We start from the raw sequence: 142,520 nt of genomic DNA on the forward strand, positions 1-142,520 counted from the left end.
GTTGAAATCTTTGCCCACTTGTCCACAGTAGAGGGGTGGCCAGACTCAGAATTCCAGAATAGTCAGGGTTGGAAGGGGCCCTCTGGAATTCAACCCTGCTGCCAAGGCAGGGTCACTTGGAGCAGGGGACATGGAAACACTTCCAGGTGGGTTTGGAATGTCCCCAGAGTGTGACTTCAGGAGCAAGACTGGGGTGTCACGTTGGGGACAACATGCCTGGAGCTCCAACCCCTTCCTTTGGGTCTGTGTCAGCTCACCAGCAGCAGCCTGGTGCCAGGTTCAAGAGCAGTATCATGGCCAGAAAGTTTTATGGGCTGTGTCGGGCTCTGGCTGACACAAAGCAGCCAATAATTTATAGCAATCTCATGTACTACAAAGGCAAAACATGTCCCTCTTGGATGGAGCTCTGCGAGCCTGAGGGATAAATCAGCTCCAGCAGGGAGCAAGGATGAGAAAAGCAGAAAAAAAGATCCAAAATGTTCTACTTGGATCCTCTGGAAGGAGGGGAGAGAGGGCAAATGCCCTCCTGGTGTGGGTTGTGTGGGCTGTGCTGTGGTTTCTGGACCTCCAACGTCTCCTTCCATCACCTCTTGTCCTTCCATCACCTCTTGTCCTTCCATCACCTCTTGTCCATGCCCACATGAGCACCTCATCCTCCCGGAGCCCACCTGGGCTGCAGGACGAGGAGGATTTGTCCCCCAGAGCTGGGGAGGGGCCGGGGCTGTGCCCCCGGAGCCATCTGGGGGTGCCAGGGGTGCACTCAGCAGCCACTCCTTATTCCTTACTCCTTATTTCTTATTCCGGCCTGGAGAGGAGGCATGGCCACAGCACTGCCCTCAGGTCTGAGGGCAGTGTGCTTTTGGCCAACAAGTCCATCCTCTGGAATAATCCCAGGCACTCAGCTCTCCCTGAGATGCTGCCAGGAGGAGCAGCACCCCTGGGTATTTTCTCTGAGCAGCACCCCAACCCACAGAGAGCAGCACAACCCAACCTCCAGCAGCTACAGAGGGGTTTCACTGCACCAGCGACCAGAGCTGCTCACACCAGGACCAGTTCCCCTCTTGCCATGATGGTTCTGCCACAAGATGGGCTCCCTGGCCTGCTGATCCCTCATTTCCAGCACCATCTCAGGCTGAAAGGTGGAGCTGGGTGTGTGTCCTGTCCCCCTCTGTCAGAGCTGGGCAGTTCTCTGCTGGTCACTGGGCACTTTCTTTATCTCTCCCACAGCCAATCCTCCCTCCAGCAGATCTCTGCTGTCCATGGCCAGGGAGTGTCCCTGCAGGGCTGATCAAATTCCATCATCCCATGGGGAGATGCTCCACTCAGGGCAGGAGCCAAGCATTCCTGCCTGGATACAATCTGAGCCTGGAACAGCACAGCAGCCTTTGCCCACTGCATTCCCAGAGGAGCAGCTTTCTCCTGCCCTGCATTCCCAGAGGAAGAGCAGGCCCATCTCCAGCAGCCCTGGAGCTGCAGAGGAAAACTCCAGCCTTGTGCAGGATCCCTGCTCCAGCAGAAGCACAGCTGGCACTGCAGGAGGGCTGAGCCCCCATGGGATGGGACTGTGCCACCACCCTGACCCACAGGGCTCAGGGCATGTTCTGACTCTGGCAGTGGTTTTTTGATTTATACTACTACATTTGTAATTTTTTAAATTTTCCTAGTAAAGAACTGTTATTCCTGCTCCCATATCCTTGCCTGAGAGCCCCTTAATTTCAAAATTATAATAATTCAGAGGGAGAGGGTTTGCATTTTCCATTTCAAGGGAGGCTCCTGCCTTCCTCAGCAGACACCTGTCTGTTCAAACCAAGACAACCACATTTGCTCACCACAGTCTCACAGCCTGGATTGCTCCCAAATTATATGTGTGCCCTTCAATTTCTCAGTTAAATTAAGAGAGTTGTTTTTCTTGCAGCCAACCAGATAAAAACATGGGAGGACATCAGGAAACTCAGCCTGTAACAAGTCACACTTTTCCTCTCCCTTCTCCTCCATGTGGAGAAATTTCCAAGGAGAAACCATGGCAGAGTTGTTTGTCTTTGTTTTTGGGAAGAAAAGCAAGCTGATTAAAAGCAAACAAAAAGCAAGAGCTGTGGAGTTCCCGAGGCTCCCTTGCAGGAGTTCCAAGGGAAAAAAAGGAATAAAAAACTGGAAACGTTAGAGCAAGACATTTAAGCTTTGAAGACCATATCAGTTACGGATGAATTAAACCAGACAGTAATTAGCACTGAAAGCTGCAATACCTGAGGAGATGAGGAAAATTGGTTTTTTTCATGCTCACCAAGCCCCTCCAGGGATGCTCCTGGCAGGATGGGTTTAGGGGCCAGGCTCTGTGCTGTCTCTGGCAGTGTCTGAAGGGGGCTGAGCTGGGACAAGAGTTCTCCTCGGGAGAAACGCTGCTGCCTCCTGGTTTGGGATTGCAGCCCACCCTGGGAGCCCTGCCCCAGCAGGGATGGGACAGCAGCTCTCTGCTCCCCCAGGAGCTGTGCTAATCCCCAGGAAGATGCCACTTGCAGGTGGAGATAAGGAGGGAGCACAAAACTCCTCCAGGAGCCTTGGGAGGCACCTGAAGTTTATCTGCTTGGTGTCTGCTGGCTGGAGATTACAGGCTTTTATTTCTTCTTTCCAGTGGCAAGAGAAAAAAAACCAAAAAAACAGTAAACAGGAAAAAAGCCCATGCTGCATGCAAAGCATGATCCTCAAATAAATGCCACAGCTATGTTATCCCATTAAAAAAGCATTTAGCTTTGAGCTTTGCACACCTCGAGCCACAGGAGCCAGGCTGTGGAGAGGAAGGGGATCGGTGCCTGCCAGCTGCTCCTGCCTCCTTGGCAAACCATTTCCTCCCAGGCAGGAATAACTACACAGAGCCACTGTCTACAGACCTGCCCAGGAGTTAATTTACTTGAAAACCAACAAATTAGGTTAGGAACCTCTGTAGATCAAGAGTCCTGGGCGGGGATGGGAGTCCAGCTCTCCGAGAGTTCCGCCTTTCCTTTATAATCCTGTCAGGCTCCCCTTGCTCTGCCCGTCCTGCCGTGGAGCTCTTGAGCTGGAAATTCCCCTCCTGGTTCTGCAGAAAAGGAATGGCTGGAAGTGGAGTTGTAGAGAGTTCTCAGGACCTGACAGAAGGCCCGCACAGTATTCATCCACATGCCAACTTTGAGATAAATGCTGACTTAGAAATGCCATGGAATAGGATAAACATTGTTGAGAGAGAATGGAGCTAGAAACAAATTTCAAAGGGTGGCTGTGGCAGTCATATTTTCTGGGAAAATCCCTTCACCCAGGATTCTTCTCCTCGGAAGCTGAGAGAGAAAAAGGAAAACAATGTTATCTCATTTTCTTCTCCTGTGTTTTGCTGCTTTGGAATGTGTTTGGAGATTGTTTACCCACAGGTGATTGTTTCACTGGGTTCTGCTGTGAGTTGTTTTCATTCTTTGGCCAATCAGGGCCAAGCTGTGTCGGGAGAGTCACAAGTTTTCATTATTATCTTTTTAGCCTTCTGTAAGTATCCTTTCTGTATTCTTTAGTATAGTTTAGTATTCTTATAATATAGTATCATCAAATAATAAATTGAGAGAGAATGGAGCTAGAAACAAATTTCAAAGGGTGGCTGTGGCAGTCATATTTTCTGGGAAAATCCCTTCACCCAGGATTCTTCTCCTCGGAAGCTGAGAGAGAAAAAGGAAAACAATGTTATCTCATTTTCTTCTCCTGTGTTTTGCTGCTTTGGAATGTGTTTGGAGATTGTTTACCCACAGGTGATTGTTTCACTGGGTTCTGCTGTGAGTTGTTTTCATTCTTTGGCCAATCAGGGCCAAGCTGTGTCGGGAGAGTCACAAGTTTTCATTATTATTTTTTTAGCCTTCTGTAAGTATCCTTTCTGTATTCTTTAGTATAGTGTAGTTTAGTATTCTTATAATATAATATAGTATCATAAAATAATAAATTAGCCTTCTGAGAACATGGAGGCAGGTTCATCATTCCTTCCTTTGTCTGGGAACCCCGCAAATACAATAGGTGGCCTTGCAAAAAAAGACTGGATAGTAGATCCCCAGCGAGGATGGGCAAGGAAAGGCTGAGAGAGCCCTGCCTGTGGCTGCAGCTCCGAGCGCCCGCAGTGCCACTAGATGTCACTGGAGACTGGGAAGGAAAAGGAAAAGACAGGAAAGGAAAAGAACTTCATGAAGAAGTGAAGAAGAATTCCATAAAACAATGTTAGTAAAGGAGAGGGGAGGCAGGGGACAGAAAGGAGAGGTGAATGTGGGAGACAAATCCTGCTTGGGGAGTTGTCTGCACCCAGGAAGGGTCCAGCACATGGACATCCATCCCTCTGTACCCCTTCCTGCACTGCTTGGGGACACCTTGTGTCACCTGCCACCGCCAGGCACTGGTTTGGAAGTCTCCCCCACGTGTCCAGAGAAGGTTCTGGAGTTCCAACTCCCCATCCCTGGCACTGAGCAGGGAGCATCCCCCATCCAAGCAGGCAGCTGCTCCTGGTGAGGTAATAAATGGGGTGTGGAAACAGCAGGGGAAGGAAATCAGGGCCTTTCTTTGAAAGGTGTGCTATACTCTCCTTGTTGGTGTGCAAGGGGAGCACCGTGTGGCATGGACTGAGCTGTGGGGTCAGCTGTGGGGTCAGCTGTGTCTTGTTGCCGAGCTCTGCACTGGCCCCAAAATCCTGTCACCAGCACAAATGCACTGGCCATTTAACCTGCCCCTAAAATCCCCCACCCCTTCCCACACCAACTGTGTGACATCCCCTAAAATCACCCAGCTCTTCCCACACCAACTGTGTGACATCCCCTAAAATCACCCACCCCTGTTTAAGACCCTCCTGAAATTCTCTGAGCCTGCGGATCCTTTGCTTCCCTTTCCAACAGGCTGTGCCCCACAGGTGAAGGATTATTTTGGTTTTTCCCAGAGGAAACATCACAGCACCAGCCAGGCTGGAATGCTCCAAGCAGAGGGCAGCCCCCATCCCAACTCTCCAAGCTCCTCTCCCTCTCCTCAGCTCTGCACCAGGAGCTTTGCTGCTGCCTCCCACTGCCACGTCCACCTGGGACCCTCTCCAGCAAGCTGGGCTCACTCACAGCTTTGACACATAACAAATAAATACCAAATGCCTTATTTTTGTGGAAAATAAGGAATGGGGATGTTACCAAGCAGAGAGATTTGATTTTGTGCTCATTGAATTATGACACATCAGTGGCAACCTCCCAATGAGATGCAGTTTCACATCACCAGTGGATGACTATTTAGAAAGAGTTTGAAGTAATTCCGCAGCTTTTCCCAGCAAAACACTTCAAGATCGCCTTTTCCCAGCAAATATACCCTGCAATTTCCATTTTCTAGTAAAAAAATAAGTGCTTTGCATCAAATTCTCAGCTATTTTCTTGTTGTGGCTGAAGGTTCACAGATATTAAATGGCACAGGAGGGTAAAACTCCCATTATCTTGCCAGTCTGGAGCTCCCTTTGTCCTCCCTGTTTCCAGACCTGGCATCCATCCCTCAAATACAAAAAGTTCCATTTCCAGTTCTGTTTCTGTTCTTCCAAATATGTTCCAAGACTCAGAAGCTACAGAAGAGCAGCAGGGCCCACACCCCAAAATCCTCCTGAAATTCCACACTGATGAAAATATTTCACTTTCTTTGAGCTTATTTTTTAAATTTTGGTTCAGTTTGATTTTTATTTTATAAATAAACCTTTTTTTTTTTTTTTTCATGCTTTATTGGATGAAGATGTTCTTACAGATAAAGGTTGCCTTGCACCCACAGGGGTGGATGGAGAGAGGTTTGCTGGGCTGGAATCACCTGGGCAAATGAGGGGCAGAGTCAGGGGGATGTTCTGCTGTATTTCCTGGGATTTTAGGCAGCACGTGCATGGATGGGGGTGTTGGTGGCTCTGAGCTCTGGGCTACCAGGGCAAAACCAGCCCTGGGCAGCTCTGCTAAAACCAGCCCTGGGCAGCTCTGCAGGGTAAAACCAGCTCTGCTAAAACCAGCCCTGAGCAGCTGTGCCAGGGTAAAACCAGTCCTGAGCAGCTCTGCTAAAACCAGCCCTGGGCAGTTCTTCCAGGGTAAAACCAGCCCTGGGCATCTCTGCAGGGTAAATCCAGCCCTGGGCATCTCTGTCAGGGTAAAATGAACCTTGAACAGCTCTGCTAGGGTAAAACCAGCCCTGGGCAGCTGTGCCAGGGTGAAACCAGCCCTGGGCATCTCTGCAGGGTAAAATGAACCTTGAACAGCTGTGCCAGGGTAAAACCAGCACACCCAGGCCTGGGGGTGCTCCCAGGGATGCTGCAAAGCCTGAGTGGGATTTGCAGTGTACTAAACCTCCCCAAAGAAGCTTTTGGAGCCACCGGGGCCTGGGGAGGCTTGAAGGGACATTTTGGCCAAGCTGTGGCTGCCACATTTCAGGGGGGCAGGGGGACAGAGCGAGGCCAGCCCTGAGCCCCCCTGGCAGAGCCACCAGGGCAGCCCTGCCCAGGCTGAATGATTCATAAACACCAGGAGGAAGAGCTCCATCCCAGCAGCTCCAGCCTTTCCTGGGAAGGGCTGACACAAATCCAGCCACCATCCCGGGATCCACGGAGCCTGGGCGGGCTGGGGGCTGCCTCAGAGCTCCCAGCAAGCAGGAAAACAGCTATTAGCTTTTTGAAGCCTTCTGAGGGGAATTAAAGGGGAATTAAGTTGCTAGCTTCAGCTTAGTCAGTACAAATAAACCTTCAGCTGTTGGATTAGCAATGCCAGAGCAGGAGCAGTGGCTGCTGGAACTTCTTTCTTTCAATTTTCCCCCCCTTTTTTATTTTTTTTTCTCCCTTTTTAATTTCATTCTTGTCATTCAGGGCAACAGAGTGTCAAAGCAGGCTGGATTTTCTCCAAGCAAGCTCAGCCTTTGCAGCCACGGTGCTACTGCTGTCATCCCTCATGGAAATAAAGGAAGAAGCAAAACCAACCAAACCAAAACCTTAATCCCAATTCCCAGTGCTGCCTTTCACCCCCACAAGAGCCCAATGCAGATCGCATTTTTCATGTATTGGAGAATACTTGGGAAATAAATGAGCAGTTTGCTCTGAAATCCAGAGCAGGGCTGGCACAGAGGCAGTCAGGGTGATCCATCCCTTCTCTGAAATACTGAATTAATGTGAGCCAGCTTGAGCCTCAGTTTCCCCTACTGCAAAATCCCACTGCTGATTCCTCCAGTGCATGGATGCACAGAATCATTTAGGCTGGAAAAGACCTTTAAAATCAAGTGTAACCTTTAAAATCAAGTGTAACCTTTAAAATCAAGTGTAACCATTAACCCAGCACTCTGCATGAGTGGATATCAACTTGTAACTGTGCTTATGTATATAAATACAGATCTATAGAGAGATACAGATATATATAGAGATATAGATAGAGATATATAGATATAGATACAGATATATAAAAATATATGGATATAGAGATATATATACATTATATATATATATAAATATCTATATAGATATATAGATATAGCCATAGATATATATATAGATATAAATTAGATATAGATAGATATATATAGATATATCAATATAGATATAGATCAATAGATATATAGATATATCAATATATATATAGATATAGATTAGATATAGATAGATAAGATTAGATAGAGATATAGAGATATAGAGATAAATATAGATATATAGATATAGATTTAATCATGGAAGCAGAGAATCATTTAGGTTGGGAAGGACCTTTAAGATCATTGAGTGCAACTGTTAACCCAGCACTGCAGGATTGGATACCAGCTTGCAAATCTATTTGATTCATATAGAAATGTATATAATTATGGAAGCACAGAAAAGTTAAGGTTGGGAAGGACCTTAAAGGTCATGGAGTCCAACTGCTAGCCCAGCACTGCAGGATTGGTACCAGCTTGCAAAGCTGTCTGTGTACCTATAAATGCACACACACACACAGAGAAATGCTATTTATAAAGGGGAAAATGGGAATCTGTGGCTGTGATGGAGGACACACCCAGAAGGGGTCACAGCATTGCAGGAGCTGCATTTGCTGAGCTGGACCAAGCAAGAGGCAGGACAGACAGCCAGGAAAGTGGTTTGAGGCCAGAGAGGGGGCTGGATCCGAGTGGGATCCTGTGAGCCCCAGGGCTTTCCATCATTCCACCTGGGCTGGGTGCTTCCTTTGGGCTCTCTCCACGGGCAGGACACCAGCTGGGCCCACTTGAGCTGGGTTTTTGTGGTTTCCCTGCGAGGGTTTTAAGCAGAGCTTTGAAGCCCAGCAGCACTGGTGCTGATCCTGTGGTGCTGGTCAGGTTTATCCACCTCCCATCCCCTCCCAGCTTCACCAGGGGCCAAACCCACGCCCAGAACAGCCCTGCTGACTCTCCCTGCTGCTGGGTGGGGTCTGGCACAGAAGACCCCCTAAGGGCACAGAAGACCCCCAGAAGAACACCAACAACTCACACCTACAGCCTACCAGGTCACGGCATTTCCAACACCACAGAGACTGAAAAGAGACTGAATAAACCAAGCTACAGCACAGAAAGGGCACTTTTCTGAGTTTGTCATCTCTTTTGAAACAACAACAGGTTTTATTGTTTAATATTATTAAATTTTTGTGCTAATAAATGCTTTGCCTGTTAAATAAACAGTTTTTTTCCACTTTTCTCCAAGGAAATATTTTTCCCAAACCAGTTGGGGAATGGGCCACTTGAATTTGCTTTTCTAGAGGAAAACCCTTTAGATGGTTTTCTCCCAAAATTACCCTAAACCCAGTGGGGTGAAGAGGTGTGTGCTTGGGACAGGGAGATGTCAGCATGCCCGAGCATCCTGGCTGAGCAATGCCCTGGAACCTCGTTCCCAGCAGGAGAGATCTTCCCAAGGGTGGGGAAAGAGCTCAGGGAGCTCCCAGCACCGACACCAGTGTCACCATGATATTTTCTGAAAAATCCTCTTTGCCCAGGATTCTTCTCCTGGGAAGATGAGAAGCCTCAGAGGAATAGAAAAGCAATATTATCTGATCACAGCCCATTCCAATGTTTGAGCACCTTTTCCACGAAAAACTCCTGATGATCAACCTGAACCATTGTCCCATTGTCCCCAAACCATTTGCTGTCAGCACTGAGCTGCTCGAGCTGAGGGCTGAGCTGTCAAACCTGCAGAGCTGGAGATGAGGAGGGGGATCAGGAATTTCAACCCCAGTGTGCCCAGGATGGGAGGGGGTGAGGGTGGCAGAGCAAAGGGGATAGACAGATCCCACTTGGAACACCTTTGCTGCACCAAAAAGTGCTGTGATTGCTGTGAGTAACACCCAGGAAAGTGTTAAAATGGGGTTAAAATTTTCCCCCACTGGCAGCCTGGGGCTGGCCTCACCCTAGATCAGGGCAGGGACTGACTGGCTGCAGAGGAGCATCACCCCAGGGCTTTGACAGGGGGATTCCCTCCAGGGAGAAGAGCATTCACCCAGTGCTGACCTCTTACCAAGTCTTTACGCATCTCTTATTTTCCAAACTTCTGCTTTCTTGAGTGTGAGCAGCACTCACCCCTCCATGGCTACCCCAGAGGGAGGAGGTGTCACACACCTGGGGACAAATCCCAGAGCTGCCACTCTCTGCAGCCCAGGAAGGAGCTGATCCAGCCAGGCTGCAGACATAAAACCCCAGCATAAAACACCCATCCAGCCCTCCCCAAAATCAGAGGGACTGACCTGCCAAAATGTGAGTGTGGGAGCAGCAGCTCCTTCAAAGCCAGACTTTGCTGCTGCCGCCGAGATGCCAAAGCCCGATGCCTCCCCTCTGATGCTATTCAGCTTGACAATGTCTCTTCCAATAAATCCTCTGGCTTCCCAGGCCCTGTGCTGACTGCCATGTAAAACTCAGGCTGTTAAGAGGATGTTGCATCCCCGTTTTCCTCTCCTGCTGCTCAGCTCAGGGCCGTGTTGAGGTGAGTTCCTTCCCCGTGTGGATGCTCCAGCCAGCCGGGGTCAGGGTGGGAGCAGCAGGGCCCTCCTGGGGGCTCACTGGGTTCCTTTCAGGGTGGCAAGAGACCAAAACGGCTTTGTTTGAGCCCTCTGGGATGGGTGGTGCAGGAAAAAAAAGGATAAAACACATCTGGGGAGGGTCCTGCCCCTGTGGGTTCACCAGCCCTGGTGACACCCCCCCAGTGGGTTTTGTCTTTGCCTTGGCTGTGTGTGCAGGGAAAGCCAAGCACGAGCTGGCTCCACCTTCAGACACACACTTCCATTTGTGCTGGGCCATGAGAGCATGCAGAGCCACCTGGGCACCAGCCTTGTCCCTGCAGGGCATGGACAGGATCCCTCCCAGGCTGGGGAAACCCAGCTCGTCACCTCTGTGACAGCTCCCACAGGCTCTGGCTCGGGGTGAGTCTGGACAAGATGTGCTGGGACACAAAGGGACGGTGGCAGGTGGGACAGGGGACACGTCAGGCACTGTGGGATCAGCTTGTTCCCCACAGGAACCTGCCTGGATTGGGAGCATCCCCTCCATGTGCACAGGCAGGCTGCAGAGCTGCCTGGCAGGTGATGAATTTGGCCCTGGCCTAAAAATGTCACTTGATGTTCTCCTTCCCCATGACAAACGTGCTGGGGTTTGATGATAATCAAAGTGGGGGCAGAACCCAGGCGAGCTCCAAACACAGACACAGCCACCAATAAAACTTAACCCTTGATCATCCTCTCTTCAGATAGATCAGTTATGTTTTTTCCAAAACATCAGAGGAAATAGAAAAAAAAAACAAAAAAACATAAGAGGAAATAGAAATTCTTCATTTCAAGCAGTCGCTGTGTGGCCCAGGGCAGTGGTGAGGCAGAGGCAGCTCAGAAGCCCTGGGGAGGGTGGACAGGGCTGGAAAACCTGGAGCAAACAGCATCCAACCCCTCTGGAGCACCAAGCTGCTGCCCCAGCCTGGAGCTGGTGCATGGAATCACCAGGGTGAGCCTCGTCCTGCTAATTAAATAATTGCCCATGATTGCCTGCCCTACTGGGATCATGGCCAATACCCATCACAGACGCATCATCCACCAGGAGATTTATTTGTTACTGAGGGAGGGAAAATAACAGCTCAGTTCTGCTGCCAGACATGGCCCTGGGGCTCGTGGGGGTTTGCACGGAGTGCACTGGGACCTGAGGGCACGGGACCAGTCCTGGGAGGCTCAGGCTCCTGCTGCACGGGGGGTGGTGGTTTGTTCCAGCACTGAGGGTTTAAAAGAGGCTGAATGTGCAATGTCCCTGTTCCCATCCTCTGATTAATGGGGTTTGCTCCCTGCACCTCATTACCTGATCAGGGGGGAGCAGCTCAGCCACTCCTCAGGAAAAACAAAGAGCAAGCAGAAAGAGAAAAATGCCTACCATAGAGCTTTGCTAATAAAATCCATGACAAGGATAATAAATGAACTTTTCCTCAGCTGTCCTTCCTGTCCCAGAAACCATCCCTTGCTCTAAAGCACCAGTGATTTTTTTTTCTCTCTTTTCCAGCACCCAGAAGCTTCAGCTGCCTGGCACAGCAGGATTTTTTTCTCAGCTTGGAGCAAAGCATCTGAATCTGATCTCAGGGACCAGAGCCTCATAAAGGGTGGAAGTCTGAGCAGCTGCCACTCCTCACTGGGATATCCAGGCTGAAAATAAACTATTTTGAGGGATTTAGATTTTGATATTGTGTATTAATTCTTCCTGGATGTTATCAAAGTGATAACAGTGAGCTGGGATCCAGGAGCACATCCCACATCCCTGGGCTGCAGGGGGAAAATCCCTGTGTTCTTACACAAGCCAAGTGAAAACCACCAGCTTTGTTTGTGTATGTGCATAATCTTATTTTTCACTCTCTGAGCATTGGGCAAAACCTGGATTTGCTGGAGGTGTGGGCCAGCACCCCAGGGATGTCACCCTTGGGTTCCTGGCATGGGCCAAAAACCCCAGAGACAGCAAACCCCCTGAGTCTGCCATGCATCAAGCAAGACAAACAGGATATTTCCATGGAAATGAATCAGCTCATCAACCATTTGCAGAGGGAGCAAGGGCCAAACACCCTCAACAACCACAGCAAACACCAGCCCTGGCTTTTCACACATCCCCTGTTCCACAGGCACCCTGGGCTTTGTCCCTGGTGGCACTGCAGGGTCACATCCCTCCTCCAGCCCCAGGTGCTCAAGGCCACAGCACAGGGCTCACTGGACAGCTCTGGAACACCAAAGCAGAGGTTCCCCCAACAGCTCTGAAACACCAAACCAGAGCTCCCCCTAACAGCTCTGGAACACCAAACCAGACCTTCCCATAACAGCTCTGAAACACCAAACCAGAGCTCCCCCTAACAGCTCTGGAACACCAAACCAGACCTTCCCATAACAGCTCTGGAACACCAAAGCAGAGCTCCCCCTGACAGCTCTGGAACACCAAACCAGACCTTCCCCTGACAGCTCTGGAACACCAAAGCAGACCTTCCCCTGACAGTTCTGGAACACCAAACCAGACCTTCCCATAACAGCTCTGAAACACCAAAGCAGAGCTTCCCCTGTCCCAGGGCACAGGTGAACCATCCAGATGCTGCAGCCCCCCGTCCCCAGCTCCCCTCATCCCCCATCACTGCTGACACCAAAGGCAAAACCTGCCCAGGACCATCTTCCCCTCTGATTTTCCACGTTCACATTTTTGCCCAGCCCTTCTCCCTGGCAAGGTGCTTCCACAGAAGTGAATTTGGAGGATCAGAGCATTTAAATCCATTTCTACAGGATAGATTTAAGTGGACAGGTTGTGCTTTAAACTCAAGTACCCTCCTGGGGATTCATTACCCAAATCCATCCACTTCCCATTTGTTGCTAATGGGAGGCAAGATGAGTTTTGAATAATTAAAACGTGGCTCCTCTCTGCCTGCTGCTGGACAGAGCACAGGATGTGCTGCTGCTCTGCCCCTGCTCCTCTGGTAACCCTGCAACCCTCCTGAGCTATTTACCAACCCTACAACCTCCTTAAATATTTACTGAGGCTCCTCTAAACTCTTTAGGAACCCTACAAAGCCCCAAACTAATTACAGAAACACAAAATGTGACAGTATTTCACCATCCTCATCATAAATAAATTTCTCCCTCATATCCAGTTTGAACCAACCCTCTTTTAGTTTAAAAAACATCTTTCCTGTCCCATCACAAGCTCTACTAAAAAGTCTGAATCCCACAAACACCCAGCCAGCTCCTGTTTGCAGGGCACAGCAGGATCCTGGCTGGGACGTGGATTCTGGGCTTTTTTGTGCATATCAGACTGAGCACCAGATGAAACCAGACCTAAAACAAAAAAATCACAGCTTAAAACTCTTCCACATTCAGGTGGAAGAGCTGCTGGAGCTCCAGAGGGCTGGGCTGCCCAGGCACTGTGGATGGCACTCGCTTCCCCTCGCAAGGGCAGCGGGGAAAGTGATGACAAATTCCTCCAGTTAATTAAAAAGCCCCACTTCAGCAACATATCAGAGCTTTTGAACTAATTTATGAGCGTTTATTCATTTTGTACCGGCACAATCTCTGTGGAAATGTAAAATTCAGCTCCTGCATGATTTTTTCTTTGCATTGACTGGAAGGAGAAAGAACGAATAGATTCTGCTAAATTAATTATCAGCATTGATTTCTTGCCTTTTTTATATTTTTATCCCAAGACAGAGCCCTCAGTAACTTTGAAGAATCTCCAGCACTCAGGCTTGGAAAATTGATCTGGCAGTTTCTGTGAAGCAGCATTTCCAAGCTCCCCTTCCTCAAAATACACTCTAAATGTTAATTTGCATGCTCGAAAGGAACCAGGTGATTTGTCATTATATTTGCCTCCTCTCCCAGATGTAGCTACTTGTTCCCTTCTTAATTGATTTTCATATTTAGACTCAGTTCTCAGGGAAAGTAATTTGGGGGCTGAATTGGGGAGAGAATTAATAGCTGACAACAAATGGGAACTTGGATGGGACTTCATTAGGGCCATCCGAGTGCCCAGGCTGGGCCTCTCTTCCTCCAGCACTTTCATTTTTGTCATCTATTATAAATCATTATGGTGAAAAATAGCTACAGAATGGAGAGTCCTCGCTGCTTCTGCAAAGCTGAGGTGAAAGCTGCCAGATAAGGAGGAAGAATTTGCAAACATTCATTGGAATAAAAGGCCTGGAGGGTCCTCCTGGCTTCATCCTTTGCTGCTGGGGGAGATCAGGTGTGCAGGACCAGGGAATCCCTGCAGCCAGACCCAAAGGCCATGGGGACCAGCAAGGTGTGATGTGTGTCCCCAGCCAGGTGTCACCTTGGGATGTGCCTGCAGGATCTGATGGGGAGGGAACAGCAGCCCAGGGAGGTGCCAGGGGTTTCTCAGCAGAGATCCCGTGTCCCAAAGGCACCCAGGGAAGTGCAGCTGCAAAAAGCAGCACGGAAATCTCCTGGGATAATGGCATGCCAGGCCTTTTACAGCTGGCACCCACGGCCTGCAGCTCCCTGTGCCCACACAGGACACACAGCAGCGCTCGTGTCCCCTCCCTGCCCGGGGACCTCAAAGCCAACGGGATGCTCCTGGTGGCCAAATTCCTGTGAACTTTGGCTGGGAGAAGCCTGAAGCCCAAGAGCTCCTGGTGCAGCTGAGCCCTCCTGCCCTGGGGCTGCTCTGAGCATCCCAGGGCAGCTCCACGGGGATGCCACAGCCCAGGAAAGGCTCTGGCAGCCTCAGCCATGCCAGAGCTCTCCTCAGCATCACTTAGCTGACAGCCAGGAGGGGACCAGGCAGGGCAGCAGTGTCCCCAGCTGCCCTCACCCCCATCACTGCTGGTGCTGAGACCAAAGGCCAAACCTGCCCAGGGCCATTTCCCCCATTTCCCAGCTGATGGGAATCAGCAAAGCAGCAGAGGTTCCCCAGCTCGATCAGCTCAGGGAGCTGCACTTCCACTTTCAGCACCTGAATTTTAAAAAACAAAAACCAAAAAACATGCCCAAACCAACCCATCTTTTAGGGAAGAACTGGTTTTTTTCCTATCAGTACATTTCCCAGCCCTGGCTGACTGGAGAAAGTTTCATCCCCTCTTCTAAACACAGTTAATTCTCTTATAAATTAACTTACACAGTGTCACAGTACATTACCTCACCTTGGAATATTTTTATCTTGAACTTGCTGTGGCTGATGAATGGAACAATGCATGGATTTTCTCTGGGGGTGTTTTACCCACAATGGAACTTATTAAAATACAGCTGACTGCAGAAGAAATAGCACTTCCTCAACAGGGCCAGGGTCGTCTGGTGAAACCCAGATAATGGCAAAACCATCAAGTCAGCAGCTCTGGTGTGGACCAGCTCTGGGATTTCCTGGAACCACTGGAAGTTGCCAGGCAAGGTGCCACGGACCAGCTGGCTGGAAAGCAGGGGGTCCCAGGAGAATGGCAGGAAGCCACCTCAAGGGGTGACAACTGGGCTGAGCCCTGACGGTGACGATGTCCCTGCCACCTGCTGTGGCCTGGGAGCTGTACCCGCTCTGGTGGCTGCTGTGATTTATTCCAGCACTTATCCCTGGCTGGGAAAATCTGTTTGTTTACAGAAGGGGGCATCAGGCAGAGCAAGGCGGGTTCACTTGTGTGTGAGTTTGCTTTCCCCATGTGCCTGGGGTGCCTCCATCTTTCCAGAGACAGGTTTCCACATTCCCAGGGCAGACGTGTGCCGTGGCTCCAGCTGAAGGCACCAGGGTGTCCCCAGCAGCACCAAAGCTCCCCGGGAATGTGGGGCTGGGGAAAGCCCTGGGCAGGGGAATAAAACCATGGCAGAGCCCAAACCCTGCCCTGCTCACCAGCAGCACCTCCTCCCTCCCCCAAAACAGAAAGGAGATGCAAACCCCATTTCCCTGCCTTTTACAGGGGCCATTAACCCTTCCCCACCCAGACACCCTCCCCTGCAGCCCAGTTGCCTCCCCCAGCTGGTGTTTCCATGTGGGTCCCACCCCATTTATTCCCTTTCCAGCCCCCCATCGCTTCCCAGGGTGTTGTTTGGCTGCTGCAGGCAGTGCTGAGGAAAATCAGCAGGTGGTAAATGGAGTCATTTTCCGGAGCAAGTTTAGCAATGAACATCAGAGGAGCAAACGGAGCTGCTTAAAGGACCGAGGAGTTGTGGGAGATGTGGTGGTGCCCTGGTTTGAACAGACAGGTGTCTGCTGAAGAAGGCAGGAGCCTCCCTTGAAATGGAAAATGTAAACCCCCTCCCTCTGAATTATTATAATTTTGAAATTAAGGGGCTCTCAGGCAAAAATGGCTGTAGAAATAACAGTTCTTTACTAGGAAAATTAAAAAATTACAAATGTAGTAGGCAGAGGGCAGGGAGGGAAGGAACAACATCCCTCTGGTGGAAGAGGAGCAGTCCAGCCAGCAGGATGCCACCCAGCAGCCAAACTCCCCTGTGTCCAGGGCTTGGACTGGCCCTGGTGACACTCAGGGCTGCTTTTGGCACAGCCACCAGCTCTGCTGGGTCACACCAAGGTGCCACTTCAGAGCCGTGCCTCAGTTTCCCAGCTCAGCCCCACGGCTGCTCTGCGCTGTCACAGCCTCGGCGGTGACCTGTCAAACGTGTCCAAAGTACAGCAAGAATCTCTGCTGAGGGATGTAATTGTGAGTCAGACTCTTGCTGTCCGTGTCTCCTGGGAGAGCAGTCGGGGATGAGCTCTGGCAGCAGAGCCCCAGCTGGAGGAGGGCAGAGCTGCTCCCGGAGTGTCCCTGTGTCCCCACGGCCTGTGTCCGTGTGTCCCCAGGGCTGTGCTCGCTGCTCAGCCACGCTCAGCAGCTCCTCCTCACTGCCCTGCCCTGCCCACGGCCACGGGGGAGCTCAGAGGTGCCAGGCTGCCGGAGGAGACAGGGAGCCAGCCCAAGGATTTTATGGGAATTCCCTCTGCTGTAGGTGCAGTTTGTGGGGACTGGGATGGGGCTGTGTGTGGCACAGTCTGGGTCACTGGGATGGGGCTGTGTGTGGCACAGTTTGGGTCACTGGGATGGGGCTGTGTGTGGCACAGTTTGGGGTCACTGGGGCTGTGTGTGGCACAGTTTGGGTCACTGGCATGGGGCTGTAGCCCAGCCTCATCCCCAGTGGGTGCAGCTGTGAGCAGCAGGTGAGCAGCACTGGCAGCAATGAGCCATGGAGTGCCCAGGTGTGCTGAGCAACCACCAAAGGGAGCAGAGGGCACCCAGGGCAATGCAGGAACATCAGGGGTGTAAAAGGTTGGGTAAAGAAAAAAGGCAGATGCTTGCAGCCTTCTGAAGAGGTCTGGTGTTATTCTGTTTGGGTTGAAGCCTTCTGAAACTGTGTGGTGACCCTCTGTGCATCGTGGCCAGCTCAGCTGTGACATGTGCTGTGACACCCTGTGTTCACCCTGCTCGTGCCAGAGCCAGCACAGCCCCTTCCCTTCACCCCCTGCCCTGGCAAGGCTCAGCTTGCACCACCCCAGGCCCCATCCAAACCTTTCCCTTGTGCTGATTATCTCTGCCCACAGCTCCCTGCGACCATCCCTCCCATCTTTTCCTTTTCCTCCAGTGGCAAATCTGCCCAGAGCCCCCAAGGCCCGATGGCAGGAGCTCCTGGGACAGGGCAGTGCCAGCAGCCCCTGCTTCCCAAATCCCTTCTTAATTATGAGCGATGAACACTTGAAAATCTGACCCGAGGTGGCTGTTGTTGAGTCATCCTCTCTTTAATTGCTTGCAAATATTGCTCTGTCTCACAGTGTGGGCTGTAAATTACCTTCAAATAAAGTATGGAAGCTGTTTTACAGCTAATATATTGTTTCTTGGCAAAGTTTGGGATTAAATGGATCTTCCTGCTGAGCTAACAGCCCCTTTCCCTGGGAATTAGGCTGTGTGAGTGCTGGGATGGGGCTGGCTGACCTCTTGCTGGACCTTGCCTGCCCCTTGCAGGTAGGAAGAGCCATAGAGGGTGGGAAAACAAAAACTGGAGGCATACTCTCCATCTGCTGTGGTGATATTGGTGCTGAAAACCCCAGGAGTGCCAAACACTATTTATCAATATTTCCCAATACCCCCTAAGGTGAGTCTTTCTGAAGATTTCAACACAAGGGTTCATTAAGTGACTTCAAGTGAAAAAAAAGAAAAAAAAAAAAAAAAGCTGCTGTTCAGCAGTACAGATTTCCCCAGAGGCTTCTGTTATTATCATCTTCCCAGTTATGAGTGATTTATTCTTAATGTTCCTGGCTTGGAACTGCAAATCATTGCTCCTGTTGGGGATCCACTGCAGCTCTGCTGGGATGAGGGGACACAGCCACCACGGGTGCCAGCATCCCTGTGCCTTCCCCAGCAGTGCCCAGGGCCTGGGCTGTCCCTCTGCTCCCCACGAGCCCGGGGCATCACCCCTTGCTGGTGTCTCTTAAGCCCCAGACGTGGGGGACTAAAAGTTAAGCAGGAGTTTTTGAGATGGGGTTGGAATGTGAAGGACTTTGCTGTGGGGTGGGGAAGCCTTTGGGGCAGCTTGGCTGTGCCACGTGGAGCCAGGCAGGATTCCTGCCAGCAGCCAGCCCTGCCAGGAAAATCTCCAAGAAAATCTCTGTTAGAATTTAGAATTTAAATCTGCCCCCAGATTTAACCTCATTTATTAATTCCCAGCTTCACACTCTGACGGAATTTGTCCATCACCAAAATATATCTTAAATGAATTCCCATCTCTGGACTCCAAGGACATCTGTCCTTCACTGAAGTGCACCTGTCCCAGGGGAAGGTGGTGGGAATTGCTTGGGAATCTGAGGAGAGGGGCTGAAAAGCAGAAAACAGCAGCTACCTCTCTGGAGAGGAGCAGAGCACCTTGCAGAACAGATGGTGGCCAAGCAAAGGAAGGAAAAGGTGCCTCCCTTCCATGCCTTGAGCTGTTGGTTTCTTTTCCTGGCACAGGATCAGATGAATGACAGAGCTACAGAGGGGCTCAAGGCTGAGCCACTGCAGCAAAAGTCCCAGCAAGGATTTGGCCCTGGCACCAGCAGGTGACAGCTCAGACCTGCAACAGGATCTCCAGTCACATTAAAATGACAAATTTCCAAGCATGAAGCGATGACTTGGATGTGCTTTGTGTATGACTAACAGAAAATTAGATTTCACATTGTTTCTAGATCATTCTCATAGTCACCTGGGAGGAAATGGAAGGGATTCTTTGAAGCAAAGCATCCCCTCCCAAGAAATCAAGGTTATTTCAGGGGTTTATAACTTCCTGTTGGCCCTCAAAAAGCAGGAGGCAAAGTGCACAGCAACCTCAATCAAACATTCCCCAAGTCACTGTGTCCCTCTGATTCTCTAGAAAAGGCAAATTAAGAGTTAAGAAAGGCAAATTAAGAGTTAAGAATTGCTACAGCTTTTTCCCAACCTTCCTCCATAACTCCACAATGAAGGATAATTAATTGATGAAGGCACTTGCTCTGCAAACTAAAATTAGCTTTTTTCTTTTCCCTTTCAGTGTGTGCAACCCACAAATTCTCAGCAATCCCAGGGGCTGCTGCTGGGGGATGGATCCTGGGCAGGCGTGGGGCAGGGGTCAGTCCTTCAGGCCTTTCCACAGCAGCTCGTGGAACAAAGGAGGATTTTTCATGATCAGCCAGTGAGTTTTGCTACATTTCAACTCCAAGTGCTCTACAGCTCCCTGAAAGGAGGTCGTGGACAAGTGGGGTCAGTCTCTTCTCCCACGTAACAAGCGCTGGGACAAAAGGAAAAGGCTCCAAGTTTGCACCAGGGAAGGTTTATTTCAATACTAGGAAAAAATTTCTCCATGGGAAGGTCAGGCATTGGAAAGGGCTGTGGTGGAATCACCATCCCTGCAAGGGCTCCAAAATTGTGCAGCTGTGATGCTAACCCGGGTGAGCTGGCACTGCTGGGTTAAGGCTTGGGCTCCATGGGTTTAGAGACCTTTGCCAGCCTCAACAATTGTGTGGTTCCACCCTGAGCAGAGGCAGAAGGAACTGATTCCAACCTGAGGCAGAGGGAAGGAGAAGTGTCCGTGGTCTGTCAGTCCTGCACTGCTGACAGCTTTGAAAAACCCTGCACGCTCCCCCTCCTCCCCAGCTGCTTCAGACACCTCCACTCGGGCCTGCAAAGGGAAACCACGGCTCCTAAAACACACAGGGATGAATTAGATGCACGCTCACATCAAGGACGATGGATGGAGAGGCTGTGGCTGCTTTCTGGGGGTGCCTGGTTGGGCTGTTCCTCACCCAGCATCTCCTGCACAGCAAGGCTTGGAAAACATCACCCGCCCCTCAGGAAAAGCCTGGTGCAGTCAGCAAACCATTTCCTCCACCAGAAATACCTGGAAGAGAGTAGAAGGAGTGGAGAGGAAGGAAGCTGTAAAGCAGAGGAAGCTGGAAGGCATTCCCAACCCCAGCACAGGGACACTCAGGAGCTGGAAAGGCATGAAAGAGTATCTGGTCTTTGTTCACCCCTGGAGCCACAGCACTGGCAAAGATGAACAAGAACAATAAAAATTCCACCAGTCTGAGGTTTTCCTGGATGGATGTTAGGGCTTTTCTCAGTAAGAACTCTGAAATAGCGTGAAAACAACGACAGAAAACATTTTTGTTGTCTCCAGGAAGGAAGATGAATATAAAAGGGGGTTTTCCTGGCTGGGTTGTGCTGGGTACAAAGAGCTGCCAGCCTAATTCCAAAAGCCACCTTGAAGGAACACTGGAAGGAAATGTGTCCTTCCCTCCTTCCCTCTCCCCTTCAGCTAATTTTGTATTTCTCTTTCTGGCTGTGCTGCAGAGTAATGAACGTGGGTGATTTGCCATCAGATAAATTGCACACCATTAGCTGCCTGTTTAGAGACCATATTTCCTCTTTGTGATGAGAGCTCAATATCTTTCCAATGAGTTATGACTTGGAGATCTTCTAGACCTGGACTGTAAGTACCAAGCAATTACTGCGCCGTAATTCCAGGGCGTAATTCCAGGGCTGCTCTCCTCCCTGCTGCACAGAGTCTCTTAAGGCTCCTCAGGTGGAGGAAGCTCCTCCAGGTTTAAAAGAATGGCTTAATGGCAGCTGTTTCCAGCAGCTCCCTTTTCCCTTCTCTATTGCCCTGTTCTTCTAAGTTCTTCTAAACCTTCTGATGGTTACATTTTTGTAATGGGTTTCTCACGCACTTTTATGTAGATAATTATCGTTTTGCATTCCTTTCTGGAGGAGGAGATCTCCTTTTCCATCCCCTGCCCAGCAATGCTCAGTGGGCTCCAGGGCTGCACTTTGCAACAGGAGTGGGTTGGAAATCACAGGAAAGTGGCCAAAATCTGGTGCCTACACACAAATTAAACCCTGGTGCTGCTGGCCCATGGTGCCCAAGCTCCCCTGGAGGGCTGACACAAACATCCCAGCCCAGCATCTCCAGGGATGCATTCCTTCACTGCCCTGCTCCCACCTGTGCTGGTGCCGGCTCCAACACCTTGGGCAAACCCCTCCCTGCTCAGGGCCACCTTCCTGTCTGCATGGTGCCTTGGAGTGGCTGCCCAGGGCAGAGGCTGGACAAGATTCAGAGAATAAAGTTGGTATTTATTAAAGGCCTTCAGCAGATACACCCTGGGCAGTCAAAAGCCTCCCAGAGTCTGCACTCAAGTTGTACCATCAGTTTTTCAGACAATTTTAAGTTTGGCCCATTTACATATCAGGGGTTAATCCTCCAATTACAGCTTCAGGGAATGAAGTCCTATTCCCCCAGTTTGCTTCTCTCCAATTCACTTTTGTTTAGACTTATCAGGCCTGAGGCTGTAGGGTATCCTTGGATCTCAGGCCTAGAGGGATTGTTTCATCTGACCAAAATGTGAAGACAGCTAACCAACGCCTCATATGGAGTTTAGAGTTATGCACTAATGCAGTGCAGGATCTGAAAAATATAAAAGCTAAAATCCTAAGGCATTAGCACAACAGAAAGAAAACCCTTCCTTCCCTTTAGGAAAATCTCTGTGCCCTGGGACGTGACCCCAGAGCCACGTTAGCATCTTTCCTAGATGTGATTATTGAGCTCTGGGTGGTGGAGCCTCCCAAACCCTGCTGGGAGCAGAGTCAGGAGCAGGGCCCAGCTCTGGCAGCAGCCCCCAGCTCCCAGCAAACAGCCTCATTAACAGATGATGGATAATATTAATTAAGAAGAAGAACATTCCTGATGAGCAATGAAACACCAGAGTAACCTCAGATGGATGAATGGATGGACGGATGGTGAGCCCCACAAACCCCTGATTTTCCAGGGTTTCCATTTCAGTAAAAATTATAAAAATGAGATAAGCAGGAAACTTCCTGATTTTCTCTCTTTTTTATTTTTAACAGCTCTTCTCTCTCCTGACATCACTGCACCATCAGGCCTTGGAAACTCTCCTAGTGCACTCCCAAAAGGATTGAGTCCCTGGCAGGCTTGGTGGGGTGACCCCGGCTCTTCTTGGCTTGTTTGAATCAAAATTGTTCTGTTCTTCTTAATACTTTAATCCCAGGTAAAGAACCCCATTCTGAGACAAACCAGGTTCAGATTTGTCTCTCTGTTCCCCTTCTCCAGGGATAAAATAAAAGAGAGGATTATTCTTCGCAATGAATATTTTTTTGAATGATAAGTAACAGCACAAACCTACGGGAGATATTTCAGCCTCCCAAACTGCTGACGTTGAAATGTATCCAGGAGACCATACTGTGAGTATTTTAAATAGATCAAATAATCCTCGCTTTGCAAAGCCAGATTTTTGTGTCCCAGGCCTCAGGCAGGTGGAGTTCAAGTGAGTTTCGATGGAGCATTAATAGTGTGTTAATGAAGCCTCCACCCGCTCACAATCTTCAAAGGCACTCTTGTTTTTCAGCTGTAATTGTCCACTGAGAAATGACAAAACAAACAGCAATTACTCTGGAAAAGGGGTTTAAAAAAAAAATTATGCCGGTAGGACTGGAGCCCACGAAGCAGCATTAGTGATGTATACACATGAAACTGCTGCCAGTTGCTGGAGAGCTGGAAGCACAGAAGTGCCTTGTTTTCCTGTTTTCCTGCTTTTGCCTTTTCTCATTATTAAATTTCTGCAGCGGGAGCGATGCCCAGGGATGGAGGCAGATGGTGCCGCTGCAGCCAGACCCACCAGGAGCTCCCAAAACATCCCCAGGATGCGGTGGGGACCGGGGCTGGTCCTCTGGCATCCCTGAGCTCACTGGAATTGCATCCCTGGAAATGCCAAATAATTCCCCCTCACCCAGAGACCATTCCAGCATCAGCCACCACAGGATGGCTGAAACAGCCCTGAAACAGCTCCAGCCTCTCCAAAAAGATCTCACCCACCCTGGGGGCGTTTTTATTGGCATGATGCACATAATCCGTTATCTTTATTAGGATGGCCCTGTCCCTGTTTATGTGCAATCCGTGGAATTCTTTTCCTTGAGATAACAAAACCCCCCCGGATCTGCTGGGCAGAAAACTGCTGATAACAGCACACAGCCATTTATTTTGTGTGGGATTGTTACAGTGAGAACCCTGAGCAGGCAGTAGTGGGCAATTACTGTCGGCTCTGACCTGCAAATGGGAAAAATTCCCCTTCCCAGGAAGGAGAACGAGAAGTTATGGACTGGACTCGGTGCTGTGGCAAGGCAAATAATAATAATTCTCTGTGCCTGGAAAGATTGGAGGCTGAAGGGCTCCCTGCCTGCTCTGCCACAGCTCTCCACCTTTACTTTTGGAGTGTTTCCAGTTTCAGAGTGGCTTCTCTTTACCTGAAATACACTTTTTTTCCTTTTAATTAAAAATTGAGTTTGTTGTTGAGACGTACCCTCCTGTAATTTAAGTAGCTTGTATAAAAACATCAGGCAGCACGTGGGTGCTGTCAGCTCTATAAAGAAGCTCTAAAACCATGGAAGTTTTAGTGGCTGAAGGGGTGGATCCAGCACTTCCCAGCATCCCTACCTTCCAAAACTGCAGGCAAAAAAAATTTCTTCTGCATTAACTTTTCCCAGTAATTCAGTCATTGCAAACCCTAGGAATTTGGGATGAGGAAAAGTGGCAAAGCTCCTTTGCCTTTTCCTGCCTGTGAATAAATCCTAAGTATTATATTAATTTGAAACCCATAAAGAATATGAAAAGTGGGAACAAAGCACTCAGCTCCCTCCTGGTGGATAGTGCGTATCTTGTTTAGGAAATCAGCTTTAAATGAACGCTCAGATAAGCTAATTTTTTCATCTGTGGCTAGCACATTTTAAATGGTTTTATTTAACTAATAAAACCCATTTTTGCTACTGGTTTTTGGGCATCTTAAATTGAAAACCAATTTCCATCCAAATAGACCACGGCACACGCTGTGAGTCCAAACTTAATAATCATCTCATAAAGAAGAAATGCATCATTCCCTATATTATAACATAATAAAACCCAAACACAAAGAATTGCTGTAAATGTACATTAAGCTACATAATTGCTTAAGTAACCTCCCACATACAAAGTGTTTTCTTCTGTTTAGCAAAACAGAGGCGTTTTAGAAGAATCAAAGCTGCAGGTTGCTGGTTACCAATAAAGAATCAAATTATAGGAATAAATAAAACACACAAATGAGAAACAAGATTAAAAGCTGGCAATTTAAACCAAGCATTCTGCTTTGCTCATTCAAATCGTCATTAAAAGAGGTGGCTGAAATAAATAATCTCTGGAATTTTCAGCTTTCAACTCCTTCCACCTCTGAAAAAAAGCTTGGGAAGGGTGAGAAGCAGCCCTGGCACAGTGAGGGATGCAGCTGGAAGTGGTGGGACAGTGGCAGGGGACTTCAGCATGGAGCTTGTCTTGGTTTGAACAGACAGGTGTCCTGTGCGTCTGCTGGAGCAGGGATCCTGCACAAGGCTGCAGTTTTCCTCTGGAGCTCCAGGGCTGCTGGAGATGGGCCTGCTCTCCCTCTGGGAATGCAGGGCAGGAGAAAGCTGCTCCTCTGGGAATGCAGTGGGCAAAGGCTGCTGTGCTGTTCCAGGCTCAGATTGTATCCAGGTAGGAATGCTTGGCTCCTGCCCTGGGTGGAGCATCTCCCCATGGGATGATGGAATTTGATCAGCCCTGCAGGGACACTCCCTGGCCATGGACAGCAGAGATCTGCTGGAGGGAGGATTGGCTGTGGGAGAGATAAAGAAACTGCCCAGTGAACAGCAGAGAGCTGCCCCAGCTCTGACAGATGGCAATAAAATACATACCCCCAGCACATCTTGTAACCTTAGACAGCGCTGAACTCTCATGGATTAAAACCTCTAAATTACAAGTGCCTAGAATGGATTAAAAAATCCAAATGACAAGAGCCCAAAGCTGCCAAGATCACTCAATCCTCCCCAGTCCATCAAACACATCATGCTTGGAAAGACACTTGTCCCACAGCTGTTCCTGGATCCCAGGGTCAGGGAGGGAAAGCTGGGATTTGGGGAGAGCCAGGGGCACAGAAAAGCAGCAGACTCATGGTTAGTGCTCCATTTTGCTGCACATCTCATGATGTTCAGGCACTGATGGGTGGCCCAGAGCCCTGGGGTGGGGAGATGGGATCCTGGCCCCCTGCAGCCACCAAATCCACCCCTCCCTGAGTTTTTAATGGGCAGGATATGCAGTTTTTTAGGAAAATTTTAGTAAGGATCCTCCCAAGGAGACATCCCACCAGCAGGATGTGGTGAGAAGGGGCAGCAGTTGTGTCCCAGCTGGAAATCCATCCCTCCTGGATGGGAGATGGATCCACCTTCCCGCTGCCATCGCTGCCAGGATGCTGTGGGGAGCAGGGATGCGGGATCCCAATGTCCCAGAGAATGCCAAGACCCCCTGGCACCTGGATTTGCCACCACCTGGGGGTTTCCCACAGCTGTAAAGCAATGGAGGCTTGACACCCCTCCATGCCAGGCTCCCGAGCTCTTGAGGAGCAGGAGTCCCTTTGGAGTGGATGGAGAGAAGTCTGAAGGGAGAATTTTGCATTTCAGCAGGACCTGACAGATTTAGCTCATCAAATCCCATCCTTCTTGTTTTTCTCTCTCCAGCCCACGCTGTTTGTGCTCTTGGGCTGAGATTTGGATCATTTGTCCTTGGTCCCCAGCTAGAGCAGGAATTGTTTTGTCTCCCTGCTCTGTGCACAGAGCTCACCATGCCCTGATGTGAAGCCCAGACCCACACACTAAAGCAGCACAGAATCTGAAAAATAGAAAAGCTGAAACCTGAGGCATCAACACAAGGGCCTAGAGGTCTCTTCCAACCTTCATGATTCCATGGCTGGCCCAGGGCTGCTCCAGACCCTCCCTGCTTGGGAACAGCCAAGGGACAGGGCCACCCACACCCACAGCAGTCACCGTGTGCCCCAGGCTCTGTCCTCACCCCAGGCCCCCCAGGGGAGGCAGGGCAGACTCCAGCCCCATTTGAAGCCTGGTGCCTGCACTGGGATCACACAGAGCTGTGCCTGCCCTGTCCCCTCCATCTGTCCCCTGCCATGGCTCCAAAATGAGACCTGAGCATCCAAGCTTCATCCCTTCTCCTCATCATCCTCCTGCCCCCAGGGAAGCGAGGAGATGCCTCCAGCCAGCACAGCAAAGGTGCCTGGTAGCCTGGGCTGTGGATGGGATAATGGAAGCACGAGGAGAGTCTAATTCCCTCTGCTGGAGCTCCCAAGCAGAGATTTGGTGTCTGGGAGGGGTCAGAGGCCCCCCTGCACCTCCCCAGGAGGGAGCAGAGCCCACTGCCAGGTCTCTGCTCGAGGAGCTGCTGCAGCTTTTGGTGCCTGCCTGACTTGGGCTCTGGCCAACCCCAGCTCAGCCACTTCCAAGTCCTTCCCCTGGCCTTGTTAAACCAAACTGGGCTGCGGCTGAAAGCAGCAGCACCGGCACCAGCTGTCCCAGGTCCCACATGAGCCTTGTTTGCCATGCAAGCCACCAGCTCAAGGCTTTCTTTGTCTTGCCAAGAACAAGTGCTAAGGCAAAGCGCGGGCCTTGTGCTGCCAGGAGGTACAAATTGGCACCCTTTAGCCATCCCAAAATAACCCAAACTTGTTTGACACAACAAGGTGATTAAACCAGCGTGAGAAATTCTGCTGCTCCAAGCCAGCAGGGCGCGGTGACATAAAGCGAGTTTCAAGTCTCAGCTCAATTAGGGGAAGGATGCAGATGGTTTTGGGGAGGGGGACATCTGCATGGGCCTCCCAGAGCTCACTGTGCCATGCCAGCAGTGCCAGGCTGGGACAAACAGGGGATCTGCATTTACCCACAGCTCTGAGGGCTGGGAAAACACAGAGATTGCCTGGTTTGCCTGATTCCACCCATTTTCAGCCCCCCAACTCCTTAGGGCATGCAAGGACACTGCTGGCATGTGTCAGTGACCTGCCACCCCCTCCCACACCCCCTGCCCACACTCTGCAGTAGGAACTGGGTGTGTTAAAGCTGCTGCTAACGCAGGCAGGTTGGGCTCTGTCAGCAAGGAACATTTTGGCACAGAGTTTTTGCTTCTGCCTCACCAGGCAGGGGAAGAAAAGCCAGGAAGATGCTGCACAGCACATGGATCTGGCCTGAAAGGGAGGGAATTTGGCAGGATGATGGGAAGCACCCACACAGGGTGCCAGGCTGGAGCAGGAGAGCATCTCCACATCACAGAGCAAGAGAACATCAGCCACGTGGGTGAGAGCTCCAGAATCCAACCCGCTCCCAACATCAGCTGCCCCAGGAGCTCCCCAAGATCCCAGGGGACATCCCAGACCCCCCAGCCCTGCTGTGCTTGGGGAGACCTTCAGAGCTCACCCAGGCCATCTGCCCCATCCCCCTGTGCAGACACTTCCAGCAGATTCTTGATGACCTTCACAGGGCTGTCTCTGCTTGGCCAGCTCTTGTCCCTGATGATTTGGAGCCTCTCTGGTTGCTGTCATGCAAATGGAGGGATGGTAAATCTTTGGCCAGCAGTAATTCACAGCCAGACTGACGATAACCAAGGGGTTTGAAATCCAATAGTCCCTAAACTCTTTCAGGTGCTGCCTTTGCCTTTCTATCTTCAGGCTTCAGGGACAAATAATTCCTTACAATCTGTGTTGCCAGCTCCTCTCGCCTGAACTCCAGAGAAGGATTTCAGTCAGGTCTAGCACAGCGCGTGGCCATTCGTCATAAAATTATTTTCATTCATTTATCTCCATTCTGCCTTTTCAAGTCCTTTCCTTGCGTGCTACTTCGGCCAAATTCCCAATTCCCTGAATTTATTATCACTATAAAATGGTTGCCTGCTCCACAGCATGACCTAGACACGCACCCCACTGCGATGCTTTAAAGGCCTTCGTCTGTTCCTATGGCAACTGGAAGAGGAGGCAAGCACTGCAGCCAGCACGGGGATGGATCCTGCCTGGATGCTGCCATCCCTTCCTGCCTGCCAGGAGACCACGGCAGCGCTGGGGGGATGCACAGTGCTGGAGCAAGCAGGGCAGGAACACGTTTTCCTGGTGTTTTCTGTCCCCTGGTAGCAGCTCTGCTGTGTCCACACCTGGCCAGGAGGATGTGGCCATGCTGGAAGGAGATCAGCTTGCCCAGAGGGGCTGAGCTGGGATGGAGGTACAGGCACAGGGAGCTGGCAGCCCATGGTGATGTCCAGCTGTGGCCCTGTTGGTCACTCTGATGTCCACTCTGTGCTCCAAGTGAAGCACCTCACACAAACCCTCTCCCTCCAAAGCAGGCAGCTCTGCCCCAAAAAGCTGCTTCTGCAAATCCCACTGTCTTCAACCTGTTGATAGAAACTGAGGCCTTTCCTTTCATTTACTGCTGTTATTCTCTTTTAATTCTTTATTAATCAATTCCCACATCAGCCACTCCATCAGTTTGCCCGGGATCGAAGTGGAGCTGACAGCCCTGTAATTATCCAGGTCGTCTCATTTATCCTTTTTAAACATTGGCAGAGACCTCACCTGGGAAATCAGCGGAGCAGATTCAGTTCTTGCTTTTGACACACACACGATTTTGTTTTCCTTCCTGTGATGGGTCCCAGCCCTCAAGCTGTGGATCCTGGGGGAGCTGCCAAAGCAGCACTTTGCACAGTGCCATGGGCCCCATCTCTGCCTCCTGCAGCACCCCAGCTTTCATTTAAAACTGGGAACACAGCAGGGAAGGGCTCCCCATCCTCTCTGCAGCACAGGGGCTGGTCCCTCTGCTGCTCACAGAGTGAGCTCCAGGGAAGGCAGCTCTCAGCTCTCACCACATTGCACAGAGCATCTCCTGAGCACCCCCTTTCCCAGTGTGAAAAAAGCTGTTCAAAAATGAGCCAAATTTTAACAAGTGGGGCAAATTGGATTATTTCCTTCTGGAAATAAGCCAAGGGGGGCTGCAGATTTCCCTACTCTGGGTGGTTCTGACCTCTCTGATGTCCTCATGAGGTGACAGCACACAGGAACATCCCCACAGCTGGCCATGGCTGTGGGCTCAGCCCCAAGGGGAAGGTGATGGGCAGGACCCCCCTGTGTCCCCTTCCTTCAGTGATGTTGGGACCAGCAGCCATCCCACAAGGATTCACAGCTGCTGAACTTTCCCTGGTCAATCCTGCCCAGGCTGAGCTTTCCCTGGCCCATCAAAACCTTGTGAAGCTGCAACAGCCTCCAAGAAAATGAGTCAAACAGCTTTTGCAGGGAGCAAACATCCCTGCTAAGGCTCCTGCAGCAGGTAACTTACAACACCCATAAATCTGTGTGCAGCATCTTCTGAGGCCAGGCTGCTTTTAACACCCATCAAAAGCCACTGGAAAAAGCCAAAGGAGATGGAGAGGAGACTCAATCCTCTGAGATGAGCCCTGGCTGCATGCAGGGGAGCCAGCACATTCACACACCCCCGCTGCCTCTGCTCCAGCTCCCCTTTGCTTCCAATTTTACACTTAGCAAAGATGCTGCTCATTCAGGCAGAGCCTTGAGCAACTGGCCCAGCCCCTGGGCTCGTGCTGCAGATGGTGCAAAGCACTGGAGAGAGGCTTGGGAAAAGCTTCCCCTCCACTGGCAGCAGCACAGTCGTGACACCCTGGCAGCAGAGAGGGGCAGAACAGCCTCTGCTCGCTGCCATCTGTCAGCCAGAGCTCAGGGAGCCAGGGCTGGGGTGAAGGGGAGAGGGTTTCTCTGTTTATTCTCTTGTAGGAAGAAAGAGGAGGTTAAACTGGGAGCAAGAGCCTGGCAGGGAGCACTGGGCTGACCTGTGTTCACCCCTGCCAGAGCTGCTCCCCGGGGTGGAAATACAGAGTTCTAGGTGCTGGGATGCGCTGGGAGAGAGAGCCAGGCTCCATCCAGGCTTTGTTAAACCCCCTCTGGGAAGCAGCTTTATACCAAAGGATTTGTGTGGGATTGCTGCTCAGCAGCAGGAGGGTTTGTTCTGAGCAGGGGGATACCAGAGGATGAGGAAACATGGCATTTTAAAGCCCGAGGCTGCCCGGGGCTCCCTGGCATTTCCCTCTTTGTGCCTCGCAGCTGAAGGGCAGCTGGGTGTGTGGAGGAGGTGATGGCTCTGTGAGGATGTTCTGCAAGGAGGGAGGGAGGGATGGAGGCAGCAGCACACCCCACAGCAGCATTTTCCAGCCAGGAAAGCTTGAAAAAGGCAGCAGCCTCCAAGGAAGAGTTTGTGAGCATGGGCTCACAGAGGAAGCTCAGACTGCTCCAAGGAGGCTGGAGTTTGGGTCAAAGAGGGGATCAAGTCAGCTGCCTGCCTTCCCCCCACCTGAGGGCAGATTTGGAGGCTCCCTGGGCACAGGAAGGGATCCTTGTTCCAGGGCAGCTTGGGGGACATCATGGGGATGGTCCCATCCCACAGAGGGGAGCCCACGCCGAGCTGGCAGGTGAGGGGCAACGGGGACATTCCCTACAGAGATTTCTGAACCTGACACTCCTGCCCATGCTCAGGCTGCTTTGTTTTTCACCTCTCCTGGCTCTGAGCTGCTTTCCAGCTGACCTTGGGGGGTCCTCTCCCTGTTCCCTGCCTCCCCTGTCCTCTCCCCACAGCGCTGGGTGCTCTCTCTCCAGCAGCACGGGGGGATGGCTGGAGGCAGCACGGACACCAGAGGTGAAGGAAGCCCACCAGGATCCTCTTGGCAGGGCCCTGGGCAGGGCAGGGAGTGCAGGACCACAGCCCAGAGCAGAGCAGCTCCACCAGTGCCACTGTGAGAAATGATGCTCACTTCCAAAAAATGCAAAAGGTTTATTAAAACCTTATCAAAAATACAAGAGAAGACTGAATAGAGAAAACATTACAGCACCAGGAGCAGAGGATTTTATCACCATGTGCTCATCCACACAATGGATGTTCTGCCTTTTAACCCTTTAGCCCCTCCCAAAGTTCTGTCCATCAACTCCTTCACTGCTCAGTGGTGGAGTTTTACTTTTTTGCATCTTGATTGGAGGTCAGGTGCTGCCACAGTAACGAGCTGACCCTCCCAAATGTCCCAAACCCAGGCCACCCCTTGATAACAATGCAAAGGGGAGGGAACACAACTATAAATCTATAAAACTTCTCCTAGCATATACATAATATTTGCCCTTTAATATTTGCCTCTTTTGGTGAGAGTCAACCATTTCATTGTCACAATCCAAGCTCACGCTGCAGTTTGGAGAGCCGCCCTGGACACGGCGGGGACAAACACCAAAGAGGCTCTGGGCATGGCAGCCAGCCCTTCCACAGGTCCCTATTCCCAGCACATCACACAGAGGGAGCCCACTGCTGCCTGAAAGGCCCTTAAAAAGCTTTGTTCAATACCTGTGTGGTTGTTAAAAAGCCTGGCATCGATTCTCTTTGCACATCCCCGCCAGCCCATCCCTCCCTGACCTCCCAAACCCCAGCGCTGGGATCCCTTTGTGTGTGAGCAGTTTATGTAACACACTCAAAATGCATCAAAACTCTGCAGAGGCACCTGCAGAAAGGCCTTCTGAGCACACCTAGAGCTGCTTGTTCACCAGATGGGAGATACAGGGCACAAACTACTCACAGGGATATTACAGCGTGTGCTCTTTGCTCTCAGGTCCTGGCACTACCCAGCAAACTTCCCAGGAACTCAGGAGAGCTGAGGATTTAATAGCTGCAGGGATGATGCTGTGAAAAATAAATGGGCTTTGTTTGGTAGCTTCCTGCCACTTGTGGGAAACAAAGTGGTTTCAAACACCACGGCTTTTAAAGCTGGGTATTTTTAAAATAAAGAAGTGAAGGAGATTTCCAGCTGACATCAGAGCAGCAAGATGAGCTTGGGAAGAGCTGGGGAAGGAGATGGAGGCTTTGGAAATGCTCAGCCCTTCTTCCCTGCCACAGCAGCACTGGGAGAGAGTGAAAGAGCCCTCAGCCTCACAGGGTCTGTGTCACACAGCTGTGGATGTGACCCCAGTGAATGTCACCTCTCCCAGGTGCCAAGGTTTTGTGCAGGAGCAGAAAATATTTTGGGCAGGAGCAGAGGGGTGTGTGGGGTGAGCATCACCCCACTCACCTCAGACTGCATTTGAGGCAGGATGAAGAGCCTCAACCCCCAGCAGGGAGCTGTGGACACACAGCCCAGCAGCTGGAGGAGGCATTTCCCTTATTTACAGCAACTTCCCGGGACCCCAGGTCAGAACTGAAAGTGGTTGCTTTTTGAGAAGCTATTTAGACCTCTACAGAGGAACACACACCATCTCCATAAATTCCAGCTGTGTTGAGGGCAGCAGGATCAGAGAATGTGTCCTGACCACGAATCCATCAATCTCTTCAGGAAAGAATCAATTTTTATGTGCTCGTAGCTGTGGGGATTATTGTTGACCTTGTGCGATCATAAATAGAAGGCACTTTTGGCACAGTCCCTGCTTTCATCTGGCTCCCCTTTATCTTCCTCTCTCTCTCCACTTCCCCATTTTTGGAAGGTAGCTGCCTACTTTGCACCTGCCTACAGCAATCTCCTTTGGAAACATCCATGCATCTTTAGCTGCTGAAGGCAGAATGCTGTCAGAGAATCACAGGGTGCTTTGGGTTGGAAGGGAGCCTAAATCCCATCTCATCCCACCCCTGCCGTTACCAGTGGGCAGCATGGATCCCTCAGCCCACAGCTGGGGCACAAAGCCAGCCAGCCCTGCTGGTTCTCTGGATTCTCACCCAGGGCTGCTTTTCCTCCTTCTCCAGCACCCAACCAATCAACAGAATAAACAAGGAAGCAGCAATTGACCCGGCCTCTCCATCAGCCTGCTGCAGCCCCTCCCAAAGGGAAGCTCCCAGCCCTGCAGCTTCAGGGCACAAGGTCACCAATTACTGTTCACCCTCTGCTCATCTCCACTCCACCCAGTGGGCAGCACGATTCCCTCAGCCCACGGCTGGGGCACAGAGCCAGCCAGCCCTGCTGGTTCTCTGGATTCTCACCCAGGGCTGCTTTTCCTCCTTCTCCAGCACCCAACCAATCAACAGAATAAACAAGGAAGCAGCAATTGACCCGGCCTCTCCTTCAGCCTGCTGCAGCCCCTCCCAAAGGGAAGCTCCCAGCCCTGCAGCTTCAGGGCACAAGGTCACCAATTACTGTTCACCCTCTGCTCATCTCCACTCCACACAGCCTGAGCTGCCCAAAAAGCAAGGACAGGCTCTTCCACAAGGCAGCTGGGGCAGGGCATTGCTGTCACCCCCGCTGTGACCTGGGGTTTTCCATTCTTCCCACTCTGCAGCATCTCACCTCACTCCTGGGAGCATCACAGCAGCTTTCAGCTCTGGGATGAGCCATGAGGCTGGATCATGTTTCCCACAAAGCATCATGGCTTTAGGGATCCCCCAGGAATGAAGGAAGGCACAGGTTCTGTGAAATTACTGAGAGAAAAAAAATTATATATATATATTTTACAGACCTATCTCCTGCACAGGCAGGCAGGACTTTGAAAGTTGGAGTGCCTTGTAAAATCTGGGTCAGTTTTGTGAGATTATTTTGAAGGAGTGGAAAATCATTCTGACAACATCAAACTACCCCGTTTTGGCTTTTTTTTTTTTTTCCCCTCTGAGTGAAGTGCCTTGGAATGACTTTTAGTTCTTTATAATCTAGTGAAGTTAAATCAAAGTTAGAGCTGAATAAAATGCCCCAAATGATTGGTGACAGAGCTGTGAACTCTCACCAGGCCACAGCTCATCAAGTGAGGCAGCTCAGCCTCCCCTCCCCTCTCCCTGCTCCCCCTCCAAGCCCAATTCCCTTCTCTTTCCAGGCCAGCAGACACCACCCTGAGAAACAGAGGGTTGTGTTCCCATCTGGGAAGCACTGATGGGCTCTTTTCGGGATGGGAATGGGACAATATTTGCATTGTGGCAGAGCAGCACGCCCAGGGAAGGTCCTGCTGGGTCCCACCACGGGCAGAATCCCCCCATTCCCAGCACATGCCAAAGCCACCGTCCCACGTGATGAGACCCACCTGGGGACATGAACCTGTGTGACAGCACAGTGTCAGACTGTCACTGCGATACTTTATGAAGATCCTTTGCTAGGATTTTCTCCTGAGAAGCCTCAGAAAAGAAATGTAGACAATAACTATCTGATGGCTGTGGAATGTGGAGATGGTTTACCAACAAGTGCATCTGTGATTGGTCTCATGTGAATTGTTTTTACTTGATGACCAGTCAGGGTCCAGCTGTGTCGAGGCTCTGAGCAGTCAGGGGTTTTATTATTCATTCCTTTCCTAGCCTTCTGATGTATTCTTTTCTCTCTGTATTTTAGTATAGCTTTAGTATAGCACTTTTTAATATGATATGATACAATATAATATAATATGATATGAATATAACATGACATGACAATATAATATACTAATATAATATAATATAATATAATATAATATAATATAATATAATATAATATAATATCAGCCTTCTAAGAAATACAGAGTCAGATTCATCTCTTCCCTTGTCCTGGGACCCACAAACACATCGACATGCGACCCCTGGGCATCACCAGGATTGACTGCTCCAGTGGAGATCCCCCTGGATCAGCATCACCTGCACCCCTCTTCCAGGAGGGACTGACCCCATTCACTGCTGTGACCTGCCCTAAATACAGCAGAGCAGAGCCTGGTGAGGCTCTGAGCAGAGCAGTGGCCAAGGGGACAACAAGGCCACCCCATGGGCAGGGGATCAGCCCAGACCCCTCGGGGAGGGCAGGGGGTCACTCCAGGCCCATCAGGGGGCTGCAGCTGCCCCGTCTGTGAGAGGGCCCCCACCCCAGGGTGCTCTCACGGCCACCTCCAGCCCCCTCCAGGCACAGCTCATCAGGCTCTGCTGTGAGGACAGCAGACAGAGCAGGTGATAATTTCATTTCCCTTGCAAATGAGCCCACGTTCCTTCCCCATCCCCAGCACCTCATCAGCAGAGCCATCATCCCCACCCCACTCACTTCAGCTCATCCCCCAGCCCTGACAAAGCCATTCCCACCTCTCCATCTCACTGCAGACAGGTTTGCTCACCAATGAGGTTATTGTAGTTAAAACTGTTAATATTTACAAGAACAACTTGCTTTTCCAGCTGACGTGGGTCCCTAAACTCCCCTCCAGCACCAGCTCCTGCAGCCCACCAATCACCCTGTGGCTCAGGGTGGGATAATGCCAGGGTGCCCTATACAGAAAAGGGGCTTTGTGGGTGTGGGAACACACTGATAATATAATATAATATAATATAATATCAGCCTTCTAAGAAATACAGAGTCAGATTCATCTCTTCCCTTGTCCTGGGACCCACAAACACATCGACATGCGACCCCTGGGCATCACCAGGATTGACTGCTCCAGTGGAGATCCCCCTGGATCAGCATCACCTGCACCCCTCTTCCAGGAGGGACTGACCCCATTCACTGCTGTGACCTGCCCTAAGTACAGCAGAGCCTGGTGAGGCTCTGAGCAGAGCAGTGGCCAAGGGGACAACAAGGCCACCCCATGGGCAGGGGATCAGCCCAGACCCCTCGGGGAGGGCAGGGGGTCACTCCAGGCCCATCAGGGGGCTGCAGCTGCCCCGTCTGTGAGAGGGCCCCCACCCCAGGGTGCTCTCACGGCCACCTCCAGCCCCCTCCAGGCACAGCTCATCAGGCTCTGCTGTGAGGACAGCAGACAGAGCAGGTGATAATTTCATTTCCCTTGCAAATGAGCCCACGTTCCTTCCCCATCCCCAGCACCTCATCAGCAGAGCCATCATCCCCACCCCACTCACTTCAGCTCATCCCCCAGCCCTGACAAAGCCATTCCCACCTCTCCATCTCACTGCAGACAGGTTTGCTCACCAATGAGGTTATTGTAGTTAAAACTGTTAATATTTACAAGAACAACTTGCTTTTCCAGCTGACGTGGGTCCCTAAACTCCCATCCAGCACCAGCTCCTGCAGCCCACCAATCACCCTGTGGCTCAGGGTGGGATAATGCCAGGGTGCCCTATACAGAAAAGGGGCTTTGTGGGTGTGGGAACACACTGAGGTGTGAGATGTGGGTGCAAGAAACTGGAAAACCCCAACAGGTCCCATCCCAGCACAAGGACACCCCCAGATCCCCTCTGCTCCTCACAGGGAATATTTTATTCCCGTTCCCCCCCCCCCCTTTGCCTTCCTCCATCGAGGTTTTCCCAACCCCACTGCTGCCCCATGCAGGGTGGGGTCCAAAATCAGCCAGCCCAAATCCCCAGGCCCTGCCAAAACCCTGCTTTGCTGCATTTCAGCGTCCCCGGGAGCTCTCCTGGTCTCCCCAGACCCTTCCCATCACAGGTGCTTTAAACCACACCATGCTGGAGCACAGTGATTAAAAGCCAGCCTGAAACCTTCCCAGGGAACTCGGAGCAAAGCCAGGCTGTGGAAAACTCCAGAAAACAAAGACTGGGAGCTCCTGAGTCCCCTCCTGGTCAGGGGAGGGGGGCAGGCACTGGGTGATGGTGTCACCCCAGGATCCCCGCTGGGGTCAATGCACACACCCCAGTGGCATCAATTCAGATCCCAGCAGGCACCAACCTCCCAGAGAGCTCTGACCCTGCCCTGCCTTGGCTGGAAACCCTGCAGGGGACAGAGAAGGAGCCATTTAGAGGGGGATTCCTTCTTTCCCCTGGAGCTCTCCCCACCCTGACCCAGCCCAGCCCATTGGTGCCCCCCTGCAGCTCTGCCCTGGGTTTTTAAGGCACTGGGGAGCCCTGACACACCAGAGATGGGCTTCATCCTGCCCCCAGCCCTCCTCCCTGCAAAACAGATGGGGACCAGGAAAAGCCAAGAGTGCCAGCAGGATCCAGCCCCACTCTCCTTAATTTCTGTTGAATAATTAAACCCTGGGAAGTTAATACTTTCTGCTTAAAAAACACCAATTCCAGTGTTTGTAATTACTGTTTTATTGAAGCATTAAAAATTAAAGGGCATCCCGAGGTTACAGTGAACATGAGAGCTGTGTTCAGCCCCAGCAAGGGCAAGCTGAGCTCTTGGGCACCAGCCCAGCCCTGGGGGGGCACAGCCCCTCAACCTACCCCCAAAACCTGGGGGTCCGGGCCACCAGCCCTGCCCAGCCCAGGCTGCCTCCCTGAGGAGAGAGGCCCCAAACCATCACCCTGTGGCTGTCAGCACCCCCAAGCCTCCCCTCAGGGCACAGGGTGGAGATTTCAACTCCCAGAGGAGCCTCAGAGCCCACAGCCATCCCTGCTCCTGCAGCCAGGGTCAGCCCAGAGCCCCCCACCCACAGCAGCACAGCCCAAATCTCACCTCTAACAACACTTCAGAGGCTCCAGGTGCTCCCAGCCTTCCTGCAGCATGGAATGGGCTGGCTGGAGGCCAGGCTGGCCCCATCCTACTGTGCCCAGACCCCTGGGAATGGGGAATAAGGGCAGAAAGGTGTTTTTAGTGGCACAGCTGTGAGGAAACCTCCTCTCCTCCCTCCCCTAGGTCTCATGAGCTCCCATCCCTTTGCCATCAATTCATCCCATCCCAAGGGGAGACAGCCTTGGGATTTGCAGCCAGAACATCTGCTGGCCCTGCAGGGCTTGTCTGTGAAGACAACTGGTGCACCACAACATGTCTGGGGTGGGGGAATTGCCCCATGCCAGGGCATCCTCCCACCCCAGGAAAGGGGACACGGCCAGTGCTGCGTCTGACCAGGCAGGGCCACAGCAGAAAAGAAAGGGCTGGAATGCCAGAGGGGCTTTCCATGGCCATGGAATGGGGGAGTGGGCAGGCTGCAGAACCACCAGCCCTGGGGAGGTGCTCAAACCTGCACATGGAGGATCCAGCCAGCTGCTGGATGTGGGGGAAAAGAGGGGAAAGGACACAGAGCTGCTGGGGGTGTTGGGCAGGTGACCCTTGGACCCCCCACCCCACCTGTGCCAGCCAGAGCTGTGCCACTGATGCCTCAGGTTTGGCTTTTCTATTTTTCAGGTTCTGTGCTGCTTTAGTGTGTGGGTCTGGGTTCACATCAGGGGATGGTGAGCTCTGTGCACAGAGCAGGGAGACAAAACAATTCCTGCTCCAGCTGGGGACCAAGGACAAATGATCCAAATCTCAGCCCAAGAGCACAAACAGCGTGGGCTGAAGAGAGAAAAACTGTACTAAAACTATACTAGAGAAAGGATACATCAGAAGGTTTAAGACTCATTATTCATTTAAGAATGAATAATAAAAACTCGAGACTGACTCCTCAGAGTCCGACACAGTTGATGGTGATTGGTCATTAAGTTAAAACAATTCACATGGAACCAATCAAACATGCACCTGTTGGTAAACAATGTCCAAACCACATTCTAAAACAATCAGATAATTATTGTTTTCATTCTTTTCTGAGACTTCTCAGCGTCCCAGAAAAAAAAAATCCTAGCAAAGGGATTTTTCAGAAAATATCACAGTGACAGTGGGGCACTACCAGGGCTTCCCAGCAAATCCCCCCGTTTCCCCCAGTCTCTCCCAGCACTCTGCCCTGCCAGCAAACCAGTACAAGCAGTGCAGCTCACTGCACCTGCACGGACAGAGCCCGGGGGAACCTGAGCAGCTGGGTGAGGCACAGCCTTCCTGCAAACTCCAGGAAAATCCAATTTCCTTCCCTCTGCCCGCCCTCACCCCATCCCTGCTGGCTCCCCGGTGCTGCCTGTGTTCTGGGGCTGCCTGGCAGGTACTTGGCTCTCTCCCAAGCTGAGGGTTGCAAACCATCCCCGTGGTAGCAGAAGGAGACAAGCTTTGTAAAAGTGACGCACGGCAGATGCAGATTAATTTTATTTTACAGTCCTGCTGAGGCTTTTGAGCCAGTCACCAATACGGGACTAAAAATACCACCGGGGGCCTCGAGTTTTTTTTTTATTTTTCCTGTTCAACAACACTTACAACAAAAACACCCAGCCAAAATAGCAGCTGCAAAACCGGCTGAGCCCCTGGTGGGCGATGGAGGAGCTGGGGGTGGGCAGGTGAGAAGGCTCTGCCTGTGCTGGGGTGGCCAGAGGAGGAGGAGGAGGAGGAAGAGAAGAAGCATTCCTCTGCAGCAGAGCAGGCTTCCAAGGAAGATAACCCCGAGGTCTGTGGTGCACAATTCTCTGCAGCTTTGGATGACGCTGAGCCAAATGTAAGGAGCATAATCCTCTATTTTCTGTGCTGCTGAATGTTGGCAGTGTGATTTTGTCAGTGAATTTGCCCTTTCTGGTGTATTTAATGGAGCTTTGTCTGGCTGCTCAGATGCATCCAGGACCCTGGGCATCCAGGATTCCCTTGTGGCCACGCTGGCAGCCAGCCTTTGGGGAGAAGCCTCTCCAGGAGTTCATCTTTCAGCCTCCTGGCCAGTTTTCAGGAGAGCATTGGCAGAATCTTTCTCAGTGCCCAAGGAGGAGCCTTGGCAGGTGTGGGGATTTTACATCCCATGACTCTGGAAGCAAATTCCCCAAGGGAACAGCAAAGGTGTGCTGGGATGCTCCCACAGCAGCTTCATGAGCAGGAAAGGGGTGCTGGGAAGAGATTTAGGGGTTTTGGTGGTGGGATTTAGGGAGCAGGAGTGAAACAAGGAGGGTTTGGAGGCAGGGCTGGGCACAATCCTGAGCTGCCCCTGGGATCAGAGGGGTCCAGAGCCCCTCGTGTGATCCAGAGCAAAGCAGGAAGAAAGGGCTGCTCCATATCCCTGCTGAGGCCACCTGGCACTGCTTGGTTCCCGTGCCCAGAAAAAGGAGGACAAGCAGATGTTCTGAGTCAGGCTCCTTGCAGCACCAAGCAGCAGTGGGGAAGTCCCTGAAATGTCCCTGCACTTTGGTTTTCTGGTAGGAACCTGCTCAAACAGGAGCTCCAGCAGCCAAATTGGCAGCGCTCTCGAAAAAGCACTGCTGATGAAACTCAGGGGACACTGGGTCACACAGGGGTGTCCCCTCACCTGTCCCCCGCCCTGGGGAGCAGCAGGTCGAGGGACCAGACCCCATCCCCACCCCCAGGGGATGCCTGGGTGGCAGCTCTGGTGTCGTGGACACGTTCTCCCCTTTGTGATGCAGTTAAGGGAGATAGTGCAGCTGTGGCTTGGGGGAAAGATGATTAACCATTATAACCCCAATTACAGCTCCTAATTGGGATTCATTTGGTGAGTTAATTATGTGTGAAAATCTGTTGCCTCCCACTTTTCTTTTATGAACTTCTTGCTCCCAAGCCCAGTCCCAGCCTGGCCACACCTGGAGGGGCAGAGGACTGTCACTGCTGTGTGGTGACACAGAGATTGTGGTGGCACTGCTGGTGACAGCCAGAGGGGCTCCACTTTAGCACCCAGCCACTGCCTGACCCAGAAGCAGAGATGGCAAAGGGTGGGGACAGGAACCAAGAGGGCTCAGACCTCAGTGTGAGTTTTGCAGAGGGACAGGAATGTCACAGGAGCCTGGGGACATCTTCTTGCTGATGCCCTGAGGGGCTGGTGGCTGGAGAACCTTGCAGGTAAATCTGGTGGTGCCTCTTCCCTGCACCCCTCTCCTGCTCAGGAAGCTCCTATGGGAGCATCCCAGCACACCTTTGCTGTTCCCTTGGGGAATTTGCTTCCAGAGCCAGGGGATGTAAAACCCCCACACCTGCCTGGATCCCCTTTGTTTCCAGAGCAAACCATGCAAGGAAATCCTGGTGTGCCAGGCTTGGTGAGAGCGAGGGACGAGGGGCAAACCACACCCAGGGGCTCCGTGGGCACAGAGATGCAGGATTGGGAATGCCAGGGAAGGGAGAAGCAGCAGCCCCAGTGCCCAGGCTCTGTGCAGCAGCCAGGGCTGCCTTTCCCTGAGGAAAGCGTTGCTGGACGTGCAGAGCAGGATCTCCCCAGCTACAAATTCTGTGCAAGGACATGGGGGGCTCCTGTGGGTCCAGAGGAGGCCGTGGATGCTCCAGGGCTGGAGCCCCTCTGCTCTGAGCCGGGCTGGCAGAGCTGGGGGAGCTCACCTGGGGAGGAGAAGGCTCCAGGGAGAGCTCAGAGCCCTGCCAGGGCCTGAAGGGAGCTGATAACAGAGATGGGAACAGACTTTTTAGCAGGGGCTGTTGTGGTAAGACAAGAGGTGATGGTTTTAAACCAAAACAAGGTCATTTCAGACTGAATACAAGGAAAAAAGTATTTATAGTGAGGGTGGGGATGCCCTGGCACAGGGTGCCCAGAGAAGCTGTGGCTGCCCCATCCCTGGCAGTGTCCAAGGCCAGGTGGGACAGGGTTTGGAGCAAGCTGGGACAGTGGAAAGTGTCCTGCCCGTGGCAGAGGTTGGAATGAGATGAGCTTTAAACCATCTAAACCAAACCATCCCATGATTCTGTGATTCCCATCTGTCCCAGCACTGTCCAGGCCTGCTGTGCTCCCTGTTCCATGTACAGCCCTGCCCTGCTCCCACTGCTGCACACAGCCAGACAGCTGGCAGAGCTGCTGGAGCTCCCTATTCTTTTTCTCAGCACTCTCCTGAAAATTAATTAATTCAATTAATTCATTAAATAAACACTCCTCCACGCTCTGAACCAGCTGTGCACAGCGTCAAGCTGCAAGAACATCACTCATTGCCAGGCTGAACTTCCAGGTCCCAGTCCCAGTGATGGCAAACTGGGGGAATTTGGGAAGGAATTGGGGCTGGGATGAGGGGTTGCAATGCAACATTCAGCACAAAATGAAAATGAAATGCTTTGCACACAAAGCTCTGGAGTGGCTGCATTTCCATGCAGGTTGCAAAGTCTTCCCATCTTCTTGGTGATGCTGTCAGATGCTTTGAATCCTTAGATGAAAGGCACTAAATTAGGACAGATCGTTATTTCCTGTTTTCTGGTTTATATTTAGAGAGAAGCTGATACCTCTGGCAGCTCTCTCTAACACTAAAAACAAACTTCTCTCCTGTTTCTCACTGGTCTCTGCTGGAACCCCAGTTCCAGAGGGTGAAGGGTGGTGGGAGCCCTTTGAGAGATGGAGACACCCAGCAGCCCCTTTCCTCTGGCATTCCAGGGCTTGGAAACGGACACTTCATTCATTCATTTATTTTTGCCCTCCTGATGCCCTTTGCGGAGATGGGGACACCCACCCTGGAATGCCCCTTTCCTCTGGCATTCCAGAGCCAGCAGCCAGGGCTTGGAAACGGACACTTCATTCATTCATTTATTTTTGCCCTCCTGATGCCCTTTGCAGGCAGCATTGGCACCTGTGCCAAGCAGCCCTGGCTGGAGGCCAAACCCCACAGAGCCACCAAATCCCCCCAGACATCCCCCTCTCTCCCCATCCTCCCCAAATTGAATTTCCCCCCTCTCCAGAGGATGCTGAGGGCTGGGTCCTGGCTCAGCTGCCCCCCTCCCTGGGCTGGGGGATGTCCCATCCTGTCCCCTCCTCAGGCACTGGCAGGAGGAGCTGCTCCCTCAGCATTTCTGCTCCGGGGATGGCTCTTGGTCTTTCTCTGCCTGCCTCAGGGAATAATACGGAATGGGCCTTATCTCTCCCGAGAAAACATCGATCCCGAGTTTTAATGGCTTTCCACTAACGAGCCACAATGAGTGTGGCTGGGCACCTCTGCTGGAGCTGATAAAAACGGGAGTGCTCAGCCCCACAGCTCTGAAAAGGACTTTCACCCCCAGCCCATGTCCCTTCTACAAGATAATAAAAGAAAGAATGAAAGAGAAAGGAAAAAAAAGGCAGAAGATTTTGCTGCTCTTTTCACCCAGTGAGTCTGAGGACAGATTTTCAATTTGTTCACTTTCTTCACAGCTCTGGATTTGCCACAGGGAGGGAGAGATGAGGGAAGGGGACAGGAGATTAAAGGCATTCGTTTATTTTGGGAAAGTCATCCTAAAGGGGGAAAACTAATATTAAAAAAAAAAAAAAAGGTAAAAAAAAGTAGGAGAAACCCTGCCATCAGGGAGACAGGACTCAATTAAAGCGAGACCTTGAGATGCATGAGGCAGCAGGGTCCATCAGCCATCCCTGCCGGGCTCCCGGGGCTGTGTGGCAGCGAGATCCATCACCTGGGGAAATAACCACCCTGCTTACATCTTCAGCAGCTCCTTGATCTGCTGATAAACCTGTTAGGGGAAACAAATGGCTTTCTGCTGCCCGGCCTGTCCACGTCGGGGATGCGATTTGCCGCTTTACCCAGGCACTGAGAAGCGGAGGATCAGGAGGGAAGAGCTGCTGGAACCTTTTGCTAATAAAGGCTGAGATAAGAGCGGAGCAGCCCCGAGAGTTCCCCAGCTGCGATTCCAGCCCCAATCCTGCTCCGGGCTGGCTCCACAGGGCAGGAGCTGCTGCAGGAGAGGGATGTGGCATTCACAGTCCCTGAGCATGATCCCTTCACCCAGGGTTTTGCTCCTGGGAAGCTGAGAAGCCTCAGAGAAAAAGGAAAACAATTCTTATCTCATTTGTTTCTCCTGTGTTGTGCTCACTTGGAATGTCGCCCCTGGCTTCATTTCTAGGTAAGGAAAATGGATTTCCAGAACAATATCATTCTTTTGACATGCCTGTCCTGGTTTCACAGCTGCCAGAAAACAGGTTAGGAAAAAAATCCGAGATATTCCAGGAGGCTCTGCTGGGTGGTGCCACCAGAAATCTGGAAATCAAAAGGTCCAACCCCACCCTGAGGGGATCCCAGGGGCTCCCCATGAACCCACTCTGGCTGTTAAACAAACTGTCCCAGCCAGCAGCATCGGAGAGTGCAGCTGACAACTCCTCATTCCATTTTGTTTGGGTTTATTCACAGTTTGGACACCATTTCCCCCTCCCCACTGGGGATTTATTCTTTGCAATTAGCTGTGGGAATTAGAAACACTTTCATATGGCAGTGGCTCTGCTTCCCTTCAAACCTCTTTTATGCTCCTGCTTTATAAATTGTGAATTTGATGTTTGCATCCTCAGATCTCCCTTCCAAATGGAAATGTGTCCTGGTCAGAGAGACCAGGCTGGAGACCAGGCTCAGGAAAAGCTTGGGAAGGCAGCTGGGATGCCCCAGTGATCACCAGGCACAGCCTGGGCACAGAAAAGCATTTCCAGATGACAAAGTCCCTTCTGTCCCACACCAGCAGCTCCATTCCTTGGTGCCACCTCCACATCAGGGTGCCACTGTGCCCCTGGCACACACACACCCACCCACCACATAACAAATATTTTGATGCCAATTCTGCACCCAAAAGTGATGTTAACACCCAGCACTGGCATTCCCAAAGCAGCCCAGCCCCCAGCTTGCCCCACCATGGGATTTTACAGAGCAAGGCAGGTGGGAGGGGGCAGGAGGGGCTGCCCCAGCACCCACACTCTGGTCCCTGTTGTATCCAACATCCACAAGTGATGCTCCACCACCAACAGGACAAAGGAGAAGCTTTTTCCCTGAGCAGGACTCGGTGCCCACTAATGGGACAGAGACCTGACAGGCAATAGCAGAGCCCCACTCAGCCCCATCAGCCACATTTCCAGGCTGACTTGAGATCCAGCCAGGTTCCAGGCAGATCATTATTTCCCATGACAGCAGCGAAGGTGAGACAGCCACCTTTTATTTCAGCCTGGAGAAAAATTCTCCTGCCAGGGGATAATTGGGGCTCTCTGCAGTGGGAGGCAGCGCTGCACTGCTGAAAGGTGAAGGCTATTTTAAAAGCAGCTGAGCAGAAACTGTGGAAAAAGCTGCCCAGGGAGCTGATGTGTAACAAGCGCTGCCTCACTGAGCCTCTTGGTCTTTAAAACTTGCTTAGATCTCCTATAAAATCCGGTTTTATTTGGTTTTTACAACGCTGGGAAGTGAACTGCTGGTGATTCCTGCTGGCAGACCCCGCGTGCCTCTCCCAGGCCAGCTCCTGCCCACCCAGCACTGGCAGCAGTCTGCCAGGGGATGTTTTGAGGCAGAGATGAAAGGTGCTGTGGAGAAGTGTTGCTGCCCAGCTCTGCAAAGAGAGGCTTGTGCTGCTTTTATTTAGACACACACCGGCTGCAAGACACAAAAATTACTTAATCAATCCTTCCCCTGGGCTGGCGTCACAGGCAGGATGGAGGCTGCCCACGCAGTTGGGAGCTGAAGATGATAAATTGCTCTGGGATAAGAGCAGTGTCTCCAGCTCATCCAGGGCAGGATGGGGCCAGGCTCACGTGGGGGGTGCCCAGAGGGCACAGCACCCCGTGGTGACACAGCACCCCGTGGTGACACAGCACCCCATGGTGACACAGAGGACACGGTGAGGGTGGCTGGGCTCTGCACGATGCTGCAGCTCAGCTGAAGGAATGGGAGTTTCTCCCAAAACCTGGCACGGGGAGGACAGGCTGGAGGTGCCAGGGGTGTGGCACAGCTCCAGCTCCAGGGCAACCTCCTGCGCTCATCCTGCCACTGCTCTCCATCAGTCACTGGAGGCAGAGGGGACAATTCCACCAGGATCCTGCAGTGACAGTGCCAGGTCAGGCTGCCACCCCACCAGCCTCCCTCACCAGCCAGGCCAGGAGCGATTCCATGCAGGGAAGGGCTGAGAAGGAGTTTCCAGCCCCTGATTTTCCAGCCACATGTTTTATGGTTTGCAGGAATCTCCCCATTCAACCTTGCAAACAGCAGCAGGGCCCAGCACCAACCGTACAGCAACACCTTGCCCTGGTGAGCAACCCTACAAAAATAAACCAGGTCACCCCAACCAGCACCAAGGCAGCCAGGGGACGTGCCAGGAGGGGACACATTGGCAGGATAGGGGGGAAACCACCCCCAAAGCAAGAGGAACAGCACCAAGGAAAGTTGAAGAAGCAAAGAGTTCTAGGAAGATGGTTGCTTGGAGCTCACCTCTTGCTGTGCTGGGAACATCTGGGGCACACAGAGCCAGGATGTTGCTCTTCAGCTGCTCTGCCCTCCAGGAATTCCCTTCATGTGCTGCAGGACATCCTCCCCTCTGCCCACTCACCTGAGCCCCGAGCAGCCCCTGTGCCCTCACCCCCACCTCCAGCCATCCCTGGGGGGACGTTCAGCTCTGTGCATGGCCCAGCAGGGTGAAGAGCAGCCTGGAGGCTGGGGGGGATCACTTTGGGCACCTCTGTCTCGCCTGGGGACCAGCAGCTTTCCCTGGAGCCCACCCCAGCCCCCTCCCACCACTGTCCAGCCTACGCTGGTTCTTCCTGGGGCTGCCAGGGGTGCAGTCCCCAGTGTGCCCATCTAACCCAGCCACGCTCCTCGTGCTTTGTCCTCCCCTGGCTCCACACCCACAACAGCCACCAGCATCACCCCTGTCCCACCCCCAATGCAGCTCTGCCCAAGAACTCCCACAGAAGGGCTGGGTGTGGATTCCCCTTTAATTTACCACTTGTCAGGGGGAGGGTTAAAAAAATCAATAAATAAAACAACTTGGGATGCTTGAAGAAGATGAAAACCCTGAAACTGCAGTCTGCTGGTGGCTTGTCCCATCGCCAGAGGAGGGGAAGGGTGTGCCCAGCCCCTCTCTCCCCACCACCCCATCCCAGCGCCACCAGGTCCAGGTGGGTTCGGATGCGGTCGGACGATGCTCCTCGGGAAGAAAATGACTCCAAAGTTCAGGACGTGGTCATTCACAGCTGGCTGGTGGATGAAACAGCCCCCAGAGTCTGACAGGAAACAGCCCCCAGAGTCTGACAGGAAACAGCCCCCAGAGTCTGACAGCCCCGGCTCACCCACCGGGAGGGACCTGTCCCAGCTCCTCGGCTGCTGCGGAGTTCTGAGGAGAAGCCACCCGGTGCCACAAAGGCGGTGGGGACGCCGTGTCACAAGCAGTCCCTGCACAGAGCCACCTGTCCTTGGCGGAAGTCGCGGCAGGGGCAGAGGCGCCGGTACTTGGCGTGGTGGCCGGCGCAGCTGAAGAGCAGCGGCTCCTTCTGGAGGTAGCACTCGCGGACGTTCTCGGCCACCGCGGGGTACAGATGGTTCATCTCGTACTCAGTGCTGTCGCACGCGATGCTGAGCCTGGGGGCCAAGGCAAGGTGGTCAGGTCAGATGAGCGGCCACCGAGGGGGTCATTGAAGGGGTTTTGTCCTTCCTGGGGAGGTTGCTTTGCTGATCTGGGTTTGCCAGCCCTTGGCTACACGTGAGGGCTTGTTACAGCCCAACACGCCACGCAGGAAGGGGAGACCCTGGCAACTCAACTCTGCAGCCCAGAGATCGCCCCGACCCACAGATGGCTCAGAATCTCCCACAAAACCCCACCCAAATCTTAAGAGTTGGACTCGTTGGTCCTTGTGGGTCCCTTCCAGCTCATGAAGTTCAATGGCTCTCTTACAGCCCCTTGCTGACCAACAGCTCTCTCCATGGTCATGACCTGTCTCCATGGACACCTCCTACTGCAGACAACATTCCCTGGAAGGGACAGGGGGTCAGGGAATGCCTACATGCTCCGTGTTAGCTGGGATTAGCCAGAAAACTGAGGTGGGCATCAGCAAAAGCCCCGAGGAGCAGCAGAAATGCCCAGTGTGGATTTTAACACCCCTCCTCTCCCAGATGGAACAGCAGCACTGGCACTGCCCTCCCACCAACCCTTCTCAACTGACGAGTCCCTGAGCCAGCTCATTTTAAGGTCTGGAGGAGGACGTGCAGGGGGAAAGAGTGAAAGCCAGGCCCCAGCTGTAATTTATCACATAAAAATGTCAGCGGGACACGCGGTGCCTGCCTGACCAGCGTGACAGCTCCGGCAACGCTCGCATTTAAATTGCCCAGAGAGCAGCACAGAGCCCGGTGGCAGATTTATACTCTATTAAAACTTCACCACTGCGTGTTCAAAACGCAGTTTTATAGAGAGAGACATTTAAAAGGAGAGAGCATGCGGGAGGTGGAGAGGAATGGGGTTGGAAAGAGGCAGAACCATGCCTGGAAACGCTGTTGTTGCCTGCTGAAGAGTGAAGCTGGGCCCTGCCTGCACTGCCTTGGGCATGAGGGCTCATCACTGGGATTTTGGGAGGGGGAACACGAGGAAAATGGGTGCAGGGGATGGGGGGAGCAAAGGGAATATTGTCTGGCTGGTGGCCCCCCACAAACTCCCCGAGAAGGCCCCGACTCACTGGAGAAACACCTCCTCCTTGTTGAGGAACCTGAAGAAGGTGGGCTCGCAGACCAGCCCGTGCCGCCGGCACGTCTCCGTGCACGTGTGCTGGGGCTCCGACACCCACACCTGCAGCGAGGCCACCGGGGGCCACGCCTGGGGAGCCCCCCCAGCGCTGGGGGACCACACCAGGTGGGTGGAGTTGGGGGACAGGGCCAGCGGGCTCGGAGGGCTTTGCATAGCAGGACTCTTGGTCTTGGGAGATGGAGGAAGAGATGACGTGGTGCAGAAATCCTGGTGGCAGAGAAGATAATGGGTCAGCGCCGTGAGATTTTAACAGTGGGGAAAGGAGGCTGCTGGTGGGACAGGAGGACACTTGGGATGATGACTTTGAGGTCACCTGCATGCACAGATGGCATCTCGTGCCGTGGGGGATGAACCTCTGCTTCTCTCACCTCTTCTTCTCCCAGTGCTGCCTTATTCTCTGCAGCAGAAAGGCCCTGACCCAGCCCCAGCACCCCCAGGTGTCCTCCACCAACCCTCAGCACCTTTGGCCCATGACAAACCTCCCCCAGCCCCATCTCCTGGTGCTCTCTGCAATCAGGGCACTACTGGCTGCACAATGCCCAAGGGAGAAGAGGGATGCTCCCCAGGGAGAAGAGGGAAAGCTGGCCATGAGGACAGAGATGGCTCCCCAGGGAGGACAGGGATTCTCCCCAACCTGGTGCTGAATGTAGGCGTGGATCCGCTCCAGCATCCCCTCGCAAGTGTACTCGTAAGGCAGGTAAGGATCCACCTGTGAAGGGCAAGAGCAGGGCACAGGCAGCAGGTGGGGACAGCTTGCCCTGTCCCTGAGACATCAGAACCTTGGGCATGGCTCTCCCACCCACCAAAGCCCACAACTCGTGTCTGTCCACCAAAGAAAGCAGGGAAGAATCCTAGGGCTGGAGAAACCTCACAAGCCATAAGGTGATAAAGAGAGAGGAGTACTTTGGGTTCAACCTACTGGTGAAAATGAAATCATCCCTGTTCCACTTTACTCTCCCTTTTCTCCACTTTTAGTAAGTTATACAATCAAATCAGTTTTCATCCAACTGGTCACTTCAAACTACAGCATGAACTGTTCCAGCCCACAAAACACACTGTGGCTGTGGGCAAGGGAGGAGCAATCTTAAAAAATATATATTTTTTAAGGAGCTTTCTGCCCTGGGAAGGCATATTTTTCCACACTCCCTTATTTTTCCAGAGAGATGTTACATGAGGTGCAGGAGGTTGGTGCCAGTCCTGGGACCTCTCTCCCCCTGGTGTATCTCTGCAGAGCTTTATTCAGGAGGATTATAAGCAAAACCACCCAAAGATAATTAATCCAGAAAACACTGCTGCTTCTACTTTCTGAGCTCTGCACCTCCAAAATAGCTATTTCCTTTTGAAGTACCTGTCAAAACCAAGCTCAAAGGCTCAGTCTGCTGAGAACCCTCTAAGCATCTCCCTGCCATAAATATCCCACCTGAGATCTCAGCCAGGCTGGAAATCACAGCTGCTTCATCTAATTACAGATGTGCACGCTAATCAGGGCTGACACAGTGACAGGCACCAATCCTGCCTCTGAATTCCTCATGGGCTCTCAGCTAACTGGGGCAGAGTCCTCTGAAAGCAAAATTGCCTGTCTCAGTTTCAGAGCCAGGCTGGGGCTGCCTGGGATCAGTTTGGAGGAGACAAACCTCCCCTTGCTGAGCATCACCAGTGCTCAGTCTCACCTCACCACTGCCTTCATGGGGGGCTTTTCCCAGCACCCCCTTTTCCAGGCATAGTGCAGACAATTCCAGAAACAGCCTCATCCCCTAAAACGCTGCAGCACATCACACAAACCCTCCTTGTGCCTGCACATGTATCCAGAGGTGATGCTGCAGGTGCAATCCCACCTCTTCACAGGCTCCCAGGGGGATCCCTGGGCATCAGGAGCCCAGTGCAGCTCCTGCTCCTCCAGCTCCTCTCCCTCTCAGGGGAACCCCAAAGGCTCTCACTTCCCTCTGCTCCCCTCTCCAGGTTTTGTTAGGATTCAGCTCGTACACTCAGGACTGAGAAAATGCCAATTTCGAGAAGATAATTGTTTAATTAAAATCTGACAGGCTCGGCCTCTTCTCAACAGCCACGTTGTTAATGGCACTCCTCACGTCCCCAGAGCCCTGGGAGAGAGGAGGAGGAGGAGGAGGAGGAGGAGGAGGAGGGGGGGATCACCACATCCCACTGCAGAATGATGCACGGGATGGCATGGGAGGGAACGGAGGGGTTGGTAAGATGGACTTTGCCATCCTTTCCTCAGGTGGGAGAGCTTCCCAGCCCCAGTGCTCTCTCCATCAGCCAAGCAGGGAGTCACTGGTGTCCCAAGGGGATGCCACCACGAGAGCCCTGCATTTAGAGTCTCCAGCTGGAAGGGAGAATGAAGTCTCCTTCATTCAAAAGGAAAAGAAAGCAGGGTGGAAAAAAAATCTGAACGTCATCAGACAAATAAGTAGAAAAATAATGCAATTCTGTGCTGGCACGTAACAGCAGGCTGGAACATTTTAACCAGCTATTTTCACTGTGATGTTTAATGTGCCACTCTTTCAGGCGTAGTCTGAAATGTATAATTTTCCATTATAGTCCTGTATGTTTGACTTTAATATAATGAAGCCTTCTCCCTTCACTACACCAGAATATTGGGTCTATTAAATTGCTTGTGTGAGGACTGGTTTTGACAATGGGAAAGTCTGAAGGCCCAGAAAATGGTGGTGCTTGCAAACCTCTCTCCTTCTCCAGCCTCTAACCCCAAGATAACAGACAGAATCCATCACTGGGACAAGCCTCCAGCATCCCCTGTCCCAAGGGGACACCATTTGTCTCTCTGCCCCCTGTCCCTGTGCTGAGATTTGATCTCTGGGGTAGAGGGGTTTGGTGCTTGCCTGGTTTTAATCTTCCTCATAAATAGTTCAGGGATGCAAACCATCAGGGGAACCCAGAACTGCTCCCAGTGAGATGAATGGCAGAGACACAGCCTGCCAAAAACCCTGCCCAGCAGCTGGAGGGTGACCTGGAACGGGTGCCACCTCCAAAAGGATGAGAGAGGGCAGCACAAGGGCTGTTCTTGGGGGGAAAAAACACAGATTGCAAACCCAAGCCACGTCCCAGGCATGATTCAGCTCTGCCTCCAGAAGGAAGAAGTTTCTTTCAGGCAGAACTAGGTTGGGAGGGACGCCGGCTGCATCCCAACTCTCTGTTTGCACACAGCCAGTACCAGTCCTGTGCCTGGGGAGCTCTGCCAGCCCAGCAGGAGCTCTGGGATGGCACAGCCTGCCCCGAGCTGCAGCAGGAGAAACTGGGGTGGCTGCAGTGACACTGAAATATTGCTGAGAATCAGCAAATCCCCCTGGGACCAAAGCTTGTTGTCAGCTCGACCACACCAGAATTACTGCCAGGTTCATCAACCAGCTCCCAAATTCCCAGAGAGGTTCCCACTCCCTGGTCCCCAGCTCAGCTCCCACCTGATGGCAGAGACACTTTTCCCACAAGACCCCATAGCCCCAAAAATGTCTTACTCAGTTCTGGCCTAGAAGATGCAAAACATCTGTGGGATATGTGATTTTTCAGTCATATGACAACAAAAAAATCCCTAAATAAAATCAATTTCAGGTCAGTTTTCAATTTTCAATCAATGTTTTCACCCATCAGGGAGGGGGAAAATGTTGTGTTTCAGGTTCAATCTGTCTGAGTTAGTGAAGCAAAGGGAAATGCATAATTTCAGATCCAGCATTCCTTTCAATAAATTGGCAGGGTATTTCCAAACAAAGGCAGGCAGATGGGAAACAAAACCATAGTATTTCATTCCAGTAATTTTGAAATGAAATGTTTTGACAGAAAAAAAATTAAATTGATAGTGGTTATTCTGAAACACAGACAAATTTATTAGATATTCCAATAACAGAACACCCCATTTTGCCTTTGGGGAAAAAAAAAAAAAAAAAAAAAAAAAAAGCAGTCAGTAAAATAATTTCTCTGAACTCCAGTAACTGGCTGGGAACAGGAACACTAAATTGCCCAGCTACCATCTTTCTGCTGCTCCTCCTGCTAATGCCCTTGTTTTCAATTCCTGCTGTAACAAACAGTATTTTAAAGACAAGATACCCGTGGACTCCTGGCGCCAAAACCCATAATAAGGCTTTTAAACCTGTAAGGTAGGTCAATTTTTAGGCTTAATTGCCTTGACAGCTTCTCTAATAAAGCAGACCTTTCTATTTAAAAGATGAAAAAGGTGGTGGGGGGAATAAAGGCTGCTGTAAGTTATTCACACTCACTCCCTGCTCTGCTCTGGGAGGATTTTTACAATGTCTTCAAAACCCCAGGGAGGTGAGGTGTGGATTAACTCCTTGGTGGGAAGGAATCCCTCCTCTCCAGAGTGACTTCGTGTCACAGTGTAAATGAGGCCTCAGTGACTGCAGTTGTTCATCTGAGGCAAATTTAGGATTTTCAGCAGCTGAGGGTAATTCCAGAGGCTGGGATGCTTTGTGGGAGGGCACTACAGAGTGGGGGTCCTGATTTGTCTTTACAAACAAGCTGTGGGTCTGCTGGTGGATAAAACCAGCACTGAGAGATAAAAGAAACAATGGGAAGGATTCCACTGACTGATGAATGGAAAATTATATTTGCTTTCACAAATAAATTGTAGGTTTGCTGATAAATTAAATTGGATATTGAAAGATGAAAGAAACAATGGGGAAAAAACATAAATTCCATAAGAATTAAAAATTAAATGGGAGTGTTGTACATTAGAGGGGAATCTTTGGTATCAGGAATTTCAGGAAGTCTGTATTTCTCAAATATCTCAGCCAATGGGGAAAGAGGGAGGGAAATTGGGATAAAAAGCAGGCTGCGTCCCCCAAAAATTGGAGAGACCCCAGGGGAATGCCCCATGGCCTCGCCCTTTATTTGAATAAAGTAAAAGGACTCCTCTGTCTGCTTTTTGGACATAAACCTCTGGTGTTTGTGGGTTAATTTTCCTGACAGTGGGAATGGGGAGAGGAGCTGAGACAGGAGCTTGGTTTGGGCAAACCAGGGATGGGCACAGCAGCTGCACACTCCAGTGAGTGCCCAGCTCTGGACATCAGCTCCTCCTGCTCAGTGCCCATCATGCCACAAACCCTTTCCCTGAAATCCTTTTTAGTTCTTTAATTTTTAACCAGACCATTAAGCACCTAAATGACCTGGTGCACATCCAGTCAACACTGCAGCAGCACAACACGGCTGCTGGAGAACCAGCACAGCCCTTTCCTCCATCCTCAGTCTCACCATTCTTTAATCATTTTAACAGCACATTTTCTTTCTTCTCTTTGGAAAAAAACTGAAAATTTCCTTCTCTCTCCCAAAATAGCTGCCAGCCTCCCACCCACAGTAATTCCTGCACTTCAGGGCTGTCTCCAGCCCAGATGGTGGAGGGTCAAGCTCTGACAGCTGGCCTGGCAGCACAGCAGCAGGGATGTCATTATTTTTAATTTAATTCTAATCGAGATACGGGAATGAATGTGCAGAACAACAACTGTTTTCCTAAGTTGGGTTTGATGAGTCTTTACAAACTCCCAGAGAAAATGAAGGTGAGGTGAAGAGCTGCAGTAATCACCCTGGAGGAGGTGAGGCACAGGGTGATGGCATGGCCAGGTCACCTGAATCAGACTGCCACAGGCACCCACCTCTGCAGCTTCTAATGCAGGGGAAGGCAAGGATGGCCCTTCTCTGACCAGTATCACACCCAGGTGCCCCCAAATCCCACCCAGCACCGTGAACCCCGAGCCCTGGGCAGAGCCCAGGTTCCACACCACATCCCTGTCCTCCAGAGAGGATGGCTCATCCCAGGTGAAGCAAATGACCAGCAAAATGGCTATCAGCAGTTTCCTCCCCTCCAGCAAAACTGACTGTAATAATTTGGACAACTTGAAAGGCTCCTGCCACAGGGTGGGAGCTGAATATTCATGAGGGAGTGTTTCCAGAGTGGGCACAGCAGGAGTGCTGCCTTCCCTGGGGCTCTCCCCTTCCTTACATCCCTCACAGAGGCAACTCCTGAAGTTAATCCCATCGATTTGCTCAGTCCAAAGGAAACAATCAGTGAAGTGGGGAAAAGGCAGGTGCAGAGGGCTGCGGCTCTCTGGGTTTATCTTTGTTATCACACCAGCTCCCAGAACTGCTCTCCACCTGCTTCAACCTCAGCCTCCTGCTCCCAAACCTCAGTCTCCCCTTGCTACAGGCCTACCCACAGGATTCCCAGGGGATCCTTCAAAGGCACAGCTCTGCCCTGGGGAAACACCTAAAATGCCAAAGGAAGATGGGAGCATGTGTGCCCCTGGAGCTGCAGGAAGGGACCAAAAAATCCAAAGGAGAAAGGAAAGGAAAAGGAGAGCCAGGCTCCAACATCTGCTCTGCTTGTTGTCTTAGGCTGGAAATGGGGCTGTGTGTCCTGTCACCATCTGTCAGAGCTGGGGCAGCTCTCTGCTGTTCACTGGGCAGTTTCTTTATCTCTCCCACAGCCAATCCTCCCTCCAGCAGATCTCTGCTGTCCATGGCCAGGGAGTGTCCCTGCAGGGCTGATCAAATTCCAGCATCCCATGGGGAGATGCTCCGCCCAGGGCAGGAGCCAAGCATTCCTGCCTGGATGTGTTTGTGGGTTAATTTTCCTGACAGTGGGAATGGGGAGAGGAGCTGAGACAGGAGCTTGGTTTGGGCAAACCAGGGATGGGCACAGCAGCTGCACACTCCAGTGAGTGCCCAGCTCTGGACATCAGTTCCTCCTGCCCAGTGCCCATCATGCCACAAACCCTTTCCCTGAAATCCTTTTTAGTTCTTTAATTTTTAACCAGACCATTAAGCACCTAAATGACCTGGTGCACATCCAGTCAACACTGCAGCAGCACAACACGGCTGCTGGAGAACCAGCACAGCCCTTTCCTCCATCCTCAGTCTCACCATTCTTTAATCATTTTAACAGCACAGCAGCACCAGGCTTCACTATTTTCTTTCTTCTCTTTGGAGGCTCCTGCCTTTCTTAGGAGACACCTGTGTGTTCAAACCAAGACACTTGTCCAAATCCAGCAGTGGGGAGGTCACCCCAAAACTGCTCCAAGCCCTACCTGTGTCCTCATGATGGTTTTGATGGCAGCTTCGAACTCCTCAGAGTTGTTGTAGTCAACAGTCCACACGTGCGGCTTCCCGATGAAGTCCTCAGCGTATGGGTGTTGGGAGGACACCTGAAACACAGCAGTGCCAGCTGGATTTTGCAATCCCTGCTGGAATGGCTGCTGCTTCCTGCTCACAGCTGGATGGCAGAGAGGAGCAGCAGCCTCACAGACACAGTGGGGTTTGACCCACTGCAACAGGGAGGGCTGGAAACTGGTTTCCTCTGAATCCAGCTGCTCCCTAGCCTCAGGATGATGTGCTATAATTCCCACTGGGTTGGGATGCCCCATTCCCAACAACACTGAATTCCTTTGGCAGCCTGGACTATCTCCAGTCTGTACCACAGGAACAATTTACCCTTGACCTGAGCCATTCTGTGGGTCTGGATGGTAAAAACACTCGAAAGCAGGAATGGAGTGTGAAGGCACCACATCTCCCAGGCTTGCCAGCTCTAGAAGCAAGGCAGGGAGAAAATCCATTGCCACTGAAGGCTGGGAAAGGCTGGGAAAGGCTGGCACTGGGAGAGAGCAGTGCTGGAAGCTACATCCCCCTGATGCCACAGGCAGCCCACACACTGGTACTCCACAGGTACTGACATCCTTACTTTTCCCTGGGCTGCCCACACAGGTGATTTTCGGGGATCTACCTCTTTTGTTTCAGCCCTGAGGTGCATTTTCAGCTCTGATCTCCTCTGGGAAGGGAAGAGAGAGGTTGCTGAGCGGAGGATGTGTTTTGGGGGCACCGCAAAACATCAGAGAAGGGTCTGAACCTCTGCCAGCTGGAGGAGAGGAGCTGTGTGGTTCAACCCCTCATTGCTGTTCTTCCTCATCTCTCTCCCGGCAGATTGATCACCTCTTTCCCCTCCAGCACACAAACACCCCGAGGCATTTCACAGCCCTCACCCTGGCTCCAGGCTGAGGTACAGCCCCAGCCCCACACAAATGGGTGCTAACAACAAGTTCAGGAGGTGCAGGACAGCCCAGCCCAGCTGCACAATTCACACCAAATTCAGGGGTGCATGGGGCACTCAGGGGGGGCAGGACAGCCCAGCCCAGCTGCACCATTCACACCAAATTTGGGGGTGCATGGGGCACTCAGGGGGGGCAGGACAGCCCAGTCCAACTGCACAGCCCCCAGCCCTCTCCCTGCTCAGCGAGGGAGCCTTGCACTGCATTATCCACTTTATTAATAATAAAAGAGGCAATTTTCCCAAGCCTTTAACTTTTAAAGAGTTCCTGCTCTACTTAGATTGAATTCCCAGCGCTGTGCAAGCCTGGGAGGGATTTCATAGCCCTGGCACACTGTGCAGGTCCTGGTGTCCCTCTGGGGGGACAAAGGGATGAGCAGGGGGCATTGCCCTGGGCTGGGAGCAGGGTGTGAGGACATGTGGGTCTGGGCTGGTGGGGAAGGGGCTGGGGGTCTGCAGAAGCTCCTGCACAACCGTCTCCTTGGAAATCCCAAACCTACAGCACAGCCCCTTTTATCCAAGGCAAATCCCCATCTGCAGACATCCACAGAGGAAATCTTGCCCAAAAAAAGTAACCTCAGCCTAGCAGCTGCTCTTCCCCTGGCTGGCCCAAGGCCAGGTGCCAACGGGGTGGCTCCATGCAGCCCCCACACCACACCTGTGTTATAGATATATATTATAATATTGGCTTTTTGCAAATATTAAAATGGATTCTATATGTGTAGTGTTAAAGTAACTTTGCTATAAAGATACAGTTTTTATTTCTGTTGTTAGCTAAAACTTAGAAATAGCTGATATAGATATGCTTGCGTTAAAATGATTGCTTGGATGGGATAATATCCAAGGAACATATGATGAGGACCCTGCTACTGATATGCAAAATACCAACACTTACCATTGGTAGAAAGTAAGGCCCAAAACTAAAGGTGATGATAGGAATGGACTAAAACCAGAGCCAAGGAATACACGTGCTCTAGAAAGGTGGATCTGAGGTAGAGCCACGCTAAACAATTCTGGGAATATGTAAAGTAGTTTGCGGAAAAGTTTACTATTTTATTTATATTTATAAATTAATATTATTATATTTATATATTTATTATAAATACATTATACTACATTTTATTTAAATATAATATTATTATATTTATATATTATTATAAATATATTATATTTATATTTATATATACGTATATATTTTATTTCTATTATATTATATTTTTATATTATATTTATTATATTGTATATATTTACTATTATACTGATATTGTTTTATATTTGCTATCATATTTATATTGTGTATGAATATGTAACAGGCTGATGCAATAGAAATGGTCTATAAAGGGCGTTTCCAAATTAGCAGGTGTGCTCTTGGCAGAAAGCCAAGAGCCACCCGGCCGTGTAGCTTTGCTTTGTCTCCTATTGTCCTTTATTAAACTTTCTGAACGTTTGCAGCAGAGTGAAGCGTGTTTTCCACACTTGCCTCTCTGGACGTGGGCTTCCCGCGGAAGAACTCGTGGTTGAGGGAGCTGTGGGGAGGGTTGAAGCGCGCCTGCAGGAAAACGCAGCCGTTGGCGATGGCCTCCAGCGGGGCCGGGCCCTCGTAGGGGAACCCGAAGCCGATGAAGAGCTGCAAGGCACAAACACAGTGCTGCTGAGTGGATTTCCCCGCAAATAAACCCAGATAAACCCACCAGCATCGCCTCTCTGCTGCTCCTGCACACCAAGCCTCCAATGGGGTTCAACAAACTGGGCTCAAAATTGCCCCTTTCCACAGAATTCACAGGATCACTGGGTTGGAAGAGACCTTCATGATCATCGAGTCCAACCCAGCCCCAACAGCTCAACTAAACCCTGGCCCCCAGTGCCACATCCAGGCTTTGTTAAACACACCCAGGGATGGTGACTGCACCACCTCCCCGGGCAGCCATGCCAGAACTTTATCACCCTTTCTGTGAAAAACTTTTTCCTGATATCCAACCTGTATTTCCCTTGGTGCAGCTTGAGGCTGTGTGCTCTGGTTGTGCCAGTGCTGCCTGGAGAAAGAGCCCAGCCCCAGCTGAGCGCAGGCACCTTTCAGGAGCTGTGCAGAGTGATGAGGGCACCCCTGAGTCTCCTTTTCTCCAGGCTGAGCACCCCCAGTCCATCAACCACAGCCCACTTTGCACAGCCATGGAATGTCCAGGAGCTGCAAGTTCCCCCATGATGCTTACCACCATCACTTTGGCCCTGCATGGAGCAAAATTGCTTTGCCACAGCTGTTTGGGCTGGTAAATCAGGAATATTTCCCCCAGGCACCAGCTGAAGGTGATGGGGATGTGCCCACGCCCACACACTCCAAGAATCTAGTTTATTTTTATCACAGCTATAAGGTGAAAAAAAACCTCAAACCCCACCCCACTCAGCAATAAATGAATTAATGAGGAAACTTTGCACTCTGCCTGTGGATAGTGTGCAAGGAGAAACTCCTCAGACACATCTTGATCTGAAATGTGCTCTGCTTGGCTCCTGCCTAATTATCCAGGCTGACAGGCTTAGTTATCCCAGCTGGGAGTGCCTGCAGGCCTGGGAGGAGCACAGGTAAGGGGGACAGGGTCCTGGGATGGCATCACCCACCTTTGCCTTCCTCAGCAGCTGCTGGAACTCGTGCTGGGGCAGCAGCCCGTGGTTCTTGACGAATGCTGGCACCTCAGGTGGCCTCTGTGTCTCGTAATAAACTGTGCCATGGATCTCCATGTACTTGTTGAGGATGGCCAGGAACCTCTCCTTGCCCTGGGGAGGAAGGCAGACATGAACTACACCAAAGGATGGGTCTGACCTCCTCTTCCTCATGGTTATGGGTGGGGTTTAACTCTCAAAGTGCTGTCCCAGAGCACCTGCCATGCTTCAGGCAGACCCACAGAAGTGCAAAACCCCCACATGTCCCTCCTCAGTCCTTGGAAACACATCCTGCACTGCCCCAGGCTCCTGGAGAGCCCCGATGGCTGCAGGATCATTTCTCTGATCATCAGGTTCCTGCCTCCCTTGTCCCCTCCAAGGGCAACTTCCACTCTGGAGCTGCTGAATTAAAGGCTTCAGAGGGATCAGAAGGAAGTCTGCAAAGACCAGAGCTTGCTAATAGCCTCTTATTCCAAGTAACAAGCTCCAAGGATTTTCTCATTCAGATTTAATCCTGTTTCACTACCTGGAAAATGAAGGGGGTCATCAATTTTCTTCTCTTGGAGGCTTCCCTCCTTTTGCTCCAAAGCAGCCTTTCTTTTTAACAATTTCTCTACTGCAGATTTTTTTTTTTTTTTTTGCTTGAAAAAAACACAAAGGACCCATCCTTTGGGTGCTGGATTTTCCAGTGCTGCAACAGCCCCAAAAGAGCAAAGACCAGGGGGAATAAGGAGTTATAAATGGGGAATTGGAGAAAACTCTGTATGTTGCCTTAAAGCCTCCTTAAATGCTGTATTTCTGCCCTCAGCCATGGATCCCTGGGATCCTCCAAGGCTCTAAGGCTTTCCCAGCTTATTAAAACTTCAGCTCCTATTGTGAGCCAGAGGCAAGAAGTTCAGAGGGGCAGGAAATGAGAAATAAAGGGAAGGGAGGTTTAATGAAATGTTTCTAAATGTCAAAAACATCCTGCTCTGGAGAGAGTGTTTAGTCCAAGGCTGGTAAATGAGCACCTGGCTCCAGAAGGTGCAGGTGATCTGTGCCTTTCTAGACCTCAAAATCACTCAAAATAAGGAAAAACTCCTCTATTCCCTTTTTATTCCATGGAGTGTACAAGATGGGAAGCAAAGGCCAGGCAGCCTGGCCTCAAGGAAACAGCAAGGCCCAGCCCCAGCCTCTTCACCCAGCAATAAATGACCCCAAATACACAGTTGGGGGAAAACTGATGTTGTTTGTGAGTTCTGACTCAAAACAGCAAATGCATGTAGCACCCTGGGTGGAGGGAAATGTCCATTCTGGGGTTTGAACTCTCTTTAGTGCCTTCCCAAATCACCTTATCTAAGCTCCAAGGAAACTTCTGGATAAGAAAGGGCAGGGGAATGGTAGAAAAATAAGACAAGATGTTGCAGTTCTTCTAAAATGAGTTTTAGTAGGTTTCAGTAGGGCTGTTAGGGAGCCCTGGAGCCAGGGGGGATTTGCTGTCAGACCTGGGCAGGGATGGAAAACCCACAAACCCCAGTAAAGAGGAGATGGAGTGGCTGGATCCTGGCTCACCACAAGCATCGCTGCTAATTAGCAGCTGCTAATCAGGAAAGCTGGGAAGGGGAGGAGGCACAGCCCCCACTGCATCAACCCACATCAATCCCAGCAGCTCCAGAGGACCCAGCCCACGTCATGGCAAAGTCGACTCTGACAAAAACCTTTTCTCTCCCGAGAAGAGGAGCAGAGGCAAAGCCCAGCAGCAGCTGGTGTGGTACAGTACCTGCAACTGGAGCAGCCCCAGGCGGTGCACAGAGGGAAAAATAGAAATAAATCAACAATGAGAATTAGCTCATTTTTACAGCCCTGGAAGGAAAAGCAGCTTGCTGGCTCTGGATAGCATGGGGGGAGCATGCACAGCTCCTCTGGAGTTGTAGGGGGGTGTTTTGGGGGGCTGGAGGGGCTGTCCCCATGCAGTGACCCACCCTCTCCCCCAGGTGTTCCAGGATCAGGGAGCACAACCCCTTTTCACAGAGTGCTTGAAAGCAGACACAAACTATCCCCATCATAATGCAGCAATCACTGCAATTAATTAGTGGCAATCATTATAATTAATTACATAAAATCATCAATACAAAATCCTCAGCCTCAGAGCCTGCTGGGAGGAAGCACCACCCAGAGCAAGGAGCAGGGAATGGTGTCCCACCAGCATCTCCCTGTTTGTTGGAGGCTCTGGATGTGTCCCATCACTGCCCCAGGAGCAGGACAAGGATGGCTCTCCACAAACACACCCAGATCTGCACCTGCACAGCTCAGGGTGAGATCCAGAGGCTGGGGCTGCCTCCCAGCCCTGCCTGTGCCTACCCCTGCCTGCCTGGCTTGTCCCCTCCAGCCCAAGGACACCCACCTTCCAGATGCTGGCCTCCTTGCCGTACACCACGGCCATGCTGCTGACTTTGTTGGCCTTGATGAGCTCCCTCTCGGTCTGGTTCAGCTCCTCTGACACGAAGCCCATGAAGGAGTTGTCAGGGGTGTGAGCTGTGGGCACCAAGGGGAGGAGACAGGTGGGACAGGTGTTTTTTGGGATGTCCCCAGGGGTGGGGATACAGCCTGAGATGAGCCCAGCTCCAGAGCCTTGCTGGAGCGTGGAGGAGAATGGAGCTTGAATCCCTATCCAGCAGCTCATGAAATCCAGGCTTCAGAACCCATTCAAGCAGCTCTTCACTCAGTGAAGAGTTTTAAGGCTGCCAGAGGGGATTTACCCAGCCAGAAAAAGGAATGCTTGGGTCACCCAGCAGCCAGTGGGACACTGGGCTCCTTCCAGACATGCACATCTCCCGTCCGTGCCACAGGCAAATCCCAACCACTGAGCTGCTCTCACCTTCAGAATCCCAGCTGGAAGCAAAGCAGGCTCTGCAGCTCTGGAAGCTCAGGCTGTGCCCTGACTGTGCTGGACCAGAGGAAGGAGCCTGGTCTCTCTCCCTGGATCATTCTGTAGCCCGAGCATCACCTCATGGAGCATCTCAGAGCCCCAGAACCACTCTGGCAGGCCTCCACTGATGCCTTAAGTTTTTAGCTTTGACATTTTTCAGATCTTGTACTGCATAGGGTATAACTCTGAACTACATATAGAATGTTAGTAAGCTCTCTTCACAGTTTGGTGAGACGAAACAATCCTTCCAGGCCTGAGAACAAAGCGGTGACCATCACAGCCTCAGGCCTGAGAAGTATAGGTGTTGCAGTAAGGTAGAAAAACTATAAGAAAAAGGCCTCATAAAATCAGGCCTGCTCTGTTGTATCAGTGGCTGGCCCTGTCAAGCTAGCACTTTGCAATTGCCCATCTGAAAGCAAGCCTGGTGTGAGCAATTAGTTTAACAATCTATTCCTGGGAGAAAAACAACTAGCACCTGTATAAACTGGTTTTACAAAGAAAAACAGTTTTAGAAAAATGAAAACTATCTCTCACAAGCAACTTTTCGTGCACATACACACCCCAGGCTTGGGTGACCAATCAATACAGAATAACAACTTGTTACTAAACAATAAAGTGATTGGGAAGAAAGCTCCTGATCAATTGGAATCACACACCAGGTCTGTAAAACTGTATAAAAACTGTATATGTGAATAAAGAATGGGCTTTTTCCACCATGAGGAAAATGGAGTCCTGTGTGACTTGCTCCAATATATAAACAAAAGTGAACTGGGGAGAAGCAAACTGGGGGAATTTGACTTCATTACCTGAAGCTGTAATTAGAGGATTAACCCCTGATAAGCAAAAAGACCAGACTTATAATTGTCTGAAAAACTTGTGCCCATCATCCATCTTGGGTGTAGCTTCTGGGAGGCTTTTGAGTGCCCAAGGTGTATTTATTGAAGGCCTTTAATGAATACCCACTTTATTCTCTGACTCAGTCTAGCCTTGTAAGACACGGTCAAAGTTTTCCTCATTTGCCTCACGACTGTTGCAAGGACAGAGACCAGGACCCTGGCTGGAGTTCTGGCCTGGTTGAGGTGGATGCTTGCCCAGTGATTGTTTGGAGGTGTGCTTGCTGTGCTGCCATGGTTCACTGCTTTGAGCAGGGCCTGGCCAGCAGCGGCTTGCTCTGTACATTTACAGCTGCTTCATGATCCCCGCTCATCACAACAGCCCATGAATTTCCCCACCTCTTGGACAAATGAACTTTCTGAGGTAACTCTGGTGATCCCCCCATGGAAGATCCCTCGTCTGCCTCACGACCACCGTCAAGGATGGAGAATTGAAGCCCCCTCCCAAGGACTGAGACCCTTACAATTCTAGCGCTGGCCTGACTGAAGCAGGATGTTTGCCAAGTGTTGCCTGCAGGTGTGTTTGCTGGACCGAGAAACAATGGGTCCTGCTCACTGCTGAGATTGACTTGTTCTATTTTCGGAACATGATCTGTCTGTACTCATTTTCAATAAACTCATTCTCCATTGTCTTTCACCTGATCGCCCCTCGGCGGAGGACTATAATAGACCCCTGAGTTAACCAAGGCTTTGAGATTGTCCCCAGCGTGACAGGACAGATCTATTGGCCGGACCACGAGGATTTTGTCTCTTCATTGGTAGCTATACTCCCCACCTCTTTCTTTCTCTCTCTCTATCCTGTATCTCCTTTCTAACCCTTCTATTGCATTTGCTGTGGGCACTCAATAAAGGCGTGTTCATTTTGATATAATACTGAAATCCCCTCTGTGTTGTTTTTGCACTCAGATCAGTTAACAAACCATCACGAGCCCCGCTTGTACGAGCAGATCGTGACAAGCCCCTGTCCCAGGCATCAGCACTTACGGAACATGGTCATGAACTGGGTGGGCTGCAGGTTCCAGTAGCCCCAGTTGGTGCGGTAGCCGCGCAGCGTGGCGTACTCCTCGTGGTTGTAGGCTGGCTCTGTCCCGAACGTGTCGATGACCCGGACGCGGCACCTGCGGGGCACACACTCCCTGAGGACACCTGCTGTCCCCAGGAGCCTTGTCCCTCGTCTGCACCCCGAGCAGAGTGAGAAGAATGATGGGTTTGTCTTTACAAACAAGCTGTGGGTCTGCTGGTGGATAAAACCAGCACTGGGAGATAAAAGAAACAATGGGAAGGATTCCACCGATTGATGAATGGAAAATTATATTTGCCTTTACAAACAAACAGCAAGTTTGCTGATAAATTACACTGGATATTGAAAGGTGAAAGAAACAATGGGGAAAAAACATAAATTCCATAAGAATTAAAAATTAAATGGGAGTGTTGTACATTAGAGGGAAATCTTCAGTATCGGGAATTTCAGGAAGTCTGTACCTCTCAAGTACCTCAGAAATGGGGAAAGAGAGAAGGGAAATGTGACCAGGAAATTGGGATATAAAGGAGGCTGCATCCTCCAAAAATTGGAGAGACCCCAGGGGAATGTCCCATGGCCTCTCCCTTTATTTGAATAAAGTAAAAAGGACTCCTCTGTCTCCTTTTTGGACATAAACCTCTGATGTTTGTGGATTAATTTTTCTGACAAGAGGGTGCAGCAGCATCCCAAGGAGCCCTTCCCAGCACTTCTCCCTCCTTGCAGGAGAATCTCCCTTTGCAGGACCCTCAGCTCCCCAACAGCTGTGAGAATGATGAACCTCCCAAAAGCTTATTATTAATGCCTTTCCCAATATCCTGGGAATGCTGAGGCAGGCACTACCAGCACAAGGCTGAGGAGAGAAGAGGAACAAGTAAGGGAAGAGCAAAACAAGCTGAATGCAAAAGCAAATGCATTTATAATAAAAGCAATAACGCAGCTTGTCATTTTTCTCTCTAATAAAATTGTGTAGGATAGTGGAAGAGATGGGAAAAAATGTAATAAATAGTAGGTCTATCAGCACTAAATTAAAGTGCAGATTTTCCAGGCTGGTGATGTACCAGGGGATGATGGCATTTGTCTTGATGCTCAAGGAGCCAGGGATAGGGCTCCTTACAAATTCCCAAGGCTCACCCTCCCCTCCATGCTGTGCCCACCCCTGGCTGCAGGAATGGAATGGAAGCACACATCGACACACTGCATGCCCATGAAGGCTTTGGTCTTTCCCCACCTCTCTCTCCTCGTGCTGTGGCAGCAGGGGACACAGCAAAGCACCAGGCAGGCAAAAATCAAAGGTGAAATAAAAGGGTCTGGCTCCTTGGGTTGGTCATTAGCATTAGCCTTTGCTTGCTAATTAATGAAATGGAGATCAAGAGCAGGCACTGGCTTTGCTTACCTGTATTTCTTAAAGGAGAGCCCCATGTGCTGCTTCATCTGCTGGAGGCCATGGTAGTCGGTGTAAATCAGGTCGAAAGGCAGAGGACTGGTCAAGGGGCAGTTCCCCCGTCCTGGAGGCACCCCTAAGTGACTGGGGAGAAGCAGGAGGGATCAGCCCCCAGCACCACCAGAGCCCTGCAGCACAAACACTCCTTTCCCTGCTGGGCATGGAGCAGGAGCCATCAAACAGCTCCTCTGTGACGGAGGGGGAGGCAGATGGTTCTTCTCACCCCAGTTTTTATTTCCCAGGCCAAAGCTCTGGAGAGTCCTGGTCCCTCCCCATCTTTGCACCTGCTCCAGCTGAGTTCCTGCTCCTCCCAGATGGACTGTGAGGCACAGCATTCCAGCCAGGGCTCACCAGCATCCCAGTCCCCACACACCCTCCCTTGGACCTCTCTTGTTGAAGACACCAGATTTCGTTTACTTTCATTGCAGTCACACCAGTGACAGACTTGTAAAGCCACATCTTTCCTCTCCTCTCTGCCTGCAAGGTTCCCAGCTGAGCCTAAAGCTCCCTGTTCCCAGCTCCACATCCCTCCCAGCACACCCTGGAATGTCTCTCTTATTCCAGTCCTTACCCACAACATCCCAGAGCACTCTCAGCTTCTCCTTGACTCTGCTGGCAATACCTGTCCTTGGACGCTGGGCACATTTCTTTCATATTTCTCACTTTTGGTCCCATTTATTAAATAATTCCATAAAACAGGGGGCAGCTGGGCCCTGGGTCTCACTCAGGGGGCTTCCAGCCAGTTCCTTACAAACAGCCACATTCAGCTCCTCTTCCCTCCTCCAGTGGATAAAATGCACTATGAAATCCAGATAAACACGACTGACTGTAATCTCTTTATCAAGACCATCAGTTACCTTGCTGCCAGGGTGAGATGTGATTAATCCAGCAAGATACAGGACTACTAAACCTGTGGTATGTCTCCTTCCATTTCCAATTACCTCTGTGAACTGATGAATCCCTCTCTCCAAAGCTGTTCCACCAATTGTACCACTGATGTCAGCCTGACAGCCCATCTGCTTGTCTGGACCATGTTTCCTCCTTCTCAGAAAAAAAAAAAAATCCCTGTGACACCTTCCAGCTTCAGCAGGTTTCTCAAAAATCCATGTTGCTTGTACTTGTGATTTCCCAGTGCCAGTTTGCTCAGAGGCTGATTCACTCTGCAGTTTAATGCTCCTGTATTTTGTTTTTCCTCCTAAAGATGATAATTCCTCATCCTCCTAACTCCACTCACACCCAAAAAGCAGCAGCATCCTCATGGAAAACCAAAGTGCTGAGCTGATTTGGTCCACCCAGGCTGTCTCACTCCCACCACGCAGTTGTCCCATTCCGTTCTCAGTCCTTCCAACAAGGATGAGGAATTCCTGGTTTATTTCACAAGTCTGAGCTCAGACACTGTGAAATCTCACCCCTAGCTCCTGCCTGCCAGGACGTCTGTCTTTGTTTTCTTCTAGGCTCTTCACTTACTCCAAACCCCTATTTGGAGATGGGAATTTATCCCAGCCATGCCTGTAGGTATTTTCTCTTCTTTAAGAATAAAAGTTCTGGTTAGGCTTTACACTCCCAGGCTTTGAATCTTTCCTTCTCTCTGACCTCTCTTACTGGTTCTCTCAATTTCTCAGCATTTTCCCTTCTGAACCTGAGAATTCCCTTTCCAGCCCTACCTGGGGTTAATCTGTCTCCCAGCTGAAGCTCAAATGGACCCATGGCCCCAGAGTCCATCCTCTGAGGAGCACTTCCAGAAGGTCCTCAGCCCTTTCCAAGCCCTCCAGCACTTCACCTTTCAATCCCATGGCTGCTTCCAGAGGGAATCGATGGCTTTCCCATCCAGGGAAGGCCAAGGGACACAATTGTCACAAGAATTTGCTCTCACTAACATCAGAAGGGGCCACACAGAGCCAGGAATTTGTTGGACATCAGAAATATGATAAAGGGCTCTTGGTTGGCTCCCGGCCATACCTCCCTCTTCTTCTGAACCTGACCTGGTGGAAGATGCCCCTGCTCATTGCAGGAGTTTGCACCAGAAGAGCTTTAAAAGGTCCCTCTGAACTCAGACTTTTTTATGATTCTGATGTGGCTTCAAGTCCTTGAGCACTGAACACCAAGATCCTTCTTAGCCCCATCCCAACCTGACACCAATGCAGGGTCACCCCAAACTCCTGACCACGACAGGAACACCAGAAAATGTGTAAATGTGGAACAGCCTCGCTGGCCAAAGCGAGGAAAAACAGAGAATTTCAATTTAAGACAAAGAGCTGCTTTTGCAGCTGCTTCATTGCTCTTGTCACAAGGAATCTCAGCATCAGCTCAGGGCAGCCTGGCTGGGGACGCTGCAGGGGGAACAGGTTGCAGTTTTGTCACTTTTATGCACAATTTTACACGACAGGACTGATTGGGAAGATGGCAGGAATAGAAAGGCTCTCACCTCCCACAGCCACCTCGGTACAATAAATAGGGCACCAAAGAGACTCAACCTCCCAGGAAGGCTGAAGGGGAATTTTTAAGCCAGGATTTTGTAGAGATGGAATTCTAAACAATACATTTGCTCACACAGTGCTGCTTTTTCCTCAGTCATCAGACAAACAGTGATTTACACCAACCTGCACTGTGGTGGAACCAATCCATAAACCTTGTATTTAACTAAAAATCCCCAAGCCATTACACTGTGCTTGCAGCACGCACCATCCTCTAGCTGGTACGTGTCACACAAGCCACTGCACTACAAAATAATCTGTAATTTAAGGAAGCCCTAACCAAGCTTGACGAGGGGCTGCAGGAGGCAGCAATTAGTGTAACTCATACTGAAGCCTCCAAAAAAGTTCCCACCAGTTGGGAAGAGCAGGTCTGACTCTCCCAGCTCCCATCAGCACCGCAATCTGCCACACATCCCCTCTCCAGGTGCTCAGGACTTGCCACATCCATTTATACTCCCTGTGCCATGGCTGCGTGGCTGGAATAGCTCTGACAGCAGGAGCAGTGGCTTTGAGCAGAACATATCTCCATTTACCCCCCCTTATCCTCCCTAAACACTTTATAACCACTGATTTTAATATTCCACTCATGCAAATCCAGCCTGCACCTCTGAGATAGGGGTGGGGGAGGATTTTTTTTTTTTTTATTCCTCCTTATTTAAACATTCTTTATTCAGGCTTTCATCATTTGCCAGTTAAGTCAACTAATTTTCTACTAAACCCAATTTCACTCATGGTTGGAGTGCAATTTCCCTGATTTTTCCTCGTGCCATGTACTATTAATGGCGCTTGAAATTACGCAAATAAAATTGATGAGCGCAAACGCCACCTTCGCCGCCAGCACAGCCCAGGGATCTGCTGGGGAAACCTCCCCTCCCAGACCAGCCATGGGTGGTGACCAGCTCAGCACCTCTGGCTGGTGATCCAGGGGTTTGTCCCATCCCAAATCCTGGATCAGCTGAGCCCTGGCTCCTCTCTGGGAGGGAGCAGCCAGAGCGGCTCCGATCCAAGTGGATGCCGAGCTCGCCTCTCCGCCAGCTGCCTCCACCAGCTGTGCCTACTCCAGAATAAATCTCCAGCAGCTTCTTGTCCTGCTATTTTCCTCTCAGAGGTACTTTAATCAGCCAGGGGACCGTCCCCTCCCTGGGCATGGTGCGGGCGCTCTGGAGTCAGATGACTGCGGGGTTATCTTTACATCCCATTGACCTATTTTCAAATTAACTCAACGTTTCTTTCCGCGTTATCACTCCTGGTGCTGAGAAGTCCAGCACTAAATGGATCTCGTGGGCATTTCCTGGCAGCCTGGGCCAATATTTTGTATTATATTTAATTGTATCTTCTCTGCTCACATCTGCTGCCATCAGCAAGGCTGAGAACAGAGCAGGGAGCCTGTTCTCACTGCTCCCTCAGCTGCAAGAGCCCAGCAGGCACAGGGATGTTATCCAGGGATGAAAGGTGCCAGAGCTAGGCCTGAGCACCTCCCAGGGGTCTGTGACAACCCCATCACAACCAACAGGTGCAAATCCAAGTCCACAAAATGAACATCCTACTGCCTGCCTTCTGCCCCCAGCTCTTCCCCTGCTGGAATGAACATCCACTGGAAATGAGGATTTCCAAGCAATTTCAGCACCTGCAATGGTTTCACTTTTGCAAGGCGCACCTGGACTGTTTCTCTGGTTCATCATTGATCTGGTATGACACAGCCCTACCCTTCCAGGGAGGAAGTTCAGTAATCCTTTTATTTATTTCCAAGACCTGGAGATGCACAGGACGGTGCCAGAACAAACACTTCTTTCTGGTCAGAGACTCAGCAAATATGAAGGAACTTCCCAGGAAAGGAGAAATCAATACTTGGATTCCTGCAAGGAGCAGCAGAAACTGAGCACTCACGTGCTGGTAGTGCCTGGGCAGACCCTGGGACAGATGGGCTGTTTTCCTGCTGTCCCAGCTGCTCCAGCAGCTCCAATAAAAGGAAGAAATTCTCCCCTGTGAGGGTGGTGAGGCCCTGGCAGAGGCTGCCCAGAGAAGCTGTGGCTGTCCCATCCATGGAAGTGCCCAAGGCCACATTGGACTGGGGTACCAGGAGCACCTGGTAAAGGCTGGAGGCTCCTCCCCAGGAGTGCAGAGCTGATCAATCCACAGCCTTCCCCTGCAGCTCCATCAGGATCACAAGGAACAGCCACTTCTGGCTGTTTCCACAAGCAGTTCCTTTCTCTCCCACACAACAGCAGGACTGGTTTTGCCAGCTGGTGAGGGGAGTGAAGCCAGAGCCTGGGCATGGCACAGGTTTTCATGTGAACAGATGTGAGACAGAAAGATGGCTTTAATCTGCCAGGAGACAATCAGAAATGTGCTTTCTGGACATCGTGTTTCCATCTGAACAGCCCTTTGTGCAGCCTGAGCACACCTCAGTGAATGCAGAAAGAGCAGGAAAATCACGGCTCTCGCTGTGTGCCAGGCACTGGGAGGAGATGGGGCAGTGGGAGCAGAGCCAAGCCCCACCACAGCTCCAAGGCTCCATCCTCCCCACCCCAGCACAGGGAGGGTGGCTCAGCAAAATCCAGCACTTTGCCAGGACTAGAATTAAGAGTCCAGAACTTGACACGGGAGCAATTAAGCTCTGGGAAAGCTTTGTAAAGCCCTGACCCCAAGAGGCATCAAATCCCATTTTCTTCGACTTTCTGTCCTGCTTTATGAGCAGTTAATTTCGAGGGGACCATTGAGAAAATCACCTTTCAGTGCTTTTCTGAACTCCCCAGCAGCTCACAGCTCTGCAGCCGCTTGTCCCCCAGCCTCTCCCTTAGCCCCAGAAAAGCAGCTGGACATGCCAGGATGACCACTCCCATGGCTCAAGGATGAGGGTAGGAGCTGGAGCATCCAGGAGTGCCCCTTGTGCTGCTTCTCCCAGGGAAAAAGGCTGAGAGGATCCTTCCTGCCTGACCCCAGGGCACAGGTGCTCCAGAGGAAAAGCCTCAGTTTATTAAAGCTTTTTTTGTGGGCACAGCCATTGCTCCAAAGTGCTGCTTGTAATTTTCCAGCATTTACTCATGAGCTGCCTCATTAACAACCCAGCTCAGAGCTTTCAGGCACTTCCCACTCCTCCCCTAGCAAGCAACAACACCAACACTGGCCTGGATTCTCACCTCCCTGAAAGCACTTTTGGGCTACCAACTCAGCACCAGGGGTCTTCAGCAAGAATCAAGTGTTGCTGTTCAGATTTAGGGTTCAGCTTTTTCCCTCCCTGCTTCAAGACAAGGCTCAAAATGCTGCTGGCTGCCCACCCAGCACAAATCTCAGAGAGAAAACAGCTCCTGGCTCGCTGCTACAGCTCGGCAGTTCATTTTCCTCCTGGGAAGATGCACACAGAAACATGGAATGGTTTGGGTTGGAAGGGAACAGATAACCCTGTGATTCACCCCTTGCCTCTCCAGAGGCACCAGAAGCAGCTCACAAATTCACTGGGAGTTCAAAGGAGAATAAACACCTGCACTTAGCTCAACTACAGGAGAAAAAATAGCCCCTGATAGGACTCAGCAGTGGAATTCAGAGATCTTGAAATCTGTAGTGGGTAAAAGATAACCCAAATAAACTGGCCCTGAAAAAACAGGGGCTGGGGATGAAGCCTGCAGATTCCCTGAGCTCCTTATCTTTGTTCCACATTAGCATCGGTCCCTAAACCAGAGGAAGAAGCATTTGACACCCCTGGCCCTCACTGCTGGGCAGGGAGAGGTGCCCAGCACACACATGGGTGTCACACTCCCAACATGTTTTCACCCCTAGCCCTCCACCACCAGCTTTTTTGACCAGGGCCTTACTTCTCCTCCTTCATTTTCTTAATCCTCAGCATTCCTGACCCACTCCAGACCATCTCCAGGCACTGCTGCATTGCAATCAATACAGATGCTAATCATGAACAGCTCTCAGATAACCACTGGCTGAAGTGTATGCAGGCAAATCTTCCAGTGATCCCTTGCCAATGATCAATAAACGCAGAAAAATCAGCTCAGAGATTTGAAGAGACAAAAAAAAAAAAAAAAAAAATTCCAATCCAAACCAAACCAGGAGAGAGGTTAATCTGTGCTGAATAATTTATGGGCTCCAGTGAAGGCTTTGCTGGGCTGGAGCAGCTACAGCTCCCAGCCATGAAAAGAGCAGGGGTTTGCCAAAGAAAAATACACAAGGATGGATTCAACGTTTCACACTGCTGGAGCAAAATATCCCCAAACCCACCCCGACACTGCTGCAAGGTCAGCAAGAGACAGCCAGGATGGGAGAGGACAAATTCAGGCTCAGTGTACAGAGGTGCAAAGCTTTGCTGTTTCAAGGGGGTGCAGGGGGCAGGAGGGACAAGGAGTCAGAGTGCCTGGGTTGCCACTTCCCCAGGGACAGGGATTTAGCTTTGCTGCATCCTCCAGCCCTTTGGGCATCCCTGGCTCTCTGCAACCCTTGCCCAAAGCTGTGGCTACAGGTAAAATGCCTCCAGGCTTTAAGGAAGAGCCCAACATTAACTCTTAGCACACCTCAGGACTAATTACTCATGTTCTGCTAAGCCTCCCACTCGCTCCTGGTCAGGCAAAAGCTTTTCCCAGCACTCCTTCGAGGCAGCAGCCCAGCAGCAGGGATGTCACTGACAGATCTGCAGGATCCAGCACCAGGACTGCTGGCACCACTCGTTCCTCCCCTCAGAACCTCTGCCCCCCTTGTGACACCCACATTAACCCATCTCCTGATGGGCTGCACAAAGGTGCCGGTGGTGACCCATCAAACACCGGGCTTGGTCTCCAGAGGGACAGAGGGGACGTGGTTACATCCCCAGCTCCTGCCTCCACTCACCCCAGCCCATCAACATGAAAGTGAGCACTCGATGTGAGTGTCCAGCATTTAAAACATCACCAAAGGCACAGGACACGTGCTGGGAAGGTGGGGACACTGTCTGGGACACAGAGAAGGGCAAGATGTGCAGCCCCAGCCCAGCTCACTCACTTCCCATCTCAGCTACCCAGGGTAAGAGATGGAGCTGCCGTTCCCAGGCATCCCAAGGGACACATCCAAATCTGCATCAGAGGAGGAGCTCTCATCACTGAGAAGTGACGTGGAAGCTCCCAGGCTTGTGGCAAGGGCAAAATACTACAGGCAGCAGAGCAGCTCTCGCCAGAGTCACTTGCAGAGGGAAACGGGTGCTGCAGAAGCACCCCGTGAGAGCCGGCAGCTCCTTCCCCTCCCTAAACAACCACCAGGAGGTTTGTCATTATAGAACACAAACAAGAACCACACAGCAACAACAACACAACCCTCCCAGCCATTAACTCCTTTCATCCTTGACTACACGGGTATTATTTAGCATGTCACTCCCGCCTCTTTGAGGAGATGCTGCCTCTTGCATTAGGACCGGGATTTTTTTAAAGTTAATTAGTTAGGAGCTAATTCCATCCATTAATTCTGAATGCTGCAAGGGGTGGGTTGGCCTTTTTTCTTGGTTTTCTCCAGGATTTTTGGGGGTTTTTTTCCACTCCCTTTTCAGCATGGCTCATTATGTGGCTGATGCTGGCTTAGCATCTCCCAAAGCCTGCCCAATCCTCAAGGCAGCTTCAGGCTCTTCTTGATTTATAACCCATCTAATTTGCAATTTCCCTGGTACTTGCCCTCCACTTGGGAGGGGAGCAAACCTTATGAGGTGGCAGAAGGCAGCAGTGTCAGCCCAGTAATATCAGAACAGCATCAGCAGAGAGGAACAGGTCCCACTGTTAGCTTCTCCCTCTTTTTCCATCTAATATTGGTCCCTCTTGGAGATTGTCATCCTGTGTTGCCCCATGTCCCACAGCAGAAAGAGCCACTCTATCTGTGGGGAGTGCCTCCAGCAGCAGCAAATCCCCCACAGGTCCCCAAGTCACCCCCAGCACCTCCTGAGGTGGGACAACTTGGGGACCACCACTCCCTGCAAGGGAGGGAAGGGAAGGGAAGGGAAGGGAAGGGAAGGGAAGGGAAGGGAAGGGAAGGGAAGGGAAGGTCACTGTTCAACCACCAGCAAAGCCCCAGGGGCTGAGTGCAGCCATGCATGGTGGGGAGAGCCAGTGACCTGCAGGACACCTGCATCCTGCAGCACCTGGCCGCCAGCCCAGCAGGGAGCATCCCTGGGAAATGGGGTGGCAAAGGGAGCTTTTCCATGGCCAGCTCTTGGCAGGTGTCAGGAGACAGGTGATGCTGTGTGCTGGCAGCAGGCAACCATTCTGCTCAGATCCAGCACTGAAGCCACAGCACAGAGCCCTGCTCCAGATATGTCCACATCAGCTCCATGCAAAGCATCACCTTAAACCAGTCCTTCCCAGTTTCCTGGGATGCAGAAGGTTGGGATCTCTTCTAGCCACGACGCTGGTGGTGCAGTACAGCACCACCACTGTCTGAGATGCAGGTGGGCAAAGAGCCTCCCCCAGCCTTCTCCACCAGACCTGGTGCTTCCACCCAAGACCTCGATGCAACTCAGCACCCACCTCTGCAGCTCCTTCAGGGAGACTGTGACCCTCAGGCTGTGTCCCAGCATGAAGAGGGCAGCCAGGATGTCAGCCCACTGCACCATCTCGCCCAGAGGGCCTCCCTTCAGCACCCGTGGGCTGAAAACGTCCCCCGACTCCTCCGTCAGGAAACCAATATGGACCAGGATCTGCAGAGACAAGGAGAGAGGTCAGCACTGGAGAAAGGGACAGTCTGTGTTTTCCAGCCCAGAATGACTTATGGTCCCTGATTACCTCCATCTCCTTTGCAGGCTGTGATTACTCAGGGAGCTCAGTCAGGTGTGCAGACAAATTACCTATGTCCAATTAGCACAGACCCAATGGCCAGAGCGTGGCCCTTTGGCTGCCATTCTGTGTCCCAGGGCCTGGCTCGTGCTCTCCATGTACATCACAGCCTGAACCATGGGCTGCAGCTGGATTTCCCAGCACACAGGGGCCAAAGGCCCAACAGAAACACCACCAGGAGGGCCAGGAACCTCAGCTTATCCTCAGAGGAGACCTGTCACACTCCAATGGCAGCCGGACACCATCTCCACCCACCAGGACCCCTTTCCAAAATCTACCCCACTGCTCAGCAACACCAGTCCTACCACATCCCAAATGCCTGTGGAGTCATGCCTGTGGACAACAGACCAACCCTACAGACCCACAAGTGGCATTCACATTCTCTGGAAAAATCCCTTTGTCCAGGATTTTTCTCCTGGGAAGCTGAGAAGCCTCAGAAAAAGGAAAACAATTCTTATCTCATTTGCTTCTCCTGTGTTGTGCTCACGTGGAATGTGTTTGGAGATTGTTTACCCACAGGTGATTGTTTCATTGGATTCTGCTGTGAGTTGTTTTGACTCTTTGGCCAATCAGGGCCAAGCTGTGTCAGGACTCTGGAAAGAGTCATGAGATTTCATTATTCTCTTTTTAGCCTTCTGTCTGTATCCTTTCTGTATTCTTTAGCACAGTATAATTTAGTATTCTTTATGATACGATACAATAAAGTATCATAAAGTGATAAATTAGCCTTCTGAGAACATGGAGTCAGATTCATCATTCCTTCTTCATCGGGGCACCCCACAAATTCAATACCCACACGCTGCCATAAAGGAATTTTCCTCCCAGCTGGCTCCCCTCCCAGCTGTCCCTGGGCTCAGCTCCCGTACGTGTTTCTGGTCCCGCTGCTGTCCCGCCAGCCTCTGCTCCAGGCGCCGTGCCGCCCGCAGCCACTGCTGGGCCAGGTGCCGGATCCTCTTCTTCATGAAGCTCAGGGACTCCTTGCCCGTGCCGATGAGCTCCAGCAGGCGAGCCAGGTCCCTCCGGAAAGCTGCCTAGGGAAGGAGCACGCTCTGCACGGTGAGTGTAGGGAAAGCGGCCGCCAGAGGAGCCCCTGGGCTGCCCCGCGGCCTGGGGGAGGTTTGTCCATCCCAGCAGAGGTGATCTGAGCCCTTCCTGCTGCCCTGGAGCTCCTCCACTTCATGGCCCAAATCCCAGAGGGATCCCACTGCACCCAGGGCTCCTTGTGAGAACCCAGATTCCTCAGCAGAGGAAAGGCATGGATGTGTTGGAGTGGAGGAGAGGAAGCCACAAAAATGATCGGAGGAATGAAGCATCTCTGCTGTGGAGACAGACTGAGGGAGCCTGGACAAGAGAAGGCTCCAGAGAGATCTTCTTGCAACCTTTCCATACTTATAGGGACTTACAAAAAGACAGGGACAGAATTTTTAGCAAGACCTGTTGCAACAGGACAAGGAGTGATGGCTTTAAACTGAGAGAGCTGACTCAGAATAGATATAAAGAGGAAACTTTTCGTGGTGAGGGTGATAAAGCACCGGCACAGGTTGCAAAGAGAAGTGGTGGATGCTCCATCCCTTGAAACATTCAAGGCCAGGTCAGGCAGGCCTTGGAACAACCTCTTCTACTGCAAGGTTCCCTGCCCACAAAATCCCTTCCAACCCCAGCCACCCTGTGGTTCTGTGAAAACCCACATCAGGCATCACGGCCCTGCTGACACTGAGTGTTTATTTCCACTGGTGCCTCCCCACACAAACCCCTGGCCCAGCAGAAGCCAGGCTGGGCCCACCTTACCTGCGCCCGTGGCGGCGGCGGCGGCGAGGGCACGGCCACCGTCCGGTTTCGCCAGGGCAGGGGGGGACAGAACCACTCGACCTCGCTGAGGTAGATGAGGAAGGAGCACTCGGTGCCATCCACGCCAAAGAACGCATAGCAGGGGTCAGAGGTCCAGCGGGCCCTCATCCACTGCAAGGGGCAAAGAAACACATGAGGCCCATGGAGGAGGTGTGCCAGCCCTGCCAGCTACCCCTGCTATGGAAAACCTCTGTTCTCTGTCCCGTTTCTCTGCCTGGGAGATAAAAATGAGGGGCAGAGGGTAGAAAAAGGGCTGCAAACCCAGCCCCAGTGCCACGTGGCTGGTGTTCAGCCACTCGGGGCCTCCAGGGAATGTGGGGCAGAAGAAGAGGCAGGAAGGTTTGCTGGAGGCTCCCTGGGTTTCTAGCATTGGTTCCAGCCTTCCCCAGGGGCACAGCCATTAATCCCCAAGAAATGATGCACCACAGGGATTTCTTCTGGCTGGCTTTGCTGGGGAGCTGCTGATCTCATTGCCCCTGGAGCAGCAGGGCAGGAGACAGATCTGCCAGCAGTCCCCAGGGATGATTTCACAGAGAGGAGAATAACCAGGGACCAGAGCAGCGATTCATCATCCCCCACAACGGCTCTTGCCAGCCTCTTCCTAATTCAACTACAAAAACAAATCTGCTCAGGGACAGGTTGCTGTGCCCAATCTGTAAAACACAGCAATCACCAAGAGGGGAGATGGGGTTACAGCCTTCCACAATTGCATTACATCCTGAATTTACTCAAATTGTAGAAGGAAAGGATGGCTAACACCCCTGGAAGTGAAAAATCCATATCATTTTCTTGTTCCTCCCACATCATTTTCTTACACCCTTCGACATCTTTCCAGAGAGACTGGGCCCTGCAGAAGGCTGAGCTTGAAGCACGTTGGGAAGAGGAGGGAAACGGGCAATGCTTTTAATTAGTTGATGTAAATATGCTCTCTGACAAAGCCATCATGCTCTGGGCCAAGTGCCAGGCTGCATTCCAGTATGAAGAACAGGCTGGGTCAGGCAGGACTGATTGAGATGGAGGTTCTGGCCACCTGAACGAGCTGCTGCTCTGGGCAGTGCTGGGCTTATTCCCCAGGCACCAGGAAATGCTCCAGATATTCAGAGGTGATGTGCCAGAGCTTCCTCCTCACTGTGTTTCTGGCATTGAATGCAGGCAGGGAGGGCTGCAGGCAGAGGTGGTCTCACAGCTGCTTCTGCTGCAGCCTGTGGCTCCAGTGCTTTGTACCACTCCACCTAAAGGTATGTTTGGGGAGGGTATTACTGGGGGAAAACAATCCCATTTCTGTAGCAAAGGCTGCCAGAGAAGGTTGGACACCTCCCTTGTATTTTCTCTTCAAAGCACAGCCCTGCTTTGCTTTCCACACCTTTGGCTCTGCTCCTCCTCCTTCAATGGGGTGTACCTTTCCAACATTAACAAACATTTTTTTCTGGAAAACATCCAATTCCCCATTGCCCTTCCCAGTTTAACCCCCAGGGTCACTGCTTTGGGCCCTTCCATCCCAGCTGGAGACCCTCTCCCACACAGGGGACCCCAACTCACCTCCACCTTCCCAGCGCAGTCGGGGTACTTGGGATCTCTGGGCACCTCACACTGATCCCTCCTGCCTTCCATCACTGCAGAGAGACAATTTGGGCATGGGGAGAGCTGGGCTGTGACAGAGGAGCAGCTAGAAATGCTGTGAATGGGATGGGATGGGATGGGATGGGATGGGATGGGATGGGATGGGATGGGATGGGATGGGATGGGATGGGATGGGATGGGATGGGATGGGATGGGATGGGATGGGATGGGATGGGATGGGACAGGGCTGGCAGCCCCCAGGCATGTTCATTGGTGCCACAGCTGGGCTGGCAGACAGCCCCATCCCACTGGATGGAGCAGGACATCAAGATGTGAAGCATCTTCAGCATCCTTCCCAAATCAGGGAAGAAACAGAGGAAACCACCCTGCTTCAATGCTGGGAATGTTCTCTTTCCCTAAATCTCAGCAGGTGCATTTCCAGCACTTCCCTGCACCCTCTACCTGGTTCAGACCCCAAACTCCACCTATCCCCACTCCTGCAAGCAGGCTGCAGGATCTAGGGAAGTACTTGACAGCCGCTATGCTGTAAACTTGCAATAAAAACTGTCCTGCTGAGCTGCTGGAAGAAGACTCAGCCCCCAGGGTGAGTTCCAGAATAAGCCACAAAGTGGTAAAAATGGCATCAGGATCTTTTCTCCCCTCATGGCTGGGTCAATAAAAGCCACCAGCTCCCCTCTGAGCCCTCCTTTGCCCATAATTTCAAAGCATGAGGTGCAAGGGGCAGTGGAAGGATCTTCAGCCTAAACCCCAAGAACCACACAGGCATTTGGGGAAATATCTGCAGAGCCCAGCTGCCCTTCCAGCAGTGCCACAGTGGGATGGGAATGTTTCTCCTGGTGCTGAATCCCAGCCCCTGTGAATTTGGATTCAAACCACCAAATTTTTCTATCCAAGTGCTTGTGCTGGCACTGCTCCTCACCTTTAATTTTGCATTTAATTCCCCAGCATTTATCCCTGACAGCCATTCAGATTTGTCACCACTCATCCCCCCTGGCTGGAACGAGTTTCCCAAGGAAGGCAGCCTCAAGATCAGCCTCCATTTCTGGGACTTTTACCAAATTTGTCATGGTTGGACCTTCCCACAGGCAAAGCATAACACACAGGGGGTTTGGGGCACGGGGACCCCCAGGGCCACTGACCTTTCCCATTCAGCAGGCTGTTCCGGAGAATCTGATCCACCTTTATTGCAATGTCCGACACGTTCTGAGCTATGGCCTGGATCCTCTCCATCAACCCAGCTGCTGGCTGGAACCTGGGAAAGAAACCAAATTAACCCTGAGAACTTGATGTCTCCCAGTGGTGACACTAAGAGGCGCTCAAAGAGAAATCCATGCCCTTGGAAGCTGCCAGCAGATTGAATATAGCTCCAGGATGAAACACGGGAATGCCTAGTGCAGCATTTAGCAGGCAAAGGAGTCACTGCCTTCCAGGAGGTTTGATTGAAAACCTATTTAAATCAGTGCTTTATATTCTGCCATTTTTTGAAGTGTGTTGTTAAACATGGATCCACCTGTGCATTTTATGTGGGGAAAATATTAAATAGACTGGCAAAAAAATGTTTTTTCTTGTTTCAGATGTGCTGTGTTTGAAAATCCTCTGCGGTGATAATTTGTCTTGCAGTAGGAAGCTGTGCTGAGAAAAAAAAAAAAAAGAATAAAAGCACAGAGAAAATAAGGTAAAACTGAGGATGGCTGAGGAAGTTCATGGGCTTGGAGCAGAGTGATGAAAAACACACAGGACATGTGGATCTCCTGAGCCAGCCCATCCACCAAAGGTGGGGATCAGTTTCTCCTCCTGAGGAACAAGTGATAGGACAAGACAAAACAGCCTCAATTTGCATCTGGGGAAGTTTAGATTGGATATCAGTAACAATTTCTTCACTGAAAGTGAGGCCAGGCATTGGAACAGCCTGCCCAGGGAAGCAGTGGAATCCTCATCCCTGGAAGCATCCCAAAAACACCCAAATGTGGTTCTTAGGGACAGGGTTTAGTGATGGGCTTGGCAGTGCTGGGTTAATGGCTGGACTCGATGATATCAGAGGTGTTTTCCAACCTCAGTGATTCTGAGTTTCACGTGAGTGGATTTGCAGCAAGGAGCAGCAGCCAGGGCTGTGCAGGGACAGGGAGCAGGGGCTAAGCTGGGGATGGCAGCCCCAGGAAAGCCCACAGGCACCTTCCACCAAGGCTTGGATCCCACCAGCTTGGATTGCTGCATGTGCTTCCATGGAATCAAACCTGGAATCAACACTGTCCTGGATGAACAGCCCCATTGAACTGATCCAAGGAATACATTGTGTGAGCAGAAAAACAGGGCCCTGTAAAGAGGCTGACATAATTTGACATCGTTTTTAATGTCAATAAAAACCTGGTGTAAGCTGGAAAAAGGCAAAGAGAACTCCATCCATCACCAGTGGAGCCCTGCCAGGCTTGACAAGGAGTGAGCCCTCCCACTCCAACACCTCACACATCCCCAGCACATCTTGCATTTCCAACCTAGGATACCTGCCACTTCCGCCACAAACAGCCACAATGTCTCCACGAGTTATCCCAGTAAATAATTTCCCCTTCTGCACTGTTTGGGTTGTATGTTTTCCCTCTTGCTGCCATTGAGGTCATTATAATACAAGGGAATGTCACATGCAGTGAGCAAAACCAAAAGGGCTACCTTGAATACTCGTGGCACAAAAAATATGTGCTGATGTCAGGTCCTTCGTGGTGAAGTTTTATGTTTGTTCTCCAGCAGATCAGTGAACCTGAAGGCTGGGATTTAAAGTACCTCTGTCCTCAAGGCTAAAAAAATCCTGGTTTTATGAACCGACACTGCTTCAGTTGTTGATTTAAAGTCCATTTGCCAGCAGCGAGCAGCCCACATTTTTCCTTCTGGCATGGTTTATGACCATCAATATTCAGGCTGCATATCTCCACAGGGAGCCACTGATCTTGGGCTTTTAAGAAATAATAATTAAATGCAGAGGACACCATTGCCCCCAAGTCACTTCCAACCTTTGCAGAAAATAAACCCCAGGTATCCTGCTGTAACTGTTGCAGCAGGGAGGCTGCTCGTGAGGCCCTGGGAAAATATGGGCACAAAAATAACCTGAGATAAGCTCTGCTTGTCAGCATGGCTCCAAGGAGATAAAATTGTCCTGGTCTGAAAGCTCCAAACCCCCATTTCTACAACGCTTTTTCCCCCAGCAAGCAGCCTCAGACCCTACAGGTGATGAAGAGACACTCAGTAAACACATGGGATGGGCAATTTAGGAGGAAACATCACAAGGATGCAGTGAATGTAGAGCCAGTGAGCCTAAACTCCTGTTTTCAACAGGAAAAGGATGTGGGCTTGGTGAAGATGCAGCCCAGGTTTCTCCATCACTCATGGCAAGGAGAGAGGATGACCAAAGCCACAGCAGCACTGCTCTCACCCTTCAGAGCACTTAGATTAGCTCACAGCCCATCTTCTGCCTCTTCCCAGAAGCTATCCCAATCCTCACTTGCTCCCAAACACCCAAGGAACAAGGTGAGCCTCAAAAATCAACAGCAACCTCAGTCCCCACCTCCTCACTGATGACCTCTAGACCTCAGCTCAGCCAGGGCTGAGCACTGGGCAGCCACAAAAATGCTCAAACAAAAATCAGGATCCTAAATAAATCCTAAATAAATGGCTTTCTTCCCACACAGCCTTGTCCTGCCAGGCAGCCACAGTGCTGGGTGATGGAGCTGGCTCAGGCTCTGTGTCAGATTGCCCAGCTCTTGTGAAGCTACAGTTGCTCCCCAAACACAGAGATTTCACCTCAAAGCCCTTAGATGCAAAATGTATTTCTGAGCATCACACTCCAGTCCTCCAAACAAGCCAGGCATCGCATGAGCACCACAGGGCTTTCCCCAAAACACAGAGGATTACTGGAAAGGGACACTAAAAATATCCACCATGACTCCTGGAACATATGAAAGTGATGCCTTGTGCAGGCTGCCCTAGAACAGAGACTGGACAGAGCTAAAGAATAAAGTAGGGATTTATTAAAAGGCCTCAATGAATCCACCTTGGGCAGCACAAGAGCCCAGCCAGGGCTGCACCCAAGATGAACCAAAATGGTCAAAAAATGGACATGAGGTCTCAGGGTCTCTCACTGGGATCAGCTCTGCTCCATTTGCAGATTGGAGTTCATTGTCCAATTCCAGCTTTAGCCCATCCAGTCCCATCCTGCTTGTTTTTCTCTCTCCAGCCCACGTTGTTTGTGCTCTTGGGCCTGAGATTTGGATCATTTGTCCTTGGTTCCCAGCTAGAGCAGGAATTGTTTTGTCTCCCTGCTCTGTGCAGAGAGCTCACACTAAAGCAGCACAGAATCTGAAAAATATAAAAGCCAAAACCTGAGGCATCAAAAGGATAGGGAGAAAAGTAGAAAAGCCCCTTTGAAACAAAGAACCAGGCTCAGATCTCCCATGCTCCTCACCCTTGCATGTCAAACTGGATGCCTCCAAACCCCTCGTGGGTTTTTTCTGAGCGAGGGATTTCACACCTGGGGAGAAGAGCCACTCTCCCAGCTGGGAGCACTGACAGGTCCCAGTGTTTGTATCTGCTGGGTAACAAGGCCATGACGGGAGCAGCAAATTTCCTGTAAGGCATTAAGGAGGTGACAAGCAGGTTAAGCATAAGTTACATCAACTATCAGCACAGCGATTTGTCACCCAGGCAGGGGACAAGAAAATAAGGCATTTAAAGGTGTATCTGCAATGTGAAAAGGTTCTGTGTGCCTCGTAGGAGTTTGATGCCTTGTTGTTAGCAACTGGAGACACCAGGAAGGACAAGGTAAGTGGTTTGTTCTGCTCAACAACAGCAGGAATATCCCACCACGTGGTTGATCCAAGCCAGGATGCCAGCACAGCCCTTGCCAGCCCAGCAGAAAAAGAATCTCCATTCTTCCAGCACCACCACTGCCCAGGGAGCAGATTTGTGCCATTTCCCTTCCTGCTTTTTAAATTTTTCCATAGCGACATGCTAAATGCCACCAAAATGTGCTGGCACTGTGCCAGCTATTGAAACTACACTAAATTACCACAGCTTTTCTAGAACAATTTTTTCCCTGGGACCTTAAAAGCATTTACTACAGCAAGTACAGTATTTTTACTCCTAACCATCAATATAGATTTTGTCTTTATTATTTTCAGATTTATATTTCCCCCCATTGATTAAGATTCAGATCACACTGTGCCTTATAATGCTCTGTATACAGTATTCATTTCCTTTCAAAAACTGCTATTAAGATGTATCTTTCCCCACTGACAGATCATTTGCCATAGAATATAGCCGGAGGTTGGGTTTTCTGTCACTTTTTTATGCATTAATTTGGTTCCCTTCACTTTGCTCTTGTCCCCAACTCCACAGCACCAGCTCAGATTCAGCCTGTTTATCCCTTTACAAGCCACTGTATTTTTATTGCCTTTGATAAAAGTGGCATTATGAAAAGATGAATCTCTTTCTCTTTGTGTGTTGTCTTCATAATACAAGCCCTAAACATATTTGCTTGCTCATCCGATATTTCTTGCTATTAACTTGTGAAAGCCATGGCTTTGGGAAGACCAATACAGATGGAGAAAAGCAGATGTTCTGAAGATAATACATCAACAAATTCAGCATTTGCACAGAGCAGTTTACCAAAGGATTTCCACTTGCTCACATCCAGTGTCTGTGCTGCCATTTGCCTCTTTAAATATTTTTTTAAGTTTTTTTGCCCAAAGACCCAAAGCAGAGCAGAAAGCAGTAGGGCTGGTGCTGCTGTTTCACTGCTCTGGGGACACAAATCACATCCAGCCCCACAGCAGCCTCAGTCTCCAGGCCAGGGAGATGAAATCCCACAGGGAAGAGAAAGGGAATGCCAGGGGAAAAAGGATCTTTCCTGTCATCCTGGTTCCTGCTGCAGCTTGTGAGGTGTTGCCTGTTCAAACAGCTGGGACATCTCCAGGAAAAATGAGCCCCAAGGGCAACACCAGCAGGTCACCCTGAGGGCTCAGGCTGCTCTTCCCATCCATCCATCTGTCTCTTCATCCCCAACCCCTCCAGTGGGGAACACTCAGAGTCACCCAACTCTGGGAAGTCACCAACTCAGTGGCTGGAAAGCTGAGGGGTCCCAGGGATGTGGGGAAAATCTCTCATCTGAGTGCTGGATAACAAAAAAAGTCATTAAAATGTCCAGGAAGATGGAGAAATTAAAAGATTTGCTCCACTAGTATAAGAAAATAGAAGTAAAACTCATCCATGCTGGAGGAAAAATATTTCTGGGAGATCCATGCCCTGGTGTGTATCTCCACATCCTCTCTGATATGGCTTGTATCCAAAAACCCAGAAGCCAGGGCTGCCCACGTGGGAGAGGGCAGGACACAGACCCAGAGGGGTTATTGGAGGGCTGATGCTTTGTCTAAAACTTGTGTCACAGTCCCCTGACACCAGTGACCCCAAGACAGGAGGCGCAGCACGAGAGGCAGCAGCGGCTCGGGAGGCTCAGCTGTGCAGTTTCTATTTATTGCCCTTGTAACCCTGGATTTAATCCTCACCATCCAGTGCTGTTCCCTGGGCTTGGATGAGCAGCCAGGCCTTGGTCTGAGTGCTGGTCCTGGTGGTGGGAGGGCAGCACACCCCGTGCTGTGATGGGAAGCGCAGGGAGGGTTCCACATCCTGACCCACTTGGGAATGGCTCAGACCCCCAGCGAGAAGAGCAAAAGCCCAAAGCTCTGCTTGTCATCAGCATGGTAGAAATTTAGAGTCATACTGGAGGAAAAAAGTGCAGGGGCTGAGGCACAGCTGCTTTGCTCCCCCCTGGAGTGGGCTCTGCCAGGTCACTCAGCCCCTCGGTGCCTTTCCTGACGTTGGACAAGGACAGGGATGTGGCACCTGGCTTTGCACATGTGAGAAGGTCCCTGCCACTGAGAAGTGGATTTATTCTTCACAGGCTGCTCCTGCCAGTCAACTGGAGGAAAAATTAAAATGAAATAAAAATATTTTTAAAAAAACCAGAGGACAGCATTTGTTCCCAGTGTAATTTCTGGGGTCTCTGTACATCCCAAGGTTTTCCACCTCAGGGTGACACAAACAGCTCCATCTCCCCTCCACGAACACCTGAGTAAAGACCTGAGCTCACTCTGGCCATGTTTGTGCTCACTGGGAATTCACCCTGGGAAAATATCCCAGAGAATATGACTTGGGATGGGAGCATTCCGTGGAAACTCATTTGAAGCAAATACCAGATGATGCATGGGCAGAGCCCTGACTGAACTGCTCCAACACCAAGTTACATAATAAATCACATAATAAACACAGGAGCATTTAACTCACTAAAGCACTTCCATTTATTTTCATTTCAGTTGATTGTGGGTGATATTTCTCACACAAATTCTTTTCTAAGAGACCCTAAGCCAACCCAAAGCCCATGGCTGCACACCCCAGGGGGGGACACTGACATTTCAGTGAGCTGGCAATAAACTTCATGAAAAAAAATGATGAAAAGCAGTTTTACAACCAAACCCTGTAGCTCACCAGCACAGCCAGCAAAGTATAACCAACACCATTCATTAAAATATTTTATCAATGCTATAAAGTGCTTTGAGATCTTCCCCAAGCAGAACACAAAGCTGAAGCCACAAGCCCAAACCTTCATTTTCCTCCTGACCCTCAGAGCAGAACTGGGCTGAGCCACAGGCCTGGGCAGCTGTGGGTTTATTTATGGGATCACAGGGGATCATGAAAAGGAGGGTTATGGGATCACCACTTTGTTGGGGCATAAATCAGATATATTTATCTACAGGCTTGAGTAGCCTGATGCAGGCTGGGAGAAACCCCTCAGGAGATGGGAGGCAATGCTCAGAGGGGTCCAGGACTGCTCCAGGCTCACCTGGGCAGCAGGAGACCACAGCCTTGGCAGTGATTTCACTGCAGCCAGCTCACCAGCAGCAGCGATTCAGGAATTAATAGAGCCAGGCTGGCAGGATGCAGGAACATCATCCATTTAGTGTCATATTGCGAGACTTTTAATTACTGGGGGAATATGGAGTCATGTAATGATTACAAGAACAAATACTTAAAGTGTGTGGAAATTAACTGAGCCTTGGCAGTAATTAAGCTTGAAGATTAATCAGTCGTTAGCAAATAACACCCTTTGCAGGCTAACCACCACGTGGGGAGAGGGACGACGAGGAATGCCAGTGCTGCAGACCCCAGCCTTCCCCTCTGCCATGTCCCTGGGGGATGAGGTGGGCAGGGGCAGCCCAGCTCCTGGAAAAGGGCTTTTCCAAGCCCCAGCATTGCTGGGTTACGGTGCCAGCTTGGGTCAGCCACTTCAGACCCCTCCTGCCCTCCCTCCCTCCCTGCTAAGCACTTTTCAGCAAGAGATCAACACTTCCCCTGCAAACTAATATTTCCCTTGCCCAGTAAACAGCTCTCCAGGAGGCTTCCATAAGTACTCCTAATTTCCTTCCCCTCTGATGATTTACGAGGGTTGCATTCAATTAACAGCAGTATTGATTTTCCTGCAGCTGACTGGCAGCCTGCTCGCCCTCGTTAGGGAATCCATCCTTCCCTTCCCAGCACGGGCAGGGTGTGGGCAGGATGCAGGCAGCAGGGAGTCCAGGCAGGGCTGGAGAAGGGATCCAGCAACCCCTGGGGTTCACAGGTGCAGCCTGTGTGCCATCCTGCAAAACCTTTGGGCAGCTCTTCTAAAGGGAAGAAAATTGGAGCGGGACATTTGGGTTTTTCAGGAGTTTTATCTAAAGCATTGCAAGGGGCTGGAAATGGAGGCACCTGTGGAATATTTGATCAGACAGCCCCAGTGGAGCAAGAAAGATTTTGCAGCTTGGAAAGGAGGCTTTCCAAGGCAGGCCATTAATGCCACCCTGCATATACAGACTTTTCCTTGCACTTTCCAAGGGGTAAAGCCACGCCAAGCCTCTGCTGGAGTGGTACAGCGCTCACAGGTTATTCCATAAAGCTCAGCAAAGCCTTCACCTCCTTCCTCTCAGCTGGAGCTCTGCAAAACCCAGCCCTCCTGATTCCATTGGAGATCCAGCCTTGAGCAGGAGAGCACTTTGTAAAAACAAGAATTAATCCACTTTTGGGCAACTGGAACCACAAAGCCCATGCTGGCAGCTGTGCAGAGCGGGAAGGAGACGAAGACAGCAGCTGTGCCAAGCAGGGACGCTTTGAAGACTTGTAAAATCCCTTTGAAATTACCACCCTTTAATTGTATTATCTTTCCCTGACAGCCTCAAGTCGGTCACTGGTGATCAAAGAGACAGAGACAGGGGGGGAAGGAGACAAGCCCTTGGTGGAATCCCGGGATCCTAACGAGGAACAGCGCTCGGGTGTCTCTGTGGGGCTGATCCAGGTCCAGGAGTCATTGCTGGGTCCAGGGGCAGCTGGAGGTGCCCAATCCCACCTCAGCACAGCGGTCCCCAGGACTGCAGCTGGTTACCCTCAAAGGGGCAGCAGCACCCAGACTCCACAGGGTTTTACACCAGCTGCTTTTGGATTCCCCCGGGATGCTCTGCTGAGCTCCAGAGAGTGCCTGGAGCTGTGGGATCAGCACAGAGCCAGGCTCTGCTCAGAGCAGGACGGCTCTGAACCCTTCCAGCTGCCTCATGCACTGCTCAAAGGGCAGCAGGGACCAGGACAAGCCAAGAAATGGCAAAAGCCTGGATGAGGCAGCACGTGTGGCAGCAGAGGTGGAGCCACTCAAACCTGCTGAGACCCAGAACAGCTGTGACACTTCCAACACATCACATCCCCTCTGGGCACAGCCCTGAGCCAGACCCAGGGCTGCAGGGAAGGAAGGGAGCACTCAGGAAATGCTTCCCAAGTGTTGGCAAATGCTGCCACTGCTTCATTAGGGACTGCCACAGAAAAATCCCCCCACAAGAAACTCCCCCATGGTGGCTGCTCCACCTGGAGATGCTCTGCCCCATGACCAGAACGGGATTTTCAGAGGCCAGGTGAGAACAAGAACAGGAGACAGATGGGTTTGGATGCAGAATCAGGTGAAGAGAATATATTTCTCTTTAGGGGTGACTTATAAGGAGCAAAAGGTGACAAACTCGTTGCCCCTGACTTTCCATTCCTGCAAATTAAGATATCTGTGATCTCAGCCACTCAGGCCCATCTGAGCACACACAAAAAAAACCTGAGGCCCTTTTGATGTGGGTCCATCAGCTCCCATCCTCTCTTCAGGTAATGGCCCTGAAGCCATCACTCCCACAGCAGATCTGAAACAGCAAATCCTATCTGCAGTCATTGCTGCCAGCCCACAGAAATGCTTTTAAGTTTCTCTCTTGGCTGCTGGTGTAGAGAAACAACCATCACCTGAAATTACTGGTTCTTTTAACACAAGACTGGCCAAGAAAATCGTTCAATGTGAGCAAGCACCTTCCAGTGGCTGGCTGTAATAGTCCTGTCCACTCCTCTCTGGAATTATTGGTGATCTCATTCTCTTGGGTACCAGCCAGCCTTGGAACAACAAAATCCCCAGCACCTACAAGGCAAATTGTAATTTCTCAGTGCTGGAAATGATGCTACATAAAAGGCAGGACCATGCATTCCACGGCTGCCCCTGCAGCTCTAGCTCAGGTGTGCAGGTACTGTGGCAGAGCTCAGCCTTTAATTACAGGCTCACTGAATCTGTTTGCTGTTATAGGCACAAAAGAGGCTCGTGAGGAAAGCGAGGGAGAGGGATGGAAATGCTGATGGGAGCTGGGAAGAGCACAGTGATGGCAGGAGGTGGAGGTGGGAATGTTGTGAGGGATCCGGCAGGATGAAGCACAGCTCCTGTGCTGGCAGCACAGAACAGGGCAGGGGTGACCCCTGCACGTCACATCCCTGCCATCCACCTCTCCTGTGTCACCAGAGGCTCCACCTGAGCAAAATCCACACTGGCATCTTTTCCACACTGCTGTTTGTCCCAAGTGCTGCCCCTGTGGTTTTTCATCTCTGCTCCCCCACCACCAGTTACCATTTGTGCACTGACACTCAAATTAGTATCAATGAATGTGTAAAGGCTCCCAGAGCACAGGGAAATTTAGTGAATTTAGTCTTTTTAGTGAATCAGTGTGCCACGACAGGGAGGTCTGATGGCATCTCTGATGCTGCCAGCTGAGATGTGCATCACAGGGAGCCAGGGTATCATTTTAAGCCCTTTTGCACATTTTAAACCTTGCTCAACTCCAAGGCTGAGCACATCAGCCCTGGATTCCAAACAACCACCAGCTCCACAGCTGCCCAAGGAGTACAGGCACAGAGCAAGTGTCCTGAGCTCAGGGAGCACATCCCACATGCCAGGTGCTGCTTGGCAAGTCCCACCTCCAGCTGCACCACAGCACAGCAGTGCAGACACTGCCACACCTGCAGCTGGGACAGCTGCTTCAGGAAATCATGGAATCATAGAATATCCCAAGTTAGATGACACCCACAAGGATCACTGCATCCAGAGCGTAGTGCAAATGTTTCTTGAACTCTGACAAACTTGGGGGTGTAACCACTAATCCTAAAAATCACAGTTCAGAAATCCCAAAAGAAACAGTTCCAGACATGGCAAGTGAGACTAACAAAGATCTCCCCAAGGCCCATGTCCCGTTGGGTCCCACCACCCTCAGAGCAGCTCAGCACATTGGGGTCTCCTGCTCCTGCAACGCCCCCACGCCCAGCACTGCTCCACAGGGTCTGACTGACCTGTCCAGAGGGAATCGTGCTTCATCCCCTTTGTGGAAGTCAGTGCTGTTCTCCAGCCTGGCCAGGATGTCCATCCTCTTCATCAGCAGCTCCAGCATGTCACTCATCCTGCGCAGCACCCCTCGGGACTCCAGCGCGCCCATCACTGCAGCACACAGAGAGCAGCTGAGACACAGCCACGCCTGCCACTGACAATCCCACCCACGGCACCCCCTGCCCCTGCTCCAGCCCCACAGCTGCCCCTGGAACTGTGCTCCCCACCCCCACGGGTGGGCTCGGTGGTGTGTGGAGCATCTCGGTGCCCTGCTGTCCCCGTGTCCCCTCCCTGGCTCTGCCCCACAGCCCCATCGTCCTGCCCAAGCAGGGTAAATCCCTGCCCAGATCCAGCTGGGCTCCTCCAGCTCAGTGGTTATCTCAGCCTGGATCCAGCCCCCTCACTAGGAATGAACTCCTGACTTATCCACCTGACCCAGCCTGTCCCGAGGGCTCATGGCAAACTGACTTTATTCCCAAGCACCAAATAAACAGCCTTTCATTTGGCACTTCTATTTCTCACCCTCCACCTAGCCCAGCATCCTGCCTTTGACTGCAGCCTGCAGAGGATGCATAAGGAAAAACATGGGAAACTAATCAAAGAGGTGGTGCTCCCCCAACACATCCTCCCAGCAGCACCAGATTTTCCTGTTACAGAAAAGAAGAAATCTTCTGCCCAAATCTGCAATGGGGTGGGTAACCCAGCACTGGAAATAGCTCAAGTGCTGCATCTCAGAAACCCCCCCAGCAGCAGCCCCCAATTCCCAGCCCTGTTTAACACTGTTTCCTGTGGGTTTGCATGGCACTGACCTGCTGCCACATGGAGAGCACAGGGGGATCCAGGAGCTCCTGGCTCCCAGCTTGATTTGCCATCTAGTGACAGGCAGCGAGCCCGGAGCCAGGGAACAGAAAATAAAGCTCCTGTTTCATCTCAGCTCGGCTCATTTCACGTTGGTAATAACTTAATCAGTGCATAATCCCCTGAACCTCTCCCGTTTAGCTTATCTCTGCCGTTCCACTCTCATGTGCTTTCCAAGAGGCAGCACATATTTAATTTAGGGAGCAGCAGGAGCCAGGCGGGTGACACTGGGAAGGCAAGCAGCTGCTGGATGTCCTGGGTGGCAATCAGGTGGCTATCAGGACTTAGGGACACCTCATGCACCGCCAAACAGATGCACAACCAGTCTTGCAAAGCCAGAGGGAGTTTGGGATTCCCTATCCTGGCACAGCCAGGGCGGCGGGATGGATCAGGATCTCCCAATAGCATTGTGTGCCAGGGACAGCCCTGGCATGGGCTCCTCCTCACCACAGGAGCTGGCTGAGCACGTGGAACAGCACACAGGCCTTGGTGTGGCTGTTTGGATGTTTGGGTGTTCAGATGAGAGCGGGGTGTGGCCCTGGTGGGATCGGGGGCACCGTGACTGCTCCTGCTGCTGCAGAGCTGCAGCCCCAGCTCCATCCCTGCTCCCCCAGGAATTCACCCACTCTTCAGCCAGAACTCCCAGAGGCTGGGAAGGCTGCTTCCCCGGGAAGGCAGCACTGGCACTGCAGCTGACCTGGAGGCTGCAGCCCCCCACGCTCCTCTGCCAGGCTCTCACCCCGGCGGGCGCTGGGATAACATCGGATCACTGCGGCACGGCACACGAACACGGGGCTGTGAGCCAGCCCTTAACCTCTCCAAGAAGATGACACTGGGCCAGCCAGACCTCGCCAAAGGCTGCCTTCCACGCTTGGCTGAGATTACCAGCAGCACATTATTTTTCCTGACGCTATCTAACAAAACAGAAGAAACATTGAGAGCAAAAGCAATTCCTCAAAAAAAGAGGACAAGCCACCATTCATGGAGATTGAAACTGGGCTCTTCCCCTAACATTCCCTCAGTTCCATGGCAAGAAGTCAGTGACTTCTGCTTCAGTCAGTGGGTGCCCAAGGTCCTGTGCAGCTCCAGACCTTCCTGGCTGGGTTTGGGAAGGCAGGAGCCACCTGTGTCCAACCCACCAGGAAGGTCACCCTGTCCCCTGGGTGATACCAAAGTCACAGCCTGTCCCACTGAAGAGCAGCAGCACTAATGAGCCTGCAATTAAAAGATGCTATGGGGGGGTAAAAAAATTGAATTTTGGAACCTGGAGATCTGTTTTGAGAAGGGCTGCCTCATACACAGCTGAGAAAATCAGGAAAAGGCACAGCCAAGGGAAATAGAAGAGCTCTGACATGGGCTTAAATCAGAAAATCCACTTTAGTTATTTGCCCATAGATGGAACCCATTCCAGTGCCATCCCTCCCACAGCTGGGCTGGGTTCATGGGTTGCAGCCCCCAGAACCCTCTGTCCATCCAGGACTGACCATCCCCTAAACAGGGATTTCTGCTCAGAATTTGCTCCTGCTCTGACACCCCAGCATGGTCAGCAGGTCAGAGCTTAGACCTTAAACTTAGTTTTTGCATGAGACAGTGATTACTGATCCCTCTTGAATGCTCCTGTGCTGCAGTGGGTGAGGCTGGAGGTCAGGAAAAAGACCTGACCCAAACCCTACAGCTGCCAAGAAAGGCTGAAACCACAACCCCCAGATTCCCATGGGTGGGTCCATCCTGGCCTGGGGATTTGGAGCCCAGCTTATTTGGGGGGGTCAGGTTGTGGCAGTTTGCTAGGAACACACAAAGATGTGCCTGGGAAGGCAGTGGAGATGGAGATTTCCTGGCAGTCCAGGCAAGAACGCCTGCTCCAAGGCTTCATCACAGAAGCACAGCTGACAAGACAGCTCTGCTCCCAAATCACTAATGAGGGATGAGGATATTCCCACCAGGGCACAAATCCATTTCCCTGTGGATCCCAGAGAGCCACAGCTCCAGCTCTGCACCCACCACCAGCCTGGCCCCTGACATTCCCAGTGGCTTCCCTGGATTTCCCTGAGATCTCCCCTGCTGTCACTGCCACCATCCAATTCCCAGCTGGTTCTGAGCCACTGCAGGATGCTTTGAGAGCAGAGCTCTGAGCTTTGCTGTCAACAGCGAGCCGAGATATTCCTTCTCAAATAAAGAAATTTTTTTTAAAATCCCAAATACTAAGTAAAAATAGTAATAAAAAAAAAAAAAATCCCAGCTTTCCCTGCACTATCTTTTGGGGCAGCCTGCCAGAAAGCAGAGCTGAGGCAGGACACATCTCCCCAGCCCTCCCCTGGCACTCGGAGATGAAGTCGAAGCTCTTCCGCATCAACACCTCTCTCTTTCAATTCCTGGTCTTTGTTGTTGTTGTTTTTCCAGCAGCTTAAGGAAGCTAACAACGACTTGACGTTTTTGGCAATGATTATTACATCTCTTGGAAAGTGTGTCTCATTAAAACCAGAAGAAAGGAGGAAAAGTGCTGAAGCGACTCTTTTAAAAATGCAAGAGCCAGGATTAATTTGTTAACCTGGAACAGAGACTCAGACTCCCACCCAGGGCTGCTCAGCTGCCTGAGCCAGGCACGGGGATCCAGAGGATGGAGAAGATCCTGGCCAGGAGCTCAGGCTTCTCCCTAAAGCCAGTGATGAAGATCCCCAAGGAGACTTTACCCACAGCACTGCAGGCAGCCAGGATAAACCCAAACCCACCTTAACAGCACAAAACCCCAGTAAAACACTTCTGAAAAATTAAACAGTGCTGAAAAACACTTTCTTTTAAAAAACAAGGCCACCATGCTGCTAATTAGAAAGGAAAAATATTCTAATTTCCCCTGATAATCAGCAATGATGGGACAGCAAATACAAGTAAACCCAACTGATAGATTAATTGGAGTTTGTTAAAGTATGACAGGGTTTTGACAGTTTTCCTGAGTGGCAGCCACGCTTTCCAGGCAATCACTGAACTGACAGAGGTTTTCATAGCAGCACTAGGAAATAATGATTGCAATCAATCATATCTTACTGGATTTCATGAGACACGCTGGTAAACACAGCAGAGGGAGGAGAATTATTTATGGGGCTTCTGAAGAGCACATAGCTAAGTAATTGGATGAAATCAGGGGAAAAAAGGAAAGCAACCCCTAAGGGTGATGCCTTGTGGAAGAAGGAATAGCTTCTCTGTGAAACCAGCGGAATAGTCAACAGCCAATATGCTGGGTTGAAACTCTAGGGAATTCACTAACGATGCACTTGTTTTTAAAATACCTGCCTGGAGTGAAAGCAGCTGTGAGCAGGCGTCACCCCCTGCCACTGGAACCTCCAGAGCAGGAGCCAGGATGAGCAGTCAGGGGAGCTCTGCTGCGTGTGCCAACCTGAACTCAAAGGTGAGGCTCAGTGGGACTCAGTGATCCTGTGGATCCCTCCCAGGTCAGGATATTCTGTGTTTCTGCGGTTCTCTGACCATGCAGGAGTGGAGAGCAGCTGAGAAAGGAGCATCTCCTTTCCTCCTTAGCCACTCCTTCATGTCATCAGAACGATTTGGGTTGGAGGGGACCTTAAAGGTCATCTAGCTCCAAACCTCCTGCCATGGGCCAGGACAACTTCCAACAATCAGGTTGCTCAGAGCCCCATCCAACCTGGCCTTGAGCTCTTCCAGGGATGGCACATCCACGCCTTTTCTGCTCCAGTGTCTCACCACTTCCAGAGTGAAAAATTTCCTCCTAATATCTAGTGCAGGGGAGACCCTGCTGGGCAGTCCAGCACAGGGCTGGGACCAGTGAGGGTGATGTGAAGAGGTACTGGCAAATCCCAGGTTGTGCCACAGGGAAAGGAGCAGACAGGAAGGAGTTTCCTTGAGTTTTCCACGTTTTGGCATCCTGAGCATCCTCCAGCACTGCCCTCCCCACCCTGCACTTCCAAGCACAGAGGATGTCACCCTGTCACCCAGGCTCTGGGATGCTTGGGCTGAGGCGTCCAAAATGAGTTAAACCCCCAAGGAAAATAAAAAGATACTCTGGGGCATGTCCCCTTGTGCTGGTTTCAGCTGGGGTAGAGTTAATCTTGTTCCCAGTGGCCGGTGTGGGGCTGTGTTTTGGAGTTGTGCTGAGCACAGGGTTGATTTTCCAGAGATGTTTTTGTTCTTGCTGAGCAGGGCTCACGCTGAGCCACAGCCTTTGCTGCTTTTCACTCTGCCAGGCTGGTGAGGAAGCTGGGGGTGCTTGGGAGGTGGCACAGCCAGGACAGAGGACCCAGAGTGACCAAAGAGATATTCCACACCCTACACATCATGGTCAGGCACCCCCATAAAGTGGGGAAAGAAGGAGGAAGGGGTTCTGGCATTAGTCAGTGGGTGGTGAGCAATTGCACTCTTTGTTACACTTGTTTGTTTCCTTTTTTTAATCATTATATCATTATATTAATGTATTTTACTTCTGAAAATACAGAAGAAGTAAAACACTTATTCTGTATTTTCAGAAGAAATATTTCTGAATATTTGAACCACTGAAACCACCACAACTTCATTTTCAATTAATAAACTTTCTTTTCTCAACATACAAGTTTTACTCCAATCTTCCTCCATATTCCACAGGGATGGGGGAGGAGGTTTGACAGGGTGGCTTTGTGGTGCTTAATTTCCATCTGGGCTTAAAATCACAACACCCCTTTTGCCACTTGGAGTGACTGAAACCTCCCTGATGGCAGCTCCCATCCCTGGGTACTCAGCCCCATCCTGCTCAGGGTGTCTCACACTGCTCAGCAACAGCTCCGTGCTGAGAAGATGGGAAAAAAACACATTTACACCCAAACCCAAGTTATTTCAAGGGCAGGAAAAGCCTCCCATGCCCTCCTGTGGGGAGACCAAGGCACAGCCTCAACCCACATTTCCACAGACCCATGTGAACAGCACCAAAGCATCTCCCTGACCTTTACAGACTTCACAGAATCACTGGGTTGGAAGAGACCTCCAAGATCATCGAGTCCAACCCAGCCCCAACAGCTCAACTGAACCCTGGCAGCCAGTGCCACATCCAGGCTTTGTTAAACACACCCAGGGATGGTGACTGCACCACCTCCCCGGGCAGCCATTCCAGAACTTCATCACCCTTTCTGGAAAAAACTTTTTCCTGATATCCAGCCTATATTTCCCTTGGTGCAGCTTGAGGCTGTGTGCTCTGGTTGTGCCAGTGCTGCCTGGAGAAAGAGCCCAGCCCCAGCTAAGCACAGGCACCTTTCAGGAGCTGTGCAGAGTGATGAGGGCACCCCAGAGTCTCCTTTAAAATGCAATCCCACTGTGTATTCCCAATATCCGTAACCTGGCTGGTTGGCTGTTGGTCCCCTCCCTTCTCAGATGTGTCACAGCCCTGCCTGGCCATCCCACAACAGCAAATCCCCTGCTGGTACTGGAGCTCAGACACAGTGAGATATTGCCTATGTCCATTGAAAATACCAGCTGAATTAATTTCAATCTAAAGCATCATTTGCTGTGGTTTTCGCCTTTAAAGGACAACTCCAGGCTACTTAAACCCCTCAAAATGGCAGCACAGTCTTGAAAGATTTATTGCAGAGGAAACCAGAGGATCTCCAGTGGGGCTGAGGCAGACCCAGACCTCATGCCCAGCTCCTCGGGGTGGTACCCAGGGCTGTCCTGGGGATCCCATCCTCCCATGAGGGCACTCACCCTGGCATGTTCCCAGGGAGCAAAGCCCCAGCCCTTTGATTGCCTCCCCCTCTGATGCTCCTCTATTTACTTTCACCATCGATTTTGATTCAAGCAGATTAAAAGACCAAAGAGCCAACTAGCCAAGGACTAACTCTGACACATAATCCATTGCAATCACAGCCCAGAGACCCAGCTCTAACTGCAAACAAGAGAGCCCAAGGCCAGGCTCAGGTGGGCAGCAATGGCCCCCTCCTGTCTCCATCCCTTTGGGGAAGCTACTCCAGGGATGGACAATGTCCCTCAGGGTGGCTGCACCCCTTAAGGGCACCCACTGCTCAGCACGAGCTCCCAGCCAGTTATTGCTGCCAGCAAATCCACCCACATCTGCCACTAAACTGCTCCAGATTTACTAATTTAAGTTATACAGAGAAAACACAGTCCTGCTTAGCCAGCGCCCAAAGGAAGAGAGCACCAGGAGGCACACAGGGAGCTGCCACGCAGCTGGAGGTGCCCGTGAAGGAGCTCAGGGGCTGCTGGTGAAGTGGACACTTAGCAGAGCTCCAGCAGCACCATCGATCTGCTGCTGAGCCCTGGAGTTCCTGCAGCAGAGCAGCTCCCTGGTAATCAGCCAAATTAAGCAGCCTTAAGCCACTGGCTGGTAAAGTAGATCATGTCCCACCTGCCTGCTATCACCTACTCCTGGATTTCTGCCTCCCCTGTTGCACTGCTGTGTCAACGTGCAGCCCCAGGGTGTTTTCCCTGACTCTCCCTGCATCCCTGGGCAGGCAGAGCCTGTCACACCCTCTGTGCCCTCCCAACGACCCGGGCAGGCAGGACCTGACCCAGGGCTCTTGTCCCAGTTTGCAAGGCTGCCTCCCTTAGCACACACCTGTCTTTCCAAACCAAGACAGCTCTGCAGGTGCAGCCATTTGAGAGCAGTAATTGCAGCCCTTCCCTGATTAATCCCAAACCCTTCCCTGGGCTCAGACCCTGCTGCCCAAAGCAGCACCAGCAGGAGGGAAATAACACCATACAGCCCCAAAAATCTCTCCTGGAAGCCTCATGCCACCCCTACAGCCAGGCACTGCTCTGCCCACCTCGCTCCCAGACTGTCACAGTGTGAGAAACAACTGCTCACTTTTTAAAATTGTATTAAACTTTAACAAAAACTACAACAAAAGGACTAAATAAGGAAAAATTACACCACTGGGAGCCCCTGTGACTACCAGCCACGTGCTCCTCTTCTAAATGGATGCTCCCCCTTTATATCTCTAGCCCTTCCTAGAGTCCTGTCAGTGACTCCTTCCTCGCTGTCCAAGGGTGGAGATCACTTTTTTACATATTGATTTGAGGTCAGGTGCTGCCATAGAAACAAGTAAACCCTCCCAAATTCCCAGAGTACCAAGGCCATCCCTTGATAACAACGCAAAGGGGAGGACACATTACAGTAACTAACTGTACATCTACAAAACTTCTCTTACCATACACACAATGTTCACACCTCAGCTGTGAGAGTCAACCACCTCTTATAACAACAGCAAAGCCACATCCTTGTGTTAGGTAAATTAATCCACAAACACCAGAGGTTTATGTCCAAAAAGGAGACAGAGGAGTCCTTTTACTTTATTCAAATGAAAGGAGAGGCCATGGGGCATTCCTCTGGGGCCTCTCATATTTTTGGAGGATGCAGCCTCCTTTATATCCAAATTTCCCTCCCTCTTTCCCCATTTCTGAGGTACTTGAGAGGTCCAGACTTCCTGAAATTCCTGATACTGATCCCCCTCTAATGTATAAACCTCCCTTTTAATTTTTAATTCTTACAGAATGTAGGCGTTTTTCTTCCCCATTGTTTCTTTCATCTTTCAATGTCTAATTTAATTTATCAGCAAACCTAAAGTTTATTTGTAAAGGCAAATATCATTTTCCATTCACCAATCAGTGGAATCCTTCCCATTGTTTCTTTTATCCCCCAGTGCTGGTTTTATCTACCAGCAGACCCACAGCTTGTTTGTAAAGACAAACCCATCATTCCTCTCACTTGGGATCCACGGCCAACAGCTTCAGCAGCAATGAGCTGCATCTCTGCTCCCCTCCTGCAGCCCCTGCCCCGCACACTGCAGCCTCTCCTGCTGGCATGCTGCCCCAGGGCTTTCCTGGAGGAGGAAAGCACCCTGAGCTGTCCCTGTCCCAGCTCCTCTGGCTCTGGGGTCTCACTCCTCCCTTCCTCAGCCGCAGGACCCCGAGCTGAGCCTGCACAAGAGGGTCCTGATGCTTTTCCACCCCTCCAGCTGCCCCATCCCTCCCATCCCAAAGGAAGCCCTGTAGGATTTCCTACAGCCTGCAGCTCCACCCAAACATGTCCGCTCCCTATTTCCATACAAATAAGAAAAGGCAGGAAAATGAACGACACAAACACTCACACTCCCTGCCAGGAGCGTTTCACTGCTGCAGGGGAGAGCCCAGGGCTGTTCCCCCCCAAATTTATTGCTTCTTACCCTGCCATACACACACCAGAGGCCTGATGTCCCCTCTGGGACATGGGGACAGCCCAGGAGTCCTGCTGTGAGCCATCACTGCAGGTAAAGGGAGCTGGATCCTCTCCTCTCCCCCACAGCCCCCAGAGATGGGCTGGGGGACTTGGGAAGCTGGGCAAGGAGAGATGAATACACACAACCCCAACACAAGCTGCAGTTCAGCTTTTATTTGTTTTAATATATTTTTTAAGACATCTTTCTTCCTCCTTCTCATCCCCCCTTCACTTTTTCTTTTAAAAAAGCAGCAGCAGGGAGTTTTTAGTTGCTTCTCTATTGCCAGCCAGCACTATTTTAAATTGCATTTTAAGCTGTTCTGCAGCGCTTCAAACACCTCACACTGCAGGACGGGCTTCCAAATTACAAGATTAACATTGATTTTAAATTGCTTCCTAAAACACAAGGGCTCCAGCACAGGGATGGATGCAGGGCAGCTGCTGTAGCAAAGCCCAAGGGACAGCAGACCACTGGGGTGGAGCTGCACCCCACACTGGGGTGGATTGCTGTTGGGACTGGGGGTGAACTGGAGCCTGGATTTGCAGGTGAGACCCCCAGTTTCAGGTGAAAAGCAGCACACACAGGTCCCACAGGACAGGGACAGCCCCAGAGTGACTCCACAGACCCACGAGCCAGGGACCAACCCTCGTGTGGGTTCTTGGTGTTCACAGGAGGAGTCTCTCCAAGGGCACCAGCATTTCAGGTTCTCCTCCTGATGGTCCCCATTGCTCATCCAGGGACAATTGCACTGCCAGCAGCCAGTGCCCCATGGATTGCAGGGAAGGAAGGATTGCACCCAGCAGTTGCACAGCCCAAAACCAGCCAGTGGAAGGCTCAGCACCCCCACCAATCCTCCAGCCCTGCACATCCAGTGCTCCACACCACACTCACAGCTGCCCTGAAAGGTGATTTCTTCAGAACTCACTCTTTTAACACTTCTAAAATGATCACTCTTTCTCCTTCAGCCAAAAAGTTTGGCCAAACAGTGCTGGGCATCCTGCCACTTTGCTTCCAGGGGCAAATAAATCATCCCTTCCTCCAGACCCATCAGTCTCCAGCAAGCTCAGGGGCCGGATCCTCCAAGCAGCAGCAGAGCCCAAAGCAGGGCCAGAGCTGGGGGGCATTGGCAGAGCTGCAGGATGAGCCTCAGCTAATCTCTCCTCAAGCTGAACTGAGCCCTGCTCTCTCGTTTAAACCAGAGAAACAAATAAATCAATGGGAAAACCCAGCTTTTACAGAGGCTGCTATGGTTCCCACTGTGCTAGTTTTATTTTCTGAAGTACCTGCTACCTCCCGGGCTCAGGATGAATTTTGATTTAGGAGTGAAAAGGAGTAATAAAAGCATAAAGAGCCATTAACATTCCTCCTGGCCATGGTGGGGTGTTGGCTCATCACAAGTTGATGGAAATGCCATTTGACTTCCTTATGAGCTATAGAAAATCAATTAATTGATTTAATCATTCCCTGGGTGTCCCTGCTTATGGAGATAACAGAGTGCCAGGGCAGCAGGAAGCTGCTCCTGCCTCCTCTGACACAGGGCCAGCAGGGAAGGGGCCAGCACACATCCCTGCTCCAAGCTCCTCATCCCTGCTGCCCCACTTCAAGATGCGTGAATTCACACTTCCATTTTCCAATAAGTTTGGTGGCATTTTTTTTTCTTCTCTTGCAGCCTGCAGGCATTCAATTCTGAGCAGTAATTGCATGAAACAGGCACTTCTTCAGGAAGAGACATTTTCCCAGGGTGGATTAAGCCTTAACCACTACAACAGCAGCCCTGACACTTCTCTTTACCCCTCTGTGCCCTGCAAAGCACCCATCTGCATTTTGCATTTTGCTCCCCCAGCACATCCCCAGAGAAGCAGACAGAAACCTCCAGTGTCATGTGGAGCCCCAGGGATTCCTTTATTTTCATTATTTCAATGGCTCTCATTTCCCTGCCTGCAACACCAATTTAATAAGGGCAGTAAAGTTTTACGCCTCCACTTCAAGCTCCCTTTCCACGAGTCGGTCAAGGATGGGAGCACAGAGCACCTAACGATGGATGCAGAGCTTGGGGCTGAAGTGGGGACACCAGCAGAAGAAGGAGAGGCCACATGCTTTTAATCAACCCAGACAAAACAATGGTCTGCTCCCAAAAACCTGCAGATTAAGGACACCCCTGTGTTGGCCATGGGGTGAAACCCCAGCACGGTGACGCTGCTGGCACTCGTGGGCGTTGTGTCACCTGCTCAAAGAGCCCTTGGGGCAGCTGAGCATCCAGCAGGAGCTGCCAAAAGGCAATGCTTGGGGCAGAAAGCCCTCACCCTGCAGCTGGGCTCTGCCTGGCTTTGGTGCCTCCCTGAACTCCTTTCTCCCCACCAATGCTTGGATAAGGAAGGAGGAGAACGGTGCCGAGCTCAGCGTTTCCAGGGGAGCTCAGGAGCCAACCCCGCTGCTCCAGGAGAAATCAAAAACCCATCAGCTCCCAGCAAAGCTCCTCACCAAGGAGATGCTCCCAGAGCCAGCCAGCTCCACTTGGCACCAACCAGACAACCTCTTGCAGCATCAGCTGGCTGCTCCAGCCTCCAAGGATCCATGGAGTGGCTTTGGAAGGGATGGATGCAGAGAGGCTGGAAGTGAGCCCCAAGCACTGAAGAGCTGCCCAGCACGCTCCTCCACATGGCTTCCCCCTGGCTGGCACCCACAGGCTCCAGGAGAGCCCAATCCAGCTCTGGATGCAGCAGCAGGAAGGGGAAGCACTGGGGACGTGCAGGATCTGCAGGTCCTGGTGCTGGGGAGGTGACACCACACTCAGACCCACACCTGGCACCTGGGAAAGCAGCCTGGATAACAACCCCCAGGCAGTGCAGGAAAAGGGGATGGGACAGGGTGTTGGATTCAGTTTGGAGTTTTTTATTATTTAGAGATGGGGTAACTGAGAGGTGTTTTAAAAACACTAACAGTAGTGTTACTCTTAATACTCTTAACAATATTTATCCTGCTCCATAACATTTCTAAGTCAACATTTCTTAAAATTTACATAAAAACACATACTATATAAACCTTCTATCAAGTTTTAAAAATTTTCTACAAATTCATTTCCCACAAGAGGGGAACCTCCTGTCTTTTGAGGGAGTTTTACCTAAGCAAACTCTGGATTCAGACCCTGAGAAGAGTCTCATCCCTCCTCCTGGAGCAGCATCCTGGGCACAGCCAGCGAGACACGCTGCAGCATCCGCTGATCCTGACAAGCTGCTCACAAACGCTGCACTTATCCAGGGCTGCTCAGCAGACAACATCAAAACAGACACCAGCAGCCCGGGAGAGGGTTGTAACTCACTCAGGAAGAAACTGGGGATAATTAGTGCCCCGTTTGGTGAGCAGAGCCCGCCCGGCTCCCTCCCTCCCCTGTCACTGTCACTTGCTTGCACGATGGTTCTCCTGTCGCCTCCGCTGAGCGTTAAAGGCAGCGAGATAAATTTATAACTCACATGACTTCTAAAAAGCAAAGGGAACACGAACATCCCTGGAACCACGGGGCTGTGGGCTGTGTCTCAAGGAGGCAGCAGCCCAAGCCCTCGCTCCCGGGTGATCTCCCCAGCCAGAGCAGGTAGGAAAAGGGATCCCAAAGCCACAAAGCAACTTTTGGGTATTCTGCCCACCCCAAGCTCCTGTCAGAAGAACTGTGTGCTCTGCCCAGAAGCAGACTGGGGTCTGTCAGAAGTGTCAGCAGCCCAAATTTGCAAATAGGTCCTGAAAATTACCTTTCCCGAGAGAGGGGAGGGTGAACGCATCTGTGTTTTAGTTTAAAGCTGTCATGGGCTGAGCAGCATCTCAGTGCAGCCAGGATGGAGCTGAACTGAGCTGTGCCCTGCTCTGCTGTCAGCCCTCACAACGAGAGAGCACACAGGGGGTCAGGACTGTGGACAGACCTCCCTCCTCCTCCTCCTCCTCCTCCTCCTCCTCCTCCTCCTGCCCTCCCGGCACAGCTGACTGCGAGTGGGGATGACAGAGCTCCTCAGGCTCACTCTGATCGTTAGCAAATCCGAGCCTGACCTTTCTGCCTCCTCTGTGAGAACAAATGGTGATGCTACCTGGCCATGCTAACCCAGCTGGGACGCTGCTGGAGCAGAAGGAAAAGCAGCAGAGCTGGGAGCAAGAGCAGGACCCCTCTGAGGAGATCACCTCGGTTCTCACATTTCTATTTGGCCTCTCTGCTCCGCTCCTCAGGGAGCAATCCAAGGCATTGAAATAACATGAGATCCCGTTGCTTCATGGTGCTGTGGCTCTGAAATGGTGAAAATGCCCTACAAAACCCCCAGCAACCTTCAGCATTATCATCTGCAGCACAATTCCCACCCCTCCACGACACCCCTGCTCTGGAGAGAAACAGAAGCCACAAACACCAAAGCTCACAGCTGTGCTGCACAGCCCCAAACATCTCCCTCTCTCCTCTTCTGTGTTCACTGATGGAAGAAATCGCTTTAAGCAGGTGAGGCTCCAGGAACTGGAGCAAGCAGGAGAGGCAGAGCTGGAATACTGAGGGTGTGAGGAGAACAGGGCAGGATCCCTGCCAGGTGACATTACACACCATCTCCAGCACAACATGCCTTGGCTGTTGGCTCTGGATCTCTCCTGACAGTCCTGTAGCCCAGCGTGGCAAACCAGAGCCATTCTGCCACCACAAGGAAGCCCCAGTGCTCAGCTCCCCCATGGTCTGCATGTGGGACAAGACACCCCAAGCCAGCAAGGACAGGCTTCCACATTTCATATATTATTATATTTATATATTTTTTTTTCTTTTCCACATTTATTTTTATTCCCTCCAAAATGAACATAAATGACCAAATCTTTTTGCAGGACAAGCTGTTCTTTGGTGACCTGCAGTTCTGCTGGATCACAGACCACAGGAAGTCCCTGCAGGGGCTGCTGCCCTGCCCACCCCCAGACAGGTTCCAGGTTGAGTTACCATTGCCCAGCTGCAATGCCCCAGTGCTGCAGGACTGGGAAAACCTCTGTTCTAGCCCACAAGCTGCTTATCACCCCATCAGGGTCCATATCCTGCAGCCCTGAGATCAGACCCCAAAACACATCTCAGCAACCTAGCACAAGGTGCAACAGCCTTGTAGAGGCTGAGCTTCACCTCTCCTTGCTTCTGTTCTCCAGCCTGTGCTCTAAAACCAGCTCTCCCCCACCCTTGTCCTTCCTTCATCCCATTCCCACCACTCCTGCTCCCAAAGCAGTGGAGGAAAGGCAGCACAGGAGCCCAGCTGTGGTCAGCCACAGGAAAACAGCTGGAGATGCTGGTGGGGGGGAAAGGCAGGTGCTGAGCTCTGCAGCTGAGCAGCAGGAAACAAAAATAAGTTGAAAAAACAGTTATGGGAACAGCAAACACGAACCCCAGGCACTCAGTAAACCCCCATTTCCCAAAGGCAGCAGGATTGCAGGACCCCAGCCCCAGAACCACTGCTGCAGAGTGACCCCAAGCACTGAGGTACCTGTGAGCCACTTCAGATGCTTCTGTCAAAGTCCCAGCAAGGTCAGCTGGAGTCAAATCAGACCCCTCCTGCAGGCAGCAGCCCAGCACGAGGGCAGAGCTCTGCTCCAGCCATTTCAGGACCTGTCCCAAACCTCCCCTGGGTTTGCAGCAAATTCCTCCAGCACCTCACACCCAACCCTGCAGGAATCAACAGCAAGAGGAATCCAAAGGCTTTTGATTCTTTGAACCAGCTACAGCAGTTGCAGGCAATATTCCAGCCATCTAATCACGTTTTAACACTTAATAACCTATTTTCCCTGGCTAATCCCCTGCAGCAGCAAGCTCCACCAGCGGGATGCACATCCCACCAAACCCAGCCTGGGGCACAGCCACGGGCTGAGGGATCACAGCCGAGTCCCTCCCAGCACCATGATTACAGAATTTGGTGCTTTTTCAGCAGCAGCCTCCTGGCCCCTGACTCTGGCAGTAAAACAACCGCAAGAAAGATGCGTAGGGGAAAAAAAGGATCATCAAACATATTAAATTCTAAATGAGAGGAGAGAGGAGGGCACAGAAAACTCAATCTCCTGAGTCTAGAGCCCTTTCCAAAGCATCTCCCACATTCAAAATTTATAGACTTCTCTGTTTCCCTTTTTATCTACATCTTTGTTTGCAGAATAAATTCTCTCAGTGGCCATTTCAAAACAAAGGAACCTCTGTCTGTGTTTACTTGACAGCAGTGGATTAGGATAAAATAACTTGCATTTCAGAAGGGTTTTTTTATTTATTGTTAAGATGCAAAGCCTCTGCTGCAGCGAATCACCAAGCAGAGAATCCATCTGAAGAATGATTTCTGGCACACAACAAGAAACTTGGCTTTTGGAGAGAACCTCTGAGAAAGGTATTCACATACAAAAATCAAATTTTAAATGGGATTAACTTCTGGACTGTGACATTATGCATTTCTCCTGTTCATGCTCCTGCCTCACATCTGTGTTTATTTTGGTTATGACTGGCTGCTCACCCAGTTCAGGAGCCAGGAAAGCTCTGGGCAGGGCTGGGGCATTTTCATGCCTCCCTTTGAATGGCAAAAGCTGATGCTCAAGGCTGGGCTGGGCAGGTCACTCAGGGAGAAACAGGAACAGCCCCAGCCTAAACTGGACCAGGGATCATGAACACCATCCACAACCCAAAGGATTTTTTGGATGCAGATGATTTTAAAGCAAATGACTTTTTGACATCCCCCAGCTCTCTGCAGCCAGCCCAACCCCGCAGGCACTGAAGGGCAGGGGCAGCTTCCCCTGCACAGCTGGCTCTGGCAGGACACTGGGAACAAGGAGCAGCACACACAGCCACAAGGGCTGGGATCAGCCCCAGGAAGGAGCTGACACTCACTCACCACAGGCTCACCCCATTTATACCCCAGTCCACCCCAGAGCACGTGGAGGAGGATGATGATGGCAGCTTCCCTGCAACACCCATCAGTTAATGAATAATGCTCCAAAGGGCCCTTCCAGGAGTCCAGGAGGAGCAGGGAACAGCAGCAGAAGCCCATTCCTGGGAAACACTCAGGCCTGGGCATGCCAAACCTGACCACACCCCAGGAACTCTGCCCAAGTCACTGGCCATGAACCTTCCCAGATTCCCATTCATCATCACACCGAGAGCTCAGCACAGCCCAGCACAATTAACCTGCCCCTCTGAGCTCCTCCAGCCCAGCACTGTGTGCTTAACAGCCACCACAACTGCCAGGAACATTTCCTGGGCTTCCCTGGGCTCCAGAACACATGTTAATTAAATGCCAGTTTGTTATTCAAACAGACCTTTGGAGACTTCACAGCACTAATAAGCAGCACATCCAGTCCTGCTGCCTGCCTCCCTCCCCACGTGGATGTTCACTCCACCTCCCCTCAGCCAGGAGAGCCCTCTGAGTGCCCTCCCCAGCTCCTGCTTGTGAAAAATGCGTATTTTGTGATTGGCTTTTTGCAAATATTAAAATGAATATTGTATGTGTTATGTTAGAAAGTTCTGCTGTATTCATTTTCTCAAGTAGTGTGTTAAATATAGTTTTAGGATACAACATAATGTTAAAATAGAAACTGTGTATGTGGAATATTTTTTTAAAGAAAGGAATGAGGCACTTGCACCAGATAGCAGCCACAGGACACCTAAATCTTTCCAAGAAAGAGAATTTATTGCTCCATTATCAGAAGAAACTAACTTCTTCCCGCCTCGATGCCGTTAGGATTCAGAGGAAGAAGTTGACACTGACCAGACAGAATCCTTTGTTTGAATGGAATTTATGCATCATGGATGAGGTGTATGAATCTGCAACAGGCTGTTGTTTTTAAGGGTTAATCCTCTGTTAACCTGTGTCCTTTTTCGGGCTTATTTTTTCCAGAAAGAGGTACCCGGACTGTCTGTAACTCTTTGTTTTTATTGTCTCGTATTGTCCTAATTGCAATCATTCAAATTTTTATTACTCTAATACTCTAATATTGCTGTTTTTATAACCATTTTATTACTATTAAACTTTTAAAATTTTAAAAACAAGCGATTGGCATTTTTCACACTGCTCCAGACAGAGGGGTCAGCCCTGCCCTCAGCTCAGCTCAGCTCAGGTGTGCTCTCAGAGTCTGCAGGGATGGAGTTCCCCACCTGCCCAGAGGCTGTGGCTCCCATTTCCCATTCCCCAGGGAGGCTGCCCAGGATCCACCGCCCTTCCTGCCTTTGCCATGGGTGGGATAGCTGGTCCTTCCAGCCATCAGATCCTCCCCCACAGCCCCAGCCTTTCCCAGGTGACAGAGGGAGGTGACAGTGGCCAGCTCCTGGCCAGCTCATTCCCTGAGCCTTGGTCCCACTCTGCTTTGGGGGTCACTCACCCCTGGGAACAGCTACATCCCCCTGGGGCACAGCCAGCCCCTACAAACACCCCACCATGGCCATCAGGAATGTTAATGGCTCTTTATGCTTTTATTACCCCTTTTCACTCCAAAATAAAAATTCATCCTGAGCCTGGGAGGCAGCAGGTGCTTCAGAACACAAAACTAGCACAGTGGGAACCACAGCAGCCTCTGTAAAAGCTGTGACAGTGTGATAGGAAAGGCTGAACCCCAAAAGCCTGAACCAGGTGTTAAAGAGTGAGAAAAAGCCTCCCAGGTTGTGCCTGCCAAGCTCTGGGCACAAAGAACACAACCTTCCTCCAGCATCTTCCTCCAGAGACAGGAGAGAGGATGCTTTGTGTTTAAAACCAGTGTGTGAGGCTGTGAATGAAGCTCATCTTCCCCAATAAGAAGCACAGCAACAGCCAAATGTGCAGCAATTCATCTGGAAGCAATAGTTTGTTTGGCAAAGCCACTGAATATAGGGGAAAAAAAATTGGATTTGCATAGAATTTTTGAGCTTTCTAACAAAGCAGGATTTGCCTTACCCAGTTAGAAAGCTAAGAGACCAAAACCTTGAAAAATTAGAGGACCTAGGTAATAATTTACTTATTTTCTTCTTTAAATGAGACCAGTCAGGCATTACCAGAAGCAACATTCAACCTGCAGCACCTCTCCCAACCAGCAAGGCTGGTGCTCACAGCCCTCAGCAGAGCCAAAGAGGTTCAGGCAAGAGGGTGAACCCATTTACACACCTTGATTTAATCACTTGAACCCCTGAATGTGGAGGATTTGAGGTGTGAGCGCCTGAAAAAGGAGATTTGGGTTGATGCAACTCCAGGGCTGTGCTGACACTGCTCCCAGGAAACAAGAGACAGACAAGGATGCAGCCAGTGGATTCAAAGGTCTGGGTTAACTTAAGGATAAGGATGGGAAAAGCCACTCCAAGGCATCCAGAAAGGGGGTGAAGAGCTGAGAAATGGTCTTTTTGCCATTATTTCAGTCCAGCTTTAGAGCCCTCTGACCCTGAGCCATCCTGAAAATCCCAAAAAGGGCCAGGAAGGATCTGTGGGAATGGAAGATCCAAGCACCATCCTCCTGCATCCCTGGCACTCATCAGCTCAGCTGGACCATGCACGTGGGGGCACCACACGAGATTCTTAGGCTGGAAATGGGGTGTGTGTTCTGTCACCATCTGTCAGAGCTGGGGCAATTATCTCTGTTCGCTGGGCAGTTTCTTTATCTCTCCCACAGCCAATCCTCCCTCCAGCAGATCTCTGCTGTCCTGGCCAGGGAGTGTCCCTGCAGGGCTGATCAAATTCCATCATCCCATGGGGAGATGCTCCGCCCAGGGGAGGAGCCAAGCATTCCTACCTGGATACAATCTGAGCCTGGAACAGCACAGCAGCCTTTGCCCACTGCATTCCCAGAGGAGCAGCTTTCTCCTGCCCTGCATTCCCAGAAGGAGAGCAGGCCCATCTCCAGCAGCCCTGGAGCTTCAGAGGAAAACTCCAGCCTTGTGCAGGATCCCTGCTCCAGCAGAAGCACAGCTGGCACTGCAGGAGGGCTGAGCCCCCATGGGATGGGACTGTGCCACCACCCTGACACACAGGGCTCAGGGCATGTTCTGACTCTGACACTGGCAGTAGTTTGTCTGTTTGTACTATTGCATTTGTATTTTTAATTTTCCTAGTACAGAACTGTTATTCCTATTTCGATATTTTTGCCTGAGAGCCCCTTAATTTCAAATTTATAATAATTCAGAGGGAGGGGGTTTGCATTTTCCATTTCAGGGCAGGCTCCTGCCTTCCTTAGCAGACAGCTGTCTGTCCAAACCAAGACCCTGGGGCAGGCTGGGCACGGAGCCGCGCTCACCTTCGGTGCGGATGGTGAAGGGGGAGTCCCCCAGGCGCTTGGCTGAGAACTGCCCTCCCAGGGATGTCATCAGGAAGCACAGGGTGAAAAATCCAATGCCCAGCACGAAAATCCTGCGGGAGAGAAAGCAGAGCTGGAGCAAGGTGTGATGAGGAGCCAGCCCCACCATCCTCTGTCCCTGGGGTAATCCCTGTGCACAGCAGCAGGAGAGGCTTTGGGTTTGGGTGTCTGGGACAATCCCAGCTCCATCCCAGTGGCTCACCCCACCCAGCCGTGGCAGGGAGCATCTGTGCAGCCCCAGCCCCACCTGCAGCTCACCCCAGCCACAGCCAGACCCTTCACAACGAGCCCAGGACACAAACCCTGGCACTGAGCAGGGGGTTTTGCCTGAGGACCCCCTCTGAAATCCCTGCGGCCTCTTCAATGCGCAGGCCTTGAGGAATCCTCCACTGCACTTAAAAGGGAGTGGGATCTGCATCTTCAGCAGGGAAGCTGAGCCAGACCTCAGCTGCCCTGTGATGCTCCAGCAGGTGCAGCCCAACAACCCAGACCACAGGAACCACTACAATGAACAATGCCTGTGTTCCTCTGGGAGAGAGGAGTAAAGAGAGACCTTTACCTTCCCTTCCTCCCAAAGGAGCTAAAATAAACCCTTTTAGTTTTTTACACAAAGCCTTTTGTTCCCCTGTAACTAGGCCACCGGCATTGTCATTGTGTCCCCTGTGCACAAGGGGACAAGGAGGGACCTGCAGCACTCGTGTGGCCTGGGGCCATCCCATCACTGCTTTGTTCACAGGGCTCCCAGGGGACACCCTGGGCAGGATGTCACCTCCAGCGAGGGGCAGGAGCTCCCAGCACTGCTCCTGCTCATCCCAAATTCAGCCAGTCCCTCTTCTGGGGGTGGAAGGGCTGAGGGGAAGAGCTCTGTGCCAGCTGGGTGTTGTGCACCAGGGAGTGAAAAGCAGAGTGCTGTGTGCCAAGGGATGGATGTCTGGCCTCCTTCCACTGCTCAGAGCTGCTGCCATCATCCCCGGGACTCCGTGGAGGTGCAGCAGCCTGCAGCAGCCACACGGGAAAAGCCCTGGCAGAGCCACTGCCAGGTGTCAGTGTGACAGCTCCCAGAGCAGCAGCGTGATCTCAGACCCAGGGGAAACCTCGAGGAGGAGCAAGAGAAAAGACAACCCCCAGCCAGCCTGGAGAAACAACAGGTTTGTCTTCTAACAGGTGAGTAAATCCTGTGTGGGGCAGGGAGCTGAGGGAGCCCTCAGGGGCGCCCAGGCATCGCTGCCTCGGCATCCCTGAGCCAAAGGGAAGCAAACCACAGAGGACAGCAGCCTGCAGCTCTCCTTCACAAGCTCACAGCATCCTCCACAGGGCTCAGGAGCTGCACACAGCCACAGCACAGCCAGGCTTTGCCAGGGGCAGAGGAGCCCTAGGTGGAATGCTTTCCACCTAAGCATTCCTGCACAGCTAAAAGGCAGAGGAGTGAGAACCAGCCTTCAACTCTGGGCTACAGCACGCCAGCAGTGCAATTATCTGCTGCTGGAAAGGGCTAACAAATAAAGTGACCTGCTTCAAAGCCCTCGTTAGTGACTGGAGATGTTGTGGAGAGCTCAAGTGCCAGGTCAAGCAGCTCAAGAAGGGCTGAGCTTCCCCAGGGAGATCCAGTGAGGGCAGCTCCCTATTGTCCCAGCCAGCACAGCCAGGCTTTCCTTACCTGGAGAGACTCCTGGGCAAGGCATGGCACTTACAGGGGATCTATGAGCTCCCTGCCTCCCTCCAGGCTGCTCTGATGCTGCTGTCACCCAGACAGACACACCTGAGCCCCACATCCAGGGCAGCCTGGCTCTCAGCAGCAGCCAGCTCAAGAACAAAGGGTTTCTTTGCCTGCTCCGAGGAGGATCAGCCTTGCTCACAGCAGACAACTCCTGCCCATCCCCGTGGATCAGCCCTGCCCCATTCCCAGTGGATCAGAGACACCTGGCTCTGGGCAAGCAGCACAGCACAGCCCAGCTCCCCATCCCCTCCTCACCTCCCACCTAATCAAGGGGGAAAGCAACACCCTGGGCTTGTCAGCACTAAGGAGCTCTGCCAGCAGCACACCTAGCACCAGCACAAACCCTCCCTGACAGCCAGGCCAGAGCTGGCCTGGGAGAGCTGACCCACCTGGGAGAGGTGACCCCCCTCGGAGAGGTGACCCACCTGGGAGAGCTGACCCACCTGGGAGAGGTGATCCACCTGGGAGAGCTGGAGCTGACCCACCTGGCAGAGCTGACACCTGGCAGAGCTGGAGCTGACCCACCTGGGAGAGCTGACCCACCTGGGAGAGGTGACCCACCTGGGAGAGGTGACCCACCTGGCAGAGCTGACCCACCTGGGAGGGCTGACCCACCTGGGAGAGCTGGAGCTGACCCACCTGGCAGAGGGGATGCTCAAGTGCATCACTAGAACTGCCTGACATCCCCTTGCAGCCTGGACCAGCTCAGGTCCCTTTATTTCTGAATGAGCCACCCCTGGAGGGGTGGAAAGCAGTTTCTACAAGATACAGAAAGCACTGTGCACTCACTAACCCAGGCTCCCATCCCTAAAGGCCTGGCTGCAGGCACAGCCCCGCAAGCAGCAAGCAGTGGAGCAGAGCCACCCCTCCCCAGCAGATGCTGATGAACCGTGGAGCTGTGGGACCTGCACACAGACACACACAGACCCCAGCCCCTCCCCAGACAGACCTGGCAGAAGGCTTTGCAGAGAGCTGTGGTCCAGCTCCAGCAGGGAGGTGACTGTGGAGGCAGCAGAGCGTCCCTGATGCTGCAGAGTAGCGGGTGTCCCATAAATAGCTTGGAGAGGGGGTGATCTGGGGACGTTAGAGCATTATCTGCCATCATCACAGCCTGAGCCCAGCGCAGTGCTGCCTCTGGGAAAGGCTCTCAGGAACACCCTGGAGGGGATTGCTGCGCCCAGCTTGGCTCTGGAGGGCTGAATTTGCCCTTAGGGAATGCTGTCTGCCATGGCACTTCCCTGGCAGGAGAGGACAGCAGCAGGCTGGAGAGGAAACAAGCTGAAGGGGCTCAAAGCCCAGGCAGGTCCTGCAGCCCAGGGTCCACCCTGGGACAAACCCACCCTGCCCTGGTATCCCCTCCCCCAAGGGGCATTTTAACAAAGCACCACCTGAACAAATACTCAGGCCTGATCCTGCTCTCACACCTCCTATCGACAATATCTTCATCATTATGCGAGACCGTGTTGACGCTTTTTAATTTTCATAATTATAGTCTGGCAAGGAGGGATCGTTGAACACTGAGCAGAAAGAAAAAGGGGAAGGGAAGAAAAAGATACAAAGGTGATCTCTGCTCTACCATCTCCCTAGGAAACTAAACCTTTTTCATTTTGACTGGATTACAGAGAGAGTAAGGGAAATGCAAGATGCTTTTTTCAAAAAAAAAAAAAAAAAAGAGGAATTGGAGCCTTACTGGACTTGCTGTCCTTGGGAAGTCAGTAGATCCAGCACAGAGCAGTGCTCCAGGGAGCAGGGATGGTGCAGGGCTGGACTCTCAGCCTGAGAACCCCAACTCCTTTACTTTACTTTTGCTCCTGTTCTCCAGGTGAATAAAAGTGCCTGGCCCAGACTCACCTGAGTGGAAACTCCTTATACAGAAAACAAATTTACCACAAAGTAGGTAAAACATACCAGATCCCAGATGGTCCAAATGGACAGAGTCCTCTTCCCCAAAATCAAAACTAACTCCTTGAAGACTCTGGAGTTCTAAGGACCAAATAACCCCTATCCTGCATGCTGGCTTTGCCTGTCATCCCATGTCACGTTTAATTCATCACTCGGGCACAGTTCTGGTGCCAAGTCCCTCTCCACACCCTCCCCAAACTCAAATGGTCTCAGTTCTGGGCTCTGGCTTGGAGCCCAAAAGAAAAGAAAGTGAAATTCCTCAAGTCTTAAATGAAAATTGGAAGTGATGCCGCAGTCATGGAGGATTTTGGCCCATGGAACTGAAAGCTGGATGTGACCAGGATGGTCTGAGTGCAGAGCTGGGATCTGGTGGGGGGAGGAAGGCCAGCAGCACCCAGCAGGATGGGACTGTGGCACTGGGAATGTGGCACTGGGACTGTGCCCATGGTGCCACATCACCCAGCTGGGACCACAGGGAGATCCTACACAGGTGTGGGGGAAACCAAGGGCCACAGAGTCAGGTAACACCTTTCATTAGGCAATAATAGTTTTCAACTATTATTTAAACAACCAAGTTTTCAACCCCCAAAAGCTGAGCCACCATTCCTACCAGCAGAAGTCAGGTTAATGAATGACTTCTCTCCCTCAAAACCGTTTTACTTGGAGCCCAACAGGGTTGTGGTGCTGTCAGACTGATGCTCAGCCATGGCACTGTGTTCCATGCAGGGACCAGAGAGAACTCTCACTGAGCACTGTCACATCCCACTGAAAGCCTGGCTTTGGTTCCCAGCTGGCAAACAGAACTACAGAGCCAAGAGCTGGGCGAGCTGGACCAGGGATCCTGGGTGAATTCTTGCCTGGATCCAGCACCATCACAAGTGAGACCCCCTTTGCTGCTGGGATGAAGTCAGAGCCACCCTTGGACATTCCTGTGGTTTTCCAGACTGATCTGCTCCCTCTCTGCAGGTGCTCTCCCAGCTCAGGGCTCTGCATTGCTTTGCTAAGCGTGTCTGGAGGTGGTTAATGAAATGTTTTGGTGCACAGGATCGGGTTTCCTGTGTGCTGTTTGCCGATGGCACCAATCCCCATCAGGCAGGGCATGGCACCATGGGATTCCCAGAGCTGCGAGGCTTTGCCCAGCCAGCAGCAGGGAACCTGTGAATTTACAGGACCCATCCTGGCTGCCAGGACCTTCTCCCACTGCTGGAGGTTATCCCTGACCCACATCAGCTGAGGATGAGGGTGCTGGTATTAGGGAAGCAGAGCTGATCTGCACGGGTTAAGGCTGAGCTGGGCAGTGCCAACACTCACCCACGCTGGGCTGGGAGCAAGGTGACACAGGACTGTGCCAGGGGGTGACACTCAGCATGACAGCAGCAGGGAGGAGGTGCAGAGGTCCTGGATACTGTGGGACAGTAAGGAGAGGGTCTTGGGAATTCTTCCTCTTGCACAGGGAGAGCCTGGCTGTTAACAACAAGGTAACCCTGCTGGTTCCAGTGGCACCAATACTGGTCTGTACTGGCTGGAGAGCAGAAGCCAGCCCAGGGCACACGGCCAGGACAGTGCAAGTTCTCCACCTGGGCACCAGAGACCATCCAGCCATCACAAACCCCTCATCCACACACATCCTCATCCCTAACGGGACTTTGTGATCGCCCTGCCGTGCACTCCCTGTGCTTGCCCACCCTGACCCCCACCCTGCTGGAGATGGGGTTCCCTGCCTCAGGGGTGATGCCCAGGGCACAGGGATGCTCCAGCCAGTCACCTCCTCACTGTGGAATTCAAACCCAGTTAAGAGAGCAAACAGCCAGGCAAAGAGCACCCCCGGGGTGAGTGTGCCCTTCTCGTGTCTCTCGCAGTCACTCCCTGCTCCACTCCTGAGCCCTGGGAACCCTCACAGCTCTGCCAGCGCTTTGTGGCACCCCTTGGCCAAGTTCCCCAGCCCCAGGGCAGTGCCGCGGCATCCAGCAGCAGAAATCGCTCCAGGCAAGCAGAGCCCAGCAGCTCCCGAGGAGAGGCAGAAAACCTCTCCACACCCGAGGGCGAGCGAGCGGTGCAAGCCCAGCCTGTCCTCCTTCCCCACGCCGGGCTAGGGTACCTGGGCTAAGCACAAAGGCAGCGAGCAGATCCCTCCGGTTTGGAGCCCAGAGCTCCAAACACAGCGGGGAGCGCTGGAAGTCGCTGGGCTGGGTTCGCCCCACCTTGAGCTTCTTCCCCCGGCACGTTCGCCTCTATCTCTAAGGGGTTTTGGTCCTCTCCCCATCGGAAAACCACATAACTGCCAACATCTCCCAACATCTGCCGGGTGTCTCAAGCTCGGGACCAACCCTAGCACACATCCAGCGAAGCAAAGAAGCCGGAGAGCAAGGGCTGGAGAGGGGTAGGGAATGTATGGAAGCAAAAATGAGGAGTTACGGCAAGGGGGAAAAGCAATGGGTGGGTACGGGTGTGCTGGAGCCGGCGGGTTCAGGTCTGGACATCCACCCCAGCCCCGCTGCCAGTTCAGGGTGCGTTTCGAAATCCCCAGCTGCACCAGCAGGCTTAAACCACAGCAGCCGAATCCCCCCGAGGACCAGCACCTCCGAGAACCGTTCTCAAAAAAGCCAGCGGCGAACAGCCCCGCGATAACCCCAGAGCCAGCGGCGGCGGGGCGAGCGGGGAGCGGCAGCCAGCGAGAGCTGCAGGAGCCGCACGCTGCCCCGCGGGCAGCCCTGCCTGGATCCCTGCCTGGATCCCTGCCTGGAGTCCTGCCTGGATCCCTGCCTGGATCCCTGCCTGGAGCCCTGCCTGGAGCCCTGCCTGGATGCCTGCCATGCCCGGCTGGGCTCCATCCGCACCCCCGCACGCCCCACAGGAGCCGCAGCCCCCGCACCATCCGCGCTCCGCCGGCCGCTCCCCGCCCGCAGGAGCCGGGCGAGGCTGCCAGAAAGGAAACGCCAACTTTACCTAAAGGGTCTCAAGGTGACGAGGCATCTTCTGACCATTATCTTGCCATCCGCGTTGACAGTGATCATCGTTCAAAGTTGCGGGCAGGGGCGGCCCCGCTCCCCCCCAGCGGCAGAGCGGGCGGCAGCGAGCGGGGCTCAGCGGCCGGGGCGCGGGGCTGCGCGGGGGCGCATGGCGGGGGCTCTGCGGGGACCCCCCCGCCCTAGCCTTGCCCCTGCCCGCTGCCGGCCGTGCCCATGGCCGGGCCGCTGGGCTCCGCTCCGCTCCGCGCACCCCGCGCTGCGGCTCCGCTCCGCCCCGCACCGCCCCGCGGAGCCTCCGCCGCGCTCCGCCGCGCTCCGCGTGCCATCTAGCGGCAACCGCCCCGGAAAGGGGGGGTCGGGGCAGGGGGGAAGGGGATGTGGGGCTGGGCAGCCCCCCGAGGTGAGGGGATGGCGTTTTGGCGGGGGGGTGGCCAGGTTTGGGCGGAGAGGGCGGCAGCATCCCCGCGCAGGTGACAGCCCCCGGCGGGGGGACCTCGGGAGGCAGCGGTGGTCTTTGGCGGGGGCAGTCCGACCTGAAATGCCACCCAGCACCGTGCCCGGTGATTTGGGGGGGGTTAGGAGCAGGGCAAACCTCCCCTGGGGGAAAGGCGGGTCTGGAGCCTGACAGCACCAGGCTGCAGCTCTGCGGCTCCATCACTCTGGTTTCTCTCTGGGGGCACAGTCACAGCCGCGATGTGGCTCCCCAAAGTCCCCGGGTGTTGCAGGGTGCTGCCAAGAGGAGCAGGGCGGTGTCCTTGGGAAGACAAAGGAAGGGCCGTGAGAGCTGAGGCAGGAGAAGCAGCGCTGAGCTCAGCAGAGGTGTTTCTGGCTCTCCTCTGGAAGGTGAAAAGCACAAAAAGCCTCCCAAAAGTTGGGACTTAAAGGAGCCAAGTGAGCCCAGAGCCCAGAGATGTCCCATTTCCAATCCCAGCCAGGATAGGTGCACCCACTGGGGGTGAGAGAAGGGATGCAGCACCCCAGGGTGAGCACAGAATGGCTGGAAGGGCAATGCTGTCCCCCCTTGGCCAGGCTACAGGACAGGGTCCCCGTGGTCTGGGGGGCTGTGGTGCCAACAGGGCCCCCTCATGCCATGCTGGCCCCATGGCTGGCTGTCCCTCTTCGCTCTGAATACCACCATGGGTACCATAAAGCACAGGGTGACACCAGGGGACAGCTGTCCTTTGCCTTCCCCACGGTGGGATGCTCTCCTCCCATGGTGTTCTCCAGCCTTTCTCCATCCCATTTTCCCCAAGAGAGAGAAACCTCGCTCCAGCCCTGCCTGCCTGGCCTGGCTTAGTGATCTGCACCTCAAGTGTTGAATTCCAGCACCAATACCCACTCCTCTACAAACCAACCCTGATTGTGCACAATCCCAGGGTTTTCCCGTGGGGCCGAGGAGGAGGAAATGCTGCTGTGATACTGCATTTCCATAGGCACCCCGGATGCTCACACTGCTTCCTTCTCCCCAGTGGAAATCAGGGTCAGCAAAGCTCCAGGGAGAATAAAGCTGCAAGAGCACCAGACACGAGTGAGCTCAGGGACAGCAGTTGGAAATTTACCCCAAACCAGAATTTTTCCTCATAAAACAGCAATTTTTTTCCAAGCAGAAGTGAGAGGCAAAACCATATTCTTCAGGACTTCTTAAATTCAGGAGGATTTTTGTGTTCATCCACACTTGTGGGTCATCTCGGGATATTCCCTGTCCCCTGTCCCCTGACATTGAGGGGAGAAGGGACCAGGGAGGACACGGTGTCCTCGACACTAGTGGTGGGCAGGTGACAGGGAAGGAGCCATTGCCACACCAGGCCTGGGTGGGGTGCAGAGGGATGCACAGAGTGAGGATTTGCAGCAAGTGTGGCTCAGGAGCAGCAGCCAGCACTGCCAAGCCAAACCCTCAGGTCACCTTGGCAAGGACACCCTTCCCTGGAGCCCACCCTGTGGGGACCTTGTGGACACAACCAGGCAGCCCCAGGGCGTGGACAGACCCCAAACAGCAGCTGGGTGCTCAGTCCCTGCTCTTTTAGGTGCAGCTGGGAGCCCCTGGCCTCCTCTGGAAAAGCCACCTGGTGTTCTTCACCTGGCCATTGGGCAAGGAGGGAGCAGCAGCCTAGGGAAGGTGCTGTGGGGATCCTGCTGCCCTGGATTTCCTGCCTGCTCACTCCATTTCCAGCTTGTGGCAGGAGTTCTTGCTCCTCACCTGAGCTGTAAAACCACCTCAAAATCTGGTGCTGCCCTCCAGAGCTGGCTCCAGCCAGCAGCAGGAGCAGAGCCCTTCACTCCAAGAGCTTCTTTCCAAGACCAGCTCAGCTCCGTGGGGCTGGAAACCTTCCTAGTGCACATAAACACTGCACGGAGTGGCTGGTGGGGCAACCAGGCCACTGACCATGTGTGCCAGGGTCCAGCTGTGCCTTCCCGAGAGCCTAGCAGGGACAGGAACATCCCAGCCAGGAGTGCAGAGCAGGGGGGGCCAGAGTTCAGTGAGGGGTGAATTCTGTGCGGTGGGACCCTCTGACCTCCACAGGATAACCCCAAGATCCTTCTGTACATCCCACAAGCTCTGGGTCGTGCCAATCCAGCTCTTCCCAGTGGCAGCAGCTTCCCAGCAGGAAAAGTCTGGGTGTAGCAAAGCACCACACATTAGTTATTTAAGAATTAGGGGTGAGTGACATTGAGAGGAGAAGGGACCAGGAGGAGATGGTGTCCTCCCATTCCTCCTTCCAGAGCTGATCCTGGGCTGGAAAACACTCCCAAAGTGTTTGGATGTTTCTTGGGCAGGCAGAAGGCAGCTCAGCCACCTTGGCTTCCTCCAGGTGCCTCCTGCAGCACTGAGAGAAAAGAAAAAGAAAAAGAAAAGATTACAATAAAATAAAATAAAATAAAATAAAATAGAAATCTGCTCTTGTCAATCTCCATGCACATCCTGGCAGGGTGCTGGGTTCAGAAGGGAGCACAGTCAGAGTTACTTCTGCAGCTCCCAATTCCCAGCTGAATCAGCCGTGCAGGATCCATCACCCCAGGGATGGGAATGTGGCATTCCCCACCCCCCAGGGCCCTCATCCCCAAGGAGAAGCGCTGCAGCAGCCAAGTCCTTTCCCTGTGCTGCTGCTTGAAACAAAAGCTTAATTAACTACCAGCTCGCTGTCTGTTTAGAGGGATAAATCTACAATCCAAGGATGGTAATAAAGCAGTGAATTATCTTCTTCGGCAGCTGAGAAGCAATAGCCCCAAAAATCAATATGCTGAAGTTATACTGCACACACACACACATTTGTTTGTTATTCTGAATTCAGCAGCAGCAGGGAATGGAGAGAACCCACTCAGCAGCCAGCTGCCCCAAAAGAAACCAGTTTTGCACCAGTTAGAGCCCCTCTTACCCAGAGGCAGACATGGAGCATCCCCAGTGCAGGCTCCAGGCTGCCCCTCCCCACCTCTGCCTGTAACTGTGGCAGGGCCAAAGTTCCAAATCCAACACCAGAGCATCCTCTGGGAGATGGGACTCACCCTGCACCACTACCCCGGTGTCCTGGCTTAGGGCAAATTTGGGAGGAAACCTCCAAATGGCGTCCTTGTAGACAGCAAATTCAAGTGGCCCCTCCCATGTTTGGGAGACATAAACCTTCTTCGAGAGAAGTGGAAAAAGCTGTTTGTTTAGCAATTAAAAACTGTTTATTTAACAAGCAAAGCACTCACAGACATGGAAAATTAATAATATTAAACAATGGAACCTCTCGCTGCTCTGAAGAGATAGCAAACTCAGAAAGGCCTCGGGGTGGGGGGTGGCTCAGCTCGCTCAGTCTCTTATCCTCCTGTGCTGAAAACACTGAATTCCGGGTCCCAGTGGGCCACAGGTGTGAGCTCCTGATGGCTTTCTGGGTTTTCAATCTAGAGCAGGGCTGATCAGTTCCAAGAAAAAGAAAAAAACACAGTCCAGGGAACTTCTCTGCCTCAGCCAGCTAAAAAATAGCTAAAAGCAAAGGAGAGCTCTGTCCTGCTGTCTGTCCATCTGCAGACAACACAGGCCAGGAGCAGGAATGCAGAGGAGCAAGTGCAGCTTCTGAAAACCACACTTTGTTATTAACTCTGTTATTAAAAATAATTGTGCTTAACAAAAAGTGTTAAATAACTTTGTTAATAACTTTGTTAACAAACTCCACACTTGTTCTCACCCCCTTCATTCTCAGAACCAATCTTAAGGGTGCAGAACTTAATATCCAGCACAAACAGAACAGATAATTTGGGATATGAGCATCATAAAGTCACCCTAGGACACCCAGAGAAGACCTTGGGGATCTTCAGCTGATCCTTGGTGACTGTGCAGCCCCGAGTCCCAAAGCTCCCTAAGCACAGAACATCAAGGTTTGGGTCACCACAGCTGCAGGAAAGGGGTAATGAATGCAGGGGGGCTGTAACCCACCACAAATAAAGCTTAAAATACATTCCTGCCACAGACAGGTTACAGACACACACACATCAGTGCTCAGCTGGGGGCACCTCCAGAGAAGCCACAGTGACAGATTTATCTGAGTTTTGGGTGAGCGGTGCCCACCTTCTGGGGGTCCAAAAGCACCCCAGGACCCTCCAGAGCCTCCCCACTCCAGCCCAGGACCCTCCTTCAGTGCTCTCCAAAGCCTGGGGGCTGGATCTGCCCGTGCTTCATCCTGGAGCCTCCTCTCCAGCCTCACGCTACTGGGTCTTCATGGAAAAACAGTGATCCCAGAGGGGGAGAGTGGCGGCAAGCAGTGCAGCTGTAATGTGCTGTGACAAGCCGCTTCCTTAAGTCCTGCCGGCACACAGCCTTGCCCTTGAGATAAGAGAGATAATTTGATTGCAGGAGCTGCCATGCCCAAATGCTTTGGGCATTAGGATCACTTAGTCACCGTAACTCCTCTGTCCCCCCAGGCGACATTGCTGGGGACAGGGAGCTCTTTCATTGACACAAACAACCCGGCTGGCCCCTGGCTCAGCCTCGATTGCTGCGCTCATGCCTCTGCCCAGCTCTGTGACAACAGGGCAGAAAGGCTCCGAGGGACCTCCTGTGCCACTGAGCATCACCAGCCAGGGGCAGCAAAAAAAAACCCTTAAATTTGTTCGTCAGAACACCGGGCAAAGAGCAGGGAGGGGATGGCAGTGTCCCAAAGCCACCTCTGCATCCCCACACACGGGATGCTCAGGAGCTCCCTCAGACTGCTGAAAGGGACCAAGAGGAGCCAGCAAAAACCCTGGGCACGGGTGGCCTTGCTGCTGTCAGAGCACTAAATGTGAGGGCAGAAGATCCATCCACCAGCCCAAAGTCCCTGTGACTGCAGCCTGCAGAAGATGCAACATTTCGCTTCAACGCCTGAAATGCAGGAACACTGCTCAGGTAGCAGGCAGCAGGGAGAGGGCACCTGACACTGCCCTGGGAGGATTCAGCAATGGTGAGGGTCCCAGAATCTGTTCTCTGGTCCGTGGGGCTGCTCTCTGTTCCCCAGGGCTGTTCTCTGGGGCAGTTCTCCAGTTCACAGGGCTGTTCTCTGACCCCTGGAGCTGCTCTTTGGTCCCTGGAGCTGTTCTCTGGTCTCTTGATCTGTTCTTTCATCCCTGGAGCTCTGATCCCTGGAACTGTTCTCCATGTTTTCTTGTCCCTGGGGATGTTCTCTGGTCCCTACAGCTGTTCTCTGGAGTTGTTCTCTGTCCCCTGGAGCTGTTTTCTGGAGCTGTTCTCTGGAGCTGTTCTCTGGTCTCTGCATCTGTTCTCTGCTCCCTGGAGCTGTTTTCTGGGGTTGTTCTCTGCTTCCTGGAGCTGTTTTCTGGAGCTGTTCTCTGCTCCCTGGAGCTATCTGCATGGCTGAGGCCTCAGTGGGGTGTACCACCAGGCAGACCCCGATCTCTGTCCCCTCCTGCCCTGGGACAGCAGCCGGCAGCCCAGGGGTGATGTTCAGCACTTCTGCACTGCCTGAAGGCATCCCTGGGGCACATCCAGCCGGGCTGAGGCTGGCTGCAGCCCTCAGCAGTCAGGATGGGCTCTCAGCCCACGGGAGCATCCAGTGGGGAGCATCAGGAGCATTCCAGCCCTTGGATGCCCAGGGGGCTGCAGCCCCCAGCGCGGGCAGCACAGCCCTGTGCTCAGCTGCTGCTGGAGGAGCAGAGCCAGGTCAGGTGTAGAACACGGGATTCTCCAGCTCCCGACAGCACAGGGCTGTCAGCGCTGCCTTGCAGGGGAATTTGGGCAGCTCCTGCTCTTCCAGCCTGTCAGCACTGTGAATCCTTCACTTCCATTAGCTGCTAATTCGCTAATTCAGCAGAGGAGAATAATCGATGTAGGGATCACTCCTCAGCTCCCAATAGGATTATGTGTTCTGAGAGTAGCGGGGAAGCTGAATTTCCCTTTCTCCTCCTGCTTAAGTAAACTCATGCATTTTTCTCACTATGTTAATTAAACCCAGCCACGACCCCGGCTTCAGCGAGAAGCAAACACAAAAGGTGAAAGGAAAACCTGAACCAGCTTTATCGGTCACAAAGGGCTCCTGGCTCCCCGGCTGCAAAGGGAGACGCTCAGAGGAAACACGAGCAGCAATTAAAAATTGAAGAGAGAGGAAGATGTGTGCAGCAGGGAAGGGAGGTGCACTGGGATCGCTGCAGTGCGTTAAGGGGCAGCTCCTGACCCCCCTGGGGAGCAAAATTCCTTCACTGGGCAGCTCTGCCCAGCTCCATCCAGGCAGGGAAGAGGCAGCAAGGAAGGGACAGGGCCAGGGGAAAGGAGGGACAGAGCCCAGGGGAAAGGAGAGCAGCAGGGCAGGGTGGGAAACGCTGAACCACCTCTCCTGAAGAACAGAGAGCATCCTTCCTCCTTTCGGGTGGGGTTATTTGAGGCTAAACACCCCAGAGATCCCTCACCGGGAAGGGGACAGGGGAAGAGTCAGCCCCGAGGGCTGGATCTGCCCCTTGCCAGGCAGATTCTCAGAGCTGCCAGCTCAGGTTTGCCTCCTCCCGTGTCTCTCTGTCACACTCAGCTGAGCACATTTCCCAGCCCGGTGCGGTCCCAGGAGGACAATACATTGCTCGGCCATTGGATTAGCATCGAAAGGACAAGAAAAACCCGCTGAAGGAGCCTCCCAGCCTTGTTAGCACGTTATCCTGAGCTCCTGCAGCAAGTGCTGCCTGCCCGGAGAGTCCAGGAGATCCCCCAGCATCCCACAGGATGAGGATGGATTTTATCCCCTGGTGAACAGGTCTGGGAGAGTCCAGGAGCTCCCCCAGCATCCCACAGGATGAGGATGGATTTTATTCCCTTCAGAAAAAGCCTGGGAGAGTCCAGGAGCTCCCCCAGCATCCCACAGGATGAGGATGGATTTTATCCCGTGGGGAACAAGCCCACCGACCTGGGGGCACCACCCTGCACGTGGTGGAGCTCCAGGTGAAAAGAGCTTCACACGGGGCTGAAGAAGGGGAGAAGGGAGAGCTGAAACCCCCCAACAGGCTCCTGTATCCACAAGGATTTACCCAGTGAGCCAGGGCTCACTTCAGCACCCCAAAATGAGCCCAGCAGGGCACTCACAGCCCCTGCAAGGGGCTGGGGACAGACAGAGCTGCCAGTCACTGCAGTGAGCAGCGGGCGCTGGAGCACGAGGAAGGTTCAGCCAAATTAAGAGGGACAAGATACATCAAGCTTCTGCTGTAATTAAGGGAAATCAAGTCAGGGGTGAGAAGAAGTCTCCAGCCTTTTAATTACTGCGGGAGAGTCAAGGCTGCTGCGCAGCACTCACAGCCCTGTTGCTGTGTCAGGAGGCTGAAAGTGGGAGAAGTCTCATTTCGCAGCCCCCTCTCTGCCAAAAGACTCCAAAATGAATCCAGGAAATCCTAAACTGTCCTGAGTTATTCAAATTCATGATGAAACAAATGGAAAGTCCCCAGCTATGGGCTGGGATCATGCAATTAGACTGTTAGAAAATAAACCTATGAAACCCTCAGACATTCAAACCTGAGAGACTTCATGAAGAAAAATGTTCGCTTTTCACATACAATGAGTGGAAATAATTTTAGATTTTTTTATTATTATTATTATTATTTTAGAAATGAAATAAGCATATTTCAATCCAGTCAAGAGTGAAATTGAGTTGAACAACAAAGCAATTTCTATTAGTGGAGACCACGGGGAAAAAAATATGGATGAATAGGAAACTCACAAAGAAATGTGTCAGACAATGGTGGAATTAGGAATTAAGAGATTTTGCTTTACTGCTGATAATATAAGCACATAATGATCTACCTCATCCCTTATGTGCTCCCTTTCTGTAACCACACTGTAAAATCACAGCAGTGGAAAAGATTGGGGTTTAATTCTGCCCTCCATCCAGCAAGGGAGGGAATGGGGTGCTGTGCTTTGCCACCCCCATTGGGGCTGGTCCCCTCTTCCTACAGAGCACCTCCTCTTCCCATCCCACTCCTCTTCACCTTCTCCACTCACTGCTGGTGCTTTTGGGGACAGGCAGCACCCAGCTGTCCCTTCCTGAGGGTCCCCATCCCAGGACACACAGCAACACCACAGGTTCCCTCCCAGGGTGTCGCTGCTCCTCATCTCATCTCCACTGCCAAAGATCCAGGTCCTTAGGTTAAAAACTTAAAGTTTGAATAGTCTTAAGCATCAAATCTTAAAGCAATTACACTGCCCTAAATCTTTATTGGCTTTAAAGATTAACTTCTCATCTCCAGCAAGACAGCTCCACTTGTTTCTGCTCAGCAGGATCACAATTTGAATATGGAGACAAAGGAATATTGAGCACGCCCTATATTGCTAAATGGAATTTTTTGTACCTCTTTCCTTCATTTTTCTTTCTTTTCTATAGTTCCTCTCCTACAGACAAGGCAGTGAAGGTGAACTGCTGCAGGAGCCGAGGCTGGAGCTGCCAGGTGCTCTGTCACAGAGGCAGGGAGGAATGCAAAACTCAATTTCCAGCAAGTCCTGCTCCCTTTGAAATCAATTAGGCGGCTCCCGAGCCCCGGGTTGAAAAGAGACGGACGGAGGCAATCAAGGGGAGCAGCACTTCAGTAAAAGAGCAGTAAAAGCACGGAGCAATTCCCTAAAATGCTGCTGATCCATCAGCTGAGAGGCTCTGTGAAGGAAGCCAGGGTTTGAACAGCTGGTTTTGTACCAGCCCTGCTTCCCAGGGCACGGCTGGGACACGCAGCCAAAGCCACCCCAGTGCTGTGGGACAGCTGGGACACAGCATGTGGTGGCTTTTCCCTGGGCTTGGATCTAGCCCAGATGTGTCCATTAGGGACAAGACCTCATTCCCAAAGGGCATTTGAACCCATTATGGGGTTGCTCCACTCTTTCAGCATCCCCCTGGCACAACAGGCATCCAGAAAGTGGCACCACAAGGAGCACACGGTGGCATTTGTGTGACCCAGAGGGGCCCTGGCAGGGGCAAAAGCCAACAGAGGACAGGCAGTCCCTCAGAGAGGGATGGTTTGAGGTTTTCCCTCTCCATTTCCTTGCTCAGGAGGGATGAGCACACTGCTGGCAGAGCTTGTTCCCACATTTACCCACATCCAAGCTGTCTCAGAGTCTCTGTTTTCTGAATTTCCAAAAGGAAGAGGGGGAAAACAGAATCAGCAAACTGAGGAGCAGTTAGAGCTGCACTTGGGCTTAAAGAGGATTGATAAGTCTCCTCCACACCAGTAAATAACCAGACTTTGCTCCTTGCCCAGAGGTGGGAGCATCCCTTCTCCAAACACCTGCAATAAGACACTTGCAATTACTGCTTTGTCTCCTGGAAACTAGTAAATAATTCAAACAACCCTGCTTTTTTTTTTTTTTTCCCTTTCTTTCTTTTCCCTTTTGTTTTTCATTTTAATTAATCCACATAGAATTTTGTCCTCCAAACACAATCACAGCAGCCCAGGAACAGCCAGCAGAGGATCTCATTACGCAGCTTCCCAGCCAGATCCTGCAGCCATTATTAATAGAGACTTCACCGAGTGAGGAATTAATAAACCCTGATGGCAAGGGGGAAGGGAAGCACTCCTGGTGCACATCAGCCTCTCCTCTCATCCCTGGGATGGCTGGTTAGAGGTGCCAGGGAGCTGCCACGCTTTAGGGACAGCCAAATCCTGCCTCCTGCAGCCAAGTGCCACCACCCTCTGTCAGGGCTGCTGGCCCAGGAGGAGATGCCAGGTTCAAACCAAGTGAGGGATTCAGGAAAGCTGGCTCAGCACACACAGGTCACTGCACAGCCACTGGCAGAGTCCAAGGGTGGGTTTGTGCTAATCCTTCCTCTCTCTGCTCGCAGCAGGAGCAGCCATGCCTGGAGCGCTGCCTCGGCACCGGGAATTGCTCTCACCTGGGGGTGGCTTTATGGAGTGCAGACACACGGGACCCCCAATTCCCTGCCCTGGGAGGAGAGAGCAGGATTGTGCCCCCAGCACCCCAGTGTGGGGTAAAACCCTGTGTCCAGCTGGTTTTGGGGGTTTGGATCCTGCCTCAATGCTCAAACACACATGGAGCCTGTGCTCATGAGTGTCCTCTGGTGAGCATCCATCCATCCCCCACCCACCCATGCTGGATCTGCTCTCCTTGACCCCTCAGGGAGAAGAAAACACCTCCTCCTTGGAGAACCCCCTGTTCCAATGGGGTTTTCCTGACACAAGGCAGTCTGGATGGAACAACACTGACTGCAGGCACAAACACAAGGGACACCCTTCTCCTGAGGGATGCTCCTGTAGGAAAATGCCAGCATTCCCTGGAGTAACTTGCAGAGGGACCAGGTCCAGCCAAGCAGGCTGGCATCACACCCTTGTTCCTGTCTGGATTTTCCTCTCCTCGTTCCCAGCCCCTGGAAGGCTGTGCTGGCTGTGCAGGCTGCAGGAGGGTGTCATTCCCTTCGGCTCCATGGCTTCTCTGCCTTGATCAGCTGCACTTAGATAAACAGCAGTACATCAATAAGCAGCTCTAATTAGAGGTGTTAATAGCACTGGGAGCTGGGGGAAAGCACATGGAGGCAGCAGGGAGAGCAGTTGGCAATGTGAGGAGAGGGAGGGGAGGAGCAGGGAGACCTGGGATGCTCAGGACTTTCCTTTTCTGCCTTAGGGGGGCTTGGCACACACCCCACGGGTGGGACAATCAAGCTCCAGGAGCTCCATTGAAATTGCCAGGGAAATATCCTCCATCCTGATTATCTTGAATAATTTATGCAGATGCTGTCATGCATTCATGTTTTATGGAAGTCTTGCAAAGCCATGGATGTTCACAACCATTTGTTCCCTTCCAGAAATCTCCGTCAGTGAGGGGTGCTGGAGTGGAAATTACAGCTCAGGGACCTCAGCTCCCCGTGGCACTGGGGACAGGGCACGGAGCTGATCAGGGCAGCCACATTCCCAGCATCCATCCCCCAGTACCTCCTGGGGAAGCCATTCCAGGGCAGAGGGGACAGGGAACACTGGCACAGCAGCAGGGCTCCCACCATGACCCCACTCCTGCACCCACCACCACACAGCTCCCCCCAGCCCTGATTCCACAGAGCAAAGAGGCTCTGTGGTCCCATGGAGGGACTTGGGAAAGGGTCAGTGCCCACAGCACCATTCCCTGTGCCCAGGAAGATGCCACACAGTGATGGTGAGCAGGACAAATGGACAGGAGATGCTCCCAGGGTCCCTCTGTCCCCTGATGGGTGGGACACAGCCTGGAAGAGAGGAGCCCCTGGGCTGCCACTGCCTGATGGTGGGCTGGGCATTCCTGCCAGCTCCAGCACTTCCAGTGCTTCCCCAGCAGCTGTCTCCCTGGAAACTGGAAGCAGGAAAGGGCATTACTTCCCTTTGGGAAAGGTGGGTGGACAAGCTGTGCAGCAATTCCTTCCAGGAAGGGGGATGGATGAGAGGCTGTGGCTCCCCTGCTGCCCAGCTCCAGCTGTGTCAGGCAGGATCTTTCCTTCCCAGGAATCCTCCAGCTGTGGAGGGGCAGGAGCCATTCCCACACCTCCCCAGTGCTCCTCATCTCCATCTGCTCTGGGGTCAGGAGGGATCAGTGCCTGCATTCAAGGCCACATGGGGGGCTGACAGTCACTGCAGGAAAAGCAAAGGACTTCGTGGAGAGCCAACAGAGCAGGAGGAAGAAGGAGCAGGAGGTGGACAAAGAGGAGGAAAACAGATGGGAGCAAGGGGAAAATTTGAAGAAACCAAGAAGAGGTGCTCAGAGAGTGCTGGAGGAGGGTGTGGCCTCAGGGAAGCCTGCCAGGACCCAGCAGAGCAGAAAGTCAATGATATTAAAGCAAAGACACTGGATATTTTCATTCCCTGCAGCTCCTGCTCCTCAGAGGAGAGTGAGCATGTCTGAAACACAGGCAGAATTCAGCCAGAGGCACTTCAGTCTGCTTGTTCAGCCTCTAAAACAGGGGAAGCAGAGCAGGGACACGGCTCAGAGGGGACAGAAAGGGCTGGCACGTGTCCCCAGGCAGCCCCTGTGTCACACACCCCACGCTCTGGTGCTGTTTGCTCTCCCTTTGGGGACACCCAGGAACCCTCTGCTCAATCCCAGCTGCCTGCAGCAGCTCCCATCCATCTCAATTAATGAACCTTCCCCAAAAATGCACCAGAGGCCCCAGCTCCTGTGAGCAGAGAGGGGGGACACAGACAAACGTCCCCTGCCACACTGGGGTGGCTGCTCTGAGCCTGACCCATCTCACACTGACCACGGGCACGTCCAGCTGCCCACGCTGGGCAGGGCACCAGCAGCACCTCCCAGCCCAGGGGAGGAGCAGGATGTGGATCCAAAAGCAAGCAGGATCCTGGGGGCTTAAGCAGGAGCCTGGGGGCTCAGCCACAGCCCAATTTCCTCCAGGAGCTCGCATCAAGCTCAGTGAGAGCACTGGGATTTATCAGCAGAGCTACTCCTGGGAGCAGCTGTGAGGCTGCAGAACAGGCATCCGCTGCACCAGGGAGCAGCACTGGGAGATTTTGGGGGGAAAGGTGCTGGTTTAGCTCTGGGTGTTCAGCACAGGGTCACCCTCAGGGCTGCAGAGGAGGCTACAAGCCTGCTGGTAGCAAGTTGAAAAAACAGGAGGTGGGGAGACCACAGCTCAGCTCCAAACACACAAATGAGCCTCTCTTTTTAATCTTTTCCAGGGAAATGGCTTCTCCAGTTTTTGTCTGGAACAGCCAATCAAACCCAAGGAGCTGCATCCAACTGCGAGGGGAAAAATGAAATCCAGGTCTGTTAAAAATTATGAAAGACACCTTGACAGTGTCCCTTTAATGTAATTAAAAACCTATTTAAAGGCATGCCAAATGTTTACTAATTAAACGAGCACTTGATTCTGTAGCCATAATGAAAAAAGTAATTGGGATACTTTGAGCAAATCCCAGGTTTTTAAAGAAATAATTACTTTATAGAAAATTAGTTACTAAATTAAACCATTCTTTACCTGCTGTTACTTTGGCTCTTTTTTTCATTTTTGTGCAGTTGAATTCTGAAATTACCTGGGACAGATTTTTATCCTGCATAATGAATATTTCAAAGGACACAGGAAAAAAGAGGAAAAGTAGGAAATGCTAGCAGGTGCCCAAATGTTGATATGGGGGTGGTGGACAAAGCATGGCTTGGTTGGCACAGACTGAAACGTGCCCTCGTGGGGGAGCTGCTCTGCTGGCAGATGTCCATCCCACCACCCCTCTGCTGCCCCAGCACTGCCACCGAGGCAAACCAGGGCCACCAGCTCGGGTACAAAGGTGGCCCAGCCCCCTGAGCCCCACTGCTGTGCTGTGCATGGAGTGAACCCAGCCCCTGAAGGGAGACAGGTGGTGTTTGCCATCCTTGGAGGTGTCTAAAATCCAACTGGAATAGTCCAGGGACACCTGCTGGTGGTGGCCTTGCTGGAGGAGCGGGCTGGACCAGGCAACACCCAGAGGTCCTTTCCAACCTGATGCCTTGAGAAGGCTGACCTAGAACAGAGGCTGGGCAGAGCTAAGGGATAAAGCAGGGATTTATGAAAAGGCCTCAATGGATCCACCTTGGGCAGCACAAGAGCCCAGCCAGGGCGGCACCCAAGATGAACCAAAATGGTCAAAAAATGCACGAGCGCTCACGGGGTCTCTCCCTGGGATCAGCTCTGCCCCATGTGCAGATTGCAGTTCATTGTCCAATTCCAGCTTTAGCCCATGCAGTCCCATCCTGCTTGTTTTTCTCTCTTCAGCCCATGCTGTTTGTGCTCTTGGGCTGAGATTTGGATCATTTGTCCTTGGTCCCCAGCTGGAGCAGGAATTGTTTTGTGTCCCTGCTCTGTGCACAGAGCTCACCATCCCCTGATGTGAACCCAGACCCACACACTAAAGCAGCACAGAATCTGAGAAATATAAAAGCCAAAACCTGAGGCACCAACCTCAGCCCCTCTGTGACGTGCAGCCAGGAGCAGGAGCAGGAGGGATGGTGCTGTAGGATCCCACCAGCCCTGCCTCCAAATCCAGGCCCCACACTCAGCTGCCATCGAGCAGTCAGGCCACACCTTTGTGCTCTCCCTGCAAAGCAGGGTCCCCAGCTGAGATCACGGGTTCCTCCGAGGTGGGACTGTCCCCTGGTGACCACCTAGAGACCTGACACGCATCCTGAGGTCTCCCAGATGTGAACAGGCCTGAGGTCAGGGGCCCTGCCCGGCCTGGTCTGCTGGACGCGGCCCTGCCCAGGGCAGGAATCAGATGATCTTTAAGGTCCCTCCAACCTAAATCATTCTGTGATTCAGAGACAGGGGGAGGAAAACCAAGCACTCCCACCTGTGTCCTTCATACCCATCCGTCACAGGAGGTTCTTTCTGTCTCCTCCTCCTCCTGCAGACTCTCTGCCCTGGCCAAGACAAGGCCCTCGTTCGCACACTGGAGCACACAGCACTGAATTTAACGTGGCTCCATGAACCACCCAGTGTGGGGAATAGTGAGGGGAAGAAGACTTTCAGAAAGCTGTGACAGCAGGCCTCAGAAACAGGAAGAGCACAGAACTTAGAGTTAGCTGTAGCTGCAGAGTCTGAAAGTAGAAAAGTTACAAGAGTACAGCAAGTAAGGACATGAAATTGTTGTAAAAATTGTAAATGTAAAAATTGTAAATGTAAAAAATGTAAAAATTGTTTGATTTTTAGACTTGGTAAGATAGACTTTAAGAACAATATGTTTAGAAAGATAGTAGAAGGGTTTAAGCTTTATAATGAAGTGTTGTATATTGTTAATAGAAAGCATACAAGCAAGCACTGTGTGAAGCAGATGTACATGTGTTTTTAGGGATTGGCTAGAACAATTATTGTTAGTGCAACAGGCCAGGACCAGGTAATAAATAACATAAAATCTATGCATTTACAGAAGGCTAATAATAATCTTTATTAAGAAGCCCATGTTTTTATACCCTACTTTACTTGACTGGTCCTTTCATTAAAACAGTATCACCACTGGTTAATTAAGAAACCACCCTCTGGTAAAAAAATCTCCACAACACATTCCACATGTTCACAATACTAGGTGTAGCAAGATAAGAATTGTCTCTCATTTTTTTTCTCTGATCTTCTCACAGCCTTTCCCAGAACAATGCCTGGGAAAGTTGTCTGCTGCTCTCTGTGACCAGAGAGCTACTACAACAAATTATCTGTAAGCTTTAGCAATGTTATTGGCTAGAAAGCTTTTTAAATGCTGTGTAACAAAGAAATCTTTAGCTGCTGGTAACATGTGAGGTGTTATCATATTTCAGTTGTCTCAGCCATGCAGTGAGGCTGATGCTGCAGTGCAGCTCAAGGAATGCACCCCAGCAGTCCTGTCTCATTTGTGCAATCCTCTGACACATACACTTGTTTTCCAGCCAAGGTGTGCTTGCCTCAGCCTGTCAGCTTTACCTGGCTCCTCCTGAGGGCAGGACAGGCTCTGAGCAGGAGCCCACTAATCTGAGGTGACACCAGGCTGAATGCAGAGAGAGGCAGCCAAGGAAGCGGTGACCAAACATCTGTGCAGCAGGCAGCAGGGGCTGGCTCCCGAGGGAGCTGCAGGGGCCTGGGATAGCAGATGGAGAGTCTGATTGCATTTGCTGATAATGGATTAGGAGGCTTTTCTCGGATCTCCACTTTCTCCTGGTTAGCCAGTTCCTTGAGGGGCTCTGCAGGGAGGCGTTACAAGAGATTTATTAACAAGATGAAGTGCAAAGCCAGGAACAGCTACTCCTGCAAAATGCACTTCCCCTCTCGTGTGCACAGGCTGAAAGCCACCCCATGTGAGAGCACTCAGCATCCTTCTCCTCCAGCAGATCTGCTCCTTCCCTCCCAGCTGCTCTTTCAGCACAGCAATGGGAAAATGCTGCTGTCCTTCCTCAGCCACCCAGCAGCCTCCAAAAAGCCCTTATGTGCCAACAACAGCAAATATAAGTGATTTAAAAGCAAGGAAAAAGAACCTGTGGGGGTGTGTAGCTTGTCCTCAGCATCCCCTGCACTGTCACAGCCTTTCCCCAGGGCCAAACTGCTCCTGGCTGCTCTTGGCTACAGGGCACAGGCTCCCAGCTCTTCCTTGGGCTCAGGAGGAAACAGGAGCTCCAAAGGTGTCTGTGTGAGGAGAAAGACTGGGTTTAACACCTCCAGGGAGGTGTTGGAGCTGGGTCTGACTGTCAGGCCAGACTCTTGCACAGCTTCTGGAGAGGAACTGGATGCTCCCCTTAGCTTTTTCTGAGAAGAAGGATACAGAGCACACCATGTGTGGGAGCCTAACAGCACCTCAGAACCCTCAGAACCTCTCTATTCTGAGAGATTCACTGAAGGAGGAGGCACACAAAAAGCAAGGAAAATACAGGAGAGAGAGAAAAACAGGTGAGCACAGGGGTACAGGAACAGGAGCCTCCTGCTGTATGGTTATGTTTCACTACAAGTGAAATAAATTAGCTTTTTCTGAGAAGAAGGATACAGAGCACACCCTGTGTGGGAGCCTAACAGCCCCTCAGAACCCTTAGAACCTCTCTATTCTGAGAGATTCACCGAGTGCTAGGTCTGATCAGAGCAGTTGTGCTGCCTTTTAGCAGCTCCCTGAGAATTAACCCCTCGTCCTGGAACCTGATCTCCCTGAGGAGTGGTGTTGGACTGTCTGGTCCCTGAATACCACTGCAAAACCCCAGCACAGGCAATCCCCAGGGACAGAGCCCAACAAGCCCTGGATCTCCACCTGCTCATGGGATATCTGCAACAAATGAGGCTGCAGATGGAGGAGTTACACCAGGCTGCACAGGAGCTCTTCCTGTGTCTGTCAGACCCAAGGATGAAAAATGAATTCAGCAACTCAGCCACAATTCATCTCAGCTGGCTGAGGGCTGCCTTTGCAGCCTGGATCCAGGCACAGGCACCACTTAGCCCAGCCAATTTCCTGTGCTGATGCTTCACCCCAGACCCCAGCAGGACAGAGCCATTAATTACAGAGGCTGGAATTGTCTTTCCTGGAGATAAGGGGGAACCAAATGCGGCTTCAGGAGCTCTACGTGCCCAACAGGGGAATGAACTCTGCCAGCAATGCTGCTAAAGCCAGCCTTGCTGGGATGACACCAGTGCTGTGTGCTCAGCCAGCCCAGACACAGGTCTGGCTTGGGTGGAATACAATTCCTTGGGAAACAGAGATGCTGCCATGCTCAGGGTTTAATTGCCAGGAGAAGGCAGTGAGAAGAGGCTTCTGTCTTGGTTTGAACAGACAGGTGTCTGCCAAGGAAGGCAGGAGCCTCCTGTGAAATGGAAAATGTAAACCCCCTCCCTCTTAATTTTGAATTAATTAATTTTGAAATTAATTTTGAAATTAAGGGGCTCTCGAGCAAAGATATGGGAGCAGAAAAAGATATGGGAGCAGTTCTTTACTAGGAAAATTAAAAATACAAATGCAATAGTACAAACAACAACAAAAACAAAAAAACCCACACTGCCAGAGTCAGAACATGCCCTGAGCCCTGTGTGTCAGGGTGGTGGCACAGTCCCATCCCATGGGGGCTCAGCCCTCCTGCAGTGCCAGCTGTGCTTCTGCTGGAGCAGGGATCCTGCACAAGGCTGCAGTTTTCCTCTGCAGCTCCAGGGCTGCTGGAGATGGGCCTGCTCTCCCTCTGGGAATGCAGGGCAGGAGAAAGCTGCTCCTTTGGGAATGCAGTGGGCAAAGGCTGCTGTGCTGTTCCAGGCTCAGATTGTATCCAGGTATCATCCCATCTCCCCATGGGATGCTGGAATTTGATCAGCCCTGCAGGGACACTCCCTGGCCATGGACAGCAGAGATCTGCTGGAGGGAGGATTGGCTGTGGGAGAGATAAAGAAAACTAGCAAGTGAACAGCAGAGAACTGCCCCAGCTCTGACAGAAGGTGACAGAACACACACCCCAGCACATCTTGCATATCCGACCTAACACATCCTCAAATGCCCAATCAGAGCAGTATTGTGTCCACTGATCCCCTTCCAGCCAGCCATTAACTCCTCCCCAAAGCCACAACATCTCCCCATCCTTTCTCTGCTCTTCTTATACTTTCCCTCTCCAAACACGTCCTCCCACAGCTGGGAGGATTTGCTCCAGAATCCAGCAGAGAACAGGTCAGCCCCACAGCTCTTCCAGCTCCTCCCTTGGTGTCCCCCCTGAGCTGACCCCAAGTCCAGGACGTGCAGTCTCCACAACCCTTCAGACAGGGACAGCAGCTCCTGCTGGCTCTCAGCTGGAGCAAGGAGCTACCTTCACACACCTGGATGCTGCTGCAGCTGCATTTGCTCCTCACAGGGCTCCAGCTGCTCTCCCAGCCCAGCAGCAATTCCTGCTCTGTGTCCTGCCACAGCAGAACAGGACTGTTCACACTCAGAGCCTCAAAGCAAACAACATCACTTCATTCCTTTCCTTTTGCTCTGCACAAAACACACTACAGAGAGCTCAATTACAAACTAAACCCATCTTCCACTTCTGCTGTGCCATACCAAACAACGTATTAATGAAAAACAATTATAATTATTGACACAGAGGTAACTTCAGAAACTCCACCAGAGCAGCTCATGTTTGGGAGCAGCTGTGTCCACAAACCATCCCGTTCTGGGCACTTGAGGAGGATGCAGGACACCCTTTGCACACACCCAGGACAAACACAACCTGCCTTCACTCAGCCTCTTCCTGTTTTCCAGTACTGAGGAATTGGCTCACATCCCTCAGCACAAGGTCTAAGAGCCCTTCTGCTATTTCTGTGGTCATTAATTATGACAACTGGGTCTCTATCAGGGTTTTACAAGCTGGAAGGTACAACAGCTAATTAACATTGTGCTCTTGGTCCCCACAACCTCCCAGCTGAGCCACAGCTCTGCCAAAAGACTTGCTGGGGAGAAGGAAGGGGGAGACAGGAAAAAAATATAAAGAAAGACAGAAAATAATCTTGGCTCCCAGCCCAAACCTTTCTCTTTTTAAGATGCATTTCAAGAATCTGCTGGCTGGTAACCTCCCTGAGTTACAAGGGAGGCTGCTTGTCAAGAGCTGACCTGAGCTGGAGTTAATTGGGAGCCAGCTGGAACGAGATCCAAAGGACACCTTGGGGAGGCTCCGTGGAGGGTGGCAGAGGGTGGGATCAGCCACCACGCGAGCAGAGAGCACCCTCTGCAGCCACAGGCACAGCCTGGACCTGCAGTGGGCTCTGGGTTTGGGTTGGAGAGCCCCGGGCTGTTCACAGCTCCAGGCAGCTCCCAGGACAGCGCTGCTGAGAGGGATTTACAAACTGGATTAGCTGGGAGCAAGCAGCTGCTAATCCCAGCTCCTCCTCTGAGGCTGCTTTTTGCCTTAGGCACAACCGCTGCCTTTCTGCTTCAAAATTCTCCTTTCTGCAATATTTATTTCCTGCATGAAGTTGTTTTTTTGGGGGAAAGGAATGTATTAATAGAGGAAAAACAAATCAAATATTCTCCAGCAATACTTTCCAGTAGAAAATATTGACCAGTTTCCACATCTAAGTATTATCGATATCTTAAGCCTTTAATTCCACCAGAAACAAAACAAGTCCATTTGAGAGTTTCAGTCAATGACTTGGGAACATTATCATTCTTGCAAAATGTAGCCCTTCAGGAAAATATTGACCATCAAACTACACTTTCAGCTGTTTAAAACTACCCAGGGCATTTCCACTCCTTTATTCCACAGCCTGAGCACCTGTCACGGCTTCACACCAGCTGAAAAGAACTTTAATTTTTAATGCAGCAACATGACCTTTCTTTCCCCTGCAAATGAAGTGACACATGTTCACACAGGGGAAAACCACACCACACCACGACACGCTGTGAGTTCAAGAGGCAGTGAAGACACAGAGAGCTCTTTCTGTGCTCTGCACAGGGCTAGCTCACAGGTTCATCCTCACAGACAAGCAGAACCCGAGCTTTGCTGATCCCTCAGTGTTGCTACCTATCAACACATCATCATTTCAGAACTCCTGGTTGCCTGAATATGAAAAATAATCCTCTTGTTTTTTCTCCTACATATTTTAGCACTCCCCTCTGCTTCTCACCTGCCTTGTTACCAACCTCTCCTGACCACAGGTTGCTGCAGCCTTGGGCTCCCTCACAAACTAAAATCTTTGGCTTTGATCCTGCAGTGAATGCAGACCCACAGTGAGGGTGAGGGTGTTGGAAAGCCAAGAAAGACCATCTATATTTTTTTTTCCCCCACAGTTCAGACTGGGGTGTTTAAAACTGCCCAGTTTATGCCCTCAGAACCCTTTCACCAGTCCAGTCACCAATGCCAAGCAAAACGTCCCCTGCCTGGTGAAAGGAAAAGCTCATTATGGGTAATAAAGTGTCTGGTTGTCCATGGCCTTGTGCCAGCCCAGGAATGCATCCCTGAGCCTGGAGTTCCATCCACAGCAGACCCACTGGGCTCCCCAAGCACACCTGAGGCAGTGCCACCCCCCCAGGGCACAGGGTACCCCAACAAGCACCTTCACTACCAGCATTACTAACTCTGTCCCTCAGCACAAAGGTGTTTCATCCAGGAAAGAAGAAGTCTTGAACACTAACTTTTCAGCCGTGAAGCATTTCAAGCCATCCTCCCCTTGCAATCCCCACCACTAGTGGTTTGTTTGCTGCACAACATCATAAACATTTCTACCAGCTAGCAAACCTAAAATCCAATTGCTTTCTGCATGAAGTAAAGCCCAGTGTGCACAATGCCCTCTCCTTCCCTTGGAGTCATTTTCCTTCCTGTTGTTCTGCTCCCATATCTTTGCCTGAGAACCCTTTAATTTCAAAATTGTAATAATTAAGAGGGAGGGGGTTTACATTTTCTGTGTCAAGGGAGGCTCCTGCCATCCTTGGCAGACACCACTCTGTTCAAACCAAGACACGTGAGTCTGTGGAGCTGGGAGCGTGGGCAGGGACAGTCCCACACTGATCCCAGTGAACGCCCGTGGGTCTCAGCCCTGTCCCTGTCCCTGCCTCTCCCTGCCAAGGGCAGCGCTTCGTGTCTCACTGACACGTGTGACAATCAGCAGAATTAGGCTCTTGTGAAGTATAATTATTATAATTATTCATAAATGTCATCAAGATGTGCCTGTGACCGCCACTCTCTTTCACTTGCAGCGGGGTAAGGGTGGCAGATGAACACAAGCACTGGAACACTCATTTTTCAGGCTCACTCGTGTCCTATTTTCTCCAAAATTTCCAATTGCAGCAGAGGTGCCTGTTAAATCCCTGCCCTGCAGGGAGGAAGAGCAGCCTCTTCCATGGCTGGGTCACCTACACACAGAGAAAACACTGAGATGGGAGCAGCAGCTGAACCTGTTGGGTGTGCCTGTGCCAGGCTGAGCACAGTGACACCACAGTTGTGTATTTTTTACAGATATTTTATAGGAATAAGTATAATGGGAAGAAAGGCAGTTTAAGAAGTTTGGCAAATTTTAAATGAGCATTTGGGTGAGGGAAAAGGCTGAGCACTCCCTGCTGTGCTTTCCTCCATCAGTCACACACTGGGAACAGAGCAGGGACACTCCAGCAGCTTCTGATTCTTTCCACTCCTCTGCTTTCAGCCCACAAAACTCAGCTCAGAGGAGTTTCCAGCTGAGGAAACACCTCCTCAGCACCATCACCAGCTCCAGAACTGTGAAACAAATGCTCTGTCAGTCACAATTTTGTGAGCACAAAACAAATAAGTGATGTATGGTGGCAAAGCTCCTTTCAACAGCTGATTACACAGATAATAACCTGTTTGGTTTTAGGTGTTGTAGGTTTTTTTTTTTAACACAGATTAATAATCATAAACTCAGCAGGTCAGGCATTACCACAAGACGAGTGGCTCTGACAACAAGCACTGCATTTAGAAAGGATGCTTAATTGAAGCTAATTTCACTAAGTGACCTTAAATAGCAATTTCCTTTTCATATGACAGAATGACTATTTTTTTTTCATTTAAGGCACGAACCTTCTATTTTTTCCTCCCTTCATGATCAACTTTGAAGTGCAAACTCCTGAATGTCCTTTTATCCAAGACTCAAAGGGCTGTGCACAGCAGAAGTTAACCTGCAAGGTTCTTTTCTATTTGTTCACATAAAAGAGTCAGGTATTGAATACAGATTCTTTCCCTCAGAAATCAGAATGCCAAGGCCATCCAAAGATAACACTGGTGAAACCACAGTGGATTTTGGCCCATCTGCAAATTACTAAATCTCGAGGGAACTGCAGCAGGCAGAATTCATCTCCACTGGCCTCCTCCTTGTTACCCTGAGCATCTTCACCTGTGCAATTGAATTATTTAATGTATTACCCAGGCAAATGAGAGGCAGCAGAGCTGCTCCCTCCATTCCCCTCAGTTGCAGGATGGAGGCTGCACTAAATCCTGACTTTGAGCCTGGACAAAGCCCTCCACAGCCACATTTAAATTCAGATAAACGGGACACAAGCACTCCACGACTCTGATAGATTTTCTGAAGTCTTTCAGACCGGACCACTTGAGTTAAAAGGAAAGTAACTGAAACCGTGGGAAAGGATACTGGGAAAGGGAACAAACAAACAAAAAAAAAAAAAAAAAGCCTCAAACCAACATTTAGACGCTTCTCAACAGCAGTATGGGTTTCCTTAGGATGGGCTCTCAAACAGGACAAGGGAACAGGCTAAGGCTGAAGCAGCCACTGGTTTCCCTGAGACACTTCACTGGTGTGTCTAAACCAGAGCGAAGCCTTTCCAAAGGACTACTCAGCCCTAAACCAACCACTTCATTTCCCTAAGCTGGCTCTTACAAAGCACTTCCCAAGCCATCGGTTCAGAATGCGTCTCTAAAACAGTGACAAGAGCAACTTAACGAGCCTATTAACAAAAACAATGTCTGTAATTCGCTTTTATTTGCGTGCCTGTGACCATGAAAGGAAGAGTCAGTACACTCACTGGAAATCAGAGTTCCATTAGGGATAATCATTGTGTGAGCCTGCTCCCAATTACCACCAATTCCAACCCAAGGACACCTTTTAAAGGTAAAAAAGTTGCCATCATTTAGACTTCTGCACAGTTTCAAAATGTAAATAAAAGAGAAAGGAGAGCTTGGAGGAAGACTCAGCAGCTGAGATAACCAACTTAACAGAGGCAGTATGAACTAAATAGAAATCTCAATTTCTAATGCACGAACTCAATTGAACAAAGCACCCCCTTCATGTGCCCACTAATTCTCACTTCCAGATTTGCTCTTTATTGCATTTTAAGGATGTTTTCCCCACTCTTACTGGTGCTTCTCTGTGGTACTAACTCAACCTCTGAAAATAAATTTATCAAGGCACCATTCTGATTTTATCCATGAAAATCATGAGTCTCAATCTTGCTTTTGAACCAGCACGGTCATATCAGAAGGGCAAGGTCCTTGTGAAGCAGCATCCCAGTTCAGCTCCATCTCTAAATCATCCCATCTTTTATTATTTCTGCCTGCATGTTAGACAGGGATCAAGGAAAACATGGTATTAACTGCTGCTGCCATTTAATTAACATTTGTGGGTCTCCAAGGAAAACAGAGGTGTGGATAAAGCCTTCAAACACACATTTCACCAGGAAAATTAATGGTTGTGATGGTAAGGTCGTGCCTTGACTAACACACTTGCACAGTTTGGGTCCAAGGTGGGAATTGTGGCTCCTGGCATGGTGCTGAACATTGCATTTCCTATTTATACTGACAGCAAACAATTCATGTTTGCCCTAAAACACACAATTTAGTGCTCTGTTCACACACCCCTCTGTGCATTAATTGCTGACACTTAGGTTGGGTCCAAGGAACCACATTCATGAGCTGAAGTAAACTTGTGGAATTCCAAGAAGGTCCAGAGAAATTTTGATTAACTCAGTGGTCCTGAACTTAGGGCCTTGTACACTTAAATTGTTTTTCCATAAATCACAGCAAATCCCACCAGGAAGTTCTCTTTCCATTTTAAAATGTCACAAACATTCAAAGAACTCACCAGCACAAGATTTCTTGTTTTTCATAACTGTACCACAGGAGGGTTTCTGCTAAGATAGGGACCTTGGTTAAGGATTTTTGGGGATTCTGGTTATTTGGGATGGGTTTTTTTATACCCCTTTAAGAGTTTGGCAGTACCTGCAGAAAATTATAAATTTGAATTATTTTAAGAAATTATTTTATAAATGGTTCTCTTCCTTATCTCAACTTGCTAACATAGATTGTACCTAATTAAATTAACACAAAAGTAATTAAATTACACAAAAGTAGAACCACATAATTAATTAGGAAGGAAGTCCACAGTTCTGGAAATTCTCAGTCCTTGCATCCATGTATCAAAATGAAAACCAACTGGCAAGACAAAATACAGGTATGTTTATATGAGATCCATTGAAGACTAATTTGTAGCATTTTATTTGGCACTCACTTGTCAAGAAAAGCAGTTTTCATTTCCTGTTTAGCATTTGTTTGAAAAACATGAGGATGTGATATTAAATCAAGATATTAAACCTTAGTAACACCCTAAAAGAACGAGGGGAAAAAAATGAATGAGGACTTTTTAATAAACCAAGGCAACTTCATGTATAATTTTGCTTATAAAGATGAAATCTATAATATAAAACAAACCCACAGATAAAGCAAAATCCTTCTTTTCAAATCCCTCTTTATTTAACAGCGAGCTCCCAATTCAGATTAACATGAAATTGTTCAAAGGCCACTGAGGTGAAATGAAGGGGCTGTAGCCTCCTGGCTGGTAAATGCTGATTAACAGATTAAGAGATGGAATCATAAATAGATGTCAGTGTTACTGTTCTTTATATTGCTACACTAAAAATTTCAACCAAATGAACAGCTGTGTACATTGGAGAGGATTTTTCACCTCTTGGCATATTAAAGAAATATGAGTAAGTGAAAAGCAATCATATGTCATCAGCTGCCTGAATAACTGAGGCCTCTCTCTTCAGATCAAATGTCAAAAGCAATACTTATATAGTTAATTGTAAAAAAGAATAGCTATCCATGATGCAGCTTGGAGAGTGCCACAATTTCTTGAAAATCTTGTCACAGAGCAATAATACTTCCCTTTAATTACCCTATAAATAGTTCTGAACAGCCTTCTAAGATTATCTGATACTGAGTCAGACCAGAAAAGAGCAAAAGAAAAAAAGTAAAGCATCAGATTCACAGGGGTACTGAAAACCCACAAGTCCTTGTTCATTAGTACCCCTCTGAGCTGGTTTCAAAACGCTTTTTGAAACTACATAAACTTAGCATTTTAAATTTCTAATAAAATAGTTCATATAATTCTTATATGGCAAATGAACGTCACAGAAGTTCATCATTAAAAGGGGTCAATTTAAAAAGCAACCTCATGAGAGCCATAACCTACTTACAATTAAATTACATTGTTTAAAAAGCACTTACAAGTTACTCATCACCACAAGACCCAAGAATAATTTTTTTTCCCCAAATACACCGTAAGAAAAAACTTCTCCTTGTGAACTTTCAAGTCTTTCTGCTCTCATTAAGGTGATGGGAAGAACAGAGCCCCAAAAGGGTTTGGAGGAAAAAAATTTCAGTAATTCCCTATCTGGAAAGGAAAAAAAAAAAAGTTCTTTCTCCCTTTTGGTACTCTGGAGAAAATGCAAATGTGTAGCAACAAGAGAATTTTAATCAGCTGCAGCACCCTTTAATCCACACATTTGTAGTGCTCAGTATATAAAAATCATATGCTTCAAATTGCAGGATAACAGGAGTGGGAGAGAGAGAGGCTTTGCAGTGCTGCTGGTCCCATTAATCACATATTGATTGAACACTGAATGCTTTTTCAGGCTGCCTGACAGATTGGAATGGCTCTGGTAACCCCTCACTCAAATCCATGTTCTGCCTCATTCTCTTTTACATCATTCATTAAATCTCCTGGGAATTCACACAAACCTCTCTCTCCTGCTTGTCCTCACAGATTTCTCAGCTTGCTGGATGTTCAGGTGCCCTCTAATCCCCCCATTAACACCTTGCTGATCTCATAGCAAAAACCTGCAGTGAATTTAAAAATCCCTTTCTCTATCCCTGGGAATTTAAAAATCCCTTTCTCTATCCCTGTGAAAAGATGCCCCTCGGCTGTTTGGCTGTGCTCCGGTTGTGACACTGCTCCTGGAGAGCAGAAGTGACAGCAAATGTCACAGGAGATGCCACCCTCCCTCCCCAGAGTTAACCTTGGGAGCTCCTACACGGTTACAGCACGTGGGAGCTACTGACATGTAAAACAGTCTTTTTAATTTGTCTTTAAAGACAAGGCATTAACATTCTGACTGGGCATAAAAGAAGGTTGGTGAACTGTACTTTTCTAAAAATAGCTCCATGGAGTGTC

General features: G+C 51.3%; 2 protein-coding genes across 3 annotated transcripts in view; both read right to left on the reverse strand.

Moving 5' to 3' along the window:
• Nucleotides 1–46,799: 46,799 nt before the first annotated feature.
• MGAT5B (alpha-1,6-mannosylglycoprotein 6-beta-N-acetylglucosaminyltransferase B) lies at nt 46,800–115,803 on the reverse strand. 2 transcript variants are annotated; one of them, XM_041486580.1, is made up of 17 exons: nt 115,736–115,803; nt 109,111–109,223; nt 89,797–89,941; nt 79,233–79,345; nt 78,052–78,125; nt 76,453–76,623; nt 75,531–75,695; nt 74,359–74,528; nt 65,352–65,483; nt 63,922–64,055; nt 61,520–61,650; nt 59,095–59,250; nt 57,962–58,108; nt 55,469–55,585; nt 49,039–49,113; nt 48,337–48,611; nt 46,800–47,248 (listed from the first exon to the last, which is right to left on the reverse strand). In XM_041486580.1, the coding sequence occupies exons 1-17, from the start codon at nt 115,801–115,803 to the stop codon at nt 47,050–47,052; spliced, it is 2,385 nt and encodes a 794-aa protein (XP_041342514.1). In that variant the 3' UTR covers nt 46,800–47,049. The 2 variants fall into 2 exon arrangements, with proteins under 2 accessions (XP_041342514.1, XP_041342515.1); XM_041486581.1 differs by having other exon boundaries at nt 61,514–61,650.
• Nucleotides 115,804–140,946: 25,143 nt separating this feature from the next.
• The window catches only part of MFSD11 (major facilitator superfamily domain containing 11), a 19,365-nt gene continuing 17,791 nt past the window's right edge, over nt 140,947–142,520 (reverse strand). The window contains exon 15 of the mRNA XM_041486517.1: nt 140,947–142,520. This exon is cut by the window's right edge and continues 1,476 nt beyond it. The gene's annotated coding sequence lies outside the window, so the exon portion shown is untranslated.

Source organism: Pyrgilauda ruficollis, unplaced genomic scaffold, assembly GCF_017590135.1.
Source record: "Pyrgilauda ruficollis isolate IOZ18807 unplaced genomic scaffold, ASM1759013v1 scaffold77, whole genome shotgun sequence".
NCBI lineage: Eukaryota > Metazoa > Chordata > Aves > Passeriformes > Passeridae > Pyrgilauda > Pyrgilauda ruficollis.

What these genes read in the sequence shown, in the direction of transcription:
- MGAT5B (XM_041486581.1), bottom strand. Translation starts at nt 115,803, where the DNA reads ATGATCACTGTCAACGCGGATGGCAAGATAATGGTCAGAAGATGCCTC. An exon ending in CTCTCCTTTAAGAAATACAG is followed by an intron (nt 64,056 to 65,351) that starts GTAAGCAAAGCC and finishes TGTGCCCCGCAG; the next exon opens with GTGCCGCGTCCGGGTCATCG. An exon ending in ACGCCTACATTCAGCACCAG is followed by an intron (nt 48,612 to 49,038) that starts GTTGGGGAGAAT and finishes CTCTGCCACCAG; the next exon opens with GATTTCTGCACCACGTCATC.